Source organism: Microcaecilia unicolor, chromosome 6 (genome assembly GCF_901765095.1).
Source record: "Microcaecilia unicolor chromosome 6, aMicUni1.1, whole genome shotgun sequence".
Classification (NCBI taxonomy): domain Eukaryota; kingdom Metazoa; phylum Chordata; class Amphibia; order Gymnophiona; family Siphonopidae; genus Microcaecilia; species Microcaecilia unicolor.
In genome coordinates this window covers 326,703,753-326,825,648 of record NC_044036.1, presented here as the reverse complement: position 1 = coordinate 326,825,648, position 121,896 = coordinate 326,703,753, and the positions used below count along the sequence as shown (strand labels likewise).

The window sequence follows — 121,896 nt, the reverse complement described above, 5'->3', positions numbered from 1 at the left end:
AGTAAGAGAGGAAAAAAACCCCTCTTACAAAATAAAAATCAAGGTAACATTTAAGAAAGTCACTCTTCGCTCTTTCTGGCTCTGGCAGGGGAAACAACAACAAAAAAAAAAACGCCGCTTGTCGATGGATTAAAGCGATCAGGTTTACAGTTACAGAATCGGCAAGATTCTTTGAGGAACACTCTGAGGTCACCGGCAACAGCAACAATTCATGCAGGCAAAAAATTAACTTTTAAAGGTTTTTAAATCGAATCCGGGAAGATCCCGCTGTATCCGTTTTTTTTAACCTTTTGCCCAGGCTGACTGTAGCGAACTCGGGAGCTTTTCCTTCTTTTTCCACAGTGCTGCACAAACATCCCCCCATTGTCACCACAAACTCCTTAAGAAAGAAATATGGAAAAAGCCTTTTTTACTACAAATTCAACAGTACAGAGTGGGCGGCAAGAAACAAAGCAGGTCTTGTAAAGTCTGCCTTCAGCCTCAGCATGCAACAACAAAAATACATTTTTTAAAAATCTTTTGCAGACATCGCGTCCCCCCCCCCCCCCCCCCGCACTTCTACTTTTCTAAACCAAACCACAGAAAACGCGAGTGCCGCAGGCAGCAGGAGAGCAAATGCGGGCCGGAACCATTGGAGCCATTTCCTTGTTGCAGACAGTGCACCACCGTAGGGGGAACGGAAGTGGAGCTCTGGCTAAAGCCTCCGTACTCACACAAGTGAAGCACCGGTCATAGGGTCCCCGCAGCGATGGCCGAACTGGTTCAGCGGAGCCTCGAGGACAGGCTGCCGGAGCTCGAGCAGCTGGAGCGGGTCGGACTGTTTTCCCGACGCGAAATCAAGTGAGTGGTTTGGAAACAGCAGTTGGAACAGGGACCGGGAGATTAGACAACAGCGCCACGTGGTTACTAGTTAGTCTTTGGATCAACCCAGTGCGTGCAGGGAATAAATAGAAATAAAACAAAGAAAAGAAGTTGATGCCCTAATGATAGAAATACATTTTTAATTAGCTTTCAAAGGCAAAATTCGCCCGTTCCTTTCTGAGCACACTACCAGGACCGCATCCACGCTCTTATCACCTCTCGCTTAGACTATTGCAACTTGCTTCTTACAGGTCTCCCACTTAGCCATCTCTCTCCTCTTCAATCTGTTCAAAATTCTGCTGCACGACTAATATTCCGCCAGTGTCGTTATGCTCATATTAGCCCTCTCCTCAAGTTACTTCACTGGCTCCCTATCCGTTTCCTCATACAGTTCAAACTCCTCTTATTGACCTATAAGTGCATTCACTCTGCAGCTCCTCAGGACCTCTCCACTCTCATTTCTCCCTACATTCCTCCCCGGGAACTCTGTTCACTGGGTTAATGTCTCTTATCTGCACCCTTCTCCTCCACTGCTAACTCCAGACTCCGTTCCTTTTATCTTGCTGCATGTGCACCATATGCCTGGAATAGACTTCCTGAGCCGGTACATCAAGCTCCATCTCTGGCTGTCTTCAAATCTAAGCTAAAAGCCCACCTTTTTGATGCGGCTTTTAACTTCTAACCTTTGTTCACTTGTTCAGAACCCTTATTTTATCATCCTTACTTTTAATATTCCCTTATCTCTTGTTTGTCCTGTTTGTCTTAATTAGACTGTAAGCTCTGTCGAGCAGGGACTGGCTCTTCATGTTCAAGTGTACAGTGCTGCGTTCATCTAGTAGCGCTATAGAAATGATTAGTAGTAGTAGCAATACCTTATTTTTCAGATCAGAAAGGGTAATGCGAATGGGAGATCAGACCTGCTGGTTCTTGTATAGAATGGATCAGCCTTGCCCTGTTTTGTGAAGTGCCAGTTTCTGACTAGTATGTCCACGAGACGTGAAAGGAAGCTGCTGGATGAATGGTCTGGTCCGTATTCTTTCAACCTGATAGGTATCAGCCTGTCAGGTGAATCTGGAGCCACTTTAAAAAAAAGAAAAAAGCAGCCTAGACTTTGTCTTGGAGGCAGGGGAAGCTTGCCCCTTCCCCCCTTGTCTCATCTTTTATATGGCCCAAAAAAAAAAAAGAATGTTTGCAACTTGACTGTTCCTCACTTTCGGATTTCCTCGGGCTGTTTTCTGTATTTTTTTGTCATTCACGGATGTTTCCTAAGATTTTCAATAGCACACTCTGAAGATCATTAGGCTGTAAGCAAAATGTGAAATTACAGTGAAATAATTCTATTGCTAGGTGCTGAGTTTGCTTACTTAAAAAAAAAAAAAAGAAGTTGACAGACATTGAAAGTGTTTTTATTAGTCTGCTTTCCAAAGGGAAAGACAGCATGTAAGAGAGTGGTCTGTATGTGTGCTCCATCTTCATTTTTTGTGTGTGTGTAGTGACCTATCCACACCAAATTTTTAGGAGGGGCAGGCTGTTTTTTGTTTTTGTTTTTTAATTGCAAGTGTATTCTTACTACTGTCAGTCATTTCTATAGCACTAATAGATACTGTAGACAGCATTACATTACATTATATAGTTACACATAAGAGTCTTTAATTCTCAGGTTTTAAAATTAGTCAACATACAGATGACACAGGTCTATCCTTCTCTGTTAAACTGTACAGCGCTGCGTAACCCTAGTAGCGCTTTAGAAATGTTAAGTAGTAGTAGTAGTCTATCATTTGCAGAGCAAGAACGTTGTGCAAATTTTCTGTGTAATTATGCAGGATAGTTGGCTGGACACCGGAACTGTTCACCAAGAAAACTGTGAATATTTTTTTAGGATTGAGTGGGTACAAGGGTCTTAACGGTGAGGGTGCCCCATTTATTTTTACATCGTTAATTATATAAGAACATAAGAGTAGCCATACTGGGTCAGACCAATGGTCCATCTAGCCCAGCTTGGCCAGTATTCATATAGTATGAACCCTTTGCGAATGTCTAGACTTTGCTAATTTTTCTCCTTTCAGTTATGGAGAATTTAATTCTTCTCTAATGGCAAAGAAGAAACCATCCTCAGCTCATGATTTAGATCTTGTTTAATCGTGGCCAAAAAGACTATGACACAGCAAGTGCTGCCCCCACCTCCAGTTTCCTGACATTAAGCAAAGGCTTATCATGTTGAAGTTATTCTGCTATGAGAATATTCAGGTTTAGATAACTTTATCAATGTGATAATTTTACAAGTGTTGCCAAAGGGAGGTGGCAGGCCTTGCAGGAGGAAGGCTGTCGCACATGCCAGAGCTGCGATGCTGCTGTCCAAACTCTGACTCCCTAGGAGGTGCCTAGTTTGCTTAGTGGCAGGTCCTGCCTGTGTCTGCATTGTTCTCTGTGGTCACTTATTCAGTGTTTGGTGAGAGACTGTCTATGTTTTACTTGATTGATTGAGGTTAGGTATTCTACTAATATATAGTTTCTCTGTATGAATCTGTAGCTTTGTTTTCAAACTGCTCTGTTTTCCAGTGTTTATCTCCCAGTATTGCTTAACTCATGACAGGATCATTTTTAATCTTGACTGAACCATTTTTTTTTCTTAATTTTTTAGATTAAAAAATAAAATAAACCACGAACATCCATAAAGTAGACGTCCTTCTATTTACTCTTTGTCAAGCTCTGCCTCCAGAATTAGTACTGTCACCATCAAGGCTAACAGTAAAATGCTCCATTTGTTGTATAGTTCTTTAGATTTTCACATGACTGGAGCTTCCTTCTCCTCTTGGGTACTAACAAGATACTGACTTTAATAAAGTCAAAATATTTCATCTCTTTGCTTTGGTCTTTACTGAAGAAGATGTAAGTCTACCTGTACTGGAAATGGTTTTCAAGGGTGACAATGCAGAGGAACTGAAAGAAATCTCTGTGAACCTAGAAGATGTACTGAGCCAAACTGACAAGTTAAAGAGTGATAAATCAGCTGGACCAGATGGCATACACCCCAGGGTACTGAAAGAACTCAAACATGAAATTATTGATCTGTTAGTGATCTGTAAACTGTCTTTAAAATTATCCGTAGTACCTGAAGATTGGAGGGTGACCAGTGTAATGACGATTTTTAAAAAAGGGTTCCAAGGGTGATCTAGGACATTAGAGACCAATAAGCCTAACTTCAGTACCAGGGAAAATAGTGGAAAGAATAAAATTATGGAACACATAGACAAACATGAATTAATTGGACAGAACCAGCATGGGTTCAACCAAGGGAAGTCTATCCTCACCAGTTTGCTTCATTTCTTTGAAGACATAAATATGTGGATAAAGGTGAGCTGGTTGATGTAGTGTATCTAGATTTTCAGAAAGCTTTTGACAAAGTTCCTCATGAGAGACCCCTGAGAAAATTAACAAATCATGGGATGGGAGGCAATGTCCTTCTCTGGTTTAGAAATTAGTTATTGGACAGAAAACAGAGGGTAGGATTAAATGGCCATTGTTCTCAATGGAGGAGGATGAATACTGGAGTACCGCAGGGATCTGTACTGGGGCCAGTGCTATTTAACATATTTATAAGTGATCTGGAAAATGGAACAACGAGTGAGGTGATTAAATTTGCAGTTGACACAAAACTATTCAAAGTTGTCAAAAAAAAGCATGCGGATTATGAAAAATTGCAGGAAGACCTTAGGAAACTGGAAGACTGGGCACCCAAATGGAAAACAAAATTTAACGTGGACAAATGCAAAGTGATGCACGTTGGGAAGAATAATCCGAATCATAGTTACCTGATGCTAGGGTCCCCCTTAGGAGTCAGCACTCAAGAAAAAGATCTAGGTGTCATTGTAGACAATAGGGTGGTGGCAGATTAGAATACAATATTAACTGGGGGTTCCAAGATGACACTGTGAAGAGACATGTTTGAATGAGCTCTGGGATCGCCAGTGTTTCTAGCGTTGTCTGTATTGTGATTTATGACCCAGTTGAGAGCTATAGAGAAGAGGAAGGGTGTGAGCTGGGTATTTCTGTCTGAGCCCCGGAATGCATTACAGGAGTTTCAGAGCCCTCAAATAACCTGCCTCTACTGCTCCTTCCACTCACTCCGCAGTTCTGTGTGCGAACAGCAGTGAAAATCGTGCTCCTCTCAGCCTCGTCGTGAGAGTACCTCTCCCGCAAGCCAGAAGCTTGAGGAGGATTGAGCGGCTCAAGTCCAACTAAGTTGCTGGAACAGCAACCTATATTATCCTATGCTGTTTACCGTCCCTTATCCTAATTATACATTATCAAGCTTCAATTTTATCATGTTTCATTACAGTTTGAAATTTCTCTCCTTATAAGACTTTGTATTTCAAATTACTACGTAAGCTGCATTGAACCTGCATTGTGTGGGAAAACATGGGGTACAAATGTAATAAATAAATAAACAGCCATTATTGGAGGGCCACCCGCTGACTGTTTCAACTCCCTTGGAAGCTGTATTGGGGTTGTCTCCCGTTTTGGCAGTGTGGCAAGATCAACAAACCATGAGTGACGTTCTTTAGCACACAGGGAAGGCTGCTTTGTAGTTGGAGGTCTGGGAAATTAATAGACCGGGTACTGTGACTTCAGAGTCTCCAGCATGCCACTCAGGGCTTAAACGACTCCTTGTTAAAATTCCCTGGAAAATTTGTGACAGATTTAACAGCAGCTAGTGAAGCTGTTGTGGCTCACTCAGATATCAAGAAGCACTTTTATTATTAATTTATTTAGTAGTATAAAAGGCCCGTTTCGGTAGGCAATGAAACGGGCGCTAGCAAGGTATTCCTCCCTCCTCCCTCCCTCCAGACCCCCCTTCCCTGTCTCCAGACCTCCCTGCTCCCGAATTCCAGCCCCCCTCCCTCCCTTTCCTTCTGAGTTCAAGACCCCCCTCCCTCCCTTCCTGCCTTGTTTCCGAGTTGCAGACCCCTCTTCCCTCCCTACCTCCCTACCTGACTGCTGTCCCTCCCTCCCAGTTCAAGGCCCCCCTACGCCCCTCCCACCGAGTTCCAGATTCCCCCCTCCCTCCGATTTCAACACCCCCCCCTCGGCGTTACTGACCCCTTGACCCCCGTGCCGCGACCCTTTTGGCCCTCCCTTCCTGCTGAAAACCCTCCCCCTTTGTCACTGCGTACCTGTGCTGACGACAGCCACATTTCTTCTGTGCGCCGGTGATGTTGTTTGGGTGGTGGATAGGTCCGTTATGCGTGTGAGCGATGCGAATCGACCTCATGCCGATCGGTCGCTAGCAAGGTAATCCCCCACCCTCCCTCCTTCTCTCCCTCCGACAATGATTTGGTGAGTGTGATTGCTCCGCCCTGGACGTCATCACGTTGTAACGCGAGGGCGGGGCACCCACTCATGGGCAAAAGCGATCTACACGACTACGGAAGTTCCAGCTTCATTAGAAGGTTGGAGGTGCGTTTTATATAGAGAGATTTTGTAGCGCTGGAGCGTACCCAGCGGTAATCGGGCAGTGCTGGTTGGAGGCTGGTGTGGATGTTTGCAAGGCAGTGACATGGTCGACACTGCATACCTTTACCAAACACTACAGGGTGGATGTTGCGGCATGCTCAAAAGCCAGTTTTCGGTCTTGGGGCTTCGGTCTTTAGGGCAGCGAATCGAGGTTCCCATCCACTCAAGGATTGCTTTGTATACATCCCACAGGTTCTGGAATAGTGGGAAGCTGTGTAATAGAAGGAGAAATTAGGGCTTACCTGGTAATTTCCTTTCCATTAGTCCTTTCCACTATTCCAGAGGCCTGCCCGAGGTTTCTGAGATGTTTAGTCGGTGCGAAATAATGGGCCAAATAATGACTGTCACCTTGCATGGTGCTTCCTGCTTGTGCTGCAGATTATCCAGAGATATCCACACGTTTGCTCATCTGGTTAGTGTTAGGTTAGCAAGTTGTTTAAGGTTGTTGTGTTTATTCCGAGTAGTATCTTTACTGCTTGTCTTCTTTGTAAATAATGAGGAGCCGGACTGGATGCCCTGAGAGATGTTTCAGCTCAGTTTACAGTTCTCTATCTCCACCTGCTGGTTGATGGACACAACTATCCCACATGCTCTGGAATAGTGGGAAGGACTACTAGAAAGAAAATTTTATCAGCTAAGACCTAATTTCTCCTTGCTAGTGATGGTGTAAAGTTTGTGCTTATTTTTATTTTTCAGGGCTGTGATTAAGAAGGTGTCTGCATTGGAATACAAAATACACAGGAGAGCTCTTAGCAAAGAAGATTTTATCAGATACATTCAGGTCTGTTACACTTCCCATGGTATCCGTAAGGTCAAGGGGTGGGTTATTTTTTGTTTGTGTTTTTTTTGTTTGTTTGTTTTGCTCCTTATAGAGTCAATTACATTAACTTGTATTGTTTATTACTTATGTAAGCCACATAGAGCTGAATAATTGCATTCGGATAATATGGGATACTTGTAAGTATCAAATAAATAAATTGCTATCTTTGTGAAATTATAGTTCCTTTCAAAGATTCCTATCCGGTTAAACCATGCTGAACATCCTGGGAGGGGATATTCAGCGGCACTTGGAGGCATTGCCTGGTTAAATATCTCCTCTGACCACCATGGCACTGTCTGGGGCAGAGCCAGGAGTTATGCAGGTACCTGCAGTGGTCAGTGCTGGTGTCTGTATAGTTATCCAGGCAGGTAGGACTGCTTAAATAGCAGTACTAACCTTTCCCAGTTTAGCTCAGTGGGTACAGTACTGAATATTGGTTGTAACTCTTGTAACTTCCGAGTATTACCGCTCAGTCAAATATTCAGTACTCAGACATAGCTGGTCTAATTTGGCCAGCAGCAGTAAGTGTTAAAAAAACAACAACAACCCCACATTCGCCTTCGCCAGCTGAATATTGAGCAGTGTATGTTTACTTTGTGCCCCACAGTTTTAGCTGGGAAAATGATTTTTACAGGGAAATCCCATAAGGGTTTTTTTCCTTTTAAAATAGGCATATAGCTTTCCAGGGAGGCAGAAATCCAATTTTCCCACCTAGATTGGAATTGCTTTGGGGCGATTATATAAATAATGAATGTTTCTTTTCTCTGTTAAATGGCCTGTTTGTAATAACCAGGAAAAGGTCCTTTTTGGATTTTTTTTAATGTACCTTTATATAATGTTAATATCTAATTATGTACATTTTAACTCTTGTTTTTTAAATTTATTTTTTCCAGTATGAAATTAATCTTCTAGAATTGATCAAGAAAAGAAGATTGGTGAGTTGCCTTGAAAATGTTAATGAAAAAGTAAAAGTTCTAAAACATTCAGGGGGGTCTTTTACTAAAGCTTAGCTGGGGCTATCTGTACCAGGGTCCATAGGAATAAAATGGGCCCTGCTGCAGATAACTTGAGCTAAGCTTTAGTAAAAGACCCCCTCAGAGTCCTGGAAATTTCATTCTGACATTTCACCTCTTCTTTTTTTTTTTTTTTTTTTTTTTCAGCGCATTGGATATTCTTTTAAGAAAGAGGAGATAGAATTTTCAATTGTGCCGCGAATACACAGCATTTTCAAACGTGCAACAGCAAAATGGAAAGTAAGTAGGTATTTAATTCCTAATGATAGACTAGACTTGATTACTTTTTTGTTTTTTAATCTGGTGATTCCTTGCAAAAGATTAAGGAATGATTTTCTGCTAGATCAGATCCACCAGTGTGAATGTGTCTTGTGGAATTGGGCATCAAGTAGAGAGTTGCATGGGGGACAGACATTTCACCCATACCATCCCCACCCTTACCTGCAGTTAATCTGCCACTCCTTGTAAGAGCCGACACTATTATTTACTCACTTGCAGCCCTCTATTTCCTGCCGACCAACAAGTGTTCCAAATCTGTCTGGAGTTTTGGCTGCCTCGTTGGGCATTCCAAGCCTCATTCTGGTGCTCCAGTAGCCTCTCTGTGCGTTCCAGGCCTCACTCTGGCATTAACAGATATTTCAGCTATACTCCTGCAGAAACCCTGTAGCAACTTCTTCCATCTTGCAAACCTGGAAGTCATATCCGTGGGATTCCCACAATCCCCGTGCCCTTGCAGTTCTCTAGTTGTGACCTGGCTACCAGTTTTATTTAGTAGTGTGACCTGGCAGTTGCTGAATTTATTTTGAGTTCTGCCTCTGTGGGGTTATCCATGCATAAGATAATTTTACAGTTGGATAAGTTTCTTTCTTAAAAAAAAAAATCATACAGGACTATTGTGGCATTGCCTCGTTGAGTTTAATCATCCATGTGGGATGTTTTTTTTTTTTCCTTAGAGTGACCTTCAGTTGTGGCTGTCTCATGTGGCTTTTTGCAAAAAGTGGGTAAGTATATTTGTTTCAAATGTTTTAACTAGTTCCTGTCAAATTTAGGTTTATGTAATTAAGCCAATAAGTCCTGGTGTGTAACCATTAATTAGAACGCTTCCGGGACTTCTGTTCTGCACATTTTATTCTACAGTTTTGGGTATCTGAACATTCAAGGACCCAACCCAGTGGCGTTCCTAGAGGGGCTGACACCCGGGGCGGAGCGCCGATGCGCCTCTCCCCCGGGTGCAGCGCGAACCCCCCCCCCACGGGTGCACGCCGCTGGGGGAGGGGGTGCCGCGCGCCGGTCAGCGTCGTTCGTTTCCATGCTCCCTCTGCCCCGGAACAGGTTACTTCCTGTTCGGGGCAGAGGGAGCATGGAAACGAACAACGCTGACCGGCGCGCGGCACCCCCTCCTCCAGCGGTGTGCACCCAGGGCGGACCGCCCCCCCCCCCTGGTACGCCATTGACCCAACCCAGGTATTTTGAGTACATCCCCAGTAGATTAAACTCAGATTTATATATGGTATGTTCAGTTTAGCTCAGTTTATATAGTTCAGTTTGTTTATTGAAAATTGAGTAGAGGTACCAAAAATGGCAATTGCTTGAACTCAACGCAATACGAGACATGAGACAATCGAACAGAGTAGATAAGGGCCTTGTGTCTTATAGACTTCTCCCAAACAGTAATGCCTCTCAAAGTATGCACCCCCCCATCCTAACCTTCCCACCCCCAAAGAAAAAAAAGGGAAACAAGGAAAAGAGAGAACCACTCCTAGCCAAGGGAATGGAGCTGCCCAAACTGGCCCAAGAGTTACAATGTATTTAAAATGAGACTCTGGGCCTTAAAAAGAAGAGAGGATATATAAGGAACCAAGATGAACCAAAACTGTTTCATCCTCTTAAAGGAGAAACTGACTTTTTGCTTCTCTATTAACATAGTATGACGTAACAGACTCCTCCAGCCCCAAAAAGAAGGGGAGTTGAGGACAGTTCACACCTTCAGGATTGACCTTTTACCTAGTAATGCTGCCTTCCGTAGAAGCAGACGACCTTCCCCACCCCCACCGCTTTAGTTCAGTTTATAATCATTTCTGTTGGAGGCACATGGGGAAATCACTTTCCTTGAATAGAGACGTCACTGGACGAGGAAGTGATGATTCAACGAACAGCAGAGAATTCTGCATCTTTGTGAATGATTTTTCTTGGTTTACCTTAATCTTATAGAATTACATGGAATGCAGATTTTTAAAAATGTCCGTCCTGTATGTGGACAAACATACTAACGCTTCTTTTTCTTTAACAGAATTGTAAAACACAGCTTAGCAAAGTCTTTTCAGCTATGCTAGCTATTCATCCAGACAAACCAGGTACCGTATTATGTTTAGCTTCAGGGATAGTGTTCTTTATTTCCTGGATATTTCTCTTTCAAGCTCTCTCTTCAGCCGGTTTGTTTTTGGGCTTCTGGCACAGTCAGAATTGGGGGCCTAGGATCCAGTGCCATGGGTCTTCAGTTGTGCCACTAAACAACCGCCCTTTTTTTATGTTTTGAATATAGTAATGTGAAATAGCGTAAGTCTTTTCAAACATCAGGTTTCATGTTGCATACTGAGTGGTGGAACTTAGCATAACATAATATCCTCATTCATTTTACTAGATTTTCTGCAGACTGCGATTCACTTTTTATTGGACCAGTATAAAAATGATCCAAAAGTGAGATTCACAAAGAATATCTTAGAGACCCCAATACTGTTTGAAATCAGTTCTCGTGTAGCTGCCTATTTGCGGAGGGAGGCACCCCCGATCTCTCAGCTACCCAGTGATGGGCCTGAGGATGCCCTTGCAGTCTTGCGCCTATGTTTACTAAGCGGCGCTGTGGGCGCGTTAGTGTTTTTAACGCGTGTAAATCATTTACACGCATTGAACGCCAACGCGCCCATAGAAATGTATAGGCGCGTTTTAACGCGCCTTAAATTTACAGGCGCGTTAAAAACGCTAATGCACCTTAGTAAACATACCCCCTGATTTTTTTTTTTCTGGGATTGTGCTGGTTGCTAGAATTCTGAGTGCCTAGTTTTTATAAAGCGGTGTTAAATGACTGAGCAGGTTTGGTTGTTTACTGCAGTTTTAGTGACCGTGTTTAATCTAGGAAGACTGGAATCTTAGCACATCATTTGAAATGTTTTGTTAGCTGAGCTTTAGAGGCCACACAGGTCCCTTCATCCGCTGGAGCCCAAACTCAGGTTTGACATTTGTATTAGAGCTCTTTTACTTTGGAAAGTTCCTGTTTGCTGATTTTTGATTTTCCTTTTGTATGTTCCCTTGTGACTGCCCCCCACTCTTTCCCCTGGAAGGGTTTTTTGAGCTTAATAATGGATGCAGATTGTGAGTTTAAGAATCCCCTGTCCTATGTAGTAATCTATGTTTGCTCTTGCTGCAGCTCTGTGGATTATGGCGGCCAAGTGGGAAATGGAGGATCGCCTGTCTTCAGAGAGTGCACGGCATCTATTCCTGCGTGCCCTGCGCTTCCACCCAGAGTCGCCCAAAGTTTATCAAGAAGTGAGGTTAACTATTCGCATAACTTCCTTGGCAGTTATCATCCTCATCATAGCCTTGCTGTTTTAACCATCCACGCAGTAACGGAATTCAAACATGCGTGGGATAAACATAAAGGAATCCTGTTCAGAAGGAATGGATCCTAAGGAGCTTAGCCGAGATTGGGTGGCAGAGCCGGTGGCGGGAGGCGGGGATGGTGCTGGGCAGACTTATACGGTCTGTGCCAGAACCGGTGGTGGGAGGCGGGGATAGTACTGGGCAGACTTATACGGTCTGTGCCAGAGCCGGTGGTGGGAGGCGGGGCTGGTGGTTGGGAGGCGGGGCTAGTGCTGGGCAGACTTATACGTTCTGTGCCCTGAAAAGGACAGATACAAATCAAGGTAAGGTATACTCAAAAAGTAGCACATGTGAGTTTATTTTGTTGGGCAGACTGGATGGACCGTGCAGGTCTTTTTCTGCCGTCATCTACTATGTTACTATAAGACATTTTTGGAAGCCTCTTATTTGTCTTAGCTGCGTGCCTTAAGTCTAAGCTCCGTGGAACAGAGACTGTCTCTCGTGTTTATATTTAGAGAAACAGTAGCTTGATGGTTGGAGCGGCAGGCTGAGAACCAGTGAAGCCCAGTTTAAATTCCACTGTGGCTCCTTGTGATCTTAGGCAAGTTGCTTAATCCTCCATTGCCCCAGGTACAAAATTAGATTGTGAGCCTTCTAGGGGCAGGGATGTAACTTGCCTTTGAGCTACAACTGAAAAGATGTGAGCCAAATTAAAAAAAAAATAAAATCATTATAGAAGTGATCAGTTGAAGAGATTAACAAAGCTGATTTGTTAATTAAAACTGTGGAGGACTTGAAAGATTTATTTGGGAAATTAGGGGATATGAACAAAAGCAGCCTTATTTTAGAGGGAGTACCTCCTGTGATTTTGCGGACAGCTCTAGGACTTGATATCTGGATTCATATTTTATTTGGTTTTGAATAACGTACAAACTTTGGAACATTAAGCCAAAATGTGCAAAGATTGCTTTGAAAATCAGTGAGAGTTTTTATATTCTTTAAGAAAGACATTTTTCAAATAGTTTAGAACCATAGGGGGAAAAAAAACTATTATGATGAGTAAATCTCTCTTCCTAGCTGTATATTGTTTTAATTTCCCCTCTCTAGACCCCCGCTGGACTCTTGCCCACGGAGGTGAAGAGAGGGTTCCAGAAGGCTCATCACAAGTCTCTTTAGTATGACCTCTGCTTTCTGACTCCTGACATCTAAGAGCATCTTTGTGCATCTGCTCTCCCACATAATGTGTTAATGAGTAGGGGGTTTACTTGCTTATGTGGATATTATAGAGGATAATTTATCTGTGTAGGTGTATTAGGAGAAATAAGTATGTAACCAAGAAATAGATACAGACAAGAGAGAAAGGTGTTAATTTTGATTTTATTCTTACCAACTGCAACTTCAATCAATCTGGCACGCTCATCAGTCAAAATCTCAGGTTAACCGACCGTAGTTCTGCCCTCTGGGTGGAGTTGGGGAATGTTTCAAACTCCTCCCAAATTGACACCTCTTATATAGCTGTTTTGCTAATTACTACTGTATACTTTAGCATGCAAATCTTATTTTTCTTACAGTTACTGACCGCAGATCGGAAGCCCAACTCTCCCCCTTCTACCTATTTCTCAATGACTGTCACATCCTGAGTTGTAAACAACTCTTCTAAAATGCAGGGACAAGTATCCATTTTATAAAAAAGGACTCCATTTTCTTGACCTAACTCCTTACTATTCCAGCCATTTATTCCTTCACCTTGGCCCTTAGACTTTATTTGGATGTTACACCAGATTCTGATAAGGCTTGCCAGCTGGGCCCTGCTTCAGCAAGTACTCAGCTGCAAATCCATCGCCAGGTTTTCTGGCCTGGTCAGTGCTTCTTAGCAGCCTAGGCTTTAGAGCTCTGCCCACCACTATTCCAGCGGAGGGGGGTCTCTAGCTGTAACACATATTAACAATATTTTAGTGGAGAGATAACGTTGATGCTGAGCTGTGCTCAGTCTGGTCTCCTGGAGCACTTCTAAAGTTTCTCTCATCTTGGAAAGAGAGGGCAGCAGGTCCTGAAAAGACTGGTGATTAAAAATTGCTGTTTGTTTTTCTGTCCTTGGAGGGGTCAGAAGGGGCATAGAAGAGTGGAAATATAGTTTAATGTATAAACCATTTGGTGAGAGCCAGCACCAAATGAAAGATCATATAGGTCACTATACGTTTAACAGTGTGTCTGACATTGCACATATGTGATGTGTGTGATATGTTTGTCGGGGTTTCTTTGTCATCCTACATGTGTGGTAGGGATGTGTATTTGTTAGCATGCCTTAAAGTTAGTGCATGCTAAGTCTAACATTAATTTTTTTTTTCATTAAAACAGATGTATGAAACCAAAAAAATGTCTGAAAATCAGAGGAAAATTTTCTAAAAATGTGTGTGTGTTTTTTTTCTCTCTCCATGTACATTTAAGTGTGGCTGATTATACTTTGCTATAGAGTGGTAATATGCAGTATTGGTATTTTCAGGAAAAGTTTAACTGAACAGAATCTCACTGTACCTTATCTGTCTCAGTTTTTTAGAATGGAGCTGATGCATGCTGAAAAGCAAAGGAAAGAAAAACAGGAATTAGAGCATGCAAAAATAGATGTGGTAAGACTTCTTTAGTTACTCCTCTCTCTCTCTCTCTTCATTTTTTATTACTACTACTACTTATCATTTCTATAGCGCTACTAGACGTATGCAGTGCTGTACACTTGAACATGAAGAGACAGTCTCTGCTCGACAGAGCTTACAATCTAATTAGGACAGACAAACAGGACAAATAAGGAATAAGAGTAGGAAGATTCTGTGTGGAATCCTAAAGAGTAACAAGATTCCGGAATCCCAAAGACTACTACTACTTATCATTTCTATAGCGCTACTAGACGTACGCAGCGCTGTACACTTGAACATGAAGAGACAGTCCCTGCTTGACAGAGCTTACAATCTAATTAGGACAGACAAACAGGACAAACAAGAGATAAGGGAATATTAAAGTGAGGATGATAAAATAAGGGTTCTGAACAAGTGAATAAGGGTTAGGAGTTAAAAGTAGAATCAAAAGGGTGGGCTTTTATTTACAGTGTATCTAATGCTTTTCCCAGATGTAATGGGAGTTTGTGCTCTCTAGGTACTTTGGCATGAATGCATAAATAATAATGATGCTGAAAAGGAAAAAAATAAGTTTTGTAAAAGCCGTTTGCTCTTCACAGGTTGAACTGGAGTATTCTGAGGAAATTCTCAACGGTCAGTTAGCTCGAATTATCTACAAAGATGCCGTGTTGAAGATCAAAGGTAAAGCATTCCTGTACGAGGTCTTGTTGTAGGAAGATAAACCACGGCTCTAAGATTTTGGGTCCTCTAGCTTTTCTCCCAGCCCAGGGATTTCTTTAGGGGAGGTAGCACTTTAAAACCCATTGTTTTGTTAGGATGCTTTAATTTTATTTCTGTAAACCACAGTAGCTAGACTAGAATTGTGGTTTATACATTTGAAAATAAATAAAATGAGCCTTCCCCCCCCTCCCCATCTCTTCGGTCTTTATAATTTTAGACCTTTTGCCATCTCATTGAGGTTGATATTTTATTGTACCCAGTGCGTTTTTTCTAGCAAAAAAGGTGCCGGTACTCAAATGCCAGGCCACCCGTCAGGGGTGGGGTGATCACTGAGGGACCCACCCCACAGTAGCCAGGCCCCCTGCAACCAGTCACAGAATCTACCACAAGGCAGAATTATTGTGTAGAGCCTGAGCTCTTTCATTAAAACTTGGGGACCGTGGGTCAATTTTAGCAGACACTGGAAAAGGTGCCGGTACTCAGTACCCCCAAGTACCCCCTCAAAAAAAGCCCTGATTGTACCTGTGCTGCTGTTGTAAAATAACTGTGTTTTTACATTCACAGGTGCTGAATTTCACTTGTCTCTTCTCTCCATTGTAAAATTATTCGACTTTGCTCAAGATTTGCAAAAAGAGATTCTCGAGGAGTAAGTTTTATTTTTTTTATTTTGTAGAAAGTGTGTCGTATGCCACAGCGTGATAAAAATTTCCCTCTGCTGAACTGTCTCGTGTATTGTTGACATCTGAGAGTAACTGAAATGTTCTACTTCCATACCCAGCCTAAAGATTCTCCACGCAGATGAACCTCTAACATGGGATTATATGGCACGCCGAGAGCTGGAGGTGGAGTCTCTGCCCTGTGCAGAATATTCTTCTAAGCTGACAAAGGCATCGGATCTGGCCAGGAAGGAGGACTGTTGCTGTGCTGTGTATGAGAAGGCCGTCAGTGCCGTTCCGACAGGTTGGAAGAATGGTCTGCCAGATTCTGTGATCAGCGAGTGGGCTTTAGTTATGGCCAGTTTGTATGTTTTGCAGATGCTCATCCTGTGAGAGTTGAGGCTTTAGTTTTGAGCACCTGTCTCTCTCATTTAACAGATAGTTAGATGTGTAAGCGTTGTGGATGTAGGCTTCTATTTTTTGTGTCCACATGAACAAAATTTGCCAAATAGTGAATAATTGCACAGTAAAAACCGTTACTCTTATTTATTTATTTATTTGGATTTTGCCCACACCTTTTTCAGTAGTAGCTCATGGTGAGTTACATTCAGGTACACTTGAGTATGTTGAATTTAGATATTTATATCCTTAGTTAAGTGAAATTAATATCATTTAAATTTTTTTTTTTTTTAATTTTTAGAAGTCTTTATTGAGCAAAAAGAATATAACACAGAACATTTATAACTCGGCTCATTACATCTTATCCCAAGTGAGCCCAACACAGCATTAAATAATATACATGGAATATCGTATGGTGTCATTGGCCCCACCGTAGTCACTTTGTGTACTTCATATTTTTAATCCAGTTTTATAATACCCTCTCCCACCCTCCTCCCTACCTCCCCTACTCCCGCCATCATTTAAAATTTTTTTTTAACATTTTAGTACATTGAAGAATGAATTGCATTCGGCTGTAGGAAGAGGATGGGGCTACTCCTGGCTCACCAGTAGCAGCTCAACCTTCTCCAGTGTGGGGAACGTATTGTACGCTGAGAAAGAGGAACTGGGTTCCCTGGCTTGTGCCAGTAGCCATTAGCATTTTTTAAAGAATTACACTGGGGCCGATTTTCAGACCATGAGAGTTAGACTGGTGACTGGCATCGAATATCCGGTTATCTTTGACAGGGCAGAATTTAACTGGCCAAGCTGATATTTAGCTCTAGCCAGTTAAGTTTAGACCAGCCAAAGATATTCTAGGGTTGCACATGGCCAGATAAGGCCACCAAACTTTGCCAGTCACATTGATAAAAATTGGTGGATAGCTGGTTATATTGCTCGATATAACCAGCTATCCACTAACCAGCAATATTCAGCGATACATGGCTGGCTATGTACCACTGAATATCAGTGGATAGCCGTTTTTTTTCTGCATTTAACCAGCCAGGTGCTGATCCTGGCCGGTCAAATGCCACTGAATATCGGGGGGGGGGGGGAGGGGGGGAGGAGAGAACAACAGTAAATAAGCTGCTAAATTTAATTCTTGCGTCCATTACATAGCTTCCCACTATTCCAGAATCTGTGGGATAGTTGTCCATCAACCAGCATGTAGCAATAGAGAGCTGAAAAATGGAGCTGAGACCTATTTCTCCAGCTCCTCAATATTTTCTATCTCCAGCAGGTGGATGGACACACTTTTCAGTCTCTGGTTCTGAGTGCTTTGCACCTGTTCCAGTTGGTCAGCTGGTCTCCAGTTGAGCTTTGTGGGTGGCTTGAGCCTGCAGAATCATATCTGGAGCTCTTCAGATTCCTGTGTCTGGTGCCCTTGAATTTACTTCTTCCTGCCCTTCATCTCTCCCCTGTTTCCTGTGGAAGTCTCCTGCAATAGCAGTTTAAAAATATGGTAACAACCCTTTTAATACCTGTAAGGCACAGTTCGTGCCAATTTCCCACCCATCCCATGCCTTGCAGTTGAAAGTAACCACACAGAAGTTAATGCGTTAGAACCTGTGTTAAAGGCGGTATATCAAATGATGAACTAAAAAAAAATTGATTCCAGTGCTTAACAATGGCGTGTAAAACTGAATCCTTCCCCTTCCAATTTACTGCTACTAATAAGTGTTAACATAGGGGGTAATGTTAAGTTATACTGTTGGTTATCTTTGTAACTAGATCCAGTACTGCTCACTCGCAGCCTCTTTCAAGCGCATCTGAGTCTGAAGTGTACACAAAGAACGGATATACTCGTGTGGCTTTTCACCTCTAAAGCAGGAGTTCTTAACCACTGGTGCCCCTGTCCCCAAGAGGTGTGGGAAGAGGTCAAATGGGATATAGAGAAGTCTGAAATTTATTGAAACTTCCTAGACAGAGTGAAGGGCACTTATTAGCACAGTTATTGGTGGTGTAACTCTCTACTGCTGTAATTTATCGACATGTTAGTGAACAGTTAGCAAGATCTATAGCTGTCGGTAGTCGCTAGTGGGCAAGTGGTTTAGCAAGGGGGGTGCAGGAACCAAAAACGTATAAGAACACCTTCTGTAAAGCATGAAGTTGCTTTGTCACCTTGACTGTTGGGGGCTATTCTCTGCCCAGGGACAAATATTTGATGTGATAAGCTTGACTTCTGGTTTTGTACTTGGTTTTGCAGGGGCCATGTGGAAATGTTATGTCACATTTTGCCTGGAGAGGTTTAAAAGGAAAACCAACAGCAAAGAGCTGAGAGAAAAGGTAAAATGTCCTTCGCATTAGGCATGGAAAGATATATTTAGAAAACACAGGCACCAGTCAGAAATGTTTAGGAGCCAGGAACATTTTTAAACCTTTTTTATCTTATATTTTTTCATCTTCTTGTTTTTAGAGTAGAGTTTTGCCCACAAAAGTGATTTTGAAAATTACTCTCTAGGTGATGAAGGTTCCAGGATTTTTTTCAACCTTCTATACGTTAAAAACTGTAAAGTACATATATACTTGCGCACAAGAAATGCAGAAAACGCTCTCTCTGAGGTTATGAAAAAGGCTACTAAGCAGTTGCTGACCTTGCACGAACTTTGAATCTTTTTCAGAGGCAGGAAAAGCTCTTGGCTGCTTTCCTTAGAGCGCATGAATCTACCTTGCTGGAAGAGGCCTTATATAAGCAGTGGGTGAGCACACTCTTTGTTGTGGAAATTTTGATTTGATTGACTTAAATATTCTGCCTCCCACCTATAGCATTAAAGTGAATTACAATAAAAAAAAATATTAGAAACAAGACAAAAACATCAGCATATACAACACTGCTTCTGACAGTAGAGTCGGACCCAATTCAAGCTCCATAAATTTCAGGAAAAAACCATGTGACCGATATTCAGCCGGTGACAGTGAGAGGTAACAGCAGCCATTTGCAAGGAGTGAGGGGGGGGGGGGCTTTGCTTCTGCTTCTAGTGACTCCCATGGACCACCAGGGACTTCAGGTTGATCTTGGGGGTGGGGGGTTTTAGGCAGTGCAAATAGGAGATAGGAGGCTGGGAAGGGAATGGGGGCGGGGGCTTTCTTTTTTTTTTTTTTCTTTTTTTTTTTAAACTTTATTTTAGTGTATAGACAACTTAGAAATACAATCTTTGACATCACTTTATACATCCTAGAGATATCCCCTTTCCCTTCCCTCCCCCCCCCCCCCCCCCCCCCTAGTCTCTTCATAGTTCTATGGATCTCTGTGGTGTATCTTCTTTTATACTTAATACTTCGGGCCCACAAAAAGGCCCGAGTTTGCCAAGTGATTTCATCTCCTTGGTATTATCAATTGCGGAGCATCTAAGTCAATTCCCGCTTGGGATCTCCAAAGCTTATATTTGTCCCATATTTTGGTAAACTGGAGCAGCTGATTGTTCTTCATCCCTATAAGCTTTGCCATTTGATACATATAGTCCATTTTATGTAAAACTTGGACAATTGGTGGAGCCAGCGATTGCTTCCAGGCGGCCGCCAGTGCAATCTTTGCCGCTCCTAAAAACATGGAAGCCAAACGGTGAAGAGGTGTCAGAAGTCCGGGAGGGCGAAATTGCAACAAGCAGTAGTCCATCGTTTGTGGATATTCTTTACCCAATATCTGTTTCAATAACTTAAGACATTCCTGCCAATACGGTTGTATCTTTGGACATGACCACCATATATGTTTCATATCCCCCCTCACTTGACATCCCCTCCAGCATTGATTCGAAGAGCCTGGAAACATTTTCGCTACTTTATGTGGGGTATAATACCATCGGTACAGGATCTTATATCCATTTTCTATCATGGAACTACTTACTGATCCCTTTAACAGAAAGCCTATCGCCTTTTCCCAACTCTTCAGTTCATGTGTAGCCCCTATATCTTGTTCCCATTTCTGTATGTATTGCTGGATTGGGGTTTTATATGAGAGTAGTGCCCCGTATATTCTTGACACACATCTTTTACGACTATTCCCTCCCATGGCCCGCTCTAATTCTGTTTCCTCCTTTTGTAGCTCCCCTTTGGCTTTTCGAAGAATATAATCTCTAATTCTAGTGTAGTATAACAGGTGATGTGCTGGGATATTAAATTCGTCTTGCAGCTCATTATATGAACGTATTGCCCCCTCTTCCCATATCTGGTCCAATTGTCTTAACCCTCTCTGTCTCCATTGCTTATATATTGTATCTCCCTCTTCCCATGAAAACCCCGGTGCCCCTTGTATATGCATTTTACGAAAATATATTCTCTGGCCAGAACATCTTAGCTAAGCAGGTTAATTTAGGACAGCTTTTGAGCTGTCCTAAATTAACCCCCGCTTAGCTGTGGAAATGCCGTTACTGAATATTGCCAGCACCCGCATAACTCCGGGCTCCTCCCTGACACCGCCCTCGGTACTGCCCCTGACCTGCCCACTTTTTTTTGGCAGTGGTCCAGAGGCATATTCAGCAGCATTGCCCTGCTTTAGTGCCACTGAATGGTGGGGGGGGTGGAGGGGGGTAGACAGTGACAGGCTTGGACAGGAGCCTCGCTTGCTTAAATCGCTTTAAATATCGGCCGGCATGTTTTTAACTTTTCCTTAAGAGAAATAAAAGATAATTTTGAGAACAGTAGTAGAGAGGCTTGAGTCCACAGATGGGAAAGATGGACACCAAAAGCAGACTAACATACAAGCAGAAGGATTTATTGTACAAACATAAATATTATCAGTACACAGCAGTGTTCTGTACTCTTGTGGTTCCTTAGCAGAACCAGATTTCAACATTTTGGCAGTTCTGAAGATTACAGCTAACCAATTTGAATCAACCCCTGATTGCTGCACTTAGAGGAGTGAAACAGGGCCATGTTGGGTCTTTAATGTATTTTTTTTCTTTATCTGTTTCACTAAGAAATATGAAATTTATCATATATAACAAAGAAATAATAAATTGAAGCTCAAGTCTACATGCTTGAGAGATTTGGTGATAATCAAGACGAAAAACCGTACCTAATACTAGTACATTTTAAGTGCTGGTCTATTTATCTAATTTCTACTAATCCCTACCTAATGGTACTGTACAGTCAATTTCTTTCTCACACAAGAAATTCTGTAAGTGATCAGGACCCAGAAACGTGTAATTATTATTCTGAAACATTATCGAACACTTGCAGGGGAACTTTAAAAATAAAAGTGTAGCCTCCCACTTCAAGGAGATGTGGTTTCAGCAAAAAAAAAAATACCGTTTACGCTTCACTTGTTTGGCCCACGCCACATCCGGGAAGATTTTCACTTTCTGACTGCAATATGAGGCATCTTTAGTTTTCAAAATAAGCTTGCAGAACCAAAAACTTGGTGACGTGTTTCAGACAACAACGTAGCACGGTGCGTAAATTCGTCCTGCGAAGTCTCAATAAGTTTAGTAAGATCAAACTCACTATCGGGTTCCAATACATGCAGTGGTTCTCCTTCAGCTTTCTGGGTAATGTTTCTCTGAGGTATATAATATAAATTTAGATATTTTAACAGAGTCAGCTGTAGAAAGGGGCAAGACCTTCAGATATTTATGAAGTAACGTTTCAGGAGACAAAAAACGAGTCGCAAGAAAATTAAGTATTCCGATTCTTGGCTTTATACGTAAAAGGATTTGCACGTCGCTTGCAGTGTTGCCACTTTAGGTTCCAAGCTTCCCAGGCACTTATAGCAAACTAATAAGCCAGAATCTAGATCACAAAACTTTTTTTTTTGTGGGCTGCACTGAATATTCACAAAACTGAGTAATAAAGCTCTTCAGCACAGACCAGTGGTTCCCAAACTTTTTCGGTTCACGGCACCCAAAGTGTCCAATCAATTTTTTGTGGCACCCCCCCCCGGTCACAGGTCTCCACCCTCCCAGCCATGCAGTTCTCTACTGCATCACCACCACACATTTTTTTCCCACTGTTCACCTTCACCTGGAGCAGCCCTGGGGGGGAGTTCCAGGGCTGCTGAGAGGGGGGGGGGGCAGGGGGGACAAGATTCCCTGGACCCGGCGCTGCTGTCCCCGGTCTCACCCGCCCACCCTCGGCTCCGTCGACAGCCCCTCTCCATCTGCCACCGGGCCCCCTGCATTCAAATCGATTCGGCAGTGCCTCACTTCCGTGTGAAAGCGCCGCGGCAGATCGTCTTCCTTTGGGCCTTCCCTCCCTGTGTCCCGCCCTTGTCTGATGTAACTTCCTGTTTCCGTGAGGGCGGGACAAGGAGGGAAGGCCCGAAGGGAGGCGATCTGCTGCTGCACTTTCACATGGAGGTGAGGTGCTTCTGAATCGATTTGAATGCAGGAGGGCCCGCTGGCAGATGGAGCGGGGCGGGTGGAGACTGGGGTCTGCGGCGCCAGTGGCCTTAGCGATTGGCGGGGGCGGCGGGGCCCCGGGTGCAGCCTGGGCCCGGCTCAATTTCTCGGCAGCCCTGGGTAACTCTTCTGCAATCTCCAGCTCCACTTTAGGCTCCCTGCCGCCGCTGCTGCTTCTTCTCTAGATGAGCAGCAACAGTGACTAAACAAGCTGCAGCTATGCGGGACCGGACTCTCCATACACGCGCTGCCAGCTGTGCCCCAGAACAGGAAGTGTTGTTCAAGGGGGGAGGAGTATCGGCTCGTGTGTGAAGAGTCCAGCCCCGTGTGGCTACAGCTGATTTTGCAGCCGCTGCTGCTCATTTAGAGAACCGGCAGGGATGGATTTGGGTGGCAGGGGGAGGGAGGTCAGTTTGGGAACTGCTGACATAGACTCTACCCGTCATCACTGACTTCCATACATCCACCAAAGTTATATCCACCGGAACCTGTTCCAACAATCCAGAATCCAAAACTGGGCATGGAACAGGTTCAGGTACCTTGATGCTGGAAATAGGTCCCAGAGGAGCCCTCCAAATTCAAGTGTTCCTCAACCACACCAGGGGAGCTAGACACCACTTGAGAAGACTTTCCCTCAGCATAGGCTTGAAAGGAGGACACCGGGGGGGGGGGGGGGGGGACGACACTTCCTGAGCAAGACGGCAGAGTGGAGGATTTTGCACCTAAAAGTCCAGAGTCTTTTCCTTGGGCACAAGTGTGCCGTTAGATCGAATTAAAAACAAATGGGGAAAAAGTTGCTCTCAATTCTCAGGAGAGTTCACAACAAACAGTCGTGCCACTTTGGGCTATGCCCCTGCGGCTGTGCTCCGCAACTGCTGCAGCAGTTTAAGGTATCCCAGCGAAGACCCTCCGATGTCCATGCCTGTGCTCATGGGTCACTCCTCAGACAGCACACGGGTATGCCAAGCTCCTGGGGCTTTGATTTTAATCTGATGATATTTGTGTTAGCACAGTAAAAACTAAATTCGGTATATGGTGCCCAAAAATTGGCCGCTAAGCACTTTTCTATAAACGGTGCTCAAAGTTGGGCGCCAATTATAGAATAGCATGTGGCGCTGGGATCCACACCCAATTTTTGGGTGCGAGGATTTACACCAACTGAAACCCGGTATAAATTCTCGTGCCTAAATTGAATTCAGATTTCTCTTAGTCGATAACACTGCGCAAATTCCAGGAAGTTCCCTGATTTCCCATGCCCCTACCGTGGCCTGCATCTCCTTCTTGGATCTGCGCATAAAATTTACACGTGGATCCCAGCGCCTAAAGATGCGTGTGTAAATTTTAAATTAATGCCAATTAGCGCCAGTAATTATTGGCGCTCAATTATCAGCCTAGAATACCTATTGTTGGGGGGGGGGGGGGGGGTAGGGCAGCGTGAAAAACTGCTTGGACACTAAGGACACCGCAAACCAAAACCGTTTGGGAACCAGTGCAGTAGTTTCAGCTGAGAAGAGTGGAACAAAGAAGCCGCAACACATTTGTTTCGAACTGATTTAAATACTTGAAGCTCTATATAAACACACATAAATGATTTATAATTTGTGATCTCTATAAGTAACCAGTGAAGATGAGTTCATGTCTTACTCCCTATGAAAAGCCATACCCTAGTATTCTGCTGCTTTTCTAGCCTCTAGTGTGCGACAAACCCTACAGACCATAGTCGATATGTAGTTTTCCGTGTGTGTGTAAGCTCTGCCCCCTGATTGCCACAAATTTCTCTCTGCTCACGGTTTTCAATGGTCCTCTCCAGGTTGAGGTGTTGCTGGAGTTAAACAAGCTGGAGACTGCGGCTGAGATCAGCACAGTGGCCACAGAGCGCTTCAGCCATTCCGTGGAAGTGTGGCAAATGAGACTTCAGGTGTTAATGAAGCTGAAGTCAGACGATGTTCCTCAGCGTTTTGAGGAAGCCTTTTGCCAGGTGAAAACAAAGGTCAGTTAAATGCAGATATTGGACATATTAATCAGTTTATGGTGCTCCCATATTGTTCATTATGGGGGGAGGGGGTGCAGTTCTATAAGTGCTGCATGGCGAGAGCCTATCCTGTAATGGCTTCTGGATGCCTGGTGATTTGAGAAGACCATACTGAGACGCCACCCTCCCCGCACCGGTTGCAGTGTGGTTGGAGGACTCCCGCTCAGCTTGGAGGGAACAGTGCCACCAGGAAACAACTTTGGTGTGAAGAGACAAAGAAGTAGAGAGAATAGAAGGAGCAAGATTGGGGGGGAGGGGGGATACTGATCTGCAGAAGCGTATGGTATTGGTTTTGAAAGGGTTACGTTTTCACCTTAGGTTAGAGGAGTAGCCTAGTGGTTAGTGCAATGGACTGTAAACCAAGGGACACAAGTTCAAATCCCACTCTAACTCTATTAATTTGGGGATCAGTAGCATGGAATCTTGTTACTCTTTGGGATTCTAGAATCTTGTTACTCTTTTTGGGATTCCGGAATCTTGCTACTCTTTGGGGTTCTACATGGAATCTTGTTACTCTTTGGGATTCTGTCAGGTACTTGTGACCTGGAATGGCCACTGTTGGAAGTAGGATACTAGGTTGGATGGACCATTGGTCTGACCCAGGATGGCTGTTCTTATGATTCGGTTATAAAATGCTATCATCACCCAGCATTGTCACACCTTACATTAACCCCCTCCCTCAGTTAAACCTACCATAGACCTGACATAACTGCGGTTGCATAAATGCGGCAAGGGCACACACAACTCAACGTAAAATAAATATGAAATGTTTCAATAATGTTGAAGTTTAACACTTTCTATAACTTAAACCAGAAATGTAATAATTGATGACATAAGAATTTGCCCTACACTCTCTAGCGGCTGTTCCCTTAGAAAAGGGTAAACTTTGTCCATTTCTGTTGCTTAAGAGATTTAGAGGGTCGTGCGTACTCTCAAGAACTAACAGCTTTGTGACGATTGTGTACGTATTTCAGTAGAATAGTGGCCCATATGTGCAGGGGTACCCAAATGCCACCTAAGCAGTATTCTGTAAATATGAGCACATATTTATATAGTGCCTATTTTAAAGGTCAGTGCACACGTGGGGCAGGGCATGGGCAAGATTTAGGCATCTCTGGAACGTAGACGGCATAAGTGCTTGCATCTGATGTGGAGGGGCGTTTTCAAAAGCATGTCCACGTCAGAATTGAGATGCCATGCTCATAATGTCCAAAAAGTCCATCTCGCAGCCATTTGTGAACAGGAAATACACCGGGCTTTCCCGTTTGAAAATACATGAGAATGTCCAAAATGAACAGCCATTTTAGAAACCATTTTAGGGAGTGGAGGAGTGGCCTAGTGGTTAGGGTGGTGGACTTTGGTCCTGAGGAACTGAGTTCGATTCCCACTTTAGGCACAGGCAGCTCCTTGTGACTCTGGGCAAGTCACTTAACCCTCCATTGCCCCATGTAAGCCGCATTGAGCCTGCCATGAGTGGGAAAGCACGGGGTACAAATGTAACAACCCCCCCCCCCTAAAAAAAACCCCAAAATGTCCAAATTATGAACGCCAAAAGGACATCTGTCTGGCAGCATTTTTACAGAAATGACCACACAGGTCCTTGCAGAGCACCCAGATTCATACCCCCCCCCCCCCCCCAAACTCTTATTTTAAATGTTGAACCTTCCAGGAACAGGGAAATAACCTAATGTACCTGTTCTGTTAGGCTTCTGTGGCTGGTGTCATGATTGTTGCAGTTGTCCGGGTCTTGCTGCGTCTAAGTGGAATGGCTGAAATGTCAGTTCCACTTGCTTTGTTCCAGTTATCCGGGTCTTGCTGCATCTATCGCCTACTCTATCTGACTACACCACCTCAATAGCCTTCGGGCTTGCAGGTGTCATAAATATTGAGGCTCAGTAGCTATATGCTGGTTTCTGGAGGACTCAATTTTAAGAAACAAAAAAAAAAAAAGCTGAAGTGGGAATTGAATCTCGGTCCTCTGGTTTACAGTCCACTGCACTGACCACTAGCCGCCGCCTTAGACCTGCTTTCATCTTCAGAATGCCCATATTACCCGATGCTGTCAGAGCCTGGTATTCCTTTCCGTTTCCACTTTCAGGGGAGAGGAAGGGGGAATAGCAACCACTGGGGGGATTCATGAGGGTTCATGCCTTTAATCCTGTCAATGAGCACTTTTTTGTACCTTGGATGTGACTGAAACAGGTCTAAATGAAAATGTCCTTTTTAGACAGGACATTTCTTCCCGTGTGATTATCCTGTTGGACATCCTAATTTTGGGCCCTCCCTAGTCCCACCCAAAACACGCCTCCTTGCTGTTTGGATAAACTGAAGTGTAGGACATCCAAATTCTGCCATTCAGGAATCATAAATTTGGAGGTTTTTGGCAGATGGATTCTTTTTGCCATGTTGAGACATCCATGTGCTTTGAAAATGAGACCTTTTAGTGTGTATTTCCTGGCCACAATCGTGGCTGATTTAACAGAAATGTACCGTTGATAATAAATCCTTGTATCTTCTTTGGAATTAAAGCCATTATTTTGGCATGGACATCAGAAGCGGGGCCCTCACTATCAAGGTGCTTTTGTACCAGAAGAGGTTGGACAGATGTGGGATTGTATCATTGGATACGGGACCAGGGATCCGGTTCCGTGAGATGTGGGAACCCCTTTGACTTACTCTACCTTCTCGTGCCAGGAGCTACCTGTTAAATATTTAAAGGGTGTGTTGGGGTGGGCGTTCTGGGGGGGGGGGGGGGGGGGAGGGAGAAGGATGGGGGCGGGGTATTAAGAAATTGTTTATGGAAATTTTCTAATTCTTGCTGATTGTCTAGAACCATTGTTATGTTTTGCTTGTATGTTGATGCGTATACAGTGCATTTTTTCTAGTGAAAAAAGTGCCGGTACTCAAATGCCAGGCCACCCTTCAGGGGTGGGGTGATCACTGAGGGTCCCACCCCACAATAGCCAGGCCCCCTGCAACCAGTCACAGAATCTATGACAAGGCAGAATTGGTGTGTAGAGCCTGAGCTCTTTCATTAAAACTTGGGGCCCATGGATCAGTTTTAGCAGACAATGGAAAAGGTGCTGGTACTCAGTACCCCCTCAAAAAAGGCCTGTGTGTATGGTTCTTGTATGCTTGATATTAAAAAAGATTTAAACATAAATCCTTGTATTTTGTACAGGAAGATGCCAGTTTGTTTATCAGTGGGTTAACACAGATCACATTGCTTTATCTGATTTGCAGTATCCTTTTTCTGTGCATGGATTTGCATGCAGTACACTTATTAACATTTGACAGTAACCGTGTTAACATGGACCCGGTGTCCAAACGTGAAAGCATTTATATGCGTGAAATATTTTAGTCCTACATTGGCTATTTTACCATTGTAGCTTAAATTATTTTTAAGGATGTATACGGCACAGTTTAACTTGTAGCTGCTGCTGTGCAAGGCATCTGTAAACATTTAGTACATGTCCTATAAATAGGGAGAGAACATTGCTTTCTCGGCTCTTCCTGGTGGTTGTTTGTTTTTCTGGAATTAAGTGAACTGAACATACAGTGCAGCTCCACGACTAGGCAGAAAACACCACTGCCTTTAGCCTGCTTGGTTAGTTCTTTCCAATCCCGTTTTAATTCTAACCCTCTTGTTTGTCCATTTTCACTAGATTGTATGGTCCAAGGAGCAGGCACTGTTTGGAGATTTAATATACCCCCCTTCTTATAATCAGAGCACTTAACAAATAAAATCAATACATAATGAAAAGAAGTCCAACTAATACAAGAAAAGAGAAAATAGATAGGGTTGTATAGGCAAAGTGGAGAGACAGCACTGTGCAGTGCAGATGGTCACAATAAGGGACCTTAGTCTTCAAAGTAAGCTGTGTGTTAAATAGCTTGATTTTATACATAGTAACGTAGTTTTTGGAAAACCTAAATACGAAAGTGCGAAGCCCCTAAGAGAGAAACTGCACTGGCTCCCGCTCAAGGAACGAATTGAGTTCAAGATCTGCACAACCGTTCACAAAATCATCCACGCAGATGCCCCACTCTATATGTTAAACCTAGTGGACTTACCGCCCAGAAACGCCAAAAGATCGGCCCGCAAATTCCTCAATCTGAACTTCCCCAGCTGTAAAGGAATTAAATACAAACAGTCATATGCCACTACTTTTGCGTACAAAAGCACACAGATATGGAACGCACTACCCATGACCCTGAAAACCATGGACAATCTAACCAACTTTCGCAAATCGTTGAAGACACATCTCTTCAACAAAGCCTACAAAAGACATCCTTAATGAAACAAATCATTCCTTAAACCACTCAGGTTCATCAAAAACACCTCTCACATGACCTTACCCAACACCTTCCCATCTAAATCCTCATCTACCTTCAGCCTACTATCGATTGTATTTAAGATCATGTAATGACTACATTATAATAACACTCTGTAAGCCACATTGAGCCTGCAAAAAGGTGGGAAAATGTGGGGTACAAATGCAATAAATAAATAAACGTAGTAGATGATGGCAGATAAAAGACCCGTATGGTCCATCCAGTCTGCCCAACAAGATAAACTCGTAGCTTAAGGTACGATGTGATACCTGATCTTGGATTTGGTCTTGCCATTTCCAGGGCACAGACCATAGAAGTCTGCCCGGCACTGTCCTTGTTCTCCAACTTCTCAAGTTGTCTTCGAAGCTGCACTCCCGCCCATCCAAATCTGTCCAACCATGATCAGGACACGGACTGTAGAAGGGTGCCCAGCACTGGCTTTGCTTCCCATATACTCATTTAGTGCCAGTGAGTTTCATGTTTATCACCTGCTGGTGAACTTGATGCATATAAAAAAGTGGCTTGCATCGGAACAGGGCAAAGATGGACCCAGACTTTATTCAGCCACTAAACATACCAGTCATACCTATATTCGGCAGTGACACTGAAATATATGAGTAAAGTTAAATGGTGCCAGCAATAACTTTTAAACGCTGCCCAATGTGATCAACAAAGCATACAGGAAGTATGTTTGTCAGCAAAAGGATTTAAAGATGTGCTGTTCTGAATTCATCAAACAAAAGAAAAGGAGTGAGGCGGATCCAAAGAGGATGTCAAAATAAAAATCTTTATTACGAAAATCGTAAAAATGATCCCTAATAAAGGCTTTTATTTTGACATTCTCTTTGGATCCGCCTCACTCCTTTCTTTTGTTGTTCACGTTTGCTTGAGGTTTTTCCTCCTTTTTTTTTTACCCTGTTCTGAATTGATAACACATGGTGGAGAGGGACTAATTGATCCATCCATCTGCCCAGTTGTCTTCCTGTCTGCATTTGTATCCCTTTGGCTAGGTATAGCTTCACCTCCCATGCCCTCTTGTTCCCCGATAAGGGTTAGATTTAATAAACAGCGTCCAAAGTTAGGTGCCAGGATGATCCACGCTAAGCTAGTAAAGGGGGCTCTGCGCAAAGTGTCCTTTATAGAATACTAGTGGAACCATGCTCGTTTCCTTAACAATGAAATGGGCCCTGGGTAGGCTGTCCTGTAAGCTTTTTTTTTTTTTTTTCTCTCTCTCCCCTCCTCTTCCCTTCCTCCCCTCGATTTGTACCTGAACATTCTCTGGCTGGCTGGCGCTGGCTTCTGTTCCGTTCGTAACATACATAGTAACATAGATGACGGCAGAGAAAGACCTGTACGGTCCATCCAGTCATGTGCTGCTTTATGTGTATACCTGACTTTGATTTGTATCTGCCATTTTCAGGGCACAGACTGTAGAAGTCTGCCCAGCACTAGCCCCGCCACCCAATCCCTCCTGACGCCAACTCGCCTCCAGCGTTCCCTTCCCTCTCATTGTTCCGCCCTCTGATGTCATTACGTTTTGATGCGAGGGCGGGCCAATGAGTGGGAATGGATGTTACGAACCCAGGCATCCAGACGTAGAACTTTGGAGGTGCAAATTATTACATAGGACTAGCTTAGCACGCATTTCGTGCCTAACTTTGGGTGTGACTATTTACACCGTGCCAAACGCTAGTGTAAATGCTGGCACCCAACTGATAGCTGTTAGGAGCACAAGTGCAGGTATTCTGTTACATCGGACCTAATTTCTGGGACCGCCCCTGAGCTGCCCATGGCCACGCCCCCTTTATAGTTTGCACACTGTGACATGTAGGTGCATGTTATAGAATAGGGTGTAGGGTAGATCCACATGTAACTCTGGTCCACAAAATTATATATGGCGTAGTTGCAGCAAACATGATAGACCTTATAGATCTACCAATAAGAAACAGAATCGGATCGTCACGATCTAAACCTACACTACCCAAATTGCAAAGAAATACAAAACAACTTACGTATCCGGCTTCTGCTACATAAGCGCACAGCTATGGAATGGCCTCCCAAATATGGAGTCCAGGTGTGCGGATGTTATAATGCCGTTGTATCGCTCCATGGTGCGACCGCACCTGGAGTATTGTGTTCAGTACTGGTCTCCGTATCTCAAAAAAGATATAGTAGAATTGGAAAAGGTACAGCGAAGGGCGACGAAAATGATAGTGGGGATGGGACGACTTTCCTATGAAGAGAGGCTGAGAAGGCTAGGGCTTTTCAGCTTGGAGAAGAGACGGCTGAGGGGAGATATGATAGAAGTGTATAAAATAATGAGTGGAATGGATCGGGTGGATGTGAAGCGACTGTTCACGCTATCCAAAAATACTAGGACTAGAGGGCATGAGTTGAAGCTACAGTGTGGTAAATTTAAAACGAATCGGAGAAAATATTTCTTCACCCAACGTGTAATTAGACTCTGGAATTCGTTGCCGGAGAACGTGGTACGGGCGGTTAGCTTGACGGAGTTTAAAAAGGGGTTAGATAGATTCCTAAAGGACAAGTCCATAGACCGCTATTAAATGGACTTGGAAAAATTCCGCATTTTTAGGTATAACTTGTCTGGAATGTTTTTACGTTTGGGGAGCGTGCCAGGTGCCCTTGACCTGGATTGGCCACTGTCGGTGACAGGATGCTGGGCTAGATGGACCTTTGGTCTTTCCCAGTATGGCACTACTTATGTACTTATATGTACTTAAAAGCTGTGAAATCAATCCATGACCACCTGAACTTCAGGAAATCACTAAAAAACAACCTCTTCACCCAGCAACACAGCATGACTAATGATCGTACTGGACAACACACAATCTTCATCCCTTCCGACCCTCCACATATACCTCATTCGACCACTATACAACCTTATATTTGTTATCAACTGACTGGGCAAATGCCTCGACGGTACTATGTAAGCCACATTGAGCCTGCAAATAGGTGGGAAAATGTGGGGTACAAATGTAACAAATAAAAAAATTACTGCCGATTAAGTGCTTAATTCCAATAATTGAGGTAGTTCCTAATTGACTAGTTTAGTTTATGTACGGCTCTGGGATCCATGGCCAAATCTGGGCCGCCTATACAGAATCCTGGGTAAATGTCTAATTTGCATGTGACCCCTTGCATTTAAAGTCACCGCTTGTGGACTTGCGCTGATGGCATTCACCTATATTTGCTGGGGTTAAATTGAGCAATGGCCTTTTTTCTTTCATACAAATCCTGTGCAGGATACGCTCCCTTTATGGATTCTATGGGTGGAATGGAGCGAAGGAGTAAACGGTGTGACTGTTACCGAAGAACTTTTTCAGGTACCTGACTTCGCTGCTTCTGCCTTTTTACATTTATTTATTTATTTAGTAATACTGCTGGGGACTATTTGCATGTAATTTGCAGTCTGTACTACACTGTTGTGTAGGAGCAGCAACTGTCTTAACTGGAGCTCAGAAGCTTAGCCGAAATTGGGGGGAAGAGGGGCTGGTGGTTGGGAGGCGAAGATAGTGCTGGGCAGACTTATACGGTCTGTGCCAGAGCTGGTGGTGGGAGGCGGGGCTAGTGCTGGGCAGACTTATACGGTCTGTGCCAGAGCCGGTGGTGGGAGGCGGGGCTGGTGCTGGGCAGACTTATACGGTCTGTGCCAGAGCCGGTGGTGGGAGGCGGGGCTGGTGGTTTTCAGGAGGGGATAGTGCTGGGCAGACTTACACGGTCTGTGCCAGAGCCGGTGGTGGGAGGCAGGGCTGGTGGTTGGGAGGAGGGGATAGTGCTGGGCAGACTTATACGGTCTGTGCCCTGAAAAAGACCGGTACAAATCATGGTAAGGTATACACAAAAAGTAGCACATATGAGTTTATCTTGTTGGGCAGACTGGATGGCCCGTGCAGGTCTTTTTCTGCCGTCATCTACTATGTTACTATGAGCTTATCAGCAACTCATTTTCTTGTAAAGTGACAGAATGAACTAGTCTTGCTTTTGTTTTGTAGTTCTGACTCCCCTCCCCCCCTTAATATTTTGTCGTATTGTAAAAATGATTTGCAGCATCTTCTACTAAACATATATAGCTATCTTGTACTCTGAAATAAGAGCTGCGGCCCATTCACTTGGATCATCCTAATTCTGCAGATTATTGTAGTTCCAGCCTTGTACATGTGTGCATACATTATCTGGAGAACATAACATACATAGTAACATAGTAGGTGACGGCAGAAAAAGACCTGTACGGTCCATCCAGTCTGCCCAACAAGATAAACTCATATGCGCTACTTTCTATGTATACCTGACCTTGATTTGTATCTACCATTTTCAGGGCACAGACCGTATAAGTCTGCCCAGCACTATCCCTGCCTCCCAACCACCAGCCCTGCCTCCCACCACCGGCTCTGGCACAGACCGTGTAAGTCTGCCCAGCACCAGCCCCGCCTCCCACCACCGGCTCTGGCACAGACCGTATAAGTCTGCCCAGCACTATCCCTGCCTCCCAACCACCGGCGCTGCCACCCAATCTCCGCTAAGCTTCTGAGGATCCAAAGGGACGTCAATTCACTCTACACTGAACCTTCTTTAAATTTCTTGTCACCGACGGGCTCCTTTCTCTCTGTCCCTGATTATACTTTAATGAATTATTCTTTTAGCTCTTTTCTTGTGATAATGAGACACCTCCACTGTCTATGCAAGACTTTTAAGGAGGTCTTTTAGGCCAGCATGGAAAAAGTGAAATTTGAACGTACCTTTTAATTTCCTTTCCTTGAGGAATGCACAGTTCACAATCCATTAGTGGGTTAAGTATTTTCCTGGTTTTGTTTTCTAATTGTAATGATAGTTTGGTTTTTTAACTTGCAGAGATCCATACTCTCTACAAATCGAGCTGTGTCGGTAACCATGAAAGAAAAATACCTAGATTGGGCCTACAGAACCGGTGGTTACAAAAAAGCTAAACGAGTCTTTGCAAGGTTATCATTTTCATCCTGATTTCTCTCCTACTTTAAACCCTTGTCTTTCCTCTTTTATCCAAATGACTTGGCTTCCCTTGATGAATGAGGGGCTACAGGGATAGTTTTCCTTGAAGCTTGAACACCCCCCCCCCCCCCCGTGCTACTTATTTGCCAACAGAGGGTCACCACAGTTAGTGGCCGGCCTTCTGACCCTTTCTCCCCAGATCTTGAGCACATCATCTCTATAATATGGCTGAGTCTCATTGACCCTACATAAATTGAGATTCATGAACGTGGACGTCCCTACCTGAACATAGTAACATAGTAGATGACGGCAGAAAAAGACCGGCACGGTCCATCCAGTCTGCCCAACAAGATAAACTCATATGTGCTACTTTTTGTGTATACCCTACCTTGATTTGTACCTGTCCTTTTCAGGGCACAGACCATATAAGTCTGCCCAGCACTATCCCCGCCTCCCAACCACCAGTCCCGCCTCCCACCACCGGCTCTGGCAGAGACCGTATAAGTCTGCCCAGCACTATCCCCGCCTCCCAACCCCGCCTCCCAACCACCAGCTGTGGCACCGACCGTATAAGTCTGCCCAGCACTATCCCCGCCTCCCACCACCGGCTCTGGCACAGACCGTATAAGTCTGCCCAGCACTATCCCCGCCTCCCAACCACCAGCTGTGGCACAGACTGTATAAGTCTGCCCAGCACTATCCCCGCCTCCCAACCACCAGCCCCTCCTCCCACCACCGGATCTGGCACAGACCGTATAAGTCTGCCCAGCACTATCCCCGCCTCCCAACCACCAGTCCCGCCTCCCACCACCGGCTCTGGCAGAGACCGTATAAGTCTGCCCAGCACTATCCCCGCCTCCCACCACCGGCTCTGGCACAGACCGTGTAAGTCTGCCCAGCACCATTCCCGCCTCCCGCCACCGGCTCTGCCACCCAATCTCGGCTAAGCTCCTTAGGATCCATTCCTTCTGAACAGGATTCCTTTATGAACGTCACAGCTAACCTTAACTGGACTTCAAGGGTTCTGTTGACCCTTTTAAAAATCCATCGTCATTCTTCTACCGCTGCTTTGACCTTTTTAAAACCCATCCATTTTTATTATTTGCTGGAGTTGTGGCACACATGTACTGTTTCTCCTTTTTTTCCTTTTGTAGTCTGCATGAAAATCGCCCATTTTCACTTGAATTTTTCAAGATGATGATCCAGATTGAAAAGGAGCAAGTGAGTACTGTAGGATGTAGGTCTGAGTCAGTTTGCTATGGCTCAATACCTTACTGTATTGTTCCTCAGTTGCTTGTTTTAATGAGCATCTTTCTGTTGCAGGAAGCCAGCAAAATGCTGAATCTGAGGGAATTCTATGAACGTGCTGTGAGAGAGTTTGGCTCTACAGATCCTGGTATAAAATATGTCTTCATCTGTTCATGCTATCTAGAGCAGATCTGCACTACTTTTGAACTTAATTATCACAAAGGGAAATTATGTTTTCAGTTCCTGGAGTAGACAGAGCTGAAGTAGAATGTCTAACAAATGCCAGAGATTAAAATTTCTAGATAGCTCACACTACAGTGGGACTTCACTGGGCTCTTTGACTCTTCTACATGCTGTAAGAGAGAACCAGCTTACTCTGGGGTCCTTTTACTAAGGTGCGCTGAAAAATGGCCTGCGGTAATGTAGGCGTGGGCAGAATCATTTTTCAGCGTACCTGTAAAAAAAATGCCTTTAAAAAAAAAAATAATTTCTGAAAATGGATGTGTGGGAAAATGAAAATTGCCGTGCGTCCATTTTGGGTCTGAGACCATTTCCACCAGCCATTGACCTAGCGGTAAAGTCTCACGTAATCGGGCGGTAATGACCGCGTGTCAAATGCCACTTGGTGTGCGTCCGAAAATAATGATTTTTTGGACGCATGTATCGGACGTGTGCCAAAAATGAAATTACTCCAAGACCTATGCAGTAGCCTAGTGGTAACTCCCATTTTGGCGCGCGTAGTCGCTTACACGGCTTAGTAAAAGGGCCCCTCTGTTTTAGTACTTTAAGGGGTCCTTTTACTAAGGTGCACTGAAAATGGCTTGTGGTGGTGTAGGCGCGGGTTTTGGGCGCGCGCCAATCCATTTTTCAGAGCGCCCGTAAAAAAGGCCTTTTTTTATATTTTTGCTGAAAATGGACGTGCGGCAAAATTTGTAGTTGACGTGCGCCAGAAACGAAATTACCGCAAGGGCCCCACGGTAGCCGTGCGGTAACTCCATTTTGGTGCATGTTGGGCGCTTGTAGGTGCTTACACAGCTTAGTAAAAGGGTCCCTAAAAAAAAAAAAAATCTGATGCAGTGCAGGAGTTATGTTTACAGGCCGTTACCAGTTTTTTGTTTTTTTTTTTACATATCTTTATTAATACATGAAGACAAATGCAACAACAAATTGCCATATGGAACACTTAGAATCAGTACCCCTCTGTATAACAAAATCAAGCAATGCCTCTCCAGTGCCCACTAGCGGGGATGCACCATCTCCATGAATTTTTCTTTTATACCCCCCCATAATCCCTCCTTTCTCTCTTCTACTTCCAGTTTTAACCAGGGGCGTATCTGAGGTTCGGCGGTAGGGGGGGACAGGGGCTAGAGTGAGGGGGCACATTATAACTCCCCCCCACCGCCGTTAACCCTCCCCCACTGCCGTTAACCCGCCTACCGCCAACCCTTTCCCCGCCTACCGCGGTCACCTACCCCCCGAGGTCCGCTCCTGCCGGTTTTTTAAAATATTACTTCAGCTGGCGGGGGACCCCAACCCCCGCCAGCCCAGCCGAGGTCTTTAACGTCTTCATCCTTCCTCGTGCTGTTAAACCTGCAATGCATCCTTCCAGTTGGACGGAGTTTGACGTCGCAGCACGTTGACGTCCTGCACGTACAACGTGCTCCAACGTCAAACTCCGTCCAACTGGAAGGATGCATTGCAGGAACAGCACGAGCATGAAGAAGTTAAAGACTACGGCTGGGCTGGCGGGGGTTGGGGTCCCCCGCCAGCTGAAGTAATATTTTAAAAAACCGGCAGGAGCAGACCTCGGGGGTAGGTGACCGCGGTAGGCGGGGAAAGGGTTGGCGGTAGGCGGGGGAGGGTTAACGGCGGTAGGGGGGCCCAGGCCCCTGTGGCCCCACGCAGATACGCCCCTGGTTTTTAACTATTAGGTAATCTGTAAAATCCCCACTTTTGTCTTTAGAAACATGCTAGTAATACACAGCAAAAAAATTCTGACTTAGAAACCTTAGCACAACTCTCACATTTAGCAGGTAGAGGGCAGTGTCTTCAGATTGGTTTGTTTTGTGCATACCTTGACAAGCAGTGAACCTCACTCCTAAACCCAGGGTATATTGGAGTATAATTTCAGTCTCTCAAATGTGTTTTGCTAAAGAGAGCTTCCTTTTGGAATTTGTAAGTTGCACCATGTCTAGGTCGGTTCTCTGGGTGTGCTTGAAATTAATCAGCCTCTCACTATGACGGGGAATATAACTGTATCTTTTCTGTTTTTCACCTTTTGTGCACAGACCTTTGGTTGGCGTACATTAAAGAGGAGCTTAGCCATCAGCAAGGGAAGCCAGAAAATTGCGGTCAGATCCATTGGAGGGCTTTGAAGATGCTGCAGGGCGAACAAGTGGAAGAGTTTGTATCGAAATACGCTTTGCTGCAAACTAGAGAGTCATAGAGAAAAGGACCTTCAGCACTGTTTATTTTCTGAACCTTTATTTTTCACATCGTTTTCAGAGTTAATATTTTGGGCTTTTATACATTGTTTAACAACTCAGCCTAAAGCAGAATTGGTATACCAGGTTCCGGTATAAATCATGTACTGTGTGCGTGATACACCAGCTTCTCAAAAAGCTGCTTCCTGACGGCACCAGTGACTGGAAAGATTCTGTGGATGGAAGTAGAGAACTGTATTACAATGGTCACGGCCGTTGTTTGATAAGATTTTGGTCCTGTTGAATGACGTGAGACCGTGAACCAGTGAGTTTCCTGTAGATTTGATTAAATTTGATGTATTGAGCAGAAGGGTGATTATTTGCTGGCTTAGAAGCAAGCTAAAATATTATGGTTGTGTTATTTTATATTTTCATTTAATATATTTATAATTTAAAAAAATTGGAAACCATGCCTAGTGCTATCTGATTGGTCTTGCTGGACACCTGCCTGAACTGAAATGTCATATCTTCTCTTCGTGTCCTGGCTGCAGTCCTTTTCTGCTTGCCAGTGATCAGGGCTTCTAAGCAGACATAAAGCATCCCATCCTGAACGATAAAGATTTGCTAATGTGGCAGTGCATAGACTGCAGTGCAGGCATTATATGATTATCACCTACCTTCATAAACTAGTCTGGAAGTCAATGCAGTGATCCACAAGGTACAGCCTGTACCTTGCACCCCCCCCCCCCACCCCAAGCTGCCTGTTCTTAACAGTGGCAAACCTTCAAAAGTACTTGGAGACAATGACTACATTTTGAACGCAGGAGCTGAAGACTACTGGAGGCGGTCTACAAAACTAAGTACTTTTATTACAAGATGCAAAAGTCCAAAATCAAGTAGTATGCAGGTAGGGGATATTAAAACCCCCAAATCCTTGATTTCCCCTGTAAGGATGCTCTTCTGCATAATCCAAGGTTTATTGGAATGTATGGATTTAGCCATTCACAACAATTACTGTGAAAAACGGTTGATCTAGCTTCTCTGAGAATATACAAATTCTATTAAAATAAAATAACTGTAAGTGGTAAAATATTTCCAGTTACCAATATGGGGCTGAAATTTAAGCCTCAGGGTTTACTCTGTATTAGTAAAAAAAACTATTTTGACTGTGATGGATAACTTTTTAAGTGGAAAGGATGCTTTCCCAGCATGCCATAGCAGATAATCTGCAGCAAGACATTTGATAATGGAGATCTTTATAAGAAGCTCATAAAAAATGTGTTGCCTGATTTAGCAGGTGCATTGTTACGTGTTTGGGTTGTGAGCTGAACTAGGGGTGACCCTAGGAAGCAGAGAGCTTTTATTATACAACCTGATGTCTGTTTCTGTGGCATTTGAATTTTTAAAATAAAAACCCCAAAGACATTTTTTGACTCTTGTTTTAGAATGGCTCTCCTGTCTTCTACAGCCCTTCCTGCAATAGAAGATGTCTTCTTGGAAGAGGTGCTGGTAGCAGGAATGTAGCAAATTTTGCTAGTTATGGCCAGTATGGTTGCTTGGTTTTCTGAAAAATCAAAATATTGTCATCTGTGTCACTCAAACATAAATAACAGTCCAGTTCATTTACAGGCTTCAAGCAGAAAATGACACGGGGACAAAGTTTGTCGTCCCATGGAATCTGTCCCCGTGTCATTGTCTGGTTCTAGGTTACCTTGCTACTGGGTATATACTTGAGATTTGATGGAATTCTTTAATATGTAAACCGCTTTGGTTGTACAACAGAAAGGCGGTATATCAAATGCATGACCCACTCCTACTGTTCCAGGGTTACACTTTGCATAAACACATTGTTTTTCAGTCACATGGCTACTTGGTCAAGTTAATAGGATAGCCTGTGCTACAGGTATCTTTTCTAGCCTTCTCACAGAAGAGAGGAGAACAAGATTCCAAAAAAAAAAAAAATCTGCTCAGCTATGCCTCCTGCTGCCAAAAATACTTCCCCTATTCTACATTCACGTTTGTTTTCTTTCAGAAAAATCAGCAAATAGGTGCACTGATAGTGAGAAAGGGCTGCACATGAACAGTTTAATTCCGGTGGAGGTGGCATCATGCTGCTGATAAGGAGAACCCCCTCCCCCCCCCCCCAAAAAAAAAACAAAACCAAACAACCCCCCCCCCCCCCCAAGGGTTCTCTTCCATTGCAGCTTTCACTCACCTTTACAGACACTCAATTCTTCTCACATTTATCCGCTGTGCTAGCGAGGCCTTTAAGTTGTCAGCCTGCTGGGGTGGGGGGATGGGAGCTTTGTCTGACACGTTACCATCAAGCTTACCACCACCACTCTCGTACCAGAAACATAGGCTCCAGGGCAAGAGATGTCAAACCTTCATGAATATGCACATTTTCCATTGTAAATCTCTCTCGTGAATTTATTAGAGAACCATCCAGGAAGAAATTTAAGACAGCACTTAAGACCTTGCTCTTAAGCGACCCTCTTTCTTCATTTTTGATGAATGCTGGTGGCATTGGCTTACAACTTCTCCTTATTGTTTCTTTCTGTTAATCTACCAATCATTGTTTTAGGTGATTTACTGCCTTGCTGTTCAAATTCCCTTTCCTCCCGTGTGTGGTTTATTGTCAGTTAGGTTTTGTTGTTCCATTTATCTAATTCTGGTACCTGTAAACTGCTGTGCTTTTTGCAAATGGCAGTACAACAATAAATAAATAAAATATCCCGATCTTCAGGACTGCAGGCTGAAACCCTTTTGCATACACATTTCTCCACTATGTCAAGGCAGCAGATGGGAGAAGATGAGAAGTATAACCTGTTACCTTAATGTCATACAAAGCTGGAGATAAAACAGCGTCATCAGCATTTCAAGAATAGGAAGTTGGATAAGACAGATAACTCAAGAATGCACAATGTCCAAATCTAAATATTCTGGCTAATGACATGACTATTAAATGTCAAATTTGGCTTTCTTCTAAATGTTGGCTTATGAATTTAAGCTGGTCATTAAAGCTTATCTAAAAAAAAAACAAAAAAAAAACCACCGCTTTTTAATGCTGGATATTAATTACTTCTGCTACATTTGTATTCTATTTTGATAAATATTGAAGACGACATGTTGCATGAAACAGAGAAACAAACAGAAAATGACAACATCCCTACCTTCCTCTCTCCCTTAGAGATTCTATGTGCTGGTCCCATGCTTTCTTGAATTCAGATACAATCGACATCTTCACTGGGAGACTATCCCATGCATCCATTACCTTTTCCATGAGGATTTATTTCTTTATATTTATTTTTATTACAGTTGTACCCCACGCTTTCCCACTCATAGCAGGTTCAATGCGGCTTACATATTATATACAGGTACTTATTTGTACCTGGGGCAATGGAGGGTTAAGTGACTTGCCCAGAGTCACAAAGGAGCTGCCTGTGCCTGTAGTGGGCATCGAACCCAGATCCCCAGGACCGAAGTCCACCACTCTAACCACTAGGCCACTCCTCACTCTGTCTATCCCCTTTCACCTTCATCCTATACCCCCTGATTCCAGAGCTTCCTTTCAATTGAAAGAGACTTGCCTCCTGTGCATTTGTCTCTATCGTGTTTCCCCTCTCCTGCCTTTTTTCCAAAGTATACATAATGAGATTTTTAAGTCTGTCCCCATATGCTTTATGATGAAGACCACTGACCATTTCAGTAGCTGCTGTCTGGACTGACTCCACCTTTTTTTTTTTTTTTAATTTCAGAAGATAGCTTTATTGAGAAAAATGGGATACAACCACAATACAGAATACAATACAATACAATACAGAAGCAAACACTACAGCCCTAGTCCAAGAAATAAATGAAAACTACCAAACCCCTAACCCTATGAACACCCATACCACCCCCTGGCCCTCTAGGAAACAGAAGCATGCAAAGGTTTAACTGTTTCCTACTTAGACAAAGGCCGGTGATGGATTGGCAAAAGTTTTTTTTTTCAATTTCACAAATGTACCAAAGCAATTTATATCATTTAGTCAACCAGTATGTTTCCAAGCCTGAGCAATCATAAGGCCAACTGTGTTAAAACACTACAAACAAACAACCAGCTGACAGGTGGCTGGAATAGGTTTATTAAAGAGAAAGATGGCGGGAGCCCAGGGCACAGCATGTCCAAACCACTGCTGCAGACCAGTGTGTACTGATCTCTAGAAAGCCACCACCTTCCTACAGGACCATCAAATATGCCCCATGGTACTAGACTCACCACACAGGTGCCAACAAAGCGGAGAGACAGACGTACATATGATAAAGGTGTACTGGAGTGAAACACCATCGATAAAGTACTTTCACACAGTTTTCTCTTGAATTTGACCAGCAGGGGAAACTATAACAGAATCAACCTCCATTGCCTGCAACTTCAAGTCCTCATCAAGCTCCATCTTCCACCGATGACAATGAAGCTATGCTGGAGTCATCACATCTCTAAGGTGTTGATAAAGGCAGGATATGAGAAATTTAGAGCCTGGAAAATTTCACCTCCAGCAGCTTAACCTTCAAATTAGTAGATGTGAAGAAGCTGATTATAAGCAAGAAACTCACTAGCAGGCAATTGATAGGTTCAATACAAATCAGCCAAAGAAAGGAATTGCTCATCATCCACAACCTGCCTCCAGTATTCCAAACCAGAATAACACCATCTAGTGAAGGCAGAAGGAACACACCCTGGGGGAAATTAATAAAGGGTTTATAAGCAAGAAAAAATATGCAAAATAACTAGATATAACAGGCTCTAACCATCGAAGACTAGGGAGAAGCTTTAACCGATGTCCCAACTTCAAGGACCCCAAGGACCCCCCCCCCCCCCCCCAACTCTTCCAAGTGCACAGGCGCTTGAAACCACTCAATAGCGGACTTAACTTGAGCAGCTCTATAGTACAAAGCCAACTGGAAAACCCCAGACCACCCCAATTCTTACAGCAAAGCACGTGACAACCCAGGCCACTTGTTTTGCAAAATAACAAGCAAAAAATATGCGTCTGAAAGGACAAGAACACGATCACAATAGGGCAAAGCTTGAAACAAATTACTGCTCTACCTATGAAAAGTTATCGCGTTATTAAACTTCCTCTGTGTACATTCGTATGCTGCACGAGCTGGCAAGTTTGAAAACATTAAGTGAGATGAAATAAAAATGCCACCAACCATATAGAACGACCCAACGTGGATGCAGCAGCCTTGTTTTGAGTGAACGCGGAAAGACGGTTGCGCGGGGGCGAGGAAACAGAGACAAACCTAATTGGCTTCCACTTTTTGACGTCATGCCGCCTCCTCTTCTCAATCAACCCTCCTTGGCGGCACCGCGTGGAGCGATTCACAAAGGCACCTGCAAATGCCGCGTCATAGGAACTTGCGTCAGAGGGAGCGGGAAGACCCCTGGTGGGCGGGTTTCAGGTGCTGCTTCTGTGAATCGCTGCCGCCGCCACACTTTTGAAGGTGGGATGGGGGGTTGGGAATGAGGGGGGGAAGGGGTCAGTGGCTCCTTGCGTGCAGGTGAACAGATTTGTTAGCTCTGGGTTCAGTGCAATATTTGAGGGGGAATTAGAAGAAGAGAGAAAGTGATGCAGTTAGAAGATCAGGTGCATATTTGTGACACAAAAATGAGGTGGGGAAAGGAATAAACGGGGGAACATTTTTTCCCCTTTTAATGGAGTGGTCAAATCTGCTCTTTTCAAAGAGAGTAGCCAAAACCTAGAGTATGGGCTGTTTCATTGTCTTATCCTTCCCTCTCCCTAAATGTCTATAATAGGGGTGCTGATATTTATAATTATTTATTTGTATTGTAGGCAATAGCAGTTGCAGTTGAAGGCAAATGTCAAACTGAACAAAAGGCATCCTTTAGTGGAAATAGTACTATGATGTGGAAACCCCAAAGAGGTAGGATAATGCAGAAATGAATGGTAGTCAGTCTTACCTGGAGAGTCACGTGTGCAGCCTGCCATTACACTGAGAACCAGGGCTTTTTTTGAGGGGGTACTGAGTACCGGCACCTTTTCCATTGTCTGCTAAAATTGACCCATGGACCCCAAGTTTTAATGAAAGAGCTCAGGCTCTACACACTAGTTCTGCCTTGTCATAGATTCTGTGACTGGTTGCAGGGGGCCTGGCTATTGCGGGGTGGGTCCCTCAGTAATCACCCCCATCCCTAAAGGGTGGCCTGGCGTTTGAGTACCCGCACCTTTCTTGCTAGAAAAAGCACACTGCTGAGAACTGAGGAGTTGGGAGAACCAGACGATGTGTTTATCCAGTAAACAGGACCGGCCATTTCATATATATATATAGAAGGATGGGTCAAAACACAGATATTCTAGGTCATTTCTGTAAACACAGTGCATAATGTTTTTTTTTTAAGTTTCTAATGCAGCCTGAAATGGTATCACCTCTGGAATTCTTTTCCAGTATCCCACAGCAGTTGCTGTCATTTGAAAGGGTGAGATTTAAATCTAAAAATGTCACAAGATGTGTTAAAGGATGTCTGTTTGTGTGCATTAGTCATTTATTTTAAAACTTACAAGTTATATGTTCAGTGTTTGTAGGTAGCAAAAGTTAGGACTCATCCTTTATGTAAATTAAGAGCCATATTTATTAATCTCCCTCGTAGACATATAGAGGAGGGAAGTCTAAATAAACGCCTAAATATCCTTTGTTTCCTTTGTCAAAAACAGTTTTCCTTGCTTTTAAAGCAGCATTTCAGCAAGCTAAAATGTTTTATTGTTTTTTCTTTTTTGTGTGTGCTGAAATGCCTATTTTCAGGGCTCTGTGGGCAGAAAACGATACTGAGTGGGCTACACAGTGAATTTTATGCCTGTTCCCGATCTAGGACTTGCATAACCATAATAATAATTTAAAAAAAAAAGTTAAAATAGTACAGGAGCCAGAAAACCCATGGGCCCTACCATTATACAATGAAACACTTCTAGGCTTTGGTAGGAAAAACAAGTATCACAGAAAATAGGGGAAAAAGTAGATAAGCCAGAGTCAAATATTTAGGCTTCAACTAACACAAGACTCCAACATACTTCTTTATATCAAAATGCTTTTATTGCATCGTCTGTGCCTTTAAACAGCACTCGACATCATTAACCTAATCAAACAGTCACTCTTCCACATTCATTCACCACTCACCCTCTGTACCTTGTAATTGAAATACAAATTGAGTCATGTAATACAGCAAAAAAACACATTTGGCAATATCGTTTACACTCAGAAAAAAATCTGTGTGAATTATATGTGTCCAATCAACCAACATTAAGCCATATCATATAGACCACTACTGAATTCACAACCAATTGTTGTGCAAACCGGTTGACCCCCAGCGCCTTGGTGCTTGTCCCGTCTTGTTCAAGCTGCTAATGGATCCACTGAACCATGTTCTCTCGGTTCACCCCGAGTTCAGGGAGCACCCGAAGGTGGCGTATACACGTCAAGCCAACATAGGGGAGCTATTAAAAAGACCCAGAAAATATGTCAGTGTTGGTTGGCATTCTCCGTGTGGTAAATGTGTATATTGATGTTATTGTTGGGATACCAGTATGATCACTATTCCTCATACTAATAAAGAATTTGCGTTGAGATAGAACATGTCATGTATTAGTGAGTGGGTTGTATATTGCATCAGGTGCCCATGTGATTTTTATTACATTGGGCACACTGAAAGACAACTTAAGAACAGTGCTGTTTAAAGGCACAGACGATGCAATAAAAGCATCTCTGTATATAAAAGGCACCACCAACGTTCTAAATGAAGCCTCCAGCCGGAAGTGTGAAGCGGTGTAGATATCCGGTTTCCCCATGAGTGTCTGCCCCGCCCTCGCTCTCTCTGTAACACAGCTCCTGAGTCCTGACAGATATAAACAGTGAAGGAAAACACAGCAGGAATCCTGTATAATTACCAAACACTGCTCTCCGAAAGTGGGAGGGAGGGGGGAGACTCTCACTCTCTCTCTGTCACACACACACTCGCACATTCACTCTCTCTCAAATGTTCACACTCTGATAAAAACCTTGCTAGCGCCCGTTTCATTTTCATCAGAAACGGGCCTTTTTTTTTTTTTTTTACTAGTTTTGATATAAAGAAGTATGTTGGAGTCTTGTGTTAGTTGAAGAGGAAAAACAAATACCAACATTCAGGATATGCCATCCCTGTATACTGTGACCTGTGTTATCTTCTGGTTGCTTTGGAAACCAAAATAGTGTCTCTCTAGCCTTTTTCTGTCGTCTTTTTTTTAACCTCTATTTTTATCACTTCTGTTTGACACTGTTAGCTGCAGCTCATATATATTTCTTTCTCCAGTGGTAATTCCATCTCTCATACAAATATTGCCGAGTTTCACCTCCTTATATTGAATTACTTTGACTTAGTGGAGACAAAAAAAACGATGTTGAAAGCTTGTTGTGGATGTTGTGGAGGAGTGGCCTAGTGGTTAGGGTGGTGGACTTTGGTCCTGAGGAACTGAGTTCGATTCCCACTTCAGGCACAGGCAGCTCCTTGTGACTCTGGGCAAGTCACTTAACCCTCCATTGCCCCATGTAAGCCGCATTGAGCCTGCCATGAGTGGGAAAGCACAGGGTATAAATGTAACAAAAATAAAATAGATACTATTGGAGATTCTACATGGAATGTTGCTACTATTGGAGATTCTACATGGAATGTTGCTATTCCACTAGGAACATTCCATGTAGAAGGCTGCGCAGGCTTCTGTTTCTGTGAGTCTGACGTCCTGCACGTACGTGCAGGACGTCAGACTCACAGAAGCAGAAGCCTGCGCGACCACATTGGTGATCTGCAAGGACCGACTTCTACATGGAATGTTGCTAGTGGAATAGCAACATTCCATGTAGAATCTCAAATAGTAGCAACAGTGGAGGAGTGGCCTAGTGGTTAGGGTGGTGGACTTTGGTCCTAGGGAACTGAGGAACTGAGTTCGATTCCCTGACTCTGGGCAAGTCACTTAACCCTCCATTGCCTGCCGCATTGAGCCTGCCATGAGTGGGAAAGCGCGGGGTACAAATGTAACAAAAAAAAAAAAGTGGAAGGTGTATTTCCCTTTAGTTCTCTTTTTAACTCTCTTCATTGCAGAATATTTGCAAAAGAAAGTTCAAAGCCATTCCGATGGCAGTTTTTGCTGGCCTGAGCGTGCTGCCAGTCTGACTGGGAACGTGGAAAGTGCTGGGGATGCGACGGATTCTGATGCTTCCTCGGAGACCTCATTTGCTGAGGATTACGATGAAGGCATGGACAAGTATAACGAAGCTGACGTTGATGACTTGGATGTGGAGTTTGAGGCTTGTGATCCTGCCAACGCCTTCATCCCTGAAGTGAGAATGGACATGGAGTATGAAAAAGAAGATTGGGATAAGGAGCTGAATGCAGATGATCCTTATGGTAAAAATAACTTCTTTTGTCCTCATGTCAAATATAAACTCGGAAATAAACACTGACACAAAGGCCTGCTTTTAAGAATCGGTCTTTAAAAGGAACATTTAATTTTAAATGTGTTGAAAAATGCTTCCCTTATGTCAGTGACTCTTAAACCTTTCTTAGGGGATCCCCAACCAGTTGGGTTTTCAGGAGATGAATATTTTATTTATTTACTAGCTGTTGAGCCCGTAAAAACGGGCTGGTATTGGGGTTTTCCTTCCTCCCCCCCCCCCCCCCTGCGAGGTCACCACCGCTCCCCCACCCTCGGAGTCGCCGCCACCCCTCCACCCGGCCCGGGCCCTCTCTTCGCTTCTGAACTTACACATCCATTTGCCGAACGCAGCAAGGCACATCAGCTGAGCTGCCGTGGGCCCTTCCTTCTCTGCCTGTGGCCCCGCCCTCCTGTGATGTAACGTCAGTGAGGGCGGGACACAGGCAGAGAAGGAAGGGGCAGCTCAGCTGATGTGCGTTGCTGCGTTCGGCGAATGGATGTGTAAGTTCAGAAGGGAAGAGAGGGCCCGGGCCGGGTGGAGGGGTGGGGGTGGCGACTCCAAGTGGGGGGGGGGGAGCGGTAGCAACCTCGGCAGCGCAGTTTCCCTCTTTGTCCTCCCCCCTGTCATCACGTATAGATGCGGGGGCGGGACAGAGAGGGAAGTCTCTACTGCGCATTTGCGAGTGAGTCGGTCACTCGCCGTTTATATGTTTGATTGTATTTGTATTCCACATTTTCCCACCGTATGGTAGGTTCACTGTGGCTTACATATTGCTAAAAAGGCGGTTACAAAATTTAGATTTATAGAAGTATAGCACATAATACAGAAGTACAATAATCGCTTAGGTTGGGTTAGTATGATATATTAGCATACTAGTAAAACAGGCCCGTTTCTGACACAAATGAAACGGGCGCTACCAAGGTTTTCCTCGGAGTGTGAGATTGACTGTGTGTGAGAGAGAGAGAGTGAATGTGCGAGTATGTGTGTGTGACAGAGATAGAGTGAGACTGGTGGGTGGGTGCAAGTGTGTCTCCTCTGTCCCCCCTCCAGCCACCCAGTGATTCTCCTCTCTCCCCTATTCCCCCTTCCAGCCACCCAGCGATTCTACTTTTTCCCTTGCCATCCACCAATACAGTTCTGTCCCCTGCCCCCCCTCCAGCCACCCACCGAGTCTTTTCTGTCCCCTGTTCCCCCTCCAGCCACCCAGCGATTGTCCTATCTCTCCTGCCCCCCTCCAGCCACTCCTCCACTTCCTATATCATAAAACGCACCTGCAACGTTCTGAAGCCGAGAAAGTGAAGCCTTGATGCATTTGTGCACTCCGACCTGGGGGGGGGGGGGGGTTCATGGCATTGCAGCGAGGGCGGCAAGCGGAGAAAGTGAAGCCTTGAAGCATTCGTGCGCTCTGAACTGGGGGGGGGGCGTGGCGTTGCGGCTAGGGCGGCAAGCGGAGAAAGTGAAGTCTTGAAGCATTCTTGCGCTCCTACTTGGGGGGGGGGGGGTGTGGCATTGTGGCGAAGGCGGCAAGCCGTGAAAGTGAAGCCTTGAAGCATTCATGTGCTCTGACCTGGGGGGGGCGTGGTGTTGCGTCAGGGGCGGGGCCTCGCCCTGCTGTTGTGCGGTTGGTCAGTGCTGCGGGTGACGTATCCGGAACTACGTGTCGTCAATTCAGGAGATGGAGCCTTACAGAGCGCACGAATGCTTCAAGGCTTCACTTTCTCAGCTTCAGAACGTTGGAGGTGCATTTTATTATATAGGATTGCGAGAGAAAGGTTGGTGGTGTTGTTTTCCATTTCTGAACATTTCGTGATGTTTGGTGGTGTAGGATTAGGCAGATCCAGGGGGAAGGACTTCTTGAAAAGATGTGCTTTTAGGTTTTTCCTGAATTGTAGGTAGTTTTCTGTGAGTTTCAGGTCTTTGGGTAGTGAGTTCCACAGTTGTGCGCCTATAAACGAGAAGCTGGTGGTGTGTGAAGATTTGTATTTTATACCTTTGCAATTGGGATAGTGAAGGGTTAGGTAAGATCTTGCTGTTCACGTCATGTTTCTTATCGGTAGATCTATAAGCTCAGTCATGTAAGCTGGTGCGAGTCCGTAAACGATTCTGTGGACTATTGTGCATATTTTGAAAGTTATACAGGCAGTAATAGGAAGCCAATGTAGGCTTCTTAGAAGGGATTTCACGCTTTTCAAGCGTGTTTTTCCAAAGATGAGTCTGGCTGCCATGTTTTGTGCTGTCTGTAATTTTCTTATGATTTGATCTTTATGAGAGATCTGCAAGCACTGCTTCTATCACATGTAACGTTTCTCATAAGTATTCATTGTGGATATCCTGAAAACCTGACTGGCTGGTTGTGTTCAGAAGACTGGGTTGAGGTTAGCTGACCTGGCCAGTGCCTTTTAGATAGGGCTTCTCATGATAAAGCTGTGTTGGGCTTTTGGCATACCTGGGAATTATATGGTTTGATCATCTTGAGTGCAGCATTCTTTCTCTTTGCATCCTCTCTGCCATAGCGCACTCTCTCATACTAGACATGATGGTGCTAATTTTCAAAGCACTTAGCCTAACAAAGTTCCAAAGGTTATGTAGTGTAGTGCCAAACCTCTTCGAGAAAAGTTGCACTGGCTCCCAATCAAAGAACGGATCACCTTCAAAATCTGCACCTTAGTCCACAAAATCATGTACGGCGTAGTCCCAGGATACATGACAGACCTTATAGATCTGCCAATAAGAAACAAAGTCAAATCGTCAAGATCCTACCTAAACCTACACTACCCAAATTGCAAAGAACTGAAATACAAAACAACTTACGCAGCCGGCTTTTCCTACATAAGCGCAAAACTATGGAATGGCCTCCCAAAAGCTGTGAAAACAATGCACGACCACCTGAACTTCAGGAAATCACTAAAAACAAACCTCTTCAAAACGGGCCACCCCAACAACCCCACGTAAACCTCTTCATCCAGCAAAACAGCATGACTATAATCGTACTGGACAACACACAATCTTCACCCCTTGCGACCCTCCACTTATAACTCATTCGTTCACTATACAACCTTGTATCTGTTATCAACCGACTGGGCAAACGCCTTGACGGTACTATGTAAGCCACATTGAGCCTGCAAATAGGTGGAAAAATGTGGGGTACAAATGCAATAAATAAATAACTTTGTAAGTCTTAAGTGCTTTGAAAATGAGCCTCATGGACACATTCAGCAGAACATTTCTTTGCATCCTTCTCCAGCACATACACTCCTAGGCAATTTGTGCAGAGCAGGAGGTGAGGCTCGGGCTGAAACAAAGATGAACCGTTTCGCTCCTTAATCCAGCCCGTTCCCTTGTGTTGCTCCTCCTTTTCTGTCACAAAGGAACCAGAAAGAAAAGGGTGAGGTTGGACAGAAGAGCCGCTCTACTCCCTAATTTATCACCTCCCCACCTATTGCTCTCCCTCTCCTTCCTATCCTGCAGGGAATATGAGGGGAAAGACTGGCACTCGCAATTCTCCCAGGTATGCACAGAGACATTGAGAGTTAATTGAAATCCAAAGAGTCGCTGGGTAAGACCGGAAGAGTTTCCAGGAATGACTGTGGTGGTAGTAAAGGGGGAGGGGGGAACCTAGGCACTTGCAGGAGAATGTGGAGAAGGTGGTTGCTATGGTCTATAGCAGGGGTAGGCAACTCCGGTCCTCGAGAGCCGCAGGCAGGTCAGGTTTTCAGGATATCCACAATGAATATGCAGGAGATAGATTTGCTTACCATGGAGGCAGTGTATGCAAATCAAGTTCATGCATATTCATTGTGGATATCCTGAAAACCTGACCTGCCTGCGGCTCTCGAGGACCGGAGTTGCCTACCCCTGGTCTGTAGAAACCTCTGTCGCCTTGAGGGGTGCAGGCTTCTTCCCCTAAGATTAAGATTTCCATTTGCTTGGGTCACTCTCAGAACTTTCTGCATTGGAAGTTTGTCATGTTGACTTTTGGCTAACCCATAGTTCTAATAATTTGATTATTAAACCACGGTCAGACATGATTAATACAGACATGCTTCAAAACAATTTTTATCCAGGTTAAGACGTTCTGGGAAATCCAGAATTTAGTACCTACACATTGGCAGTTTGGTTACTAGGCAAATAGCGAAATCAGGTATGACTCAACCAAGTTTGACTTGTGCTGTAGTAGCTCTTCCACACAGGGTATGACTAGTGGGGAATGGGGATGGAGTTATAATCGGTGCTGAGGTTAACTTTTGTTTTGGCCTTATTTTTAGGCATGTCATTTTTCACTTCCTCTAGACTTTGAAGATATTGATCCTGATTTTCAGCCGAAAGGCTTGGTGGCATCCAGCGTAGAGCAGCAGGAAAACTCCTCCATGTATCTTCCTAGTTTGCACCATGCAGCACCGTTGATAACGACTGTGGCCATCGTTGCTTGTGAGACGGGACAGTTTGATGATGTGGATTCCTAAGGCTGGCCCTGGGGAAAGGGTTCGGCACTGTGATTTTGTTTTTTTTTCCATTGTGGCTTTTCCTTTAAGACTTTTATTTCAGTAATTTTTTTATGTCAGCCAAAACTGAACATTTTCATTTTAGTATCAAACAATTTTAGTGATATGCCAGCAAACAAACAATACGTTGTACAATTCAAATAGCAGAGTGAAACACAGGCAAAGGGCACTTGCTTCACCTGTTTTTATTACCCCCCCCCCCCCAACCCCCATGATGGAGCAGAACTAAAATCACCGTCAGCCTTGGTTCTTCTGGCTGTCGGTGACTTGGAGATTAACAGATATAAACAAAGAACATAATGTCAGTAAAACAAGTTACCAATGCATCCCACAAGATTAAAGGGTATTTTAAAGGAGACTTCTGCGTCTTTTTTTTTTTTTTATTATTACATTTGTACCCCGCACTTTTTCCCACTCATGGCAGGCTCAGTGCGGCTTACATGGGGCGATGGAGGGTTAAGTGACTTGCCCAGAGTCACAAGGAGCTGCCTGTGCCTGAACTCAGTTCCCCAGGACCAAAGTCCACCACCCTAACCACTAGGCCACTCCTCCACTGTTGCTACTGTTGGAGATTCTACATGGAATGTTGCTATTCCACTAGCAACATTCCATGTAGAAGTTGGCCCTTGCAGATCACCAGTGGACATCAGACTCACGGAAACAGAAGCCTGCGCAGCCCTCTACATGGAATGTTGCTAGTGGATTAGCAACATTCCATGTAGAATCTCCAATAGTAGCAACATTCCATGTAGAATCTCCAACAGTAGCAACATTCCATGTAGAATCTCCAGTAGTATCTATTTTATTTTTGTTACATTTGTACCCTGCGCTTTCCCACTCATGGCAGGCTCAATGTGGCTTACATGGGGCAATGGAGGGTTAAGTGACTTGCCCAGAGTCACAAGGAGCTGCCTGTGCCAGGAATCGAACTCAGTTCCTCAGTTCCCCAGGACCAAAGTCCACCACCCTAACCACTAGGCCACTCCTCCATATGGTGTCATACGTTCGATGTGGCTATCCCAAACCAACAGAAAGCGTTGCTTACGTTTAAAGGAGCTATGCGCTTCCTAAGCCTCCCACACAAGTAATTGCTGAACCTGATTTTGCCACTTCCAAAAGGAGGGCGATTTCAGCGACAGTCCAGGACTGCAAAATACTTTTTCAGGCTACAAGACATAGTTTCTGAATAAGAAGAGTAACCCCTCGAGCACTTCCTCTAGTAGTCCCCGGCTTATTCAGGAGGAGAATAATAGGTGAGTTCAATCGAGCGTGACCTGTCAAGGCAGAAATATATTCTGCAATGGACAACTGGGACTGGCAAGTTTTGGGACAGTTCCAAAAAGCATGGAATAGAGTATTATCAGAAAGCAAATATTTTCTGAACATTTTCAGTTTAATAATTGTATTTTTTTGTTGTTGTTGTTAAAGAGCAAAGCGCACACTTGCAGGGGCATTTTCGAAAGAGAAGGACGCCCATCTTTCGACACAAATCGGGAGATGGGCATCCTTCACTCAGGGTCGCCCAAATCGGCATAATCGAAAGCCAATTTTGGGCCTCCCCAACTGCAGTCCGTCGCGAGGACGACCAGAGTTCCCGGGGGCGTGTCGGCAGTGTAGCGAAGGTGGGACTAGGGCGTGCTTAAGAGACGGGCGTCCTCGGCCAATAATTGAAAAAAGAAGGGCGTCCCTGATGAGTATTTGGTTGACTTGGTCCATTTTTTTTCACGACCAGGCCTCAAAAAGGTGCCCACACAGACCAGATGACCTCCCCTTACTCCCCCAGTGGTCACCAACCCCCTTCCAACGTTAAAAAAAAAAATTAAATTTTTTTTTTGCCAGCCTCTATGCCAGCCTCAAATGTCATACCGAGCTCCATGACAGCAGTATGCAGGTCCCTGGAGTAGTTTTAGTGGGTACTGCAGTGCACTTCAGGCAGGCGGACCCAGGCCCATCCTTCCCCTATCTGTTACACTTGTGCTGGTAAATGTGAGCCCTTCAAAACCCACCTGAAAACCACTGTACCCACATGTAGGTGCCCCCCTTCACCCCTTAGGGCTATGGTAGTGGTGTACAGTTGTGGGGAGTGGGTTTGGGGGGCTCAGCACACAAGGTAAGGGAGCTGTGCACCTGGGAGCAATTTGTGAAGTCCACTGCAGTGCCCCCTAGGATGCCCGATTGGAGTCCTGGCATGTGAGGGGGACCAGTGCACTATGAATGCTGGCTCCCCCCACAACCAAATGCCTTCGATTTGGTCGTTTTTGAGATGGGCGTCCTCGGTTTCCATTATTGCCGAAAACCGGGGACGACCATCTCAAAAACAACCTAAGGACGACCACCTCTAAGGTCGACCTAAATTTCATGATTTGGGCGTCCCCGACCGTATTATCAAAACGAAAGATGGACGTCCATCTTGTTTCAGTAATACGGGTTGTCCCGCCCCTTTACGGGGGCAGTCCTGCGAGGACAGCCTCATAAAAACTTGGGCGCCCCGTTCGATTATGCCCCTCTTGGGATTTAATCCAGCTGGGTAGGTGGAAGTGCCAGGCTTTGTTAGGTAATACATTTGGGGCCCTGTTTTCAAAAGCACGCTAGTAGTAGTGTTTTTAGCGCACGCTAACCGTGTAGACGCCCACAGGAATATGGGCATCTACACGGCGTGCAGTAAAAATGCTAGTGCGCCTTTGGGGCCCTGTTTACTAAGCCACGCTGTAGGTGTGCAAACTTTTTAGCATGCCCTAAAAATTAGCATGAGCTAACTACTATTACTACTACTACTTATCATTTCTATAGCGCTACCGGACGTACGCAGCGCTGCACACTTGAACATGGAGAGACAGTCCCTGCTCGATAGAGCTTACAATCTAATTATGACAGACAGGACAAGTAAGGGATAAGGGTTAGGACAAGACACCCATAGGAATATAATGGGCGTCTCTATCGTTAGCGCGGGCTAAAAAGTAAACAGGGTCCTAGGTTTGTTAGCCTGGAATGCAGGCAGTATTCATTTTTGCGTCACAGGAAAGCTATTTCAGTTAATAGGGAGACAATGTGGTCAAGTTAATTTTATATTCATAAGATTTTCTGTGTTCTATGTTTTTATGGTATTTATTTTTGTTTTATTAGGTTGAATCTTATGAATGTTTGGAATCCACCTAGGAATTAGGTGGGAAATGCTGAATAGGTACTTTGTCAACTGACAGGAGCTCTAGTTAATGTTTCTCAGGCCACTTTTTTAATTTCCCGTTTGCCCCCTGGTCAGATGGGTTTTTCCGGTATCCACAGTGAAGGTGCATGAGGGTTGTTTTGTGTAAAAGGAGTCAGTTTATGCCTATCTAACTCAAGCATCTTGTGGTTATCCTGAAAATCCAGCTGGCTAGGGATCCCCACCCAGCTCACAGTTGGCTTGCCCTTCTGGGGATGAACTAAACATAAGACCAGGGACGTAGCCAGACTTCGGCACATTTTAGCCCCCCCCTGGTGCTGCCACCGCCCCCCTCCGCCATTGCTGACACCCCCCCCCCCCCGCCACCACCAACTTTGCCCCCCCCTTCCGACGACCCTCTCGACCCCCCCCTCCCCCCCCCCCCGCTGCCAACCGAGGTCCTCTTCTTCCTGAGCAGGACGTCAGAAACAGAAGGAAGCCTTTCGCGGGAAGAAGAGGACCTCGGCTAGCGGAGGTTGGGGTCCCCCGCCAGCAAAGGCAGGCGACGGTGGGAGGGGGGTCCAGGGCCAAATCTACGGGGCCCAGGCCCCCCTGGCCCCACATAACTACACCACTGCATAAGACAGCAAGTCAGCTTTCCTAAGACTTTTCCTTCTGAGGTTTAGTCAGCACTTCATGTGTACCTGGTGGATCCCGGGGGAGGTTTTTTTGAAAAAAAAAATCTGTCCCTGACTTCCCTATTCATCTGGTGGTGCTATGTGTATATTTGCACACTGCATGATGATGGAATGTGTGTGTCCAACAGTTAGTAAAGCAACACCGTGGTGTGCTGCGTTCTCTCCCCCCTCCATGTAATGAAAGAGAGCAGGTGCACAAGAAGACATTTTGAAACTTTAACCTGCTACACTTGCCTCTGGAATGAAATACAAAGTGGAATTTTGAAAAAGGGAATAGTAATGATTTTAAATGGCAACTGCATTCTCAAGATCCCACAGTTTTTGTTAGTACTTCATTTTGAATTGGAGTGGAGTGGAGTAGTAGCCTAATGGTTAATTCAGTGAGCTGAGATCAGGGGAACTGGATTCAATTCCCACTGCAGCTCTGTGTGACTCTGGGCAAGTCACTTAACCTTCCGTTGCCCAAGTACAAAAATCTTAGATTATGAACCTACTGTGGCTAGAGAATGGGTTAGATATAAACTGCCTTTCTGTGGTACAATGTCAAAAGGTTGAAGCCATCTCCCCTGCGCAGCTGCCATATTGGTGCACCCTAAACAAACTGTCGGCACGTGGATGTAGATAGAGGAACCGTCAGAACTGGAACCCGAGGTTAAATTGTTTTTACTTCTGGGGGAGTCTTGGGTGGTGAGGAGACCTCCCGTTGGTGTCCGTGTGAGTCACGGTCCTGGTGTGAGTGCTCTGGGGTGGCAGACTTATTTTTGGAACTGAGAGATGCTCGATTTTTGTAGGGGGCAGATTTAAAGAAAGGCTCTGCCTGAGCCCATAGTTCTAAAAACAAGTCGTCTTCTCTGGAGTGTCCACACCCTTGGCTTACGCCCCAGGGCCCCCCCCCCCCAAGGTAGATATAAATTAAAATTAAAAACTCCAAAAAAACAAAATAAAACAAAAACCCCAAAATCCACACAAAATATTGTTGAAGCTGTGTGCCAGCTGGTGGTGCTCTCTGAAAGTGTTTGGGATGGATATTACTAGAAACTCTGTGCTCCAATGACCTGCAACTTAGGGAACTTTTATTTTCATAATCCCCAGAATCTTAATGCACAAATACAGTGTTGTAAATTGAAAAATGGGGGATCTAAGGAAAATAAATACATTGGAATAAACATTTCCCTCTCAGCAGTTGCCGTGTGAAAAGCGCCAGCAGTAACTGAATGAGACCAGCTTTAAGCGTAGAGCAAAGGTTTGTTTTATTGAGCGTGCGTGCTGTGATTTGCACCAAATTTTCAGGACAGGCTAAAAGTCCTGTAGCTTCTGTTCCTGCAGAAGAAGAAACTATGCTAAGCATAGTTGTGGCCATGCTGTACAGGGATGCCAGATCGATGTTGCACTCAGCTGAAGGCCCCCTTCTCTCACATATTAGAGCCACATTGCCACTATGCTGATAACTGTCAGGAGAAGTAGGTCTGAGAAGAAATTGGAGCAATCTGAGAACACCTCCTTGTGTACTTCCTCCCCCTTTCTCATCCCTTTTCCCTGCACCTACAAGAATGTGTGCTCTGAAACCTATACACATAGGTACATAAGTAATGCCACACTGGGAAAAGACCAAGGGTCCATCGAGCCCAGCATCCTGTCCACGACAGCGGCCAATCCAGGCCAAGGGCACCTGGCGAGCTTCCCAAACGTACAAACATTCTAGACATGTTATTCCTGGAACTGTGGATTAGGTGGCCATTTAGAAGGGCTATTTGCATTTGAGATGCTCATAAACCAGCACTTAAATGTTTATCTTGCATAATGTCTAAGTCCCCATTTTACAAAACTGGGATGTGCATGTCACAAACCCAAGTGTGTGCAAATTTCAAGCGCTTGGTATGGCAAATTAATAGACATTTTTTTTGTAATGATTAGATTTTTAGACAAAGCATGGTAAAACACAACTCCCCCCCCCCCCCCCCACAACATGAACCAACCTCCCCAAACCTAGTACATAAATATTGCCATACTGAGACAGGCCGAAGGTCCATCAAGTCCAGCATCCTGTTTCCAACAGTGGCCAATCCAGGTTACAAGTACCTGGCAAGATCCCAAAACAGTACAATATTTTTTATGCTGCTTACCTTAGAAATAAGCAGTGGATTTTCCCCAAGTCCATTTTAATAATAACTTAGGACTTTTCTTTTAGGAAGCTATCCAAACCTTTTAAAAACCCTATTAAGCTAACTGCTTTTACTACATTCTCTGGCAATGAATTCCAGAGTTTAAATATACGTTGAGTGAAGAAATATTTTTTCCGATTCATATTAAATTTACTACTTTGCAGCTTCATTGCGTGTCCCTTAGTCCTAATATTTTTGGAAAGAGTAAACAAGCGATTCACGTCTACCCGTTCCACTCCACTCAGAATGGTTTACAAGACAAGGGGAAAGAAGAAACACCACTTAAATTGAGTAAAAGTAGAGAAAGATAGGAATACCTGTACTCTGAGCATCCACCTCCAGCAACTAACCTGAGAGTCTGTTCCATTTATATTTCTAAAGTGGCAAAGGTAAAATGTATATGTTGCTGTTCTACAACATAAACAAGTGTATGACGGCAAAACATATTTATGTCCTGGTTTTCAACCGTGGAACTTGCCAACCTCCCCCCTCCCCTGCAAAATGGATGTTTATACCACCTGCACTTGATGCATAAATGTCCATTTCTTCTCTACCTACGTTAGCAGATTTTGTTCTAAAATACTAGTGAAACTTGGACTTTTTAATTCTGACTACTACATCCTGTCTAAAGTGCGTCTGATAATGCTTAGCTATTCGGTGGAGGGCAGTTTTCAGCTTAAGAGAATACTGCCGTATTTCCTTTACTCTGCATCCTTTCATAGTAACATAGTAGGTGACGGCAGAAAAAGACCTGTACGGTCCATCCAGTCTGCCCAACAAGATAAACTCATATGCGCCACTTTATATGTATACCTGACCTTGATTTGTATCTACCATTTTCAGGGCACAAACCTTTCCGAGGCTTCAAAGAAAAGCCAACATTTTATGCAGATTTTTCATTTGCAAAGTCATGCTACGCTTAATTCTTTCTTGATTTACATCCAGGACACACCATCTGAAAAACTCACTACATGGTTCACCCTTGGCATCTCTGTGTGAATCTTTTGCTCTGTAGTTTGGCAGGGGCACGGGTTTTGCCCACGGTGCAAATGTGTTGCAAGACATAATCAGAAGTGCCCACGAGAAAATTGTGCATGCCACAGAAAGCACCGTTCTTCTGAGTGGCTCACAAGCTCTATAATAAAGAGTACAGAAATCATCAGTACAAGGAAAGGAAAAGTTAAAGTCGCTGGAGTGAGAGTAAGCGTAGCTGTGTGTTTCAGAAACCAAGCCTTCCAGGACCACAGAACCTGATATCCCTTTATCAGATGTTCAGTTCCTGGCTGAGTGGAAATCTGAGTAAGAGAGCCTCAGCCTTTCTCTGAGGTTGATGCAGTATAGAACACTTTATCTTGTGCTTTCACCCATTTGTTGCTTAGAGAAATAATGTTAGATCAATTACATTTTTAACTAATTGCATTCTATCTGCTGAGCACTTTGACAGATGTACTACATGGCGATGTTAAATCATATTGGATGTAACATGCCTTTTCTTAGTTCAAGGTGAGTTACCTTCAGGTACAGTAGATATTTTCTCAGGGGGCTTACAGTCGAAGGGGCCCTTTTTACAGAGCAGCGGTAAGCCCAATGCTATACCGGAACTACTACCGGCCCAATGCACATACATAGTAACATAGTAGATGACGGCAGAGAAAGACCTGCACGGCCCATCCAGTCTGCCCAACAAGATAACTCATATGTGCTACTTTATGTGCATACCTGACCTTGATTTGTATCTGCCATTTTCAGGGCACAGACTGTAGAAGTCTGCCCAGCACTAGCCCCGCCTCCTGCCTCCCAACCACCAGCCCCGCCTCTCCCCACGGCTCTGCCACCCAATCTCGTCTAAGCTTCTGAGGATCCATTCCTTCTGAACAGGATTCCTTTATGTTTATCCCACGCATGTTTGAATTCCGTTACCGTTTTCATCTCCACCACCTCCCGCGGGAGGGCATTCCAAGCATCCACCACTCTCTCCGTGAAAAAATACTTCCTGACAATTTTCTTGAGTCTGCCCCCTTCAATCTCATTTCATGTCCTCTCGTTCTACCGCCTTCCCATTTACATACCATGACAATCTTTAAATTAGTCACCTTACTTTCTTACTCTCTTACCTGTCTATATGTTCCATCTTTGCTTATACCCTTCACTGTCAATTAAAATGTTCTATTACGTATCGTGTTGGCATTGTAAGTCGTATACTATGCCATGTTTTGTATTGTCATTTGAATATTTTTACTGCTGTAATTGCCCATTGCTCATGTTTGATCTATTCTTACTGTACACCGCCTTGAGTGAATTCCTTCAAAAAGGCGGTAAATAAATCCAAATAAATAAATAAGATTATGAACCTCACTCCTAAGCTGGAATATGAGCTCAGTCTCTCAAGTTTACTGTTAATACTCACTGTAGTACTTGCGTGACGCCTAAATCTCCACTACCCAAGCTGCAAAGGACTCAAATACAAATCAACCTATGCATCCAGCTTTTCCTACATAAGCACACAACTATGGAACGCATTACCAAAAGCCGTGAAAACAACTTATGATCACCTAAACTTGCGGAAATCATTAAAAACTAACCTGTTCAAAAAAGGCATACCCTTCCGACCCAACTTAAATGCCTGTACCCTGCAACACAACGAAACCAAAGCTCATAATGGACATATAATAACCCTTCCTCTCTACGATTCCCTAATGTGTCTGTACACACGAACCTTATTCTACCACAACATTATTTGTTCATACCGGAATTGGCGAACACCTTTACGATACTATTAGGTGTATTTTCAAAACACTTAGACTTACAAAGTTACATAGGAACCTATGGAACTTTGTAAGTCTAAATGCTTTGAAAATGAGCCCCTATGTAAACCACATTGAACCTCCCTAGTCCCACCCAAAACATGTCCAGACCACTCTCTCTTGTCCTGTGGACGTACAGCACTACTACTACTTATCATTTCTATAGCACTACTAGACGTATGCAGCGCTGTACACTTGAACATGAAGAGACAGTCTCTGCTCGACAGAGCTTACAATCTAATTAGGACAGACAGACAGCAGTGTTAGATGTCCATATTCTGGCTCTATAAAATACTAGTAAAAAAAGGCCCGTTTCTGGAGCCAATGAAACGGGCGCTAGCAAGGCTTTCCTGTGGCCCGGCCCCCCCCACCCGTCGTCGCGATGTTGGTGAATTGCTCCGCCTCCGCCCTCAACGTCATAACGTTTGACGCCAGGGCGGCGCCCAGACACTGTGATTTTTGAGGCTTCACAGCTTCGAACATACGAACCTTGGCTTCAGTGACGTCAGAAGCCAATAGAACGTTGAGGGTGAGTTTTATATATATAGATTTGGACATCTGGGGGGCAATATGAATGTTTAAATGCCAGCTTTCAGATGTCCAAAACATGAATAGAGCTTCTAAAATAAGCACCGTAGGCAACCTATCCAGGTGTGCTTGAAAATTCCTTTTACTCAAGCCTGTGGCGCCCAAAATGATGGGAAATATTTCTGTATCTTTCTGCCACGTTGTCTTTGTCTCTGACTGCATTTCTTAGAATTTAAGGAGCTTCTCCTTGGCATAATTGCCTGGAGCTGACACCTCTATAATCAATGCCATTCTGAGGTTTTTCTCCTTTAGCACAATAGGCAGATATAAGAGAGCAGGTGTGCGAGCCTGAGCTCTGGCTTGTCTGTGATGCTTTCCCAAGCTTTCAGCTGTATCGTGTTCCAAAATGTGTGCCACAGTGCTGTACCTTGGGTTCCCATGTCACCCATGAATAGTTCTTAAGTGCACGGGTCTTGCAATGAAGACACAGGCCTGGCGCTCATGAATTACATAAACACTAAAAATCCTTGGAGTGACCATCGACCGCCACCTAACACTCGAAACTCACGCAAACAACGTAACCAAGAAGATGTTCTTCAGCATGTGGAAATTGAAAAGAATTAGACCATTCTTCCCAAGATTCGTCTTCCGCAGCCTAGTGCAATCCCTCGTCCTTAGCCACTTGGATTACTGCAACTCATTATACGCTGGCTGCAAAGAGCAAATACTAAGGAAACTTCAAACAGCCCAGAACACAGCAGCCAGGCTCATCTTCGGAAAACCGAAATATGAAAGGGCAAAACCACTACGAGAGAAACTACATTGGCTTCCACTCAAGGACCGCGTTACTTTTAAAACTTGCACACTAGTCCACAAGATCATTCACGGTGAAGCCCCAGCGTACATGTCTGATTTAATAAACCTACCACCTAGAAACGCCAAAAGATCATCCCGAACTCACCTCAACCTCCATTACCCAACCTGCAGGGGCTTGAAGTACAAGACGATACACGCGTCAACCTTTTCCTACAAGAGCACGAAATCTTGGAATACATTACCACGCAACCTAAGAATGATCAATGATCAAGCCTCCTTCCGTAAACTACTGAAGACACACCTGTTCGAACAAACTTATGGAAAGAGCCAAAACACATAGAGACCACGCATTGTCCACAATGCAATACACATCCGCATCTGTTCCATCATCCCTTTATCCAGTCATCCATACATTCGTCCACGGAACTATATACACTATATGTCTAGGCGCCTAATAACGCCTAATAATGTCCTTTTTTCCCATTGTTTCCTTCTAATGTTTCTATGTTGTGTCCCATTGTTATACTACCAACGATATTCGAATGCCTCGCACAACTCTGTTCAATGTAATCCATAACTTATTTGTAACAAATGTATTTCTATTATTCAAGTCTTATTGTAAGCCACACTGAGCCCGCAAATAGGTGGGAAAATGTGGGATACAAATGCAATAAATAAATAAATACATAAGTACATAAGTAGTGCCATACTGGGAAAGACCAAAGGTCCATCTAGCCCAGCATCCTGTCACCGACAGTGGCCAATCCAGGTCAAGGGCACCTGGCACGCTCCCCAAACGTAAAAACATTCCAGACAAGTTATACCTAAAAATGAGGAATTTTTCCAGTCCATTTAATAGCGGTCTATGGACTTGTCCTTTAGGAATCTATCTAACCCCTTTTTAAACTCCGTCAAGCTAACCGCCCGTACCACGTTCTCCGGAAATGAATTCCAGAGTCTAATTACACGTTGGGTGAAGAAACATTTTCTCCGATTCGTTTTAAATTTACCACACTGTAGCTTCAACTCATGCCCTCTAGTCCTAGTATTTTTGGATAGCGTGAACAGTCGCTTCACATCCACCCGATCCATTCCACTCATTATTTTATACACTTCTATCATATCTCCCCTCAGCCGTCTCTTCTCCAAGCTGAAAAGCCCTAGCCTTCTCAGCCTCTCTTCATAGGAAAGTCGTCCCATCCCCACTATCATTTTCGTCGCCCTTCGCTGTACCTTTTCCAATTCTACTATATCTTTTTTGAGATACGGAGACCAGTACTGAACACAATACTCCAGGTGCGGTCGCACCATGGAGCGATACAACGGCATTATAACATCCGCACACCTGGACTCCATACCCTTCTTAATAACACCCAACATTCTATTCGCTTTCCTAGCCGCAGCAGCACACTGAGCAGAAGGTTTCAGCGTATCATCGACGACGACACCCAGATCCCTTTCTTGATCCGTAACTCCTAACGCGGAACCTTGCAAGACGTAGCTATAATTCGGGTTCCTCTTACCCACATGCATCACTTTGCACTTGTCAACATTGAACTTCATCTGCCACTTGCACGCCCATTCTCCCAGTCTCGCAAGGTCCTCCTGTAATCGTTCACATTCCTCCTGCGACTTGACGACCCTGAATAATTTTGTGTCATCGGCGAATTTAATTACCTCACTAGTTATTCCCATCTCTAGGTCATTTATAAATACATTAAAAAGCAACGGACCCAGCACAGACCCCTGCGGGACCCCACTAACTACCCTCCTCCACTGAGAATACTGGCCACGCAATCCTACTCTCTGCTTCCTATCTTTCAACCAGTTCTTAATCCATAATAATACCCTACCTCCGATTCCATGACTCTGCAATTTCTTCAGGAGTCTTTCGTGCGGCACTTTGTCAAACGCCTTCTGAAAATCCAGATATACAATATCAACCGGCTCCCCATTGTCCACATGTTTGCTTACCCCCTCAAAAAAATGCATTAGATTGGTGAGGCAAGACTTCCCTTCACTAAATCCGTGCTGACTTTGTCTCATCAGTCCATGTTTTTGTATATGCTCTGCAATTTTATTCTTAATAATAGCCTCCACCATCTTGCCCGGCACCGACGTCAGACTCACCGGTCTATAATTTCCCGGATCTCCTCTGGAACCTTTCTTAAAAATCGGAGTAACATTGGCTACCCTCCAGTCTTCCGGTATTACACTCGATTTTAGGGACAGATTGCATATTTCTAACAGTAGCTCCGCAAGTTCATTTTTTAGTTCTATTAATACTCTGGGATGAATACCATCAGGTCCCGGTGATTTACTACTCTTCAGCTTGCTGAACTGACCCATTACATCCTCCAAGGTTACAGAGAATTTGTTTAGTTTCTCCGACTCCCCCGCTTCAAATATTCTTTCCGGCACCGGTGTCCCCCCCAAATCCTCCTCGGTGAAGACCGAAGCAAAGAATTCATTTAATTTCTCCGCTACGGCTTTGTCCTCCTTGATCGCCCCTTTAACACCATTTTCGTCCAGCGGCCCAACCGACTCTTTGGCCGGTTTCCAGTTTATTTGATGTTACCACAAATTTTCAAACAGAAATCTAAGTGGTTTACAATGAGTAAACTAAATGGGAGAGGGGAAATGAACACACCAAAGACATATCAGAGCACAGAATACAAGAGGACAATGGGAAAAGGAAAGATTACATGCCAACAACAGGAACGATGGGGAAAAGGAGAAAACATAAGGAAGGGGGACGCTGAGAGAGGCATTAAAACAGTGGCTTAGCCACAGGTGGGCCTAGGTGGGCCGGGGCCCACCCACTTAGGGCTCAGGCCCATCCAACAGTAGCACACGGTAATGAAAATGCTGCTCTCCACAATACTGGCACCTTCGCATGCTCAGTTTTCAGCGCATGCCTGCTGCAGACTACCAAGTTGGAGACCGGAGAGAAGCATTTTCCCACCAGCTGAGATATTTTTTTGGTGTGGGGGTGGGGGAGAGAACATTTGGTGCATTCCCACTTCTTGCCTAGGCCCACCCAAAATCTGCTGTCTGGCTACACCCCTGCATTAAAAAGAGGGAAAGGCCAAGGAAAAATAATAGGTCTTTAATTGAGATTTCAAAGTGCTGAAGGACTTCTCAGGTCACAGATATTGAGGAAGGGTTACATCAAGACCCAAACTACAAGCCAACTACTCAGACACTGGGATGGAGCTCTAAGCTACCTACCAGGTGTGAGTGTGGGCCCAGTACCTGAAGGGCTTTCATGAGTACCCACAGGAAAATAAACTCACAAGCAATATTCAAAGTGTACGAGAGGCTCATGTAAAGGTGAACGACTATGTGTTGGATGGTGTGACATTCTTTTGGCCTTAACTTGCCGTCACACAGATGCTCTTACTCTGTAATATCCCAACATTCGTTAGTGAACCTTCCCAATTCTATGCTTCAGAGCTGGTTTATTCACCAACTGTGATACTTGTTGCTGTCTAGAAAGTGCATTTTGAGGGTAATTTTATAACAGCATGTCTAGGTCTGGAGATGGAGACAGCACCTATGTTACGTGTCTATATACGTTACTAGTACAAATCCTGCAGAAATAGTGCTTAGATTGTGAGCACGTAAATAGTGATTCTGTCCAAACTCTTCCCTGAGCATGCTAGTCTACAAGTACACACCTGCTTGAGCACGTGTACTCATAGGCATAACTTAATTTCTGAAGAGGGGTTTATAACATTACCTCCTTTATGTCTTGCTGGAAATCATTTGCATTTGGTAATGCTCTTTGGAAGTAGGTACCTACCCCCCCCCCCCCCCACCATATCACAGAGTCTTGAAGGATCCCTCCCCTGACTGCCTCAAAAATACATTGCTGGGATACTGTCCAGTGTGAGGCCTGCTAGAAAGACCCTGCTTGCTGTACCTATTCTCCATGCCTATTGATCTTTGTAGAAGATAGTTCACTTCCTGTTTAGCTTTTAGGATAACTCCCCAGTACCTCTCCACTCTTGTCTCTCCCTACGCCCCCCCTCGGGTACTCCGTTCTGTCCCCTTCTCCTCTACTGCTAATTCCAGACCCCCGTTCCTTTTATCTTGCTGCACCTCACGCCTGGAATAAACTTCCTGAACCTGTACGTCTAGCCCCCCTCTTTGGTCGTTTTCAAGTCCAGACTTAAAGCCCACCTCTTTACCACTGCTTTTTGACCTCTAACCACTGCTCACTTGCCCTGTCCTTTTATCCTCACCTCTTTATTCCCTTACCCTTAATTGTGCTGTCTGTCTGCCTGTCTTATCTAGATTGTAAGCTCTTTGAGCAGGGACTGTCTTTTTGTGTATGGTGTACAGCGCTACGTATGCCTTGTAGCGCTATAGAAATGATAAGTAGTAGTAGTAGTAGGATAGATCCTGTTTGGTTCTTGTCGCATCCTTAATCCTGGTTCAGCCTTATTATGCATTTTGTGCGTGATTAATTGTAACCTGTTTGATATATTGTAATGAATGCATTTACTATGTAACCTGATGAGGACATGTTCTGCTGGATCAGCGGAATAGAAATGCTTTAGAAATAAATATAAATTTAGGCCATTCTGTTCTTGTTTGGCTGCTCTAATGTAACACTGTTCGCTGGAGGTGGCTTTATGGCATTTTGATCCAAACAGGAGTTGAGGGGATTTGCATCCAGACACAGACAAAGCCCACTAGACATATTGCCCTTTGTGAATTGCTATCAGCCTTATTTTCGAAAGTGATGGGTGCCCAGATTTCGACCCAAATCGGGAGATAGGCGCCCATCTCGCAAAGGTGCCCAAATTGGTATAATCGAAAGCCGATTTTGGGCATCTTCAACTGCAATCTGTTGCGGAAACGGGCAAAGTTGACGGGGGCATGTCGGAGGCGGGACTGGGGCGTGTTTATCGGCTGAGGAGAGATGGGCGCCTTCGGCCGATAATCGAAAAAAGAAAGGCGGTTTTAGCGTGAATTTGGGTCATTTTTATTGGACCCTTTTTTTCACGAACAAGTCCCAAAAAAGTGCCCTAAATGACCACATGACCACCGAAGGGAATCGGGGATGATCACCCCTGACTCCCCCAGTGGTCACTAACTCCCTCCCAGCATAAAAAAAACAACTTTAACAACTTTTTTTCCAGCCTGTATGCCAGCCTCAAATGCCATATCCAGCTCCATCACAGCAGTATGCAGGTCCCTGTAGCAGTTGTTAGTGGGTGCAGTGGACTTCACCCAGGTGGACCCAGGCCCACTTGTAGTGGTAAATGGGAGCCCTCCAAACCGCCCCCAAAACCCACTGTACCCACACGTAGGTGCCCCCCTTCAGCCATAAGTGCTATGATAATGGTGTAGAGTTGTGGGCACTGGGCTTTGGGGGGGGATTTGAGGGGCTCAGCACCCAAGGGATGGGAGCTATGGACTTGGGAGGTATTTAATTTTTTTTTCTAATTGTTACAAGTGCCCCCTAGGGTGCCCGGTTGGTGTCCTGGCATGTGAGGGGGACCAGTGCACTACGAATCCTGGCCCCTCCCACGACCCAATGCCTTGGATTTGTTCGTTTTTGAGCTGGGCGCCTTCGGTTTCCATTATTGCTGAAAAACGAAACCGCCCAGCTCAAATCCACACATATCCGATGCATTTGCCGGGCACAAACCGTATAATCCAGAAAAAAAATGGGCGGCCATTTTTTTTGAAAATACGGTCTGTCCCGCCCCTTCACGTACCCGTTCTCGGACATAGACGCCCATGGAGATGGGCGTTCGCGTTCGATTATGCCCCTCTGTGTATCCCTTCTTGGTAATAAATAGCAATAAAACAAAAGAAAGGAAAATAAGCTGATAACTTTTTTTTTTAATTGGACTAGCTTAATACATTTTTTGACAAACTTTCAAGGCCGAACCTTCTTCTTTGGCTTGGATATTTAAAAAATTTATTGCCTTATGTTTGTTTCTTTTATTTATTTATTTTATTTGGGATTTGATATACCTCTGCAACTAACAAGCAGGACTGAGCAGTGTAATACGTCAATTAAAAAAAAAAAAGAGGTCTAGGAAAGGAACTACCATAGTTATGGATAGGAAAGTAAACTCTCATACCAGAGGGGAAAAAAGAGAGCAGGTAAAGACAGGGTGGGGGTAAGTACTAAAGGCAAGGGGGGGGGGTCAGGGAACAAAGGGGTGACATCACTGAAGGCCTGACTAAAGAGCCAGGTTTTAATTGTAACATAGTAAACATAATAAATGACGGCAGATAAAGACCTGAACGGTCCATCCAGTCTGCCCAACAAGATAAACTCATTTTACATTGTATGTGATACTTTATACCCGAGTTTGATTTGTCCTTGCCTTTCTCAGGGCACAGACCGTAGAAGTCTGCCCAGCACTGTTCCTGTACTAAAAGCTCTGAAGATTCTGGAATCCTAAAGAGTTACAAGATTCCGGAATCCCAATTAGTAGCAACATTCCATGTAGAACCCCAAAGAGTAACATAGTAAATGACGGCAGATAAAGACCTGAATGGTCTGTCCAGTCTGCCCAACAAGATAAACTCATTTTACAAGGTATGTGATATTTTATACCCGAGTTTGATTTGTCCTTGCCTTTCTCAGGGCACAGACCATAGAAGTCTGCCCAGCACTCTTCTTGTACTAAAATTTCTGAAGCTAACGTCGAAGCCACTTGAAATTTGCACTCCAGCCCATCCATCGAGACAGTGATATCTCGCTCCAAATCCACAGAAGAAATTTATTCCAAAGAGCAGACCTTTAAAGTGGACTAACATGGCAGTCATACTACTTTATCCCTTCTTGATACAAAAGGATTTTTCTGCCTCTAAAATAGTGTTCATGAGTTTCTCAGAAGAATAATCTCAGAAACGGGGACTTTTTTTTAGTTCGATTGCACAGTTATGTTTCTGACATGATTACAGTTTGCACTGATTCACGTTCTCTCCTTGTAGGTCACAGACCTCAACATTTAATTAAATTCTGGAATTTGTTGCCAGAGATTGTAGAAAAAGCGGTTAGCTTAGCGGGGTTTAAAAAAGATTTGGATGGCTTCCTAAAGGAAAAGTCCATAGACCATTATTAAACGGGACTTGGGGAAAATCCACTGCTTATTTCTAGGATAAATGGCATAGAATGCATTGTACTATTTTGGGATCTTGCCAAATACTTGTGACCTGGATTGGCCACCGTTGGAAATAGGATGCTGGGCTTGGTGGACCTTCGGTCTGACCCAGTATGACAATATTTATCTGCATTGGCTGGTAGAATACCTCAAGGTCATGCCAGACAGCCTTTGATGCAGCTCTGCATTGCCTGGGAACAAGTTGCCCGTTCCGATCTTCCTCTTTTAACCTAGCAGAAACTGTATTACACAGACTGGGTGACAGAAAATTTTAAATGAAATCCTTCTCTGAAGTATTTTGTTCATTTTTGAAGTAGGTAATTTTCAAAGGCGTTTCTGACTGGTTACAGTCAGGTTTATTTCCGATCTGAGGAAGAAGGGCAACCTTCGAAAGCTAATCAAGAAATGTATTAAGTTATGTCCAATAAAAAAAGGTATCATCTTATTTTCTTTTCCATGTTTTATTTTGTTTGATTTCTATAGATTCTACATGGAATGTTGCTATTCCACTAGCAACATTCCATGTAGAAGTCGGCCCTTGCAGATCACCAATGTGGCCGCGCAGGCTTCTGCTTCTGTGAGTCTGACGTCCTGCACGTACGTGCAGGACGTCAGACTCACAGAAACAGAAGCCTGCGCAGCCTTCTACATGGAATGTTGCTAGTGGAATAGCAACATTCCATGTAGAATCTCCAATAGTAGCAACATTCCAAGTAGAATCTCCAATGGTATCTATTTTACTGTCATAGTAATGCTTGAATGTTTTCACTTATATACACTGTCAGCTAGCACATTTGCTTATTTCCGATCTGACAAAGAAAGGCAACCTTTGAAAGCTAATCAAGAAATGTATTAAGTTATGTCCAATAAAAAAGGTATCATCTTATTTTCTTTTCCACGTTTTATTTTGTTTGATTTCTATTGATAACCTTAAGAGTGGACTAACACGGCTACCACACTCCTCTACTTGACTGGTTACAGAATTGCCTGCCTGATATGCAGGTAAACTTACAGCCTGCATATGAATAAGTTTAAGTGGTTTGGGAGGTGCTTCTAGAGCAGGGTTTGCGTTTCCTCATGTTTTAGACAATTCAAGCCATATATGCCTCAAATAAAGGGAAAAGGGGATGGGATTTGATATATCACCTTTCCGTGGTTACAGTCAAAGCAGTTTACATATTACGTACAGGTACAGTTCAGTCTCGATTATCTGATGTAAATGGGACCGACTCGTTGTCAGATAAGTGAAAAGTCGGATAATAGGGAAAAACACTGCATAAACCCCTCAAATAATGCAAAAACAAAGGCACAGAGTTCCCAATTTTCAAAAATTGTTCTAAGACAAAGATTTTTAATAGAAATAAATGTGATGACATTACTGGAGGGGGGTCTGTTGGATGAGCAAAGGTCAGATAATTGAGATTGTTGTACTGTACTTATTTTGTACCTGGGGCAATGGAGGGCTCTTACCCAGAGTCACAAGGGGCTGAAGTGGGAATTGAACCCTATTCCCTATGTTCTCAGGCCACTGCACTAACCATTAGACTCCTCCTCCACCCCAGTGTGAAAATAAGTGCATACTTTTCTTATGGGAACGTGGCAAATATGAACATCCTTTCACTTTGAACATCTGGCAGTGCTCACGCAGCGAAAAACACACTAAGGGGTCCTTTTACTAAGGCGCGGGTTTTGGGCGCGTGCCGATCCATTTTTTAAGCGCATCTGTTAAAAAGGCCCTTTTAAAATTTTTGCCGAAAATGGACGTGTGGCAAAATCAAAATTGCTGCCCATTCATTTTGGGTCTGAGACCTTACCACCAGCCATTGACCTAACGGTAAAGACTCATGCGGTAACCGGGCGGTAATGACCTACGTGCGTCAAGTGCCACTTGGCGCACGTCTGATACGTGCGCCCGAAATATTTTTTCAGATATGCGTATCAGACATGCAGCAAAAATGAAATTACTGCAAGAGCCACAGGATAGCCGTGTGTTAACTCTATTTTGGTGCATGTTCGGCGCGCGTAGACGCTTACGTGGCTTAGTAAAAGGGCCCCATATTCTTTTTCCATGTGCGCAGTCATAAAACTACCTCGTAAATAAAGTGTCACACACAAAAATTGAAGGACTTTTTAAACAGTTTTTAAAAATAATTTTTCTTCCTCTTATGAAAGCACAAAGCACCAGTAACACTCTGCTCTCTGAGTTGTCAAGGCAGGAATATGTGATTTTTTAAAAGAAGAACGAAGCTTGTAACTTAGGAAGCATAAGTCCAACAGGACTTAATCAAGTGGGGAGAAAGTTGCTTCTTCTGTCACAGTGCATAAGAAATGGGAATCCTATGTGCGCTCGCCACTGTGGCGGATAATTTAGTTCTAGTTTACCACATGATATATCTTGAACATCTGCTGGGTTGAGGAAGCTACACATGATTGCCAAAGAATGTGTTGACACTGGAGCTTAAGGACACAAGCTAAAGATGCAGGGGGAGCGGGAAGGGGTGTTACTAAATGTGAAAACATCAGTTGTTAAGCTGGCAGTATTAGGGTATTGGCCTGTGTGGTACTGGTAAGTGACCTTTATTGAAAGGATTTGTGCATCTCAAAAACATTGCAAATCTAGGTGGCATACTTGAGTTCGCATGTTGTTTTGTATATTTTGAAGTCAGTGGCCAGGGACATAGCCAGACTTCGGTGGGAGGGGGGTCCAGAGCCCGAGGTGAGGGGACACATTTTTGACCCCCCTAACCACTGCCGCCACCACCACCTTTGACCCCCCCCCCCCCGGCACCAACCCTTTCGACCCCCCCTTCCCGCTGCCGCCAAACCCTCCCCCGCCGTCAGGTACCTTTGTTGGTGGGGGTCCCCAACCCCCGCCAGCCGAAGTCCTCTTCTCCGGCGCGGCCACGTTGCTGATCTGCAAGTCTTCCGTTTCTGTGAGTCTGACGTACTGCACGTAACGTGCAGGATGTCAGGCTCACAGAAACAGAAGCCTTGCAGATCAGCAACCCGGCCGTCGGCTGGCGGGAATTGGAGACCCCCGCCAACAAAGGTACCCGATGGTGATGGCGGGGAGGGTTCGCGGCAGGAGGGGCCAGGGCCAAATCTACGGGGGCCCATGCCCCCGTGGCCCCACGTAGCTACGCCCCCTGGTGAGGACCTTCATTAAGAATCTACATGCAGCCACTACCAGTGGGACACGGCAATGATCTCAGAACACGTTGGGTTGGTTTCACTGTCCATTTTACCACTATGTTTGTCGTTAGCATCACTGGGTACAGCCAGTTAAGTGATAGATGTGGAGCAGTGTGATCAGAGAAGCTCCAAAAAAATTGGGGCAGGGGATGTGATGGTATTGACTGTTAACCATGCTGAAGCTCTCTGTTGCTTTAGCTTTAGAAATTGTTCCTCACTTCTGCCAGTAGATGTCACTTTCGTACAACAGAGTCTGTTAATTACCCAGACACTACACCATGTTAGAAGAACAAAGGAGATGAGAAAAGGATCTAAAAACATATAAATGCAGAGAGAATTGCAATACCCAATTCTGGTTCTTGTGGAAAGCAAATGTGCTTATAGGGAATCCCAAATCATGCATGTATATATATATATATATATATATATATATATATATATATATATATATATATATATATATATATATATATATGGGACTCATCTAGATACAGTGAACAGAGCTATAATAGGAATTAGTTCATCTAGTCATATTTAACTTGTCTAAATCTAGGACACCCAAGTGACACAGGTCTCGTAGGAAGATTTTTAGTCTATTCCTCATTTTTGAATTGTATATCTCAGTTCAAACTGTGCTATTTCTAATGCTATTTCCTTGATAGTGCAATCAGCACTATCAATATAGAGTGGAGGAGTGGCCTAGTGGTTAGGGTGGTGGACTTTGGTCCTGGGGAACTGAGGAACTGAGTTCAATTCCCACTTCAGGCACAGGCAGCTCCTTGTGACTCTGGGCAAGTCACTTAACCCTCCATTGCCCCATGTAAGCCGCATTGAGCCTGCCATGAGTGGGAAAGCGCAGGGTACAAATGTAACAAAAATAAAATAGATACTATTGGAGATTCTACATGGAATGTTGCTATTATTGGAGATTCTACATGGAATGTTGCTATTCCACTAGCAACATTCCATTTAGAAGGCTGCGCAGGCTTCTGTTTCTGTGAGTCTGACGTCCTGCACGTACATGCAGGACGTCAGACTCACAGAAGCAGAAGCCTGCGCGGCCACATTGGTGATCTGCAAGGGCCGACTTCTACATGGAATGTGCAACATTCCATGTAGATTCTCAAATAGTAGCAACAGTGGAGGAGTGGCCTAGTGGTTAGGGTGGTGGACTTTGGTCCTGAGGAACTGAGTTGGATTCCCACTTCAGGCACATGCATGCTCCTTGTGACTCTGGGCAAATCACTTAACCCTCCATTGCCCTATGTAAGCCGCATTGAGCCTGCCATGAGTGGGAAAGTGTGGGGTACAAATGTAAAAAAAAAAAATCACAATGCCCAAGATATAGACTAAAGACCCCTCCACAGAAATTGGGTCAGTTTGCAATTATGCATCATTTACAGTCGAATCAGTACTCTGAAACATAGTAGATGACAGCATATGAAGACTGAAACGTCCCCTTTAGTCTGCCATGCAGGATGGTAATGATTGTAACTGCCCCTCCCACCATTATTCCCCTATGCCTTTATTTAAGATGACCATTGCTCCTTGCAGGCTGCATCCCTCCCCTTCATGCCTTCTAAGAAGTGAAAAATGTATTGCTGCTGTTTGGAGCTAGGGGGTCCGCAACCAGAACATTTTCATTTCATGTGGTTTCCTGTGTCATTTCCGGGAATGTTCATTTTATCGGGTTTTTTTTCTTTTTTTTAAAGTTATGTTGTCGTGGGAGTAATGTCATTAGGAGTCTTTTGGAAACAGCAGGCACTCTTCTGAAAGCACACACTGCGCAAGAGAGCATGGTCTTTCAGAAGTGTGTGTACTCTTTCCCGGTAGTGTGTTAATCCATACACTATTTGTGAATGCACGATTGTTCACACATGTGTACACTTTTGGGAAAGAGTGTTTACATTTCTGAAAGAACGCACATTCTGCAAACAGGCCATGCTCTTTTGAAAATATACAAACAGAGAAAAATGTAGGTTGATAAAGACCATATGACCTAACCAGTCTGCCCATCCATGCCATCTGCTATCCCTTCCTTTCCCTTAGAGATCCTATGTACTTGTCTCAAGCTTTCTTGAATTCAGATACTCTTTTCATCTCCACCACCTCCATCAGGAGGCCGTTCCACAAATTCACCATCCTTTCCATGAAGAAGTATTTCCTCAGATCAGGGGCGTATCTGCGTGGGGCCACAGGGGCCTGAGCTCCCGCAGATTTTGGCCTGGACCCCCCTTACAGCCGCCAACCCATCGCCGATCTTTGCTGGCGGGGGACCCCAACCCCTGCCAGCCGAGGTCCTCTCTTCCGTTGCAGCAGGCTGTCTGCAAGCTGCAAACCTTCCTGTTCTTCTGATGTGCAGGACGTCAGACTCAGAATTTGAAACTGAGTCTGACGTCCTGCGCGTTGTACGTGCAGGACGTCAGACTCAGAAGAACAGGAAGCTTTGCAACTTGCAACCTGCAACGGAAGTGAGGACCTCGGCTGGCGGGGGGGTTGGGGTCCCCCGCCAGCAAAGGTAAGCGACTGCAGCGGGGGAGGGTTGGCGGCAGGAGGGGGGGTGGAGAGAGTCGGTGGCGGGGGGGTCTTTCAATGGCGGCGGGGGGGGGGTCGGTGGTGATGGTGGCGGCGGTGGAAGGGGGGGTCGGTGGCACCGGAGGGGGGGGCTAAAATGTGCCCCCTCCCTCTGGCTCTGGCCCCCCCTACCGCCAGAGTCCAGATATGCCTGTGCCTCATTACTTCTGAGTCTATCCCTTTCACCTTCATCCTATTCCCTCTTATTCCAGAGCTTCCTTTCAGTTGAAAGAGACTCGCCTCCTGTGTATTTATGCCACATAGGCATTTAAATGTCTATCATAACTCCCCTCTCCCGCCTTTCTTCCAAAGTATACATATTGAGATCTTTAAGTCTGTCCCCATATGCTTTATGACGAAGACCACTGACCTCTTTAGTAGCCGCCCTCTGGACCGACTCCATTCTGTTTATATTTTACTGAAGGTGTGGTCTCCAGAATTGTACACAATATTCTAAATGAGGTCTTAACCAAGTCTTATACAGGGGCATCATCACCTCCTTTTTTCCTGTTTATGTTTGTGTAGATAATATTATGTACTTAATCCTGTATTTGCGGTGCTTTCCTGTATACTAAATCATGAGTTATACTGTTTTCATCTTATGTAGCTAGTCTGTGGTTTTGTTGTGCTTTCCTGTAACGATTGGAGTTCTAATGTTTGTCCAACCTGTACATATTGTATTGTTTCTGCAGTAGCAATAAGATACGGTATCTAAATTGACGTAAATAAAATAAATAAATAAAAATTCCTACTGGCCATTTCTCTCCCTATGCACCCAAGCGTCCTTCTAGCTTTTGCCATCACCTTTTCTACTTGTTTGGCCACCTTAAGATCATCACATACAGTCGCACCCAAGTCCAGCGCCTCTTTCATTCCCAACAGTGGACATTCTTTCAGAAGAGTGTGCACTAACACAACCCCCCTCCCCCCCCCCACCAAAGATGTCATATTCTGCTAATTTTTGTTTGCCAATAATATGAAACTTGGGAAATGTCATTCCAAACAAATGCAAATTCCTAAAATTCCTATTGGAAGCTAAAGTGTTCTATGCTTGGTTTCCATCCTCTTGGCCTTTAGGGATCCTCCGAGTCTACCCCACTCCTTTCTGAATTCTGTTATCATTTTTGTTTCCGCCATGTCCTCTGGGAGGGCCTTCCTGGCGCCCACCATTCTTTCGGAAAAAAAAAATTCCTGAAATTGCTCCTGAGTCTACCTCTGTGCAACTTCATATTATGTCCCGAAAGGGTTTGTCTCTTTGTGCATTAATACCTTTCAAGTGTTATATGTCTGTACCATATCTCTCCTGTCTCCCCTCTTCTATATGATATACATACCAAAGTCCTCAAATCTCTTGTGTATCTTGTGGTGCAGAGCCAGAACTAATTTGGTTGGTTTCTTCTGGTCACAGTATTTCAGGTCAGGCCTCACCAATGACCTGTGCGAGAATATAAACATGGTTTTGTGTATGTGTGTGTGCTGGTTATGCCTCTTTCACACATTACTGAGATTAGGAGACAGATGCTCCATGAAACTAACCAGTAGCAAATTTAAAACACATTTCAGGAAGTATTTCGTCCATTAACACACAAGTAAGCTGTGGGATTTTTTGGTGGAGGACATGGTCCTCATTCAACTTTAAATATTACAGCTGGGTTGAGTGAAGATTTGGACTGGTCCATTAACAGTCATTAGGCAGGTCGTCTTGGCGTTCACCACTCCTGGGAGTGGGCAACCTGGAATGGATCCCCCATTAGGATCTGCAAGATGATCCAGATTGGCCACTGTCGGAGACAGAATGTTAGCCTCAATGGACCACTGGTCTGACTCAGCAGTGAATATTCACTAGGCTTAGTTTTAGGAGGTTGTGATGCCTTGTTAAAGTACCAACAGTAAAAATATGTTGTTTTCAGCTTTCAACATAGGTCCTTGACAGTTTGCCCAGAAGTTAGGTTGGCTGAACTTGCCTTGCAAACGACGGAGGAGATTAAACTGTTGGGTGTTATTTTGGATTATTCTTTTAGTATGGAGTAGCCGATTGTAGCAGGGCTTGGAAAGTGTTGGTATCATCTTTGGAATATCCGCTATTCCTATTTTGGGCAAGTAGAGTTGGTTGCTGTGGTGCATGAATGAATAACCACTTGGCTTGATTATTGTATCCACCATATGTGGGGGATGCCTAAATTATAGCTGATACAAAATCCATCTATACATTAAGACCCAACGCTCACCTATCATCGCTATCCAAATTATCTAGGTGTGCCACATCAAGCCAAAGAAGGGAAGGGAATGGGACTTGATATACCGCCTTTCTGTGATTACAATCAAAGCAGTCTACATATTATATACAGGTAATTATTTTGTACCTAGGGCAACGGAGGGTTAAGTGACTCGCCCAGAGTCACAAGGAGCTGCAGTGGGATTGAGCCCAGTTCAATCATTTCATGCAGGAACGCTGTCCCACGGCTCGCCTTCATGGTCTTTGGTCTCCAAATTGGCTTGTATAGAATTTTTTTGAAAAATACTTTTTACAGTGCAATTTATGAAACAATCTTATAAATGATCAATAATTGACATTTAGCTTATGATGCTGTTTTGCGCCTTTAATAAAAGGACTTGCAACCAACATGAGTCATGTTGCGCCTCGCTGCTGCTTCAGGGTATGAACATCTCATTTCCCATCTTCCTACATTTAGGTGTTCAATTATTGATCATTTACAAGATTGTTTCATAATTGGACTACAAAAGTATTTTTCTAAAAAGGTCTATAAAAGCCAATTTGGAGACAAAAGAACATGTAGGCAAGCCGTGGGACAGCGTTTCTGCATGAAACGAGTCGCTACCTAGATAATTTGGATAGAAATGATATGTGAGCGTTGGGTTTTAACGTACTTTTGAATTTATCACCCTGCCATTTGAAATTGTTTGGACCAGTTCAATTTTGATACAAAACCCATCAGTAAGGAGTAAGGACGTTACTAGGTACTCAACTGTGGAAGTACATTTGACCAGTGTTAAAGGAGCTCCATTGGTTGCTAGTGAAGCTGAGGGTAGATTTTATTTATTTATGCATTTTATATATTCACAAGTATTTAAGCTTGTTACAAGAAATATTAGGCATGTATGAAACATATAATTTCAAATATAACATAAAAAAGAAAAAACATTATTAATTCACCATGTCTACCTTAGACCACTATAAGACAGATAAAAGGGAGAGGGGTCTAAACTGATTCAGGGAATCTAATCAAAATATAATTAAAGGAAAGGCATAGCCTAACTTCCACCATTTCTCATTGAATTATACTGGATTCATAACTTAACAATCTTTTTCAAATTTATAAATTCTCTCAGTTGAGTTGGCGCAAAAAACACATATTTTATACCTAAATATTTTACAATACACTTGCAAGAGTAGGCAAGTAAAAAAGTTGCCCCCAAGGATCTAGTTTCCACTCTCATTTCCAGAAACTGTTTCCTTCTCTCCTGAGTAAGTTTAGTCACATCCGGAAAGATCCAAAGTTTCTGACCACAAAACTCTAATTGAGTATTCTTGAAGTATAGTTTTAATACTGCGTCAAAGTCTTGTTCAAATACAAATGAGATTAGAAGAGTCGCTCTTATCGTTACTTCGGATAGTGAGTCCTCCAAAATCATTGAGATATCTTTTAACTCCTCAATTTTCTCTGAATTTAAAGGGGTCTCAGCCTGATTCTTCTTAGTAGGTAAATAATAAATCTTATTTATCGGTGGAATATTTTGAGAGGAAAATTTTAGATTTTGCACAAGGAATTTTTTGAACATATCATATGGTGAGACTCCTATTGGTTTGGGGAAATTGAGAATTCGCATATTCAGTCTTCTATTATAATTCTCAATTTGTTCAATCCTTTGGCGCATATTTATGTTATCTTTTATCACTGCAGAAACATTTTCTTTAAGTTTTCCAGTTTCTTCCTGAGAGCTCTTTTGTTGATCATTTAAGTCTTGTTTCATTTTTTCCATAGACTTAGAAAGCTGATCAACAGTAATTGCAAGATTTTTAGTCTCTTATGTGGAGGTAATTATAAGTTTTTGCATTTTCTCCATTGCCAACCACAACGTATCAAGGGTTACCACTCTAGGCGGGTTTCCCCGCGTTAGATTACCTTCCACTGCCGCCTCCATTTCCAAAGGGGGACCCTCTCCGCTGGCCACAACTTCACCGACTTCCGGCTGAGGGTAGATTTTAACATTTTAGTTTGAGTTTTTAAGATACTCCTAGATCAACACCTGATGCATTGACATCATATATTCAGCAATGTAGACCTGTCATGGTTGTATCAGAAGGGCATTATTAGAACTGCCTGGGAATATATTGCTGAGCATAACAAGGAAACACACCTTTTTGTGCATGGAATAAACTTCCGATGAGGTGAGAGACATTACTGATACCTTGCAATATTGAGAATAGTGTAAGGTATGACTGTTTATGGTTCTTTATAGGGTGAGATGGAAGGTTAGTGAGTTGGTAATGGTATTTAATGCTTTCTGTTTTGGATGTAAGGTATGGTTTTTGTGTGGTGGTTAACAGGATGTGATGGGAGGTTAAGGGGTTGGTATTTAATGCTGTGCATTTTGCATGTAAGGAATGGCTGTTTGTGGTGCTTTATGGGGTGAGATGGGAGGTTAGGGTGCTGGTATTTAATGCTGTGTATTTTGGATGTAAGGTATGGCTGGTTGTGGTAGTTAATGGGATGTGATGGGAGATTAGGGGGTTGGTATTTAATGATTTAATGCTCTGTAGTTTTTTTGAATTGTGTTTTTATATTGTAAAACCATTATGCTGTTTTTTTTTCAAGAGATGGTATATCAGACTAATAAATAAGACCACACAGGTCTCTCCTGAAGAAAGCTCAAAAACTGATATGCAACCGTTTTGGCTTTTAAAAAGTGTCGTAACAGTCTGAGACTCCGGCTTTATTCAGAACCAGTATAGCTACTTGAAGTGCATCATATTACTTTGTGAATTCATTTCTGTGCCAGGAGATTTTTCTTGCATGTGCTGGGGAAAAAAGACAGTGCAGCTTCTTTCTTGCAATCCCCAAGTTTCTTCCTTTTTTTTTTTACAACTTCACAAGGGCCTGCCTCTTTTATCTGTCCTAAAACTGTGCCCATCAGCACAGGTTTCAGTTTCTGAGGGGCTATGCACTGTTGGCAAAATCAAGACATTACAGGTTCTGCTGCATTCTCAAAGCGATTGGCAGCAGGAATGTTTACAGAACTGAAACAGGCAGAGCCTGGTACAAAAACTTCCATTTGGATCCCCTCCGGTTAAACCCTGTCATTCAAAGACACGTGGAGTTTAAGAATCCATGGATACATTTCATCCTACTGAGCATAAAACATGTTTGCATGACAAATGTCTCCAGTTTTTGTATAACAAATGATTTGAAGTCATAAAAGCATGTGCTGGTTGTTCCATTACATTTATTAGATTCAGAACACCGACATTCCACTGCATTGAATTAGTCAGTATTACAAATTTACCGAAGTCCACCAGATTTCAACAAAATATTAATAGCATGAACCCTAGCTAACTTGTTCCATCAATGTACTTCCAACACCCAGTGACAGAGATCTGCTTTGTGGACATATTCCTGTGATGAAGACTAAGCAGTAGAGCATGCATGATTGTTCCGAGGGTGATCATATTGAGAAAAGATTTAAGAGAGCAGAGCGATCAATGTACTAAGGAGCATATTTTGGTAATGGAAGCTCTCCAAGGACAAGCAGGTCGCGTTATTCCCACATGTGAATGATGTCATCTTATAGAGTCCCGGTGTGGACACTGAGTCGCTAGCACTGGAGAGGGTTCTGGTTGTGTCCCACCGCGCATGCACTGGTGCCTTCCCGCCCGGCACTTGAGTGTGGGTCCCTTAGTCTCTTCATCCCCCCCCCCTCCCAATCTCGGCTAAGCTTCTGAAGGAATGGATCCTCAGAAGCTTAGCCGAGATTGGGAGGCGAGGCTGGTGTTTGGGTGGTGGGGCTAGTTCTGGGCAAGACTTCTACGGTCTGTGTCCTGAAATTGGCAGATACAAATGAAGATAAGGTATACACAAGAAGTAGCACATATGAGTTTATCTTGTTGGGCAGACTAGATGGACCTTGCAGGTCTTTTTCTGCCGTCATCTACTATGTTACTATGTTATAGTGGCGGAGCTGGATTTCTTAAGCTGAATTGTTAGTTTCTCTGCCTTGAGTACTGCGTTCAGTTCTGGTTGCCGCATCTCAAAAAAATATTGTGGAATTAGAAACAACGACAACAACAACAACAACAACAACCATTTCTAAAGCGCTACTAGGGTTACGCAGCGCTGTACAATTCAAACATAGAAGGACGGTCCCTGCTCAAAGAGCTTACAATCTAAAAGACAAGAGAACAATCTAAAGACAAGTGAACAATCTAAAAGACAAGAGAACAATCTAAAGACAAGTGTACAATCTAGAGGACGAGTGAACAGTTAATCTGATAGGGTGGATAGATTGGGGCATTCTATATTTCTCGAGCGGTTAGGCGCCGAAGGCAGCATTGAAGAGGTGAGTTTTAAGCAGAGATTTGAAGATGGGTAGGGAGGGGGCAAGGCATATGGGTAAAGGAAGATTGTTCCAGCCATAGGGTGAGGCAAGGCAGAATGAGCGGAGCCTGGAGTTGGCAGTGGTGGAGAAGGGTACTGAGAGAAGGGCTTTGTCCTGTGAGCAGAGGTTGCGGGCGGGAACATAGGGGGAGATGAGGGTGGAGAGGTAGTGAGGAGCCGCAGACTGAGTGCATTTGTAGGTAAGGAGGAGGAGCTTGAATTGTATGCGATATCTGATCGGAAGCCAATGAAGTGATTTGAGGAGAGGGGTGATATGAGTATATCGGTTTTGGCGGAATATAAGACGTGCAGCAGCGTTCTGAACGGATTGAAGGGGGGATAGATGGCCGAGTGGGAGGCCGGTGAGGAGTAAGTTGCAGTAATCGAGGTGAGAGGTAATGAGAGCGTGGACGAGAGTTCTGGTGGTGTGCTCAGAGAGGAAAGGGCGAATTTTGCTGATGTTGAGGAGGAAGAAGCGACAGGTCTTGGCAGTCTGTTGGATATGCGCAGAGAAGGAGAGGGAGGAGTCGAAGATGACTCCGAGGTTGCGGACAGATGGGACGGGGAGGATGAGGGTGTTATCAACAGAGATAGAGAGTGGAGGAAGAGGAGAAGTGGGTTTAGGAGGAAAGACAAGGAAAGAAAAGGTTTGTTTATTTATTTATTGCATTTGTATCCCACATTTCCCCACCTCTTTGCAGGCTCAATGTGGCTTACAAAACATCATGAATAGTGGAAATATATAAGAGAATATACATTTAGTATTACATAAGGATCTTGCTTAACATGATAATGACGAAATAAGATAGTACAGTGACAAGCAAATGCTGTAAGACAATTCTGGGTGTATTTGTAGGAGTTCACATTTGTTGATCTTTGTGGTATGCCTTGTTGAAGAGATGGATCTTCAGTAGTTTGCGGAAGTTAGTTAATTCATAGATCTTTTCAGGCTGCGCGGCACTGCGTTCCAGAATTGTGTGCTCAAGTAGGAAAAGGTTGACGCATGCGTTGGTTTGTATTTTAGACCTTTACAGTTGGGGAAGTGAAGATTGAGGAATGTGCGGGATGATTTTTTTAGCATTCCTGGCTGGTAAGTCTATCAGGTCTGACATGTAGGCTGGGGCAGGGTACATATTTTGAACGTGATGCGTTCTTTAAGTGGGAGCCAGTGTAGCTTTTCTCGTAGGGGTTTCGCACTTTCATATTTTGTTTTTCCGAATATGTGTCTAGCTGCAGTGTTCTGAGCTGTCTGAAGAGAAACCAAAATGATAAAGGGATGGGGCTCCTCCCACATGAGGAAAGGCTAAAGAGGTTAGGGCTCTTCAGCTTGGAAAAGAGAAGGCTGAGGGGAGATATGATTGAAGTCTACAAAATCCTGAGTGGAGTAGAACGAATAGAAGTGAATCGATTTCTTTTACTCTTTCAAATGACTACACAGACTAAGGGACACTCAATGGAGTTACATGGAAATACTTTTAAAGCAAATAGGAGGAAATATTTTTTCACTCAGTGAGTTTCACTCATTGCTGGAGGATGTGGTAACAGCAGTTAGCGTATCTGGGTTTAAAAAAGGTTTGGACAAGTTCCTGGAGGAAAAGTCCATAGTCTGCTATTTAGACAGAGGAGAAGCCACTGCATGCCCTGAGATTGGTAGCATGGAATTTTGCTACTATTTGGGTTTCTGCCAGGTACTTGTGTACCGGATTGGCCACGGTTTGGATACTGGGCTAGATGGACCATTGATCTGACCCAGTATGGCTGGGTATTTAAAAAAATTTAATAAAAACATTCATAATCAACCACAAATACAAAGACATTACTCAGCATCAAACAGCAGACTCATGTATAATTACCAAAACACAGAAACAAACAGTTTTGTTCTCAAAAGTTGTTTAAACTGCTTAAGGTCAGAGCATCGCCGAAGCTGGCCCAGATAGTTCATTCCACAAGGAGATCCCAACTGACACAAAAGCCGAAGCTCTTGTATCAGCATATCGTAATTGCATTACTGCATCAACAGAAATACGCATTGTAGATTCTGATCTTATTGCTAATTAGGGTGTACGTCCTTGTCCCTAAGAGCTTTGGGAGGTCATTTTGGAAACAGAAAAATGTCCAAAAAGCAGCACAAAGTGGCAGATGGATATATTTTTGCCAAAAGTCCAAATTGCTATTTTCAAAACCAATTTTGAAGGCATTTTTTCTATGCAGTTCTTATGCAGTGTGTCCAAATCGCACGGATGCATGATTTGGGCGTTCTCAAAACTTGGACGTTTTTCTATAATAATAGAACAAAGCAAAAACGTTTGGGGCTAAAAGTTAGACCTGTTTCAGTCATGGCTAAATTACAAAAAGATGCCCTAAATAGCCAGTCCTATTAGAGCAGCAAGCAGATCCCTGGAGTAGCCTAGTGGTCAGTGCCAGGGGTGTAGCCAGACTTCAGTTGGAGGGGGTCCAGAGCCCAAGGTGAGGGGGCACATTTTAGCCCCCCCCCCCCAGCGCCGCTGAGCCCCTTGCCACTTTTGACACCCCCCCCCCGGCGCCACCGCCGCCACCACCACCACCACTTTTTTGACCCTCCCCCGGCACCCCTCCCCTTTCGACACCCCCTTCCCACTGCAACCAACCCACCCCCGCCGCCGTCCAGACGTCAGGACGACTCACACAGAAACAGAATCCATCAGCTGCTGCAGCAGCAACGCGCCGGCCCAGAGACCAGCGCTGAAGAGGACTTCGGCTGGTGGGGGTTGGGGACCCCCGCAAGCAGAGGTACCTGACAGCGGCGGTGGTGGGGGAGGGTTGGCTTGTTTTTGTGCATTTTTCCTCTTTTTTTTTTTTTTAAAATGGTCCAAAAAGATAGATACACTGAGCACAAAAACATCTAGCAACTGGCCATTTTCGATTTTCCAACCAGAAATACGGCTATGGTCCCTCCACTTGATTTTTGAATGTTTTCAGCAAAATGTCCAAAGTTGGATCTAGATGTCATATCAAAAAGGCCCTCTTGATAATTTATTGGGATCTGGACTGAGGGCACAAATACCTCACGTCATCAGGTAGTCATTATCAGGCTGATTTTCAAACCCCTGACAGGCCTGCAGGCGGTGAGGAAGTGCTGCAGGGTATCTTTACCCCATATACTTTTCCAGGTAATGCAGGGGTGGATTTCAAATTGAAATGCCAATCAGTAGTAATGGTTTGCTCAAACCCCTGCTCCCAGTGCTGCCCCTTGTCCCCGTGGGCAAAAGAGTGTTCTCTGTTTTGTATTTATAGAATTCCACCGTTAGTCTTTGGGTTTTGGGGTGTGCTGGTCTTTCAAGGTGCAGTCCTGTCGGAACTGTCCTCCTTTTCCCCAGCAATTCCTTCTGCCCAACAGGACCCACAGTTAAGTTTCAGCAGGGGCTTCCCAGATCTCTCAAATGTTGACCGGTGTAGCAGGTGGCATTCTCTTCCAATGAACGTTTCTTGTTTCCCTCATGCATGGCCAAGACGAGTGACAGTGAACATAATAAGCAAGCACTGTTCTCACAGCTGAACCTTTGATTTCTAGCTCAGTGGCTGAAAAAAGTTGCTACAGGTCAGAACATTTCATTGGCTGTGGGCCTTAAGCCTAACCGTGTGGCGGAGTGGCCTAGTGGTTAGGGTGGTGGACTTTGGTCCTGAGGAACTGAGTTCAATTCCCACTTCAGGCACAGGCAGCTCCTTGTGACTCTGGGCAAGTCACTTAACCCTCCATTGCCCCATGTAAGCTGCATTAAGCCTGCACAGGGTACAAATGTAACAAAAATAAAATAGATACTAGTGGAGATTCTACATATGTGGAGGACGTCAGACTCACAGAAGCAGAAGCCTGTGCAGCCACATTGGTGATCTGCAAGGGCCGACTTCTACATGGAATGTTGCTAGTGGAATAGCAACATTCCATGTAGAATCTCAAATAGTAGCAACAGTGGAGGAGTGGCCTAGTGGTTAGGGTGGTGGACTTTGGTCCTGAGGAACTGAGTTGGATTCCCACCAGGCACAGGCAGCTCCTTGTGACTCTGGGCAAGTCACTTAACCCTCCATTGCCCCATGTAAGCCGCATTGAGCCTGCCATGAGTGGGAAAGCGCGGGGTACAAATGTAACAACAACAAAAAAAAAACAGGAGAAACAAGGCTGAGGTTTGGGAGCTCATTTCCAGCTGTGAGAAAGAGAGGGGTTAGGGTCTTTGAAGACAAATTCTGGCCATGGGGCAAGACAGACATGTATCTGGGGAAATGACCCATTATTTATTTGTTGCATTTGTATCCCACATTATCCCACCTCTTTGCAGGCTCAATGTGGCTTACAATACATCATGAATAGTAGGAATACATTTCTTTATTTTCAGATTGCAAAATTGATTAGAGAATAACGAAAGCACACCAGAAAAATAAATAACACGGTGTCTTTACCTTGTTCCAGATGTAGACAGATCAATAAGTCCTGCCAAGTCTGCTTTATAAAAAGAGCCTTAGCTGTTGCTGTTCTCTGCTAGTTTTCCTTACGCTTTTCTTCCTCAAAGGGTTTGCAATTTATTTTCAATTCATCTTACAGAGTGCTCAAAGGCATCCAGGGTACTTTCCCATGCAAATGTTTCTGCTAAAGAACTTTACCAGCTTCTGCCAAGGAGTAGCCAATTGTAGGGCTCTGGCTCATGTACCAGACAAGGCATAACAGTCTGGTTCTTCTTTGGCAGCAGGATATTCAAATAGATACATCAGACTTAATAGAACTTCCACCCAGAAACGCCAAAAACTCTTCTCGCACTATCCTCAATCTTCATCCTCCCAAGTGTAAAGGCCTGAAATACAAATTAATGCACGCATCTACCTTTTCCTATATGAGCACGCAGCTCTGGAACGCGTTGCCACGCAACTTGAAAACTGTCTATGAATTGATCAGTTTCCGCAAACTATTGAAAACCTATCTCTTCGACAAGATATATCACAAAGGTCAACACATGTAACTGTACAATCAATAATTTATCCAGAAATGTTCTATACTATCTTTTGCTTTAACACTATCATGTAACCCAAAACCCTCTGTAAAACCAAATGTATATTCTCTTCTACTTCCAGTATTCATGATGTATTGTAAGCCACATTGAGCCTGCAAAGAGGTGGGATAATGTGGCATACAAATGCAATAAATAAATAAATAAAAAATGTCTCTCTGTAGACATACACATGCTTGTGTAGTACACTATCCACCTTATAATTGAAAGAGAAAAACGCCTAGATTTCGACCCAAATCAGGAGATAGACGTTTATCTCACAAAAACGAATAAATCGGTATAATGGAAAGGCGATTTTGGACGTTTTCAACTGCACTCCATCGCGGAAGCGTACAAAGTTGATGGGGGCATGTCGGAGGCGTGGTGAAGGCGGGACTGGGGCGTGGTTATCACCCGAACAGAGATGGGCGCCTTTCGCCGATAATGGAAAAAAAGTATGCGTTTGTAGCTAGAATTTAGGGCACTTTTCCTGGACCCTGTTTTTTCACGAATAAGGCCCCAAAAAGTGCCCTAAATGACCAGATTACCACCAGAATGAATCGGGGATGACCTCCCCTGACTCCCCCAGTGGTCATTAACCCCCTCCCACCACAAAAAAATGATGTTTCACAACTTTTTATTTTCACCCTCAAATGTCATACCCACCTCCCTGGCAGCAGTATGCAGGTCCCTGGAGCAGTTGTTAGGGGGTGCAGTGGACTTCAGGCAGGTGGACCCAGGCCCATCCCCCCCTACCTGTTACAATTGTGCTGATTAATGCTTAGTCGTCCAACTCCCCCAAACCCACTGTACCCACATGTAGGTGCCCCCCTTCACCCCTTAGGGCTATAGTAATGGTGTAGACTTGTGGGCAGTGGGTTTTGAGGGGGATTTGGGGGGCTCAACACACAAGGGAAGGGTGCTATGCACCTGGGAGCTCTTTTACCTTTTTTTTGTTTTTGTAAAAGTGCCCCCTAGGGTGCCCGGTTGATGTCCTGGCATGTGAGGGGGGACAGTGCACTACGAATCCTGGCCCCTCCCACGAACAAATGCCTTGGATTTATTCATTTTTGAGCTGGGCGCTTTCATTTTCCATTATCACTGAAAAACAAAAACGCCCGGCTCACAAATTGTCGAATAAAACATGGACGTCTATTTTTTTCGAAAATACGGTTCGGTCCGCCCCTTCACGGACCTGTTCTCGGAGATAAACGCCCATGGAGATAGACGTTTTCGTTCAATTATGCCCCTCCACGAATTATATCTTTCTCATCTGAGCAGTTTCCTTTCTGAAAATACCTCTAGAACGCTCATCTGATCTCGTCACCAGCCGCCTATCCTATTGCAACTTATCTCTTGTCGGTTTGGGCCACGACACAGGAAATCAGAGGGTTTTCTCAGGAGTCCTTCTACTAAAGTGCATTAGACACTTACCCCCTAATTCTAGAAAAGTTGTGTGAATTTGCGCTAGCAAGTTATAGAATAAGGTTAGTTGTTTCTTCAACCCTTAAACTTACACTTGAGGATCAATATCAAAAACTTTTTGATATAATGATGGCTCTAGCCACCTCATCTTATAGTATTTCATTGGAAAAATAATTTGCATTTGAACTTTTGTGAATGGTGGAGTCGTCTTTGTACTATTAGAAACTATGAAGAATTTGCAGCTTTTAAATTTTATCAATTGCCTACTTTTAAGAAGCATTGGGCTCCTTTTGATCGTTACATCAAAACATCAGCATCTCCTAGAGATTAGATTTTTATATTTATACTTAAATTGTTACATTTATCTATATGTAATGCATTTGGTTTTGTTGTTGTATGTTATATTGGTTTAAATTTTCTTGAAAACTCAATAAAAATGATTAAAAAAAGGTTAGTTGTATGCGTAACTTGATATCATAATGAGCTGATAATTGGTGTTAATGAGCAATAGGCTTTAATTGCCTTAATTGGCAGCAGTTACCAGTTAAGCACATAACTGCCTTTAGTCTCCGTTCTATAAGTTGTGCGCTCAAATTCCCAGAGTGTGCACCTTCAAGGAGGGCGTGGACCTGGGAGGGGCATGGGTAAGTTGGGGGCATGTTAGGTAGTTATATTCATGGGTTATAGAATACTAACATTTACACACCTACAGTTAGATGTGTAAATGCAGACTTATGATAGAATTTCTATAACGACAGTTGTGCACAGGCTGGCTTAACCACAGGATCAGGTGAGACTCTGGCCCAGGGCGCCGTTGATTAAGGGTGCCAAAATACTAGGCCTCCGACCTCACCTGGTCTACAAATTAAGCCAATCTGGTCTCTTCCCCTCTCTCTCTCTCCCTCCACCCTCCCGGCGGATCCAGCACTGCTGCTTCACCCCCTTGTGCTGCTGCTGTGCTGAGTGACCAATGTAAACTTTAGAAGTCGCGGAGGAGTTAGAGAGGTGAGGAAGCAGTACCTGAGTAGAATGAGGGAGTTAACGTTGCTAGCAAGAGCAGCATAAGTGAAGACGGCCAGTTATACGATAAGGAACATATGAAATATCTGATAAATAACAGTAAAATACAGAGTACCAAAAGGAATACTGTAGAGTTTGCCAATAAGGATACTTGACCTTGGCAGGGAAGGGCATCAGTATAAAGTTTCTGAGGCCTTGAGCCGTGTCCTCGTGCATATGGAACAGGCTAAATGTGGCTTGTTATTTGACAAACAGTTCAGTGAAATGGGGAGATGGCTGACAAAAGATAGACAATTTGATATATGAGTTCAAAAGGGAGCTGGGCAAAATTTTGAACAAAGAAAAGAATGTCAACCAAGGGCTAGCTGAATGCTTGCGATAATAGGATATTAAATTGTCTGCTATTTTCTCGACTTACAATGCAGTAGCCTTGGTGGTGGATGATAGAGCTTTATTTGAAACATCAGTAAACCCGTTTAACCCAAAGCTAAGTCACCTGGCCAATCCAGCATGATGACTGATAGCTTGACAAGTAAGTGTTCAAAACCAAATGAATCATGTAATCATTTGTCATTTTCATTTATAGAGTCCGGCTCGATCTAAACACAACTATGCTTAGGCTGTACAGTAGAAATCTGAGTGAATTCAATATTTTGCTTGATAGGGGGTGGGGACAACAGTCAACTTTAGAGAAACAAATTTTAAGAAGTCCTTCACAACTTCTGCTTGGAATTCGGTGGATGCGAACAGCAAGATTTAAGGACAGTGTAAAGAATTGTTTGGAGGGACTTAATGGTGACATTGGGAAGACCCTGAAAAATAGAATTGCAATAATCAATGGGTGTAATCAGAAGTTGGTGAACTATTACTCTTAAATTATTGGCTTCAAATATGGTTTCAACACCTTAAAGACACAATTTGTAAAAGGAAGCACACACTAAAGCTTGATTATGAACTCTGAATGTTAAATTAGTATCCAAAATATTTAGCTTCAATTCAAATGGCAAGTTGATAATCACCAATGATTTTATGTTTAAACGGTTTTTATTGACACTCCAACAATATACATCCATGTATTTCACTGTATAACTTCATCAACCAATCATGTTATACATGTTCAGCGTAATACAAATCAACATGCCAAATAAGTTTTAAACATTTTCTCCCCTATTCCCCCTATAACTGTCCCTCCCCCCCTTCCTCCCCAACCCCCCCACATCAGTAGTAGCGCTCGCACCATATCTTAACTAGATAACTATAACCTCACTCTAGACTTTCTCTAACTTCCCGTAGAAAATACACTCTCCCCTCCATCATATCTCGGGAGGCCTGGACTCTGATGACCCCCCAAGCCGATGAGGAGAAGCGTCGTATGTTATCAGATACTAAAACCAAAACAGTCAATAAAAATCAATAACATGTTCTTCATCCTATTGCTATATCTTGAAGGTTTTTTTTTGCTTTGTGGTAAGGACAAAACACCAAGCACCACATCAACGACACAAGCTATGCATTGTCAGTATTTGTAACAGTCCCTCCCTAACTCCCCCCTCACCTCCCACCCCATGCCACGTTACACTATTTTAAGCATTCAAAATTCTACTGCGCGCCATTGCGGTCAGTGAATCTCAAAGTGGGGACCACATGCGACAGAAAAGATCTCCTCTAGAGGAGGATAAGCCTCCCACTCCCCTACGTTCCAATGCACAAAATACAATCATATGAGATCTCCATTGTTGTAAGGTCGGGCATTCCCTAGTTATCCAATGTTGGAGAATGGATCTCTTACCTAATCACCGATGGTTTTAATAGGAGCTACTAGAGAAGTATTGTTTATTTTGGAAGTTCTATTCAGTTTTAGGCATAGAAATTTGCGCTAGACTCCAAATTGCTCTTCCACCAATAAAGTATATTACAAATCTTTCCAAGACCTCATCGGTGCAACTCACAGCTGAAAATTCTAGCTTCAAGAATCAAGCACTCAAATCGTTACAGGTCTTTTTAAATAGTAGGTTTTTTTTCATTATGTTTTTAGCTATTGAAAATGTTAACTTGCTTGCTCTCAATTAAGTATATAACTTAAAATTTCAAATATGTACTTAACTTTGTCAGCTCAGGGACAACAGTCCGACATGGCACACGTTTCGCATGAAGCTATTTCAAGGACATACCCCCTAAAAAACCAAGGAAAGCTGTTGTTTCCATCATAATTAGTGCAAAATGTAATATATTCATAATCTATGATAATAATTCTTATGGTATAGAACCCTCCCCCCTTTTAAAGATAAACGAAGCTCTCCTACCAGGAAAGCTGGGCTCCTTCTCTTGCTGACCAGCGTTAATCCATTAATATGGCGCCGGTGTTTTTTGTGTGTTATTTTTAAAAAAAGAAAGAAAAGAAAAGTTATGTGGGCCGACTGGACCAATATTCAGCCGGGGCTGCATAACTTTTATGTGGTCCTGGCTGAATATCGACCGGGCCCGCATGAGAGCCGGGCACCCAGCCTGCCTAAAATTATCCCCGATATTCAGTGCTGGTGTCCAGACATGACCTGGCATTGAATATCGGGGATACTGTAGCTGGCAATGATCAACAATGAAAAAACCACTGACCTCCATTGGTTGAATATCGGGGGGGGGGGGGGGGGAGTTATGAATAGGAAATGTTTTTAAGGATTTGCAGAAGGACAGGTAGTTATTGAGATGTCTTATTTCTCTTGGAAGACACTTCCACCATTTTGTGCCGAAATATGAAAAGCTGCAATTAAATATTATTATTATTATTTATTATTTATTGCATTTGTATCCCACATTATCCCACCTCTTTGCAGGCTCAATGTGGCTTACAATTCATCATGGATACTGGAAGTAGAAGAGAATATACATTTGGTTACAGAGGGTTAGGTGTTACATGGTGGTGAAATACATAATAGTATTAAAGCAGCAGACATTATAAGACAATACTGGAAATTTTAGAGGTTATGAAGTTACTCATGTTGATCTTTGTGATATATCTTGTCGAAGAGATAGGTTTTCAGTAGTTTTCGGAAATTGGTCAGTTCATAAGTCGTTTTCAGGTTCCGTGGCAACGCGTTCCATAGCTGTGTGCTCGAATAGGAAAAGGTAGATGCGTGCATCAATTTGTATTTCAGACCTTTACACTTGGGAGGATGAAGATTAAGGAAAGTGCGAGAAGATTTTTTTGCATTCCTTGGTGGTAATTCTATTAGGTCAACTGGATAGATTCTGGGGTCTGGATCTAGGCAGTCTAGGATTGTGGTGTATTCGATGGGGCTGGCAGGTATTTTGAGTCGCAATTGTATGAGTTTCTCCTTGAAGTACTTCGCCAAGTCATCAGCTCCTGGTGTGTCTTTGCTGTTGTTGGTGACTGGGGTGGTGTCCAGAAGTTTATTCACGAGTTGGAAGAGTTTGTGTGTGTCTTTGTAATTTGGTCCAATTTCAGTTTTGTAGTATTGTCTTTTGGTTTGTCTTATGGTTTGGTTTGCTTCCAAGCGTTAAGTGTGGGCTCGTCTTTCTTTTTGTTCCACGCACGTTCTAGTTTCCTGACTTGTGTTTTGAGTTTTTTCAGTTCTTCATTGAACCATGGTATTGAGTTCTTTCTGTGCGAGGTACAATATAGATTTGTACTTGATATTCTTCCAGTTGGGGAAATGCGGAATGAGATAGTCTCTGGTGCCAGGAGGTCTATCAAGTTTTGCATGTAATCGGGTATCATTCCATAAAGTATTTTATATCTAAAGGTACAGATTTTGAAAATGGACCGTGCCTTTATTGGAAGCCAGTGAAGCATGATTAATAGTGAAGATGCCTTTCGAATCTAGAAACTTTGAATATCAAACGGGCAGCTGTATTTTGTGTAGTTTTCAATTTCTTTGTTAACCATTCTTTACTTCCAGCATAAATGGCATTGCAGTAGCCAGTCTGGGAGAGTCAGTGCTTGAGCAAGGGATCGAAAAGTTTCAGTTGGGTAATAAGGTCTTATTCTAAGCAGGGGCGTAGCTACGTGGGGCCACGGGGGCCTTGGCCACCCAGATTTGGCCCTGGCCCCTGCCAGCCCTTTCGACCCCCCTTCCCGCCGCCGCTAACCCTCCCCCGCATCTGCCATCGGGTACCTGTGCTGGCGGGGATCCCCAACCCCCATCAGCCGAAATCCTTTTCAGCTGGTCTCCGGGCCGGCGCGTTGCTGCAGCTGATGTGGAAGCCTAGGATTCTGTTTCTTCTGTGTGAGTCGTCCGTCGAAGAAATACAGAAGAAACAGAATCCTAGGCTTCCACATCAGCTGCAGCAACGCGCCGGCCCGGAGACCAGCTGAGGACTTTGGCTTGCGGGGGTTGGGGACCCCCGCCAGCACAGGTACCCGGCTGCGGCAGGGGGGGACTCGGGGGTGGGTTGGCGGCGGCGGGAAGGGGGGGTCGAAAGGGGAGGGGTGCCGGGGGGGTCCGCAGCGGGGGGGGAGGCTAAAATGTGCCCCCTCACCTCGGACTCTGGCCCCCCTCCCGCCGAAGTCTGGCTACACCCCTGCAAGTTTCCATAGACTTCTAAAGACCTTCATTGTTACTGCAATTACTTGGTCTTCGAATGTTAGGTGTTGATCAACTGTGGTGCGTAGTATTTTCAGTTTGGATTCTAATGGTAGGTGATTTGGTTGATTGTGAAGTTATTATAGGGCCCTTTTGCTAAGTCGCTTAGATGCCTATGTGCGCCCAACATGCATCAATTTTTAGTTTCCGCCCGGCTACCGCGTGGCCCTTGCGGTAATTTCATTTTTGATGCGCGTCCGCTATGCATGCAGGAAATATTTTATTTTCTGGCACGTGAGCAGGAATCGGGTGGTATTTTACACGCATAGACCATTACCGCCCGGTTACTGCGTGAGACCTCATTGCTAGGTCAATGGCTGGCGGTACGGTCTCAGTCCCAAAATGGATGCGCAGCAATTTTCGTTTTGCCACACGCCCATTTTCAGCAAAATTTAAAAAAGGCATTTTTTATAGGTGTGCTGAAAAATGATTCTGCACGCGCCAAAAACACACGTTTACACTACCACGGCCCATTTTTTCAGCACACCTTAGTAAAAGGACCCTTATATAAGGTGGAGGGGAACTGACTTGTGATTATTAGGAATTTGGTTTTGTCCCTGTTCACTCTGCCCCCAGACTGCCCATAAAATAGCTGGCTTTGAGTTTACACCTACAGTCTACGCCCTGATCATGACTGAATAGACAGGGATGGGCTGGAGTGTAAATTTTAAGGGGTTTCGACATTAGCTTCAGAACATTTAGTACAAGAAGAGTGCTGGGCAGACTTCTACGGTCTGTGCCCTGAGAATGGCAAGGACAAATCAAACTCGGGTATAAAGTATCGCATACCATGTAAAATGAGTTTATCTTGTAGGGCAGACTGGATGAACCATACAGATCTTTATCTGCCGTCATTTTTCTATGTTACTCTTTGGGGTTCTACATGGAATGTTGCTACTAATTGGGATTCTGGAATCTTGTAACTCTTTAGGATTCCAGAATCTTCAGAACTTTTAGTGCAAGAACACTGCTAGGCAGACTTCTACGTTCTGTGCCCTGAGAAAGGCAGGCGAAAAATCAAACCTGGGTATTCATATAAAGTATCACATACCATGTAAATGAGTTTATCTTCTTGGGCAGACTGGATGGACCGTACAGGTCTTTATCTGCCGTCATTTAGTATATATATATATTCAGTGGCACTACCCATTTAAATAGCTCCGTACAAGTGATTTAACTGACCAGGAGCTTGTCCTGCCCTGTTAAATTGTTGTGAATATCCACCCCTCTGGCTTTAGGCAGTTCTGAAAACAGGTTAGATAGATTCCTAAAGGACAAGTCCATAGACCGCTATTAAATGGACTTAGAAAAATTCCGCATTTTTAGGTATAACTTGTCTGGAATGTTTTTACGTTTAGGGAGCGTGCCAGGTGCCCTTGACCTGGATTGGCCACTGTCGGTGACAGGATGCTGGGCTAGATGGACCTTTGGTCTTTCCCAGTATGGCACTACTTATGTACTTATGTACTTATGTAGGTTACATTCTCAGATCAAAAGCGTTCACACTTGCATAGCACTGAATAAGGAGAAGGACGTTTAAGGGTTTTGGTAATCTCTGCAGTAATTGGCATGCAGTCCAAATTTGGTGTTTTTTTTTTTAATATTAGAAGCAGCTGCAAAGAGAGAGAAACCCAGAGGAAAAAAGCTTGATATCCCTCTGCTCCCGTCCTTTCCAAGAATAATAAAACCAGGAGAGGATCTGCTGCTAATCAATCCACGTAGACGTTTGTGTGGCTGTGGGCCAAACTATATTATACTATGGGAGTTTTCTATACTGCTATTATTCTGAAAGGATTCAAAGCAGTTCACATTAATAGAAGAGACTCCAATAATGGAGAGAATAACAATCTTACAAAATTACATATTACATTTAGAAATGCAAAAGAAAGGAAGCTAAAAACAAATTTGAAATCCAAACAGGACTTTATAAAATAAAACAAAATTACTGTTCAAAATAAATAGGTTTTTAACATTTTCCTGAAAGAAAAATAAGAAGGTGTGAGCTTCAATTACAAAGGTAGTTTGTTTCACATTCTGGCCTCAACTGCTTCTGAATATCGAGGGGGTAGGGGTAAGTAAATAAAATGATTAATACTCATGTGAGGGAGTGGGTGGTACAGGTCCCCTTAGGATCACCCCCTCACTGAGACAGAGTGAACCACCCTAGGGTAGGTGGAGTTACACCTGCTGAGTCAGAGGGGCGGGGCTCAGGCAGGGATGTGTTTAAATGCCCTGAGGTAGAACAGATCAGGAAGGCCCCGAGGCAAGAGGTCTCCAAGGGAGCAAAGAGAGGGGCCCAGGTCAAGAAGCCTCAAGGGAGCGCCCTGAGTGAGGACTTCCCAGCAAGGATACAGAGAGAGAAAGAAGGCTACAAACCTGACAGCAGAGGAGTAGCCTGAGCCTAAGAGTTTTCCTGGGGTGGAAAACTGTAAGTAGTCAAGTCAGCCTTCAGGGGTGGAGGTAGGAGTGCCAGCCCCATGAAAAGTAGTGACTGGGACTATATTGAGTGTGTGTGTGTATAACAGAGCTAATTACAGCTTTTTAGTATAAATACAATACTTTTGACTTTTACCTGTGATCTGTGTGTGTGCATGTGTGCAGTGGCGTTCCTGGGGGGGCTGGCACCTGGGGCGGATCGCCGATGCGCCCCGCCCCCCAGGTGCAGCGCCCCCCGATGCAGCGCGGACCCCCCCGGCGAAAGGACCCCCCGCGAAGGAACCCCCCCCGCCGGGTGCACGCCGCTGGGGGGGGTGCCGTGCGCGCCTGTCCTCCGTTGTTCCATGCTTCTTCTCTGCCCCGGAACAGGAAGTAACCTGTTTAGCAGACAATTTTAGCAGACAATGGAAAAGGTGCCGGGACAAAAAAGTCCCAGAAGAGACTAAAGGGCTCTTACCTCCTTCCACCTGCTGGAGACTGAGAATACTGATTCTAGGGCTAGGTGGCCAGGGCTCTTATTGGCTCTCTAGATTCAAAGTCCTCAGTCTCCACCTGCTGGAGGAGGTGCATAACCCCATCAATCAATTCCTGGACTGGTCCGGAGGGACGCTAAGGAAGGGTCAATTTTAGCAGACAATGGAAAAGGTGCCAGTACTCAGTACCCTCAAGTACCCCCTCAAAAAAAGCCCTGCGTATTACACTCTCAGGTAGGCACTCTTAGAACAGCCTCAGTGTTAACTGACATAATAGGAAAGCGTAGGAGCAAATCTATAAAGTGGGAACCTGGTAGGAGTCTGTTTTATAAAGGAACATCGGGGCCTACTTTTATTTTATTCTTTTTAATAGAAAACTAGCATAACAGCAAAAATACTCACCTGTAAGTCAGCTGTGAGCACCTATGCGAGCCATAGAGCTGCTTTGCATGCACCTAAGTTTCGGTGAGTACATGCATAAATTATTCAGCTCGTGGCGATAATTTGCTTCCAGCTGTGGGCTGACCTAAACTCAAATATTCAGCGTTGGGCAGTGGTGTTCCTTGGTTGGCTGCCACCCGGTGCAGATCGCTGCTGTGCACCCCCTCTGATGCAGCATTGTCCCCCTCAGGTGCAGCATCGTCTCCCCTGGGTGCAGCATCCCCCCCCCCCCCCCGGCGCATCACCTCCAAACACCCTTCCTCTAGTGCATTGCTCTTACCTCCTGGGGTGCAGGGAGCAGCCACGCGGCTGTCAGCTCCGCCAGTTCCCTGCACCCTCTGTACGCACGCTGATGATTACCACCCGGTTAACACGCGAAACCTTACCGCTAAGTCAATGGGTGGCAGTAATATCTCAGGCCCAAAATGGACAGACGCTGATTTTTATTTTGCCGCACATCCATTTTCGGCCAAAAAAAGGCCTTTTTGCAGGTGTGCTGAAAAATGGACCTGCGCACGTCCAATACATGCGTCTACACCGGCGCAGGCCATTTTTCAGCGCACCTTAGTAAAAGGACCCCTGAATGTCTAACTGGATAATTAACCAAATTAACTGAAGGGTTGGTGACTAAGCAACTTACAAATTATCTAGATAAATTTTCTATACTTCATGATTCCCAATCAGGATTTTGGTCTAACCACAGTACCAAAACAGTATTAGTAACCCTCATGACTAAATTCAAACAAACGATTACATCTGGTAAGAACATACTACTTCTACAATTTGACATGTCAAGCGCTTTCGACATGGTTGACCACGGAATCTTACTACACATCCTTGATTACTTTGGAATCGGAGGCAACGTTCTCAAGTGGATCAAGGGATTCCTAACCACAAGGTCATACCAAGTAACATCCAACTCGACTATTTCAGCCGCATGGGTACCTGAATGCGGAGTACCACAAGGATCCCCCTCTCGCCGACTCTATTCAACTTAATGATGATACCCTTGGAAAATTACTATCAAATCAAAACCTCAATCCATACATTTATGCGGATGATGTAACGATCTACATCCCATTCAAACAAGACCTAAAAGAAATTTCCAGTGACATCAACCAAAGTCTAAAAATCATGCATTCATGGGCGGACGCATTTCGGCTGAAACTCAATGCAGAAAAGACCCAATGCCTAATACTAACCTCCCAACACAACAAGAAAGAATACACCGCCATCAACACACCAACCCTAAACCTTCCTATTTCAAAAACCCTAAAAATTCTTGGAGTCACCATAGGTCGACACCTTACACTAGAGAACCACGCGAGAAACACAACCAAGAAGATGTTCCACTCAATGTGGAAATTAAAAAGAATAAGACCTTTCTTCCCAAGGAATGCGTTCCGTAACCTGGTACAATCATTAGTGCTCAGTCATCTAGACTATTGCAATGCACTATATGCCAGCTGCAAAGAACAAATAATCAAGAAACTCCAGACAGCCCAGAACACTGCAGCTAGACTCATATTTGGCAAACCAAAATTTGAAAGTGCAAAGCCCTTACGAGAAAAATTACACTGGCTCCCACTTAAGGAACGCATCACGTTCAAAATATGTTCACTAGTTCACAAAATTATTCATGGAGACGCACCAGCTTACATGTCTGACCTAATAGACCTACCACCTAGGAATGCCAAAAGATCATCCCGCACATTCCTTGATCTACACTTCCCAAGTTGCAAAGGAATGAAATACAAACTAATGCATGTGTCAAACTTCACCTACTTGAGCACACAATTATGGAACACTCTGCCGTGCAACTTGAAATCGATATATGAAATAACGAACTTCCGCATACTACTGAAGACCCATCTCTTTGAAAGAGCATACCCAAAAGATCAACACAAGTGAATATACACTACACAACTCGCCTATTTAATTTCAGAACTGTTTCCTAAAATCTGCTTGTATACTACTACTTTGAATTATCATCATGCCGACCAAGATCATGCAATACCAAATGTCTATATTACTAACATTCTTCCACTACTCATGATGTATTGTAAGCCACTTTGAGCCTGCAAAGAGGTGGGATAAGGTGGGATACAAATGCAACAAATAATAATAATAATAAAAATAGAAAAATTGACCATGGTAAAAATGGCCTTAGCGTGCTTGAATGACTCATGTAAGGGTGCTCTAAGGCCACTTTTTACTACTGTTTGGTAAAAGGGCCCCTTTGGGTGATATAAGCGTAGTTGCTTTAGGGGGCGGAGGATGGGTGGAGCAGGGGAGTATGAATCAACACTGGTGTGTCTATCTTAGAAAATACACAGATAAGAGCCAATTTTTACTGGCACATAAATGTACAAAGTTCAGAGCTGCCGAGAGGGGGGGTGGCAATATTCCCCAGGCCCAGTCTCCAAGGGGAGCCTGGCACTGCTGTTGCGTTGGTGCATCAGCATTCGGCAAGCCTTCCTGGCAGGGGTGGCACTGGCAGCCGATCAGGCAGTAGAAAGAAGGCTGCAATGCATTCACTGGTTTCTTGGGTTATTGCATTGACGCGTAACGCATCGCGTTTTCTTCTCTTTTGCAGGTCCTCGTCAGAAACAAAGCCAGGATGAGGCAAGTTGACGGCGCGGGGGGAGCGAGAGCGGACTTCCGCCGGCGCACATTTTCACTGCAACAGGATGAAATATTAGGCACTGGCGCCGGCAGAACTCCGTTTGTCCTGCCTCCTCCTGACTCTGTCACTTCCTGTTTCCACACTGTGGGGCACGGCAGGAACGATATGCAGGCTGCGGCAGCAGAGAGACTCAGGGTTAACCCAGAGAGACTCAGGGATAGCCCAGTCCCAGTCGGCAGCAGGAGATAGACAACTGGTACAGCCTGACTCCGAGGGGAGTACTAGTCTGTAGACGCTGAGGTAGGGTCATCATGTTTGATAGATAAAGGCATTAAAACCTCATCCTGCAGGTTGATAATTTACGCAACCCGATTGGGGGGGGGCAGGCCCGGCTCTGTCTCTCAATCGCACTGACAAAGTTCTGACTGCTTCAGAGCAGGTGTGCTTTGTGCAGGAACTTTCTGGTAGGCTATTTCATAAACGCTATTTTATTGTATCTTGTTTTCTACATAGAAATGTCAGAAGCTGATATTCGTAACAGGCATTTTCCCTTGCCTTTCAGTGTAAGTGAACTCTGTCATTAAAATGTACTGCAAAGATAATATGTACACTGAGTGACGCTGAATCAAATTTAGAGGCTTATTTTCTGTCAAATCGCCGCTGTGCTTTAGTTCAATGTAGTGTTCACTTTTAATTCTAATTAGGAACTCCTGTAAAGACACCTTCTCATCACACAGAGGGGATGTGCCCAGCATACAGTACAGAACCCTTTAGCTCAGGGGTTCTCACCCCAGTCTTTTCATAATATTCACAATAGATATGTAGGAGATAAATTTGCATGCAATACCTCTATTCTATGCAGTGGCGTAGCAAGGGCGGGGTGGTCCGCCTTGGGTGCACGCTGCTGGAGGGTGCAGAGAGCAGCTGCACGCCTGTCGGCTGTGCTGGTTCCCTGCTTCCTTTGCCCTGGAACAGGTTACTTCCTGTTCCGGGGCAGAGGGAGCAGGGAGCCAGTGGAGCCGACAGGCGCGTGGCTGCTCTCTGCACCCTCCAGCAGCCAAGAATGTACCGGGGAGGGGGGTGTCATTGCGCCGGGCGGTGTCGTGCTGCACCCTGGGGGGACGGATGCTGCTGCACCCGGGGGGGGGGGGGGGGGGTGAGCAGCGGCGATCCACCCCGAGTGGCAGCTGACCTAGGATCGCCACTGATTCTATGCAAATTTATCTCATGCATGTGGCCATTAAAAAAATCTTAGCCCATGCATGCTCACCATGCATGCGCTATTCCTGCACTAATCAGTTAATGCATGGTAATGAGGAACACCCAATCTCCATCCCCAGACATGCCTTCTCAAAAAAAAAGTTGTAAAAAATGTTTTTGTTTGCGGTTAGTACACGCACATTTGGCAGTTACTGCAGGGTGCCTGAGTGCGTCCCACGGTATGCCATTTTAAGCTGAATTATGCGAACATGAGCGTCTAATTCAGCTGGTAAATGGGCCCCTTAGATTGTGAGCCCTCCAGGGACAGGGAAATACCTAGAGTACCTGGATGTAATTCACCATGAATTTACTACTGGAAAGGTGGGAGCTAAATAATACTTGTAGCCAGGGGCGTAGCCAGACTTCGGCAGGAGGGGGGGGTCCAGAGCCCGAGGTGAGGGGGCACATTTTAGTCCCCCCCTGGCGCTGCCGACTCCCCCTCCCGCCGACATTGCCAACATCCCCCGCCGCCGCCAGCACCACCATGAACAACTTTGACCCCCCCCCCTGCCGACGACCCTCTAGACCCCCGCCGTCCCTGCTGTCGCCTACCTTTGCTGGCGTACATACAGGACGTCAGACTCGGAAACCAAACAAAGGAAGAAGACTTCGGCTGGCGGGGGTTGGGGTCCCCCGTCAGCAAAAGTAGCAGACGGCGATGGTGGGTTGATGGCAGGTTGGCGGCGGGAGGGGGGTTGAGAGGGTTGTCGGGAGGGGGGGTTGAGAGGGTCATTGGCAGGGGGGTCAAGGGCCAAATCTATGGGGGCCCAGGCCCCCATGGCCCCATAGTAGCTACGCCACTGCTTGAAGCCTAGATTGACTACTGTTGGAAACAAGATACTGGGCTTGATTGGACCTTTAATCTGATCTAGCATGTCATGTGGCACTGTGAAATGCAGAGTGGGCTCTCAAACTTCACAAGTCTTAAAAATGTTCAAGTCTGTTGATAAGGAGTAAGAGAGGTAGGTGGTTTGTAAGTATGATAATGGCACTGGCTTGAGGCAGCCACTTGGAGGCTTTTAAAATTCTAATAACTGTATAAGTATTGCCACACTGGGACAGACCAAGAGTCCATCAAACTCAGCATCCTGTTTCCAACAGTGGCCAATCCAGGTTACAAATACCTGGCAAGATCCCAAAAAAGTACAATATATTTTATGCTGCCTATCCTAGAAATAAGCAGTGGATTTTCCCCAAGTACATTTTAATAATAACTTATGGACTTTTCTTCTAGGAAGCTATCCAAACCTTTTTTAAACCCTGCTAAGCTAGCTGCTTTTACTACATTCTCTAGCAGTGAATTCCAGAGTTTAATTACACGTTGAGTGAAGAAATATTTTCTCCGATTCATATAGTGCCTCCTTGTCTTAGTATTTTTGGAAAGAGTAAACAAGTGATTCACGTCTACCTGTTCCACTCCACTCATTATTTTATAGACCTCTCTCATTATCTCCCCTCAGCCGTCTTTTCTCCAAGCTGAAGAGCCCTAGCCATATCAGCCTTTCCTCATAGGGAAGTCATCCCATCCCCTTTATCATTTTCGTCACCCTTCTCTGTACCTTTTCCATTTCCACTATATCCTTTTTGAGATGCGATGACCAGACTTGCACACAATATTCGAGATGCGGTTGCACCATGGAGTGATACAAAGGCATTATAACATCCTCATTTTTGTTTTCCATTCCTTTCCTAATAATACCTAACATTCTATTTGCTTTCTTAGCCACCGCCGCACACTGAGCAGAGGGTTTCAATGTTTCTTCAATGATGACGCCTAGATCCCTTTCCTGATCGTTGACTCCTAACGTGGAACCTTGCATGACGTAGCTATAATTCAGGTTCCTCTTTCCCACATGCATCACTTTGCACTTGCTCACATTAAACGTCATCTGCCATTTAGCCGCCCAGTCTCCCAGTCTCGTAAGGTCCTCTTGTAATTTTTCACAATCCTCTTGCGATTTAACAACTTCGAATAACTTTGTGTCATCAGCAAATTTAATTACTTCATTAGTTACTCCCATCTCTAGATCACACCTCATACCTTAATTAACACCTAATTCAGGTCAAATGTCAAAGTCAACCATAATGTTTAATTATTTTTTGCTATTACTACAATCTGTAAAACCTTCTGTATTTTTACCCTGGAGGAAAGGAGAAACAGGGGTGATATGATACAGACGTTCAAATATTTGAAAGGTATTAATCTGCAAACGAACCTTTTCCGGAGAGGGGAAGGCAGTAGAACGAGAGGACATGAAATGAGATTGAAGGGGGGCAGACTCAAGAAAAATGTCAGGAAGTATTTTTTCACGGAGAGAGTGGTGGATAATTGGAATGCCCTCCCGCGGGAGGTGGTGGAGAGGAAAACGGTAACGGAATTCAAACATGCGTGGGATAAACATAAAGGAATCCTCCTCAGATGGAAAGGATCCCCAGAAGCTTAGCTGGTGGTGGGAGGTAGGGCTGGTGGTTGGGAGGTGGGGATAGTTCTGGGCAGACTTATATGGTCTGTGCCAGAGCCGGTGGTGGGAGACGGGACTGGTGGTTGGGAGGCGGGGAATAGTGCTGGGCAGACTTATACGGTCTGTGCCAGATCCGGTGGTGGGAGGCGGGGCTGGTGGTTGGGAGGCGGGGCTAGTGCTGGGCAGACTTATACGGTCTGGGCCAGAACCGGTGGTGGGAGGCGGGGCTGGTGGTTGGGAGGCAGGGATAGTGCTGGGCAGACTTATACGGTCTGTGCCAGAGCCGGTGGTGGGAGGCAGGGCTGGTGGTTGGGAGGCGGGGATAGTGCTGGGCAGACTTATACGGTCTGTGCCCTGAAAAAGACAGGTACAAATCAAGGTAAGGTATACACAAAAAATGGCACATGTGAGTTTATCTTGTTGGGCAGACTGGGTGGACCATGCAGGTCTTTTCCTGCCGTCATCTACTATGTTACTATGTTTTTATGGATGCAAATGCATCAAATTTCTCAACAATGAGCCAGCTAAACCAAGATAAAGCACAATGCCAAACGTTTAGCATTATTTCTTATCTATAATTTTTTCCAACATAAATCTAATTTTTTTTTTCAGCACGGCGTGTAGAATGATCATATCCAGATGTGAGCAGTGGCGTCTAGCTGGCAATTTTATTTTTTCCATTACAACTGGGACTTTCAGTTCTTGTTCAAACCGTATTCATAGAGTTGGAGCACATTACACGGGAAGCGGCACACACGAGTTACAGGACAGGAGTCTAAGTCTCGTACTTGGCAAGAACTTGTTTGACTTTCTATAGTCCCTTTTTCAGTATATCGCTTCAAAAAGAAAATACATGGCCTCTCCTAAGCTGAAGTACACATAATAAAAACCAGAACCCTGAGCAGCATCATACTTAGAGTCATGTTATAACACCCAGCCTTAATCATTCCGTTCTTTGCTGTGATCTCCATTACTAATCTCTGCCGAGTGCTGATGGCATAAAAGTCCTGAAGTCCAATGGAATTTTCACAGCCTTTCAGTTAATAACAAGGGAATAATTCTGCTTTCAAACACAGGGATCCTTTTACAAAAGTGCGCTGAAAAATGGCTTTGCGGTAGCGTAGGCGCGGGTTTTGGGCACGCGCTGATCCATTTTTTTTAGCGCGCCTGTAAAAAAGGCCTTGTTAAAAATTTTTGCCGAAAATGGACGTGCGCCAAAATGAAAATTGCCGCGCGTTCATTTTGGGTCTGAGACCTTACCGCCAGCCATTGACCTAGCGGTAAAGACTCGGGCGGTAATGACCTACGTACGCCAAATGTCACGTGGTGCATGTCCGTTACACGCACGAAAATAAAAAAATATTTTTTAGACGTGCGTATTGGACACACGCCAAAAAGGAAATTACCGCAAGATCACGCGGTAGTTGGGCGGTAACTCCATTTTGGCGCGTGTTGGGCATGCGTGGACCCTTACGTGGCTTAGTAAAAGGACCCCATAGTTTGAAATGTCTATATGTGAATGTCAGGAGCCTAAGAAATAAGATGGGAGAGTTATAATATATTGCACTAAATGAAAAATTAGATATAATAGGCATCTCTGAGACCTGGTGGAAGGAGGATAACCAGTGGGACACTGTCATACCGGAGTACAAATTATATCATAGTGACAGGGTGGATCGAATTGGTGGAGGGGTAGCATTGTATATTAACAAGAGCCTTGAATCAAATAGATTGAAAATTCTGCAGGAAACAAAACACTTCTTGGAATCACTATGGATTGAAATTCCAGGGGAAAAGGATAGTGATAAGAGTGTACTACCGTCCACCTGGCTAGGATGAATAGATGGATGTAGAAATGTTGACGGAAATTAGGGAAGCAGACAAACTGGGCAACACAATAACAATGGGTGATTTCAATTACCCCGATATTGACTGGGTAAATGTAACATCAGGGCATGCTAGGAAGGTAAAATTCCTTGAAGAAATCAAGGACTGCTTTATGGAGCTACTGGTACAGGAGCCGACAAGAGAGGGAAAAATTATAGACCTAGTCCTTAGTGGAGCGCATGATCTGGTGCAGGAGGTAATGGTACTGGGGCCGCTTGATAACAGTGATCATAATATGATCAGATTTGATATTAGCTTTGGAGTAAGTATACACATACATTAGCGTTTAACTCAGGGACGTAGCCAGACTTCGGCGGGAGGGGAGTCCAGAGCCTGAGGTGAGGGGGCACATTTTAGCCCCCCCCCAGTGCCGCCGACCCCCCCGGTGCTGCTGCCACCACCAACTGACCCCCCCTGCCAACCCTCTCGACCCCCCTCCCGCAGACGACCCTCTTGACCCCCCTCCCGCCACCAACTCTCCCCCACCGCCGCCTACCTTTGCTGGCGGGGGACCCCAACCAACACCAGCCGAGGTCCTCTTCTTCCGGTGCAAGGCTTTGTTCTGTTTCTGACTCACAGAAACAGAACAAAGCCTTGCGCCGGAAGAAGAGGACCTCGGCTGGCGGGGGTTGGGGTCACCCGCCAGCAAAGGTAGGCGACGACAACGGTGGCAGCGGGGGAGGGTTGGCGGCAGGAGGGGGGTCGAGAGGGTCATCAGTAGGGGGGATCCTACAGTCCAGGGCCAAATCTACGGGGGCCCAGGCCCCTGTAGCCCCACGTAGCTACGACACTGGTTTAACTTTCAAAACGGAGACTATGGCGGGTAAAAAGGCCAAAAAAAGATATGGCCATGTGGTAAGATTGCATTTACCACGTGGCCATGCGGGAGGGATTATTTACTGCTACCCATTGTGGTTGCGGTAAGGGCTGCTGCGCTAACCCGGTGGTGACCGCTGACGATTACCGCTGGATAACTGTTGCATTAAAAAATAGCGACCTATGTTCCCTAGTGCCAGAAATGCTGCAACTGGAGGTGGAGCTACCGTTGGCGCCCGCAGTGGGCTGGTGGTAGTTCCAGATTGCCACAAGGTAACGCGGTAGGCTTAGCACTGCTTATTATTTATTTATTTTATTTTTATTTATTGCATTTGTACCCCACATTATCCCACCTTTTTGCAGGCTCAATGCGGCTTACAGGGTGTTAATATGATATAGTCATTACATAATCTTAGATACAGTCGATAATAAGCTGAAGGTAGATGAGGATTTAGATGGAAAGGTGTTAGTAAAAGGGCCCCATTAGTGCATAGGCAGAAAAAGAAGTAATAAAAAAGTAATAAAAAAAGGACAAGATTTATGGCCACACTAGAAATGGGCTTAGGGCCTCATTCTATAAAGGTTATGCTCCTAAATTTATGCTCCCAAATTTAAGAGCATAATTTATGCTCCTAAATTACAAGCATACTCTATGCTCCAAAATAGATTATGCTCGTAATTTAGGAGCGTAAATTTAGGAGCATAACTTTTATAGAATAAGGCCCTTAGTGTGCAGGAAAGTCCTGTGCTAGGATGCACTAAGTACAACCCCCCCCCCCCCACAAAGAGTGGAAAGAAGACAAAGGTCCCACAAAGTCAAACAACAAGGAGTGAGAAATGGATCAGGCATTTCATAAGCTATTACATAAGTACATAAGTAATGCCACACTGGGAAAAGACCAAGGGTCCATCGAGCCCAGCATCCTGTCCACGACAGCGGCCAATCCAGGCCAAGGGCACCTGGCGAGCTTCCCAAACGTACAAACATTCTAAACAATCAAGCCATTGTGACATCACTAATGAGGTTGGCTCTTATTGGTGGAATGAGCCACTATGACATCACAATAGGTTAAATCACTGCTCTATGTAATAAAAGTGAGCCAAGTAGAGGACATAAGTACATAAGTAATGCCACACTGGGAAAAGACCAAGGGTCCATCGAGCCCAGCATCCTGTCCACGACAGCGGCCAATCCAGGCCAAGGGCACCTGGCGAGCTTCCCAAACGTACAAACGTTCTATACATGTTATTCCCGGAATTGTGGATTTTTCCCAAGTCCATTTAGTAGCGGTTTATGGACTTGTCCTTTAGGAAACCGTCTAACCCCCTTTTAAACTCTGCCAAGCTAACCGCCTTCACCACGTTCTCCGGCAACGAATTCCAGAGTTTAATTACGCGTTGGGTGAAGAAACCTTTTCTCCTATTTGTTTAAAATTTACTACACTGTCGTTTCATCGCATGCCCCCTAGTCCTAGTATTTTTGGAAAGCGTGAACAGACGTTCCACTCCATTCATTATTTTATATACCTCTATCATGTCTCCCCTCAGCCGTCTCTTCTCCAAGCTGAAAAGCCCTAGTCTCCTTAGTCTTTCTTCATAGGGAAGTCGTCCCATCCCCGCTATCATTTTAGTCGCCCTTCGTTGCACCTTTTCCAATTCTACTATATCTTTCTTGAGATGTGGCGACCAGAATTGAACACAATTCTGAATGTGCGGTCTATTTAAAGACCAGTTCTTGTTTGTTTTACCAGACGTATTCACCAAAGATATATGTGACTGTCAAGACTCCTGAGGCAGGCAAGTAAGTGCTGAAACATGGTACCATGTCGAGTCAGCTTAAACACCTATAATTTCACTTTGGAGTCCTCAGTCTGTTTTCCAAGAGCCTGATCCAGTTCCCACTCCTTGTTGCTTGACTAGGCTGCACTAAGCCCATTTACAATTGCACCTTAGTACAAGGATCCCTTTCTCATGTCCGCTGCTATTATATAAATTAGGAACATGCTGTTGCTGGTCCGCACAAAAGGCTAAAGAGGTTAGGGCTCTTCAGCTTGGAAAAGAGACGGATGAGGGGAGATATGATTGAGGTCTACAAAATCCTGAGTGGTGTAGAATGAGTAGAAGTAAATTGATTTTTTACTCATTCCAAAAGTACAAAGACTACAGGACACTCGAGGAAGTTACATGGAAATACTTTTAAAACAAATAGGAGGAAATATTTTTTCACTCATCGAATAGTTAAGCTCTGGAACTCTTTGCCAGAGGATGTGGTAACAGGGGTTAGTGTATCTGGGTTTAAAAAAGGTTTGGACAAGTTCCTGGAGGAAAAGTCCATAGTCTGCTCTTGAGACAGACATGGGAAGCAACTGCTTGCCTTGGGATTTGTAGCATAGAATGTTGCTACTCTTTGAGATTCTGCATGGAATCTTGTCACTCTTTCGGATTCCAGAAACTTACTGTTCTTTGGGGTTCTACACAGAATGTTGCTACTCTGAGATTCAAAGAGAAAAAGTGGGATGTTTGACCACGGATACCAAAGACTGAACAGATGGATGCTTATAATCAATCGTAGCATAGAATGTTGCTACTCTTTGAGATTCTGCATGGAATCTTGTCACTGTTTAGGATTCCAGAATCTTACTGTTCTTTGGGGTTCTACATGGAATGTTGCCACGATTTGGGTTTCTGCCAGGTACTTGTGACCTGGCTGGGCCACTGTTTGGAAAACAGGATACTGGGCTAGATGGACCATTGGTCTGACCGGCTACTCTTATGTTCTTATGCTACCTCAGAAACAAGCAGTTGTTACTAGATTGCTGCAAATGTGAAATTACGCATGGCATGTTGTCTGTGTTGAGAAGACATGGGTGTTTAAAATCTCCTGTGACAAAGGAAAGTATAGGTCACCATCATGATGGTGCCTTTAATTGGGATTTGTTAAGCTGCCAAGTTCCATAAACCTGCTGCAGTACAATGTTTTCGATGTTACATTCAACACATCTAGTTAAAAGCTTATTGTTTCATAATTTATTCATTGTTTTCCTTTCTGTTGAATGGGGGAGGGAAGGCGGAAGTGTAAAACTGCCAGCACATGATCTTTGTTAAATGATTACTGCTTTTCCTCTTTGTGGAATGATCTTGCCTGCTGGGAAAACGGTACTTCTGAAAAAATAAAGTTGCTACCAAGAATACAGATGGAAGCTCTTTCCAGTGTGATTAGGATGGAAGCATTTAAAGCTCATTTTGTATAGAACCTTGAGACAGGAATAGGAATGGCCAGATCGGGACACTCACAAGCCCCCCAGTTACTTTATGAAAGGCTCTGCTGAACCTAGGTACAGTATAAGACAGGGCTTTTTTTCAGGGGGTACTTGGGGGTACTGAGTACCGGCACCTTTTCCATTGTCTGCTAAAATTGACCCGTGGTCCCCAGGTTTTAATGAAAGAGCTCAGGCTCTACACACCAATTCTGCCTTGTCATAGGTTCTGTGACTGGTTGCAGGGAGGGAGGGTCCCTCAGTGATTACCCCCACCCCTGAAGGGTGGCCTAGCATTTGAGTACCGGCACCTTTTTCAGTAGAAAAAGTGCACTGGTATAAGGACACAGCAAACACACATGTATTTGAGGAAGAGGTGGGGGAAAATTGGGAGGGGGCTCAGGAGAGGTTTTAGTTAGTTTATTTTTATTGGTCCAGATATTTTTTTCTTTTGTTTTGTGTGTGTGTGTGCGCGCGCGTGTTTGTGTGTTTTAATGTAACAGTTATCTGTGGAAGAGTGTATTATCCATTCTGTGGGGCTGACTTGTGTAAATTTGGGTGCTGGTAGGTGGGGGAAGCAACTTGGCCCACTGCCTTGATTGCCTGCCTTGATTGCCTATCAGGAAACAATACAAAAAAAATCCACCTTAAAAAGGACTTTCCATGTGCTGGGTTACATAACGGGTTTTGCGTGTTCGTCTACCTAAATCAGCTGAATGTCTTCTAGGCAAACTGGCTGGATCAATTTGGTCTTTATTTGATATCATTTACTACTGCTGTCTTCTGGGAGTTCAAAATGAGGTGCTATTTATGCTTCTCATGTATTTCTTTTCTTCTGGTCCTTCAGATGCCCTAAATATATATTTTTTTACCTTATTCTGAATTTTAAGCTCATCATCATGACTTCTCCTTTAGTGTGTAAGAGAGAACTTTGAAAAGATGCATGCAGACACAATGCATCTTATGCTAGAAACATCTGGGGCACGTGTGTATTTTGGATCTGTCACCTGCATCCCATCAGCATTTTCCTTCTATCCTCAATATGAACTAGAGAAAAGCAGCTAAGAGACAGCAAGTGAAAGAGAGGGAGAGGCCTGCGGACATAACGATAGTGCATCCTTGCAGGGTTTCACCTGAGCCTCTAAGAGGCGAGCTTTGGACAGGGTATTTATTTATTAGGATTTATTTACCGCCTTTTTGAAGGAATTCACTCAAGGCGGTGTACAGTAAGAATAGATCCAACATGAGCAATAGGCAATTACAGCAGTAAAAATATTCAAATGACAATACAAAGTATGGCAGAGAAGGGCATAATCGAACGCGAACGCCCATCTCCATGTGCGTCTATCTCCTAGAAGGGGTACGTGAAGGGGCGGGGCAAACCGTATTTTGGAAAAAAAATGGGCGTCCATCTTTTTTCCGATAATACGGTTTGTGTCAGCCAAATGCATCGGATTTGTGCGGATTTGAGCTGGGCGGTTTCGTTTTTCAGCGATAATGGAAACCGAAGGCGCCCAGCTCAAAAACGAACACATCCAAGGCATTGGGTCGTGGGAGGGGCCAGGATTCGTAGTGCACTGGTCCCCCTCACATGCCAGGACACCAACCGGACACCCTAGGGGGCACTTGTAACAATTAAAAAAAACAGTTAACTACCTCTGAAGTCCATAGCTCCCTTCCCTTGGGTGCTGGGCTCCCATTTACCACCACAAGTGTAACAGGTAGGGGGGGGTGGGCCTGGGTCCATCTGGCTGAAGTCCACTGCGCCCACTAACAACTGCTCCAGGGACCTGCATAATTCTGTGATGGAGCTGGGTATGACATTTGAGGCTGGCATACAGGCTGAAAAAAAAAGTTTTTAAAGTTGTTTTTTTTGGGTGGGAGGGGGTTAGTGACCACTGGGGGAGTCAGGGATGGTCATTCCCGATTCCCTCTGGTGGTCATCTGGTCATTTGGGGCACTTTTTTGGGACTTGTTCGTGACAAAAAAAGGGTCCAAAAAAAGTGACCCAAATTCGCGCTAAAAACGCCTTTCTTTTTTCTTTTATCGGCCGAGGACGCCCATCTCTCCTCGGCCGATAAACACGCCCCAGTCCCGCCTTCACCACGCCTCCGGCACGCCCCCCTCAACTTTGGCCGTTTCCGCGACGGAGTGAGTTGAAGACGCCCAAAATAGGCTTTCGATTATACCGATTTGGCCGCCCACGGGAGAAAGATGCCCATCTCCCGATTTGGGTCAAAATATGGGCGTCTTTCTCTTTCGAAATTAAGGCGGATAGTATACTACTTACAATGTCAACACAATACGTAATAGAACATTTTAATTGATAGTGAAGGGTAAAGCAAAGATGGAACATATAAGTAGGTAAGAAAGTAGGAAGAGTTAGAAAGTGAGGTGATTGATTTAAAGAAAGTTTCACATGAGGTCAGAGAGATGGTTAAATATGATCTCAGCTAGAGTAGGAGTGGATAAACATGTCCTGCTGCAGTATGTGCAGCTCGAGTCACTCCTTGTAGCAGTGGCGTAGCCAGAGGTGGGCTTGGGTGGGCCAGGGCCCACCCATTTATGGCTCATGCCCACCCAACAGTAGCACATGTTTAGTGGTAACTGGTGGGAATCCCAGGCTCTGCCAGCTGAAGATTTACCCCTGATGGTACTGAAAATGCTACTCTCCACGACACCGGCACCTGCGCATGCTCAGTTTTCAGCGCATGCCAAGGTGGAGAGAAGCATTTTCCCACCAGCTGAGATAATTTTTTTTTTTTTGGGGGGGGGGGGGGGGGGGAGAACACTTGGTGCCCACCCAATTCTTGCCTAGGCCCACCCAAAATCTGTTGTCTGGCTACGCCCCTGCCTTGTAGTGATTTGCAAAACCTAGGAATGGAGAGACGGATGCTTTAAAAAACCCCCCAAATTGTTTTGATCTGTCAATTACCTATTATTTATTGCGGGAGCATAGATTAAACAGCACATTGTACTGTAACTTTTTCAAAGCAATATCGTTCTGTAGTCTCTCTTTTGTTGTTGTTGTTGTCCCTATTGACATCTTGTGAATGAAATTAGACTCTCTCCCAATGCACATAAATTTTAGGAAATTATGTAGCTCCCTGTTTTGTCCTCCACTAATATATTTAGATAATGCTCTGCCTTAAATGAGTCATGCTGCGTATTTAATATATTTTCCATTTACAAATTATCAAAAGCAATTCACGGTATTTATTGTTCTCTGTAGGTAAGGCAGTTGCCATGGCTACCAACGGCCAGCAGCACGCTTAAGAGGATGAAAAGCAGACTGAAAGTAACTCAGTGGGGTCATACCGTCCTACGGCCACACAAAACATGCGATGATAGAAACACAGGCGCACCATGGAAGCAAAAGCACTACATTGAAAATGCAAGGCTTGGATGCACTGCTGTGGACAATGGACGAAAGTGGCAATAGCAAAGACTCAAGCAGCCAATCCTGCCTAGTGGCATCAAAAAACAATCTGTCCAATATTTAGCGCTATTTAACCGGCCAGAACGGCTGCTGACCGGTGAAATAGTGCTTAACCGGCTATCCGCTGATATTCAGTGGGGGACAACGGCTATCTCCCGCTGAATATCACTGGTTAGAAGATAGCAGATAGCTTATCCAGCAGATATATCCAGCTATCCGCAGACTTTTAGGATCAGGTTTACCGGCCATATTTGGTCGCTTGAAAACCTGGTGTATCTTTGGCCGGTTTGAAGATAACTGGCTAAGTCCGAATAATGAACATAAGAACATTGAGTAGCCATACTGGGTCAGACCAATGGTCCATCCAGCTCAGTATCCTGTTTTCCAAACAGTGGCCAGTCCGGGTCACAAGTACCTGACAGAAACCCATATAGTAGCAACATTCCATGTAGAACCCCCAAAGAATAGCAAGATTCCGGAATCCTAAAGAGTGACAAGATTCCATGCAGAAACTCAAAGAGTAGCAACATTCCATACTACAAATCCCAGAGCAAGCAGTTGCTTCTCATGTCTGTCTCAATATAGCAAACTATGGATTTTTCCTCCAGGAATTTGTCCAAACCTTTTTAAAACCCAGATACACTAACTGCTGTTACCACATCCTCTGGTAAAAAAGTTCCAGAGCTTAACTATTCATTGAATGAAAAAAATATTTCCTCCTATTTGTTGTAAAAGAATTTCCATGTAACTTCCTCGAGTGTCCCGTAGTCTTTGTACTTTTGGAATGAGTAAAAAATCTATTTACTTCTACTCATTCTACACCACTCAGGATTTTGTAGACCTCCATCATATCTCCCCTCATCTGTCTCTTTTCCAAGCTGAAGAGCCCTAACCTCTTTAGCCTTTCCTCATACGAGAGGAGTTCCATCCCCTTTATCATTTTGGTCTCGCTTCTTTGAACCTTTTCTAATTCCACTATAACTTTTTTGAGATACGGCGAACAGAATTGAACGCAATACTCAAGGTGCGGATGCTCCATGGAGCAATACAAAGGCATTTTAGTATTTTTGGTCTTATTCACCGTCCCTTTCCTAATAATTTCTAGCATCCTGTTTGATTTTTTGGCTGCCGCCATACACTGAACAGATGATTTCAGCGTATTATCTACAACAACACCTGGATCTTTTTCTTGAGTGCTGACCCCCAAGGTGGACCCTAGCATCAGGTAACTATGATTCATATTATTCTTTCCAATGTGCATCACCTTGCATTTGTCCACATTAAATTTCATCTGCCATTTGGATGCCCAGTCTTCCAATTTCCTTAGGTCTTCCCGCAATATTTCACAGTCCGCAGGTGTTTTAACAACCTTGAATAGTTTTGTATCATCTTCAAATTTAATCACCTCACTCGTCATTCCGATTTCCATATCATTTATAAATATGTTAAACAGCACCGGACCCAGTACAGATCCCTGTGGTACTCCACCCTCCTCCATTGAGAGAAATGGCCATTTAACTGTACCCTCTGTTTTCTGTCCAATAACCAATTCCTAATCCACAGAAGTCAATTGCCTCCTATGCCATGACTTTAATTTTCTCAGGAGTCTCTCATGAGGAACTTTGTCAAAAGCTTTCTGAAAATCTAGATACACTACATCAACCAGCTCACCTTTATCCACATATTTACACCTTCAAAGAAATGAAGCAAATGGTGAGGAAGACTTCCCGTGGCTGAACCCATGCTGACTCTATCCCATTAAACCATGTTTGTCTACCTGTTCTGTAATTTTATTCTTTATAATAGTTTCCACTATTTTCCCAGGTGCTGAAGTCAAGCTTACCGCTCTGTAATTTCCTGGATCACCCCTGGAACCCTTTTGAAAAACTGGCGTTACAGTGGCCACCCTCCGATCTTCGGGTACTATGGATGATTTTAACGAGCGCGCACAGCGACTGAAAACAGGACAGGGTGCCAGGCAATGTGAGACCAGCGCGGGACAAACGCTTTAGTTGGCAGGGGTTGGGGACCCCCCACCAGCCAACGTACCTTCGCAGCGGTGGCAGGGGGGGGGGCGGAAGTGGCGGCAGGGAGGTGGTAGTGGCCGCAGGAGGGGGTTGAAGTGGCAGCGGGGAGGCGGACCAAATGTGTCCTCTCATCTTGGGCTCTGCCCCCCCCCCCTCCCGTCGAGGTCTGGCTATGCCCCTGGTTAGACAAGCACTCTGCTGTAGATTGAAACACAGGTGTACTTCTAAAATTCAAATGGAAGTACATCGCCAGCTCATTTAAGGGAAGGCTAAAGCAGTATCACATGTTCCAGGAGGACTGATTTGAGAATGATCTAGTCCTGGAAAAATGCCAAGGTCAGCACAGCCCTTGTGTCAACCACATTATTTGGCACGGCAAACTCAGGCCAGCTTTCTGCTGATATCAGCCATCTTGGCTCTTTCCTAGGAAGCCTGGCAGGACGTCAGACATCCTGCAATCTCCAGCAGCAGGAGCAGAGGTAACATTACTAGCAAGGGGCTTCCTCATTGCCTGAACACATTCAAGCCAATGCAACATCTATTTTAAATCAGTGTTTTCCTGAGAGATATAAGCAATTAATTAAGAACCTCACAGCCTGATTGGTGGTTGCTACAAAAGAGAGGAGAGACAGAAGAACTAATTATAGCAACGTTTTGGCCAAACGATGAAGGCCAAGCGACTGATTAAAGTCGAAACAGAATGGTTAATAGCACTCCCTGCTCTGGTTTTGCAACTCGTAAAGCGACACTGTAGGACTCTTAGGTGCCCTTTTACTAAGCCGCGTAAGTGTCTACGCGTGCCCAACGGGCGCCAAAATGGAGTTACCGCACGGCTACCGCATGGATCTTGCGGTAATTTCATTTTTGCCGTGCGTCCGATACGCGTGACTGAACATTTATTTTTATTTTCTGCCGCGTGTATCGGATGCGCGCCAAGTGGCATTTGGTGCGCGTAGGTCATTACCGCGCGAGACTTTACCGCTAGGTCAGTGACTGGCGGTAAGGTCTCAGACCCAAAATGGACGTGCGGCAATTTTCAATTTGATGTATGTGCATTTTCGGCAAAAATTTTAAAAAGGCCTTTTTTACAGGTGTGCTGAAAAATGTTTCTGTGTGTGCCAAAAATCTGCGCCTACACTACCACAAGCCATTTTCAGCGCACCTGAGTAAAAGGACCCCCTAATCTTCTAGCATCCAGCAAAGACCTCTTTGCCAACTTGACAGGACTGCAATATATGACATGTATTTCTAGTGAATATTATTCAGCGTCAAAGTCATACATTGTACTGTAGTAAGTTCTACTTCTGTACAATTTTGGACTCATAGAATGATGCATTAAGATCGTTTTTCTCACATTAGCCTTAGAGAAATTTGATAGAGGCGAAGCCTATGATTCATTTTTTAATTATTTTGATTTATTTATTTGTAGCATTTGTATCCCACATTTTACCAACAATTTGCAGGCTCAATGTGGCTTACATTTGCCATAATGGCAGTTGCCATTTCCGGGTAACAGAATTACAAATGGTAATGTGTTAAGTTGCATACATACATGGTAACATACATGTAACATAACATACGTGAACAGATCATGGTATAGATATATATCATGTGCATATATATGTTAAGGAAGAATAAATTATGGTAATACATGAAAGTTCCTGAGTAAGAAATTGGAAGAATAAATTATAGTAATACATGAATGTTCCTGAGTACGAAATTGGGTTGTATCATTCTTTAGGTCATCGACTATGGGGAGACCATATTCAACATAGAGATTGAAGTGGTTATGCTTATTCATTAGTGGTAAGGAGGTTGATCAGTCAAGTGATAAGATTCCAATTATGTCTATTTCGTGTAAAGTCTTATTATTTAGTATTTAAGCTGGATGTTTATGGTATGCCTTCTTGAACAGATCTGTTTTCAGTAGCCTTCGGAAGATAGTTATGTCCTGCGTTATTTTTATGGCCTTCGGTAGTGCGTTCCATAGCTGCGTGCAGATGTATGAGAAACTGGTCGCGTATGTGGATTTATATTTTAGTCCTTTGCAGTTAGGGTAATGGAGATTGAGGAAGGTGCGTGCTGGTCTCTTTGCATTCCTGGTAGGCAAGTCTATAAGGTCTGACATAGATTGGGGCCTCCCCGTGAACGATTTTGTGGACCAGGGTGCAAACTTTGAACGCAATTCGTTCTTTTAGTGGGAGCCAGTGTTTATCTCTTAGGGGTTTGGCACTGTTGTATTTCGCTTTCTCAAATATGAGTCTGGCTGCTGTATTTTGAGCGGTTTGAAGCTTCTTAATGATTTGTTCTTTGCATCCGGCATAAATGGCATTGCAGTAGTCTAGATGACTTAGCACCATTGATTGCACTAAGCTGCGGAATACTTCCCTTGGGAAGAAAGGTTTGATTCTTTTAAGTTTCCACATTGAGTAGAACATTTTTTTTGCTGTATTTTTCGCATGATCTTCAAGTGTGAGATTTCGGTCGATTGTGACTCCCAGAATTTTTAAGCTGTCTGAGACCGGGAGGGTGTAGTCCGGTGTGTTTATGGTATTGGGTTTGTTTGTATTGTATATCTGTGTTGTGCCTCTGATCTCAATAATATAGTAATGATGCAAATAAAGCAGAGGGACAACAGATACTTACTATAAAAACATGAGGGTAGATACTGGAAGGGGTTTAAGCAGGCAAGAGAGCTCCTGCCCCTTTAAACACTCGAAATGAAATGAAATGAATGAATGAATGGGAGAGAGAGAAAGTACATAAGTATTGCCATACTGGGACAGACCGAAAGTCCATCATCAGGCCCAGAATCCTGTTTCCAATAGTGGCCAATTCAGGTCACAAGTACCTGGTAAGATCCCAAAACAGTACAATACATTTTATGCTGCTTATTCTAGAAATAAGCAGTGGATTTTCCCCAAGTCCATTTTAATAATGGTCTATGGACTTTTCCTTTAGGAAGTCATCCAAACCTTTTTTAAACTCTGTTAAGCTAACTGCTTTTACTATATTCTCTGGCAACAAATTCCATCTGTGGAATGGCCTCCCAGTAGACGAAAACTATCTGAGTTCAAGAGTTCATAGGATTGAGGGAGTGGAAAGGATAATAGGTGAAGTGGATGGGTAGACTGGATAGGCCATATGGAGGGGCATAATCAAACGGGGCGCCCAAGTTTTCCTGAGGGTGTCCTCGCAGGATGTTCCTGCGAAGGGGCGGGAAAACCCGTATTATCGAAACAAGATGGGCGGCCATCTTTCGTTTCGATAGTATGGTCGGGGACGCCCAAATCTCAACATTTATGTCGACCTTAGAGATGGTCGTCCCCGATTTTCGGTGATAATGGAAACCGAGGACGCCCATCTCAGAAACGACCAAATCCAAGCCATTTGGTCGTGGGAGGAGGCAGCATTTGTAGTGCACTGGTCCCCCTAACTTGCCAGGACACCAACCGGGCACCTTAGGGGGCACAGCAGTGGACTTCAGAAAAAGCATAGCTCCCTTACCTTGGGTGCTGAGCCCCCCAAACCCCCCTAAAACCCACTCCTCACAACTGTACACCACTACCATAGCCCTTAGGGATGAAGGGGGGCACCTAGATATGGGTACAGTGGGTTTGTGGTGGGTTTTGGAGGGCTCACATGTACCATCACAAGTTTAACAGGTGGGGGGGGGGGGGGATGGGCCTGGGTCCACCTGCTTGAAGTGCACTGCAGTACCCACTAAAACTGCTCCAGGGACCTGCATACTGCTGTCATGGAGCTGTGTATGATATTTGAGGCTGGCACAGAAGCTGGAAAAAGTATTTTACAATTTTTTTTAGGGTGGGAGGGGGTTAGTGACCACTGGGATAGTAGGGGGAAGTCATCCCCGATTTCCTCCGGTGATCATCTAGTCATTTAGGGCACATTTTTGTGGCTTGGTCGTAAAAAAAAAAAGGACCAAGTAAAGTCGGCCAAGTGTTGGTCAGGGACGCCCTTCTTTTTTCTATTATCGGCCGAGGACGCCCATGTGTTAAGCACGCCCCAGTCCCGCCTTCGCTATGCTCCTGACACGCCACCGTGAACTTTGGTCGTCCCCACGACGGAAAGCAGTTGAGGACGCCCAAAATCGGCTTTCGATTATGCCGATTTGGGCGACCCTGGGAGAAGGGCGCCCGTCTCCCGATTTGTGTCAAAAGATGGGCACCCTTCTCTTTTGAAAATAAGACTGATAGTCTTTATCTGCCTTCATTTTCTCTGTTTCTAGCCCCAGATATTTGGGGTTATGATTCTGATATGATTTGTAATAGAGAGGAAATGCATCATACCTACCCATTCCACCTGTTGGCACACCCAAAAACTGCCTTCTGGCTATACTAGTGCCACAAAAATGTTCTAAAATGATGTCTGAAATGTGTTAGGATTAGGGTAAAAATTCCAATTTTATATGAAATCAAACACACACATACAGTGGTGTTCCTAGGCTGGCTGACACCCGGGGCGGATTGCCGATGTGCCCCCCCCGGGTGCAGTGCCCCCCCCCCGGTGAAATTACACCCCCCCGGGTGCAGCGTGAACCCCCCCGGGTGCATTTTTACCTGCTGGGGGGGGGGGGGGGTGCCGTGCGCCTGTCAGCTCCGAGTCCGCTCGTTCCCTGCTGCTCCCTCTGCCCCGGAACAGGAAGTAACCTGTTCCACGCAGAGGGAGCAGCAGGGAGGGAACGAGCGGACTCAGCCAACAGGCATGCGGCACCCCCCCAGCAGCGTACACCCGGGGCAGACTGCCCCCACCGCCACTGCACACACACCCTGTCTTCTCACAGTTTAAACCACTGCATTTCTTTTTGTCTGGCAATGTCTTAAAAGATTATGTAACACGCCATTTGGAGGTAAAACAGAGTGCAAAATCCAGTCATTTCAGTGCTCGATTTAGTTACACATCAGGTGGGTATTAAAATGCATCAGTGTCAATTTACTGGGAGCAGATAATTATATGTTCAAGTGCCCAAATTAAAAAACAAGCAGGAGAAAGGCAGCCATATGTTTGCACTCAGGAGTTGATTAAGGGGCGGGAGCTCATGTAGTTTCTGTTTTTGGAGTTGTGAACCCAACCTCAGCCTCTATAGGTAGGAAAGCCAACCATTCTAGACTGCTCCTGGCACGTTCACATCTGCAGAAAGGCATCTATCAAAAGAACACTTTTGCAATGTAAATCAAGCCTTACGCAAAACAGGTGCTTCCTGTGAACCAGCGTCCAGGTCAAAGGTCTGTTAAGAGGTACCCAGTGGGCCTGATATTCAGACCATGGGGTGACTCCCACAGTCATGCTGAGCCCGGATATTCAAAGCCAGACTGTTTCTGGTGACCGGCATTGAATATCTGGTTTATTTTTGGCTGGTTCAAACTTAACTTGCCAAGCTGATATTCAGGGTTTGAACCGGCCAAAGATAGGCCTGGTATTCATGTGGCCAAATATGGCTGCCAAACTTGAGCTGAAAATCGGCAGATAGCTGGTTATATCATGTGATACAATCAGCTATCCGCTAACCACAAATTTTCAGCGGGTAAAATTTGTGGATAGCTGGATATGGGGTATTTAACCGGCCAGGTGCCGATCCTGACCAGTTAAATGTTTTTGAATATCAGAGGAAGGGGGAGGGGGAGTATGTTTTGGTTTCTTCTAACTTTTGCTTTTGTCCTCAGAGAAAACATTTTGGGGTCAATATTCAGCCGGCGATGGTGAGTATTTTTAGGCCACAGCTGGTGTTATTCCTAGAAATTCAATACCGGGCCATGTTCAGGTTTATGCAGCCGGCTATCACCTTATGCTGTTAAGTGCTGCCCAAGCGACAATGCATAAAGACAGGACTGAGTTTCTGAGTTTTATGTGGTTCGATTTGGCCACTTAATGTAGATGGCTAAGTGCTGAATATTGGCAACTTAACCGCATAAGTGCAGAGTCTGCCCCCAGACTGCCCACAAAATAGCCAGTCTGTGGTGAATTCAGTGAAACTAACCAGTTAAGTGGCCAGGATAAATCACTTTGAATATTGACCCCTTTATTTGAAAACTGTTGCCCTAGGAAGGAGCATGTGAGCTTATCTGCATTGACTGACTGCTTCAGCACCAAGGTCAGCATCAGATGGGGGGCAACCAGGACAATTGCCCTGGACTCTGTGCTATAGGACCCTAACCCTGTCTGAAGTTTAAGAAGGAAATGATAAAAGCAGATCAGTGATAGATATATATAAGTGGAGGAGTGGCCTAGTGGTTAGGGTGGTGGACTTTGGTCCTGGGGAACTGAGTTCAATTCCCACTTCAGGCACAGGCAGCTCCTTGTGACTCTGGGCAAAGTCACTTAACCCTCCATTGCCCCAGGTACAAATAAGTATCTGTATACAATATGTAAGCCACATTGAGCCTGCCATGAGTGGGAAAGTGTGGGGTACAAATGTTACTAAAATTAAATATATAGAGACTTTTATTCGTGCAAATAACAATCTCCTTGCATCGCCCGACACTGGCCGTGTTTCGCCCAAAAAGGGCTGCCTCAGGGGCTACAAAACAGTAAATTAAATTAAAAACAACAAATTAATCAAATATCAATTTGTAGCCTCTGAGGCATCCCTTTTTGGGCGAAACACATCCAGTGTCGGACGATGCAAGGAGATTGTTATTTGCACGAATAAAAGTCTCTATATATCTGCTTTTGTCTGCCTGTCAGCAGGCTTCAAGGAATCTCCCTAATTTTGCCCGTGGTCCCGTCCATCGCATTTTGATGCTCTGACACCAAAAATATTAGTTGATGCCCTTCCACCAGGTTTATAACAACATCCTTCTGAAAAGCTTATTTGCTCTTAGCGGTAATTTTAAATGCTGCATGAGATCTGGTATGTGATTACAAAGTTTTAAGTTGCCAAAACCTCAGAAGTTTACATGGTGGCCCTCCTGACGTCTCTTTGGCTCCTGCCAGTCTTGTTAGCGCTGTTTTATGAGTAAGGAAGCTCATTAATTAAAGGGCTGGTTGGATGAATGCGATTTAGAATGAGCACATTGTAAGGGATGGATGCCAATCCCCTTAAGGGTGGCTGACTCAGGAAGCACATTCAGCAAAACTCTGGATTGGTTTGTTTCTTTTGGGTCTTTGGTTCCCACGTGAAAGGTCTCCTGTGAAACACACTCGATGAGAGCAAAGGCCAATGGGTAGATACAATTCTAGTTCGAAAATGATCATCCGGGATTTAATTCTTTGTTCTTTTTGCTGTCATTTTGTTCACACTCGGGAAGCACTCTCTCTACACATCTGACTCATAACCACTAGCCCATGATGCTGCCTGAACACTTCTGTCTAAGAGCTGGATGTGCTGACGGAAAGGTGAATCAGTGGATAATAACGTGTGTTGGATTTGACATTTTCGGTCACAAGTTTCAAACCTGTGCTAATTTAACTAACTTTCTGTGTGCTGTCACGTCTCATGCGTGC

The 121,896-nt window shown here is 44.3% G+C and overlaps 2 protein-coding genes across 4 annotated transcripts; both read left to right on the top strand.

The window, feature by feature from the left end:
* The first annotated feature begins 633 nt into the window (after positions 1-633).
* UTP6 (UTP6 small subunit processome component) lies at positions 634-39,039 on the top strand. Its single transcript, XM_030208388.1, has 19 exons — positions 634-840; positions 7,072-7,156; positions 8,089-8,130; positions 8,356-8,448; positions 9,162-9,209; positions 10,499-10,562; positions 11,633-11,751; positions 14,355-14,432; positions 15,035-15,116; positions 15,720-15,801; positions 15,934-16,115; positions 18,456-18,535; positions 18,871-18,948; positions 24,395-24,574; positions 32,218-32,298; positions 33,824-33,933; positions 35,095-35,161; positions 35,264-35,336; positions 37,477-39,039. The coding sequence occupies exons 1-19, from the start codon at positions 749-751 to the stop codon at positions 37,632-37,634; spliced, it is 1,794 nt and encodes a 597-aa protein (XP_030064248.1). The 5' UTR covers positions 634-748; the 3' UTR covers positions 37,635-39,039.
* A 3,980-nt stretch (positions 39,040-43,019) lies between these two features.
* On the top strand, positions 43,020-51,917 carry COPRS (coordinator of PRMT5 and differentiation stimulator). 3 transcript variants are annotated; one of them, XM_030206470.1, is made up of 4 exons: positions 43,020-43,101; positions 43,452-43,542; positions 46,745-47,050; positions 51,370-51,917. In XM_030206470.1, the coding sequence occupies exons 2-4, from the start codon at positions 43,521-43,523 to the stop codon at positions 51,540-51,542; spliced, it is 501 nt and encodes a 166-aa protein (XP_030062330.1). In that variant the 5' UTR covers positions 43,020-43,101; positions 43,452-43,520; the 3' UTR covers positions 51,543-51,917. The 3 variants fall into 3 exon arrangements, with proteins under 3 accessions (XP_030062330.1, XP_030062329.1, XP_030062331.1); XM_030206469.1 differs by lacking the exon at positions 43,020-43,101 and adding an exon at positions 43,167-43,244; XM_030206471.1 differs by lacking the exon at positions 43,020-43,101 and adding an exon at positions 43,167-43,244 and having other exon boundaries at positions 51,345-51,421.
* The last annotated feature ends 69,979 nt before the right edge of the window (positions 51,918-121,896 follow it).

What these genes read in the sequence shown, in the direction of transcription:
- COPRS (XM_030206469.1), top strand. An exon ending in GATGTGGAAACCCCAAAGAG is followed by an intron (nt 43,543 to 46,744) that starts GTAGGATAATGC and finishes TCTTCATTGCAG; the next exon opens with AATATTTGCAAAAGAAAGTT. An exon ending in GAATGCAGATGATCCTTATG is followed by an intron (nt 47,051 to 51,369) that starts GTAAAAATAACT and finishes CACTTCCTCTAG; the next exon opens with ACTTTGAAGATATTGATCCT.
- UTP6 (XM_030208388.1), top strand. Translation starts at nt 749, where the DNA reads ATGGCCGAACTGGTTCAGCGGAGCCTCGAGGACAGGCTGCCGGAGCTC. An exon ending in TGATCAAGAAAAGAAGATTG is followed by an intron (nt 8,131 to 8,355) that starts GTGAGTTGCCTT and finishes TTTTTTTTTCAG; the next exon opens with CGCATTGGATATTCTTTTAA. An exon ending in CGTCAGTGCCGTTCCGACAG is followed by an intron (nt 16,116 to 18,455) that starts GTTGGAAGAATG and finishes TTGGTTTTGCAG; the next exon opens with GGGCCATGTGGAAATGTTAT.